Genomic DNA, 144179 nt, shown 5'->3' on the forward strand with positions numbered 1-144179 from the left:
CGATGGCTTCGGGGAATTAGGTGTCTAGGTGAGTATAGGTGTAGTTTTTTATTTTTTACTTTATTTTAGGTGGCGATCGGCGGGGACAGGTAATGATTTAATTTTCATAGGTAACCACTGGCCACCAATGAAAAAAAACAGGGACAGTAAATAATATTGGGGGCAATAATACAAATTAAAAAAAAAAAAAATAGTAAGAGGGACAATAATTTATGGGGGCTAGAATTTAAATTTGGGCCACATTTCACAGCAGGAGCAGGCTGATGGGAACTACTGCTCCCATCGAGCTGCTCCTGCTGGCACTAGTGTACGGGGAACAGATATAGGCCGATGGGAGTAGTAGTCTCACATCGGCCTATGTCTCCCTGCTGACACCAGGGCACACAGACCCGACACAGACCCGACACAGACCCGACACAGACCCGACACAGACCCCACACAGACCCCACACAGACCCGACACAGACCCCACACAGACCCGACACAGACCCCACACAGACCCCACACAGACCCCACACAGACCCAACACAGACCCGACACAGACCCCGCACAGACCCCGCACAGACACATTCAGACACTTACCACACTTATCATGAATCCCACGTTGAGATTCATGCGCTTGTACCACCCCACGTTAGCAGCCATGATCCTGGTAGACGGGAATATTATGGGATTCTCGTCTTCCTGGATTATGGGATGCTCATGGGATGGCTGGAACGCCCCGACATGAGGTCACTTCCTATTTGATGCGGTTTTGTGCTACAAGATCGCATCAAATGCGCTTCAATTCCGCAAGTCTTTTTACATATTTGCGGATTTGAAGCGTCCCAATGCAAGTCAATGGCAGCCATTCCGCTGCGTTTCCGCAAAATTAATGAACATGCTGCGGATTTTTTTGCGCTGCATAAACGCTGCGGAAAAATCCGCAGCATGCGCATTGACATTGCGGAATGCCATTGGGGACCATGGGGTGCGGAAATTCCGCGGCAAAAACGCATTAAAAACGCATCGTGGGCACGCAGCCTCACACTACAAACTCCACTATAGTGAAGACAAAAGAGCTGTCGAAGAACACCAGAAACAAAATTGTAGCCCTGCACCAGGCTGGGAAGACTGAATCTGCAATAGGCAAGCAGCTTGGTGTGAAGAAATCAACTGAGGGAGCAATAATTAGAAAATGGAAGACTTACAAGACAACTGACAATCTCCCTCAATCTGGGGCTCCACAGAAGACCTCACCCCGTGGGGTCAAAATGATCTTAAGAACGGTGAGCAAAATTCCCAGAACCACACGGGGGGATCTAGTGAATGACCTGCAGAGAGCTGGGACCAACTTTACACAGGCTACCGTCAGTAACACACAATGCCAGCAGGGACTCAGATCCTGCAGTTCAGACGTGTCACCCTGCTTTAGCCATTACATGTCCAGGCCCGTCTGAAGTTTGCTAGAGAGCATTTAGATGATCCAGAAGAGTACTGGGAGAATGTCATATGGTCAGATGAAACCAAAGAATTGTTTGGTAGAAACACAACTCGGCGTGTTTGGAGGAGAAAGAATGCGGAGTTGCATCCAAAGAACATCATACCTACTGTGAAGCATGGGGGTGGCAACATCATGCTTTGGGGCTGTTTCTCTGCCAAGGGACCAAGACGACTCATCTGTGTACATGAAAGAATGAATGGGGCCATGTATCGTGAGATTTTGAGTGCAAACCTCCTTCTATCAGCAAGGGCATTGAAGATGAAACGTGGCTGGGTCTTTCAGCATGACAATGATCCCAAGCACACCGCCAGGGCAACGAAGGAGTGGCTTCGTGAGAAGCATTTCAAGGTCCTGGAATGGCCTAGCTAGTCTCCAGATCTAAACCCTATAGAAAACCTTTGGAGGGAGTTGAAAGTCTGTGTTGCCAGCGACGGCCCCAAATCATTAGTGCTCTAGAGGAGATCTGCATGGAAGAATGGGCCAACATACCAGCAACAGTGTGTGCCAACCTTGTGAAGACTTACAAAAAACGTTTGACCTCTGTCATTGCCAACAAAGGATATATACAGTGGGTACAGAAAGTATTCAGACCCCTTTAAATTTTTCACTCTTTGTTTCATTGCAGCCATTTGGTAAATTCTAAAAAGTTAATTTTTTTTCTCATTAAAGTACACTCTGCACCCTATCCTGACTGAAAAAAAAACAGAAATGTAGAATTTTTTGCAAATTTATTAAAAAGGAAAAACTGAAATATCACATGGTCATAAGTATTCAGACCCTTTGCTCAGTATTGAGTAGAAGCACCCTTTTGAGCTAGTACAGCCATGAGTCTTCTTGGGAATCATGCAACACGTTTTTCACACCTGGATTTGGGGATCCCCTGACATTCTTCCTTGCAGATCCTCTCCAGTTCCATCAGATTGGATGGTGAAGGTTGGTGGACAGCCATTTTCAGGTCTCTCCAGATATGCTCAGTTGGGTTTAGGTCAGGGCTCTGGCTGGGGCAGTCAAGAATGGTCTGAGAGTTGTTCTGAAGCCACTCCTTTGTTATTTTAGCTGTGTGCTTAGGGTCATTGTCTTCTTGGAAGGTGAACCTTCGGCCAAGCCTGAGGTCCAGAGCACTCAGGAAGAGGTTTTCATCCAGGATATCTCTGTACTTGGCCGCATTCATGTTTCCTTCAATTGCAACTGGGGCGCTCCTTTGGATCCAGTTGCCACAGAGGTACTGCATCTCACCCAGAGGTGTGGTACCTCACTCTCAGGTAAGGACGGAGTACTACTCGGGACCCACACCCCTACATCCAATACACTCCACTTCAGTGGCGAAGGGTGAGATTGCTCCTAAGGGAGAGTACAGTTCCTGGTCCCTAGCTGGAGGGTGGAACTAGGTAGAGGAGGTGGGTGGAGGAAGAAGTTCAGTGGAGCACAGACAGAAAGAGTATAAAAGACAGAGAAAAACATCTAGAAAGAGTTCAAGCTCAGGCTCAGAGGAGAGACAGTTGGGAGTGGGAGCTCAGGAGGAGCTCCGCTCAGGAGAGCAAGGAAGGAGAGAGAGGAGTCGGGCCTAGTGGGAGAGGCCCAGGGGGAGAGTGAGAGAAGACGGGAGCAGAGGGAAAGGCTCCAGAGACAGAAGGGATCCCAGGGGCACAGTGAGTGCAGGAAGCCACCCGTGCACCCGAATTCATACTCAAGTGGAGGGATCACGCCGCAGAAGGGGACCGGCCCCAAACTAATGGAGAACAACCAGGCTCAGCTAGCTAACCGGAGGCTGCAGCATTTTCAAGGTGTTGCAGCCAAAATCCACAATTACATCACTGAAAAGGTGGCCCAGGGGACTGCAAGTCGCCCGACAAGGCTCAAAGCCACTGGCTTGGGACATTGATTGTGAGGCGCAGGGCAGGAGGGTGAGTGCCAGCGCAGTGAGACTACCAGGAAAGGTACATAGAACGTGGTCCCATCCAAGTGCTCCTGAAAATACCTGACGGTTTGCTGGATCACTACCCCGGAGTACACAGGACGACATGGGCAGTTGCACACCGGTGATTGTAACCTGAGGAACTTAACAACTGTGAGTAAAACCTGAAGACTGCACCCCACTGTGTCCTTGAATAATTGCTGCGCCATCACCTGCATTACACCGCAACAACATCTACCTCCACAATTCATCATCTACTGCCCTGGAGCTAAGCTCTGCCTGTTGAGAGCTGAACCAACACTGCTGCGTCACCATCAGCTCCAGAGGATCTGCATCGCAGCGGCGGCCCCTAATAGCTGCATACCACAGGTGGCGTCACAAACATTATCTCTATAAAAACTTTATTCCCCTTTTACTTTTCTTTAATCATTTGACCGCCCAGGGCCACAGACCGGGTCACTGCCACCGTGACATCCCCAGCACCGACAAGCCCGGCTACCGAGTACCCCACGGCCTCAGGGGGCGCGTCACAACCAGTCGTCCTGTCCCTGCAGCTGAAAAACACCCCCATAGCATGTTGCTGCCACCACCATGTTTCACTGTGGGGATTGTATTGGGCAGGTGATGAGCAGTGCCTGGTTTTCTCCACACATACCGCTTATAATTATCACCAAAAAGTTCTATTTTCGTCTCATCAGACCAGAGAATCTTATTTCTCATAGTCTGGGAGTCCTTCATATGTTTTTGAGCAAATTCTATGCGGGCTTGCATATGTCTTGCACTGAGGAGAGGCTTCCGTCAGGCCACTCTGCCATAAAGGCCCGACTGGTGGAGGGCTTCAGTGATAGTTGACTTTGTAGAACTTTCTCCCATCTCCCTATTGCATCTCTGGAGCTCAGCCACAGTGATCTTGGGGTTCTTCTTCACCTCTCTCACCAAGGCTCTTCTCCCACGATTGCTCTGTTTGGCTGGACGGCCTGGTCTAGGAAGACTTCTGGTGGTCCCAAACTTCTTCCATTTAAGGATTAAGGAGGCCACTGTGCTCTTAGGAATGTTGAGTAATGCAGAAATTCTTTTGTAACCTTGGCCAGATGTGTGCCTTGCCACAATTCTGTCTCTGAGCTCCTTGGGCAGTTCCTTTGTGCTCATGATTCTCATTTGGTCTGACATGCACTGTGAGATGTGAGGCCTCTCCAAATCAAGTCCTATCAGTTTAGATTAATTAAACACAATTAAACACAGCTGGACTCCAATGAAGGAGTAGAATCATCTCATGCAGAATCACAAGGAAATGGACAGCATGTGACTTAAATATGAGTGTCTGAGCAAAGGGTCTGAATACTTATGACCATGTGACATTTCAGTTTTTCTTGTTTAATAAATTTGCAAAAAGTTCTATATTTCTGTTTTTTTTTCAGTTAAGATGGGGTGCAGAGTGTACTTTAATGAGAAAAAAAAATGAATTTTTTTAATTTACCAAGTGGCTGCAGTGAAACAAAGAGTGAAAAATTTAAAGGGGTCTGAATACTTTCCGTACCCACTGTAACAAAGTATTGAGATGAACGTTTGTAATTGACCAAATACTTATTTTCCATCAAAATTTGAAAAAAATTTCTTTCCATATCAGACAATGTGATTTTCAGGATTTGTTTTCTCATTTTGTCTCTCATAGTTGAGGTTTACCTATGATGTCAATTACAGGCCTCTCTCGTCTTTTTAAGTAGAGAACTTGCTCAATTGGTGGCTGAATAAATACTTTTTTCCCCACTGTATGTATAGCGCAATCCTTAGTTACATAGTTTCCTCTTTTATTATGTATATGTATAACGCCCTCCCTTATTACGCACCATCCTCTCTAGTTATATATGGTGCTGTCTCTTATTATATAGCTTCCTCTGCTGTTATGTACAGTGCTGTCCCTTCCATAGCGTATTCTTGTTATTTTTGTCAGTCACAGCGCCCTCTTTTACTACATAGTCGTCTCTTGTTAGATATAAAATGACTGCTGATGGAGCAGCCGGTGACCAGAAGATCAGCCCAACAGCTCCTCCATCAGAAAAGAAGCTTTCCCATACTGCATCAGCCATCATTGCATTATATATCTAACAAGAGAGGACACTATGTAATAAAATACTGGGCACTATTGTGGCAATACAGTGTAAATTCTTAATTATGCCAGACATATTTCTGATGGCAAGAGCGGCATTCCTTTATTTTTATGCTGACTCTTTAATCTCTGTTCTTCTTTAGTTGAACACAGACTACTTTTTGTATAACTCTGAATGTTATCTGCTCTTTGATTCTGAAACAATGATGTATATTTACAAGAGCCCCTGTGATACCAACTATGTAAATAGATTATCTCAAACAATGATAGGTGAGCCCTGCACCTTTACCTCTGACTTGTGATATGCACACTTAGCTTTGGGGGAGGAGGGTGAGAGCAGTTCTGCCAATCAGGGGGCTGAGCCCAGGGAAGCAGAAGGAACATGTGGTTTTGCAAGAGTCAGACTTGAACCCAAAGAAGAAGAAAGGAGATGTGCTTCTGATACAGTGTGAGTCTTAGGACAGAAATTCAGAAAGACTTTACAAGGAGAATGAGGAACATCCTTGAGGAAAGTAGATTAATTCCATGGTATACAAAGAGACACGGATTTGTATTCTACATTCTAGCCTAAGGGTACCGGCCCTGACTGAAAAGATTTGGATCTGCTCCACTGACCATCAGAGAGACCATGGATACTTTTGGGGAGACCAGGAGAGGACGAAGAAGTCACCTGGCCCCGTGGATATGTTGTTTCGGGGTTGCTAAGAGGGACCCACCGGTCGCCTGGCTCCATGGAAACTCTCGGAGAGGCCAGATTTGGACCTTCAGGTCTCCTGGTCTTGTACCTCGATGGACTGCCATCTTCCTAGGCTTGCCGCTACCTCCTCTCTGTGGGGGCCCGCCAGAAGCGGGGGGGGGGGCCACTGGTTGAAGTAGTAGGCCCTGTAAGTCTCCAAAGTCACAGCAGTTCTATCCCAGGTGGGCCAGCGGAAGGGTGAGACTGTACAATGTTGTACCATCTTGGGCATTTGGTGGGACTGTTCTGTGTGTTTATTGTCCACTTTGTGGTTCAATAAAGTATTGCCACGCTGGTATAACCTCACCCTGCGTTGTCTGATTAGCGTTACGCCCACGGAAGACCCCGGGTCTTCACAACTATATTATTCGATATGTGAGGGACGGAGCTGTACATAAGAAGAGAGAACTCTGTGTAATAAGGAACAGTACTATACATAATAAAGGAGACGATATAAGATCTATAATATAACGGGGGATGCGTGTTTCTGTCTGAAGCATTTATAGACTGCGCATGCGTGACGCGCAGTCTGGCTCCAGACAGAAGCAGGCATCCAGCCGTTACAGGTAAGAGGAGTGTGTATGGCGCCGGAGATCGCAGTATGCGTAGACACTGAACGCATAACGCGATCTCCGGTGCCATACTTAGATACTTACCTGATCGGGAGGAGCGTTGCCGCGGCGCCTCTCTTCATCGGAGACCGGGGCAGCAGTGAGGCGTTGGATCGGCGCATGTGCATAGCGCTATCTGGCGCCATTTTACTGAAGACACATTTGCAGTGTGTCTTCAGCAAAATGGCGCCGGACAGCTCGGTGCTACGGCGCCGAACTCCTCCCCAGGCCTCCGGCAGAACAGGACACAGCAGTGCTGGAGCAGAGGAAAGAAAGGTGAATATATGTGTTCATTTTTTTGTATGTGTGTACAGCGTGAAAGGGATGACGGGCCACACATACCAGGATTGGGGGGTGAGGGGACCACACATACCAGGATTGGGGGGTGAGGGGACCACGCATACCAGGATTGGGGGGTGAGGGGACCATGCATACCAGGATTGAGGGCTGAGGGGACCAAGCATACCAGGATTGGGGGTGAGGGGTACCACACATACTGGGAATGGGGGATGAGGGAACTATGCATACCAGGATGAGGGGTGCCATGCATACTGGGATAAGGATGAGAGGTGCCATGCATACCGGGATTGGGGGTGAGGGGTGCCATGCATACCAGGATTGGTGGTGAGGGGTGCCACGCATACCGGGATTGGGTGTGAGGAGTACCACACATACCAGGATTGGGAGTGAGGGGTGCTATGCATACCAGGATTGGGGGTGAGGGGTGCCATGCATACCAGGATTGGGGGTGAGGGGTGCCATGCATACCAGGATAGGATGGTGGAGACAGGATGGGGGCAGCGCAAATACCAGGAAGTACCAGCACATACCAGCATGGAAGACCATATACCAATAAAAATGCTCGCCACATGGGCGTAGAACAGGTTCAATAGCTAGTATATATATATATATATATATATATATATATATATATACAGTACAGACCAAAAGTTTGGACACACCTTCTCATTTAAAGATTTTTCTGCATTTTCAAGACTATGAAAATTGTACATTCACACTGAAGGCATCAAAACTATGAATTAACACATGTGGAATTATATAGTTAACAAAAAAATGTGAAACAACTGAAAATATGTCTTATATTCTAGGTTCTTCAAAGTAGCCACCTTTCGCTTTGATGACTGCTTTGCACACTCTTGGCATTCTCTTGATGAGCTTCAAGAGTTAGTCACCAGAAATGGTTTTCACTTCACAGGTGTGCCCTGTCAGGTTTAATAAGTGGGATTTCTTGCTTTATAAATGGGGTTGAGACCATCAGTTGTGTTGTGCATAAGTCTGGTGGATACACAGCTGATAGTCCTACTGAATAGACTGTTAGCTGCTTTATTCTTGCCATAATACAAATTCTAAGTAAAGAAAAACGAGTGGCCATCATTACTTTAGGGAGTGAAGGTCAGTCAGTCCGAAAAATTGGGCAAACTTTGAAAGTGTCCCGAAAGTGTAGTTGCAAAAACCATCAAGCGCTACAAATAAACTGGCTCACATGAGGACCGCCCCAGGAAAGGAAGACCAAGAGTCACCTCTGCTTCTGAGGATAAGTTTATCCGAGTCACCAGCCTCAGAAATCTCAGGTTAACAGCAGCTCAGATTAGAGACCAGGTCAATGCCACACAGAGTTCTAGCAGCAGACACATCTCTACAACAACTGTTAAGAGGAGACTTTGTGTAGCAGGCCTTCATGGTAAAATAGCTGCTAGGAAACCACTGCTAAGGACAGGGAACAAGCAGAAGAGACTTGTTTGGGCTAAAGAACACAAGGAATGGATATTAGACCAGTGGAAATCTGTGCTTTGGTCTGATGAGTCCAAATTTGAGATCTTTGGTTCCAACCAGCTTGTCTTTGTGCGACGCAGAAAAGGTGAACGGATGAACTCTACATGCCTGGTTCCCACCGTGAAGCATGGAGGAGGATGTGTGATGGTGTGGGGGTGCTTTGCTGGTGACACTGTTGGGGATTTATTCAAAATTGAAGGCATACTGAACCAGCATGGCTACCACAGCATCTTGCAGCGGCATGCTATTCCATCCGGTTTGCGTTTAGTTGGACCATCATTTATTTTTCAACAGGACAATGACCCCAAACACACCTCCAGGCTGTGTAAGGGCTATTTGACCAAGAAGGGGAGTGATGGGGTGCTACGTCAGATGACCTGGCCTCCACAGTGACCAGACCTGAACCCAATCGAGATGGTTAGGGGTGAACTGGGCCGCAAAGTGAAGGCAAAAGGGCCAACAAGTGCTAAGCATCTCTGGGAACTCCTTCAAGATTGTTGGAAGACCATTTCCGGTGACTACCTCTTAAAGCTCATCAAGAGAATGCCAAGAGTGTGCAAAGCAGTCATCAAAGCAAAAGGTGGCTACTTTGAAGAACATAGAATATAAGACATATTTTCAGTTGTTTCACACTGTTTTGTTAAGTATATAATTCCACATGTGTTAATTCATAGTTTTGATGCCTTCAGTGTGAATGTACAATTTTCATAGTCATGAAAATACAGAAAAATCTTTAAATGAGAAGGTGTGTCCAAACTTTTGGTCTGTACTGTACAAAAGAAAACTTCTATAATAATAGAGAAACATAACAATTTGAGAACCATTGATGACAAACTGGCTCGATATTCAATAAAAGATGATCCTCTCACACCTTTGTTTTATATAGTACCAAAGGTATATAAAACCCTCATAGATCCAACGGGGAGACCGATAGTAGCATTGACTAATTCTGTATTAATGCCACTATCAATAACCCTAGAGAAAATTCTAGCACCTTTGATTAAAAAACAAGAGTTTTTTTTGTTAGATACCAACAATTTCTTGAATAAAAGGTATGAACCACTGAGGTCTCTCAAATCGAAATATTTTTGAATAAATTGAAATGTATTGATAACATCACTCCGAACACCATCTTGGTTACTATAGATGTAGCGAGTCTTTACACCTCAATAGAACATTCAAAAGGACTTGAGGCAATGAACTGGATACTAAACCAGAACGGCTTCTCACAATCACAAACTGGATCTGGTTATGGATCTTCTCACATTGGTTTTAGGCCTCTTTCACACGTCAGTGTCTCCGGAACAAGTGGTGACAGTTTCCACACATACGGGAGACATTGACACACACAGACCCATTCAAATGAATGGGTCTGTGAACATCTCAGTGTGTTTTCACAGATCATGTGTCCGTGTGCTCCACACGGAGACAAGTCAATTTTTTTTGCAGATACACGGTCCGCAAAACGTACCATACGGATGACATCCGTGTGTCATCCGAGTCGCATCCGGCGCCTGGGAATGGCGCTGTTCCCAAGTGCCAGTGCTGAACGCTGCCTTCATCATTGTTCCCTGTCGGCGCTGCGATCAGCACCAGCAGGGACCATGATGAGGGCAGTGGTAGTCTGCTCCCGATGTCCCTATCTGTTAAAATAAGAATAAAATAATAAAATCCATATACTCACCTCTCCTAGGTGTCCCCCGCTGCTGCTGAGGAGCCGGGGAGAATGAGTGGCTCCGGAGCTACAGCTCAGGAGCGGTGTCCTGTCACTCACTGAGCGCAGCTCCGGAGTGGCTCATTCTCCCTGGCTCCTCGGCAGCAGCGGTTGCATGGATTACAGTGGGGGACACCTAGGAGAGGTGAGTACATGGATTTTATTATTTTATTCTTACTTTAACAGGTGGGGACATCGGTAGTTGACTACCACTACCCTCATCATAGTCCCTGCTGGAGCTGATCGCAGCGCCGGCTGGGAACCATGATGAGTGCAGTGTTCAGCACCGGCGCTTAGGAGCAGCTCTACCTGTAGCGCTACTTCCCAGGCACTGTCCGCATGATCCTGATGCAGATGCAACACGTAAAACACACACATGCACACGGGACACAGATATCTCTGGTAACGGTTTTTCCAGTACCGGAGATATACGGAAGTGTGAAACTGGACTTAAATGAAAACTATTTTCTCTTCCAGGACAGATACTATAGCCAGAAGAGGGGTTCAGTAATGGAAGAGAATGTTGCCCCCCCATACGCAAATGCATACATGGCTTTCTTTGAAAATGAATTTTTCTTTGATCATATGTTATTTGACAACCATATTAGAACATGGTACAGATTTATTGAGGATATCATTTGCGTATGGGAGGGGCCACTCGAGTCGCTCCTAACCTTTTTTGATGTCATGAACAGTATTTGGCCTGAACTTAAATTTACAATGTCACACAGTTTCCAGGAAATTAATTTTCTGGATACTATGTTAATTAAAAACACAAGAGGAGGCTTTGACATTGGTCTTTTTAGGAAAGATGCAGACAAAAATAGTATCTTACATTTTGAAAGTGCACATGCCTATACGCTAAAAAGAGCGATTCCTAAATCATCGTTCAAGAGAATTAGGAGAATTGTATCAGAACCATCTGTGTGTGAGGATAGATTGATAGAAATGAAGACCAATTTATTGAAGAGGGGTTATCCCTTACATTTGTTAAATAAAGCTGGGAGAGACTCATTAGAGATAATTAAACATTTGGGAGAAAACCAAATGAGAATCCCCTTTGGCAGAGAATATCACCCACCAACCTGAAAGTTGATCAATTAATAAGCAAACACTGGCATACCTTACATCAAGCCTACACAGATATACTTGAGTTTAAAGACTTTCCTTTGATTTCTAATAAGAGGTTACCCAACAATAAAAACAAATTAGTCCGTGCAGATATGGGTAATGAAATCAAGATATCAAAACAGACTTTTATATCGGCTGAAAGGAATGGAACATATCCCTGTCTGAACTGCGCACAATGTGGCAATGTGACTAGAGGAGAAACCTTTACCCACCCACGGACGGGACAGTCCTATATAATTAATGGATATTTTACATGTATGTCCAGTAATGTAATCTATTTAATTATCTGTCCTTGCGGATACATTTAAGTTGGGGAGACAATGCAGCAAGTGGACACTCGTATCAATAGACAAAAATCGAAAATTTGATGTGGGGATATGTTACAAACTCTTCCAAAACACTTCAAGGATAATAATCACAAAATTGCACAGCTAAAATATCAGGTGATTGCAGAAGTAACTTACTCCAGGAGATGGGGTTATATTTAAAAAGCTCTCCTTAAGAGACAGGCATTTTGGATCCACAAATTAAAATATACTATAGCCCAACGGATTGAATAAAGAGTATGACATAAGTCAGATTACACAAGTTTACACTGTGTGCAGAATTATTAGGCACATGAGTATTTTGATCACATGATGCTTTTTATATATGTTGTCCTACTCCAAGCTGCATAGGCTTGAGAGCCAACTACCAATTAAGTAAATCTGGTGATGTGCATCTCTGTAATGAGGAGGGGTGTTGACTAATGACATCAACACCCTATATAAGGTTTGCTTAATTATTAGGCAACTTCCTTTCCTTTGGCAAAATGGGTCAGAAGAGAGATTTGACGGGATCTGAAAAGTTCAAAATTGTGAGATGTCTTGCAGAGGGACGCAGCAGTCATGAAATTTCCAAACTTTTGAAGCGTGCTCACCGAACAATCAAGCGTTTCATGGCAAATAGCCAACAGGGTCGCAAGAAGCGTGTTGGCCAAAAAAGGTGCAAAATAACTGCCCATGAATTGAGGAATATCAAGCGTGAAGCTGCCAAGATGCCATTCGCCACCAGTTTTGCCATATTTCAGAGCTGCAATGTTACTGGAGTATCAAAAAGCACAAGGTGTGCGATACTCAGGGACATGGCCAAGGTAAGGAAGGCTGAAAAACGACCACCTTTGAACAAGAAACATAAGATAAAAAGTCAAGAGTGGGCCAAGAAATATCTTAAGACTGATTTTTCAAAGGTTTTATGGACTGATGAAATGAGAGTGACTCTTGATGGGCCAGATGGATGGGCCAGAGGCTGGATCAGTAAAGGGCAGAGAGCTCCACTCCGACTCAGACGCCAGCAAGGTGGAGGTGGGGTACTGGTATGGGCTGGTATCATCAAAGATGAACTTGTGTGACCTTTTCAGGTTGAGTATGGAATGAAGCTCAACTCCCAGACCTACTGCCAGTTTCTGGAAGACAACTTCTTCAAGCAGTGGTACAGGAAAAAGTCGGTATCGTTCAAGAAAAACATGATTTTCATGCAGGACAATGCTCCATCACATGCATCCAACTACTCCACAGCGTGGCTGGCCAGTAAAGGTCTAAAAGAAGAAAAAATAATGACATGGCCCCCTTGTTCACCTGATCTGAACCCCATAGAAAACCTGTGGTCCATCATAAAAAGTGAGATCTACAGGGAGGGAAAACAGTACACCTCTCGGAACAGTGTCTGGGAGGCTGTTGTAGCTGCTGCATGCAATGTTGATCGAAAACAGATCAAGCAACTGACAGAATCTATGGATGGAAGGCTGTTGAGTGTCATCATAAAGAAAGGTGGCTATAATGATCACTAATTTTTTTTTGCTTTTGTTTTTGCATGTCAGAAATGTTTATTTCTAAATTTTGTGCACTGATATTGGTTTACCTGGTGAAAATAAACAAGTGAGATGGGATTATATTTGGTTTTTATTAAGTTGCCTAATAATTCTGCACAGTAATAGTTACCTGCACAAACAGATATCCTCCTAAGATAGACAAATCTAAAAAAAAAAAACACTCCAACTTCCAAAAATATTAAGCTTTCATATTTATGAGTCTTTTGGGTTGATTGAGAACATAGTTGTTGATAAATATTATTAAATAATAAAAATAATCCTCTAAATACAACTTGCCTAATAATTCTGCACACAGTGTAGATAACATGTTTTTCGTCATCCTTTTTTCAGTTAATTAAATGCATTTCTTTTCCTTTTTTTCCGACATCGGTTACACGTTGATCTGCAAACTTTTTGTACAAAAGTTTATGGGAATACTATTTCTGGATACAGAGTTGAAATATCTGTATGTCTATAGATAATTGAAACCACATATTCTATACCGTTAATAATATGGAATGTAAAGAATATGCAAATTATAAATTTGAAATGCAGAATAGCAATAAAAGATTAAGATTTTTTTTTCCAAAGTTTTTTTCAAAAAAATAACAAAAAACAGCTAAGATTTAAAAGGAAATACTACAAATCTCTTTACAATATAGCTGGGCATTTTAAAAACCTCCCAGTGCAGTCACTCCACAATAAAATAAAATTATATCTGCAGCAGAATAAATTACCCGCAGTCCCAGAGGAAGCACTATTACATTTAGAGAAAGACTTTTTGCTTGAAGAAGTCACTACAACCATGAAAGAATTAAAGCAAGGGAAAAGCCCTGGCCCAGATGGATATTCCTCTGCTTTCTATAAACAGTTTTCTGAACTGATAAGCCCTCTATTCCTATCGGCATGTAACTTCATATCACTGGGAGGCTCTTTTCCATCTCAGGCCTGATCTGCCCACATCACAGTGCTCCCCAAACCTGGAAAAGATTTATCATCATGCAGTAGTTATCGCCACATTTCCCTGATAAACCTAGACATCAAAAATGTATGCAAAAATGATCGCAAAAAGATTGTGTCCTCTTCTCCCAAGACTGATAAATCAGAACCTGTAAGTCTCCAAAGTCACAGCAGTTCTATCCCAGGCGGGCCAGCGGAAGGGTGAGACTGTACAATGTTGTACCATCTTGGGCATTTGCTGGGACTGTTCTGTGTGTTTATTGTCCACTTTGTGGTTCAATAAAGTATTGCCACGCTGGTATAACCTCACCCTGCGTTGTCTGATTAGCGTTACGCCCACGGAAGACCCCGGGTCTTCACAACTATATTATTCGATATGTGAGGGACGGAGCTGTACATAAGAAGAGAGAACTCTGTGTAATAAGGAACAGTACTATACATAATAAAGGAGACGATATAAGATCTATAATATAACGGGGGATGCGTGTTTCTGTCTGAAGCATTTATAGACTGCGCATGCGTGACGCGCAGTCTGGCTCCAGACAGAAGCAGGCATCCAGCCGTTACAGGTAAGAGGAGTGTGTATGGCGCCGGAGATCGCAGTATGCGTAGACACTGAACGCATAACGCGATCTACGGTGCCATACTTAGATACTTACCTGATCGGGAGGAGCGTTGCCGCGGCGCCTCTCTTCATCGGAGACCGGGGCAGCAGTGAGGCGTTGGATCGGCGCATGTGCATAGCGCTATCTGGCGCCATTTTACTGAAGACACATTTGCAGTGTGTCTTCAGCAAAATGGCGCCGGACAGCTCGGTGCTACGGCGCCGAACTCCTCCCCAGGCCTCCGGCAGAACAGGACACAGCAGTGCTGGAGCAGAGGAAAGAAAGGTGAATATATGTGTTCATTTTTTTGTATGTGTGTACAGCGTGAAAGGGATGACGGGCCACACATACCAGGATTGGGGGGTGAGGGGACCACACATACCAGGATTGGGGGGTGAGGGGACCACGCATACCAGGATTGGGGGGTGAGGGGACCATGCATACCAGGATTGAGGGCTGAGGGGACCAAGCATACCAGGATTGGGGGTGAGGGGTACCACACATACTGGGAATGGGGGATGAGGGAACTATGCATACCAGGATGAGGGGTGCCATGCATACTGGGATAAGGATGAGAGGTGCCATGCATACCGGGATTGGGGGTGAGGGGTGCCATGCATACTAGGATTGGTGGTGAGGGGTGCCACGCATACCGGGATTGGGTGTGAGGAGTACCACACATACCAGGATTGGGAGTGAGGGGTGCTATGCATACCAGGATTGGGGGTGAGGGGTGCCATGCATACCAGGATTGGGGGTGAGGGGTGCCATGCATACCAGGATAGGATGGTGGAGACAGGATGGGGGCAGCGCAAATACCAGGAAGTACCAGCACATACCAGCATGGAAGACCATATACCAATAAAAATGCTCGCCACATGGGCGTAGAACAGGTTCAATAGCTAGTATATATATATATATATATATATATATATATATATATATATACAGTACAGACCAAAAGTTTGGACACACCTTCTCATTTAAAGATTTTTCTGCATTTTCAAGACTATGAAAATTGTACATTCACACTGAAGGCATCAAAACTATGAATTAACACATGTGGAATTATATAGTTAACAAAAAAATGTGAAACAACTGAAAATATGTCTTATATTCTAGGTTCTTCAAAGTAGCCACCTTTCGCTTTGATGACTGCTTTGCACACTCTTGGCATTCTCTTGATGAGCTTCAAGAGTTAGTCACCAGAAATGGTTTTCACTTCACAGGTGTGCCCTGTCAGGTTTAATAAGTGGGATTTCTTGCTTTATAAATGGGGTTGAGACCATCAGTTGTGTTGTGCATAAGTCTGGTGGATACACAGCTGATAGTCCTACTGAATAGACTGTTAGCTGCTTTATTCTTGCCATAATACAAATTCTAAGTAAAGAAAAACGAGTGGCCATCATTACTTTAGGGAGTGAAGGTCAGTCAGTCCGAAAAATTGGGCAAACTTTGAAAGTGTCCCGAAAGTGTAGTTGCAAAAACCATCAAGCGCTACAAAGAAACTGGCTCACATGAGGACCGCCCCAGGAAAGGAAGACCAAGAGTCACCTCTGCTTCTGAGGATAAGTTTATCCGAGTCACCAGCCTCAGAAATCTCAGGTTAACAGCAGCTCAGATTAGAGACCAGGTCAATGCCACACAGAGTTCTAGCAGCAGACACATCTCTACAACAACTGTTAAGAGGAGACTTTGTGTAGCAGGCCTTCATGGTAAAATAGCTGCTAGGAAACCACTGCTAAGGACAGGGAACAAGCAGAAGAGACTTGTTTGGGCTAAAGAACACAAGGAATGGATATTAGACCAGTGGAAATCTGTGCTTTGGTCTGATGAGTCCAAATTTGAGATCTTTGGTTCCAACCAGCTTGTCTTTGTGCGACGCAGAAAAGGTGAACGGATGAACTCTACATGCCTGGTTCCCACCGTGAAGCATGGAGGAGGATGTGTGATGGTGTGGGGGTGCTTTGCTGGTGACACTGTTGGGGATTTATTCAAAATTGAAGGCATACTGAACCAGCATGGCTACCACAGCATCTTGCAGCGGCATGCTATTCCATCCGGTTTGCGTTTAGTTGGACCATCATTTATTTTTCAACAGGACAATGACCCCAAACACACCTCCAGGCTGTGTAAGGGCTATTTGACCAAGAAGGGGAGTGATGGGGTGCTACGTCAGATGACCTGGCCTCCACAGTGACCAGACCTGAACCCAATTGAGATGGTTAGGGGTGAACTGGGCCGCAAAGTGAAGGCAAAAGGGCCAACAAGTGCTAAGCATCTCTGGGAACTCCTTCAAGATTGTTGGAAGACCATTTCCGGTGACTACCTCTTGAAGCTCATCAAGAGAATGCCAAGAGTGTGCAAAGCAGTCATCAAAGCAAAAGGTGGCTACTTTGAAGAACATAGAATATAAGACATATTTTCAGTTGTTTCACACTGTTTTGTTAAGTATATAATTCCACATGTGTTAATTCATAGTTTTGATGCCTTCAGTGTGAATGTACAATTTTCATAGTCAAGAAAATACAGAAAAATCTTTAAATGAGAAGGTGTGTCCAAACTTTTGGTCTGTACTGTACAAAAGAAAACTTCTATAATAATAGAGAAACATAACAATTTGAGAACCATTGATGACAAACTGGCTCGATATTCAATAAAAGATGATCCTCTCACACCTTTGTTTTATATAGTACCAAAGGTATATAAAACCCTCATAGATCCAACGGGGAGACCGATAGTAGCATTGACTAATTCTGTATTAATGCCACTATCAATAACCCTAGAGAAAATTCTAGCACCTTTGATTAAAAAACAAGAGTTTTTTTTGTTAGATACCAACAATTTCTTGAATAAAAGGTATGAACCACTGAGGTCTCTCAAATCGAAATATTTTTGAATAAATTGAAATGTATTGATAACATCACTCCGAACACCATCTTGGTTACTATAGATGTAGCGAGTCTTTACACCTCAATAGAACATTCAAAAGGACTTGAGGCAATGAACTGGATACTAAACCAGAACGGCTTCTCACAATCACAAACTGGATCTGGTTATGGATCTTCTCACATTGGTTTTAGGCCTCTTTCACACGTCAGTGTCTCCGGAACAAGTGGTGACAGTTTCCACACATACGGGAGACATTGACACACACAGACCCATTCAAATGAATGGGTCTGTGAACATCTCAGTGTGTTTTCACAGATCATGTGTCCGTGTGCTCCACACGGAGACAAGTCAATTTTTTTTGCAGATACACGGTCCGCAAAACGTACCATAAGGATGACATCCGTGTGTCATCCGAGTCGCATCCGGCGCCTGGGAATGGCGCTGTTCCCAAGTGCCAGTGCTGAACGCTGCCTTCATCATTGTTCCCTGTCGGCGCTGCGATCAGCACCAGCAGGGACCATGATGAGGGCAGTGGTAGTCTGCTCCCGATGTCCCTATCTGTTAAAATAAGAATAAAATAATAAAATCCATATACTCACCTCTCCTAGGTGTCCCCCGCTGCTGCTGAGGAGCCAGGGAGAATGAGTGGCTCCGGAGCTACAGCTCAGGAGCGGTGTCCTGTCACTCACTGAGCGCAGCTCCGGAGTGGCTCATTCTCCCTGGCTCCTCGGCAGCAGTGGTTGCATGGATTACAGCGGGGGACACCTAGGAGAGGTGAGTACATGGATTTTATTATTTTATTCTTACTTTAACAGGTGGGGACATCGGTAGTTGACTACCACTACCCTCATCATAGTCCCTGCTGGAGCTGATCGCAGCGCCGGCTGGGAACCATGATGAGTGCAGTGTTCAGCACCGGCGCTTAGGAGCAGCTCTACCTGTAGCGCTACTTCCCAGGCACTGTCCGCATGATCCTGATGCAGATGCAACACGTAAAACACACACATGCACACGGGACACAGATATCTCTGGTAACGGTTTTTCCAGTACCGGAGATATACGGAAGTGTGAAACTGGACTTAAATGAAAACTATTTTCTCTTCCAGGACAGATACTATAGCCAGAAGAGGGGTTCAGTAATGGAAGAGAATGTTGCCCCCCCATACGCAAATGCATACATGGCTTTCTTTGAAAATGAATTTTTCTTTGATCATATGTTATTTGACAACCATATTAGAACATGGTACAGATTTATTGAGGATATCATTTGCGTATGGGAGGGGCCACTCGAGTCGCTCCTAACCTTTTTTGATGTCATGAACAGTATTTGGCCTGAACTTAAATTTACAATGTCACACAGTTTCCAGGAAATTAATTTTCTGGATACTATGTTAATTAAAAACACAAGAGGAGGCTTTGACATTGGTCTTTTTAGGAAAGATGCAGACAAAAATAGTATCTTACATTTTGAAAGTGCACATGCCTATACGCTAAAAAGAGCGATTCCTAAATCATCGTTCAAGAGAATTAGGAGAATTGTATCAGAACCATCTGTGTGTGAGGATAGATTGATAGAAATGAAGACCAATTTATTGAAGAGGGGTTATCCCTTACATTTGTTAAATAAAGCTGGGAGAGACTCATTAGAGATAATTAAACATTTGGGAGAAAACCAAATGAGAATCCCCTTTGGCAGAGAATATCACCCACCAACCTGAAAGTTGATCAATTAATAAGCAAACACTGGCATACCTTACATCAAGCCTACACAGATATACTTGAGTTTAAAGACTTTCCTTTGATTTCTAATAAGAGGTTACCCAACAATAAAAACAAATTAGTCCGTGCAGATATGGGTAATGAAATCAAGATATCAAAACAGACTTTTATATCGGCTGAAAGGAATGGAACATATCCCTGTCTGAACTGCGCACAATGTGGCAATGTGACTAGAGGAGAAACCTTTACCCACCCACGGACGGGACAGTCCTATATAATTAATGGATATTTTACATGTATGTCCAGTAATGTAATCTATTTAATTATCTGTCCTTGCGGATACATTTAAGTTGGGGAGACAATGCAGCAAGTGGACACTCGTATCAATAGACAAAAATCGAAAATTTGATGTGGGGATATGTTACAAACTCTTCCAAAACACTTCAAGGATAATAATCACAAAATTGCACAGCTAAAATATCAGGTGATTGAAGAAGTAACTTACTCCAGGAGATGGGGTTATATTTAAAAAGCTCTCCTTAAGAGACAGGCATTTTGGATCCACAAATTAAAATATACTATCCCCCAACGGATTGAATAAAGAGTATGACATAAGTCAGATTACACAAGTTTACACTGTGTGCAGAATTATTAGGCACATGAGTATTTTGATCACATGATGCTTTTTATATATGTTGTCCTACTCCAAGCTGCATAGGCTTGAGAGCCAACTACCAATTAAGTAAATCTGGTGATGTGCATCTCTGTAATGAGGAGGGGTGTTGACTAATGACATCAACACCCTATATAAGGTTTGCTTAATTATTAGGCAACTTCCTTTCCTTTGGCAAAATGGGTCAGAAGAGAGATTTGACGGGATCTGAAAAGTTCAAAATTGTGAGATGTCTTAAGAGGGACGCAGCAGTCATGAAATTTCCAAACTTTTGAAGCGTGCTCACCGAACAATCAAGCGTTTCATGGCAAATAGCCAACAGGGTCGCAAGAAGCGTGTTGGCCAAAAAAGGTGCAAAATAACTGCCCATGAATTGAGGAATATCAAGCGTGAAGCTGCCAAGATGCCATTCGCCACCAGTTTTGCCATATTTCAGAGCTGCAATGTTACTGGAGTATCAAAAAGCACAAGGTGTGCGATACTCAGGGACATGGCCAAGGTAAGGAAGGCTGAAAAACGACCACCTTTGAACAAGAAACATAAGATAAAAAGTCAAGAGTGGGCCAAGAAATATCTTAAGACTGATTTTTCAAAGGTTTTATGGACTGATGAAATGAGAGTGACTCTTGATGGGCCAGATGGATGGGCCAGAGGCTGGATCAGTAAAGGGCAGAGAGCTCCACTCCGACTCAGACGCCAGCAAGGTGGAGGTGGGGTACTGGTATGGGCTGGTATCATCAAAGATGAACTTGTGTGACCTTTTCAGGTTGAGTATGGAATGAAGCTCAACTCCCAGACCTACTGCCAGTTTCTGGAAGACAACTTCTTCAAGCAGTGGTACAGGAAAAAGTCGGTATCGTTCAAGAAAAACATGATTTTCATGCAGGACAATGCTCCATCACATGCATCCAACTACTCCACAGCGTGGCTGGCCAGTAAAGGTCTAAAAGAAGAAAAAATAATGACATGGCCCCCTTGTTCACCTGATCTGAATCCCATAGAAAACCTGTGGTCCATCATAAAAAGTGAGATCTACAGGGAGGGAAAACAGTACACCTCTCGGAACAGTGTCTGGGAGGCTGTTGTAGCTGCTGCATGCAATGTTGATCGAAAACAGATCAAGCAACTGACAGAATCTATGGATGGAAGGCTGTTGAGTGTCATCATAAAGAAAGGTGGCTATAATGATCACTAATTTTTTTTTGCTTTTGTTTTTGCATGTCAGAAATGTTTATTTCTAAATTTTGTGCACTGATATTGGTTTACCTGATGAAAATAAACAAGTGAGATGGGATTATATTTGGTTTTTATTAAGTTGCCTAATAATTCTGCACAGTAATAGTTACCTGCACAAACAGATATCCTCCTAAGATAGACAAATCTAAAAAAAAAAAACACTCCAACTTCCAAAAATATTAAGCTTTCATATTTATGAGTCTTTTGGGTTGATTGAGAACATAGTTGTTGATAAATATTATTAAATAATAAAAATAATCCTCTAAATACAACTTGCCTAATAATTCTGCACACAGTGTAGATAACATGTTTTTCGTCATCCTTTTTTCAGTTAATTAAATGCATTTCTTTTCCTTTTTTTCCGACATCGGTTACACGTTGATCTGCAAACTTTTTGTACAAAAGTTTATGGGAATACTATTTCTGGATACAGAGTTGAAATATCTGTATGTCTATAGATAATTGAAACCACATATTCTATACCGTTAATAATATGGAATGTAAAGAATATGCAAATTATAAATTTGAAATGCAGAATAGCAATAAAAGATTAAGATTTTTTTTTCCAAAGTTTTTTTCAAAAAAATAACAAAAAACAGCTAAGATTTAAAAGGAAATACTACAAATCTCTTTACAATATAGCTGGGCATTTTAAAAACCTCCCAGTGCAGTCACTCCACAATAAAATAAAATTATATCTGCAGCAGAATAAATTACCCGCAGTCCCAGAGGAAGCACTATTACATTTAGAGAAAGACTTTTTGCTTGAAGAAGTCACTACAACCATGAAAGAATTAAAGCAAGGGAAAAGCCCTGGCCCAGATGGATATTCCTCTGCTTTCTATAAACAGTTTTCTGAACTGATAAGCCCTCTATTCCTATCGGCATGTAACTTCATATCACTGGGAGGCTCTTTTCCATCTCAGGCCTGATCTGCCCACATCACAGTGCTCCCCAAACCTGGAAAAGATTTATCATCGTGCAGTAGTTATCGCCCCATTTCCCTGATAAACCTAGACATCAAAAATGTATGCAAAAATGATCGCAAAAAGATTGTGTCCTCTTCTCCCAAGACTGATAAATCAGAACCTGGTGAGATTCATCCCGGGACGTGAGGCGAGAGACAACACCATAAGGACTATTTTGTTGATAGATGGAGCGGGGGGGGTGTAGATCCCATGTGTATCCTGTCGATTGACGCAGAAAAAGTGTTCGACAGGGTACACTGGGAACTCATTTTTCAAGCTTTCGAGGGAATTGGACTGCGGGAGAATATACTCCGTAGAATAACTGCACTATACACCTCTCCTATTGCTCAAGTTAAAGTTAATGGTTCCATTTCAAGCCCGTTCCCAATATGGAATGGCACGAGGCAAGGTTGCCCCCTTTCACCCCTCCTATACATACTAACCATGGAAATACCTTGCAACTGCAATACGTGGTAACTCCTCGATCAAGTGAGTCAAGCTTCAATCGGAGGAACATAAATTAGCATTATTCACAGATGATATCCTTTTATATATTACATCCTCGTTCATAAGTATACCAAATATCATTTTGGAATTACACAAATTTGGCTCCCTAAGTAATTTTAAAATGAACTCCCACAAATCTGAGATAATGAACATATCATTGCAACCATCATTAGCAACCCAATTAGGTGCCGCCTTTCCCTTCAAATGGCGCTCTAATTCGATTACCTATATAGGAATTAAAATAACCGCCAAAACATCCCAATTGTATGACGTTAACTTCAAGAATGCTTTATATAAAGCTGAGCTTGATCTAGAGGAATGGCACAAACTACAGCTATCTTGGTGTAACATACCTGGCGGCGTCCTTGCATAGTGGTCCATCTCCCACTGTGCAAGAGCGCACACTTGATCTCCAATCCAGAATGTCTCTCTGGCTTCCCTCCATGCTGTCTGTTTGCTTCTGTGTGCTGCTGCTTAAGGGCGGTGCCCGATCACTTCCTGCTTTTTGTACCTGCTGCAGGCACACCCCTTGTGCGTCCTCAGCCTATTGCTGTCTGTCACCTGGTATTTAAACCAGCTGCTCCAATTAACCCATGCCTGAGCATTGTGTTTCATTTAGTGTGCTCTTGCACTCTGAATGTGCCAGGTCCCTTCTGTGTTCTCTTGTCTGCCTATCCTGGAGGCTGTATTTCCAGGCCTGTCTGAACACGCTCCTAGCCTGTTCCTCCCGCCCTCTAGGGGCTGCATTCCTAGACCCGCTCCTGTATCTAGTCTGTCCTGTCTGAACACGCTCCTAGCCTGTTCCTCCCGCCTTCTAGGGGCCGATTACCTAGACCCGCTCCTGTATCTTGTCTGTCCTGTCTGAACACGCTCCTAGCCTGTTCCTCCCGCCTTCTAGGGGCTGCTACCTAGACCCGCTCCTGTATCTTGCTACTGTGTCTGTTCTTGTCTGTATACTCTTCTAGCCTGTTTACCGTGTTTCTCTATGTCCGTACCTTTCCTTTTTCTGCAGAGTCTGAACTCGTACCTAACTCCTGCTAGTTGTCACTGTACTCCCGTTTGTGAGTTTGTGGTCCACTCGCTACTTCACTGCAAGTACCCTGTGGGTATCTGGTTCTGCCTTTCCCTTCCTGTCTGTTCCGTGTGAACAGAGCCCTGTCCCCCCTGCTCCGCCTTTGCTCACCGCTCCGGCGGTTCTAGACTGCTTTGCCTTTGCTCACCGCTCCGGCGGTTCTAGCTTGCTCTGCCTTTGCTCACCGCTCCGGCGGTTCTAGCCTGCTCTGCCTTTGCTCACCGCTCCAGCGGTTCTAGCCTGCTCTGCCTTTGCTCACCGCTCCGGCGGTTCTAGCCTGCTCTGCCTTTACTCACCGCTCCGGCGGTTCTAGCCTGCTCTGCCTTTGCTCACCGCTCCGGCGGTTCTAGCCTGCTCTGCCTTTGCTCACCGCTCCGGCGGTTCTAGCCTGCTCTGCCTTTGCTCACCGCTCCGGCGGTTCTAGCCTGCTCTGCCTTTGCTCACCGCTCTGGCGGTTCTAGCCTGCTCTGCCTTTGCTCACTGCTCCGGCAGTCTCGCTCTGCTCTTACTCCTTTGCTCACTGCCCCGGCAGTCTCGCTCTGCTCTGACTCCTTGCTCACTGCTCCGGCAGTCTCGCTCAGCTCTGACCCTTTGCTCACCGCTCCAGGCGGCCTTGTCCTGCTCTACTCTTGCTCACCGCTCCAGGCGGCCTTGTCCTGCTCTACTCTTGCTCACCGCTCCAGGCGGCATTGTCCTGCTCTACTCTTGCTCACTGCTCCAGGCGGCCTCGTCCTGCTCTACTCTTGCTCACCGCTCCAGGCGGTCTCGTCCTGCCCTGCTCTCGCTCACCTCTCTGGGCGGCCTCACTCTGCTGTGTTTGTCCGCCACATCTGTGGTTCTGTTCCTGAGTCCCAGTGTGTACTGGGTCCTATCCCGCCTGTGTTCCTACCTGCTAGTGCCTCCCTGTCTGCACTCTAGCCGTGCTTGCCTGTACCCCCCTGCCTGCATACCCGCCTGCCTGCATACCAGTCGTGCCTGCCTATTCCCACCAGTCTGTGTGCCAGCCTAACCAGTCTGTTCCTGTATTCCCCTGTGTGGGTCAACAGCCGTGTCCGGGGTCTGTCCTGGAGTAGCACCTGGTCCCTCTGCTCGGTTCCTCCTTGGTGCACTGGCGTCGTATGCCGTCGCACGACCCTGGTCGGATCGGGTGAATACCTAGTTACGCCCCTCCAGGCATTCACTCTCCGGCACGGTCCAGTGGAATCACACGCACACGCCGCTCAGCCCGGGCGTGTGCATTACACTTGGTTTGGCAGGGTCAATGCAATAAAAATGGACCTTCTACCGTGCCTTCCAATCAATCCCACTGTATTTACCTGCTTCCCTTTTCTCCCGACTTAAGAAAGCGATTACCAGATTCATATGGTCTCAAAACTGACCACGCCTCTCTTACTTCCTGTAAAGTAAATCCAAATTGGACTACCCAATTTCACTCTTTATAGCTCTGCCTCACTCGGAACATGTGTACTAGATCTATCCATAATAAAACAAAAAATAGGTTAACTTTGAAAAGGACCTCTCCTGTCATGACCCACATCAAAGTTGGATCAGCCTGTAGTGTGTTTTTCCACTTTTAGGGGGTGGCTCCAATGAGATTTGGATTGGCTTCTGGGGCCTCCTCCGTGTCATGGTTACCAGTCGCCCCGCACTGGCATCCTCCTGTCTTTTAACCCAAATGACCGTGACCATTGGTATTCCTTGGCATAATGTCCTTCCTCACCACATCTTAGACAGTGGACACAAACCGTACTCTGATTTGATGAACGGCACGCTTCACAAGCTGGGTATCTCCTGTTTTGGAACCCACTCCTGGGTCTGAGGGATACAGGTTCCGGCCTGGAACGAATAAACTTTTTCACCTCAATCAACTCGGCTCGCAGTTCTCCTATTACTTCCTCCCAGTCAGTGCTGGCGGACCTCTCTTTTGTTGGTGATTTAAGGTTCCCTCTCGGAGGTGGCACTGGAGGATCTCCATGATGATCTTCGGACTGGCCACTAGGGGTCTCCAACTTCAGCCGACTCATTTTGGTGATTTTAGGAGCAGAGCCTTTCTTTAACTTTTGGTCACTCTCTGACTCCAAACTAGACGCCTCATTCATTTTTTCAATTAGGACTTCGTCCAGAATGCCAGGATCTTCTAGGTACTGTTTCAGCTGCAACTTGATGTCTTTGCTGATAAACCCCCATTTCCAATGATCTCAAGGACTTCTTCTGGACTAGTCCAGCATCAAACTTCTCCTCCGCTTCTACATCTCTGGATGCAAACAACAGCCTATCCTTCAGTTCAATTGCTCTGAAAAAGAAACTTTGGGGTCATTCATTATTTTTCTGTGAGAGGTTAATGAGTTGGTAGAACAATTCTGAAGTACTGTTGTGGTGCCCCTGCGGGTTCAGTCGCCACAGAGGTACTGCATCTCACCCAGAGGTGTGGTACCCCACTCTCAGGTAAGGAGGGGGTGTTAGGGGGACCTCCACGGGGTCCTCAAGGTCATCAAGGTGGTTTCGAAATATTTTAGGCTCGAGCAGACAATAAGGAACCAGACAGAGACAGGTCTCAGTTTGGGAGGATTCCGTGAAAATCTCTAACCCCTGTATTGCATAGACAGGTTATATAGGTTTACAGACATTCTTTCCTAGTTCCCACCACCCAATCACAACCCACAGTTCAGTCCTTTGCCCATATTGGGAACAACAATGAAGCGGTTCATCTGGTTCTTGTAGCATCGGAGTCTCTGCCCCTTGCTAGGCAGAGGCGCCGTCCCTCTCACCTCCCCGCTCCTGGCGCGGCGTCCTCTTAGAGGGAACGCGCGCGCCGTCCTAAGGAGTCCCCGGCCAACTGCCGGAGGACCTCCCATATATAAGGCACCTCCTCCAAAATGGAGGTGCCCGAGCAAAGTTGTTTGCACTGTTTCTGATCTTTGCTTCAGCCCTCAGGTCCCGCTGCTAGCCTGACTCCTCGTCCTGCCTGCCAGCCTGTTATCTGCCCGTTACCTGCCGAGCCTGCCAGCCTGCTCACCTGGAGCGCTCACCTGTTACCTGCCTTGGCTGTCTGTCCGCTCACCTGGGAGCACCCGCCTGTTATCTGCCTTGTCTGTTTGCCCACTCACCTGGGAGTGCCCACCAGTTACCTGCCAGTTACCTGCTGTGTCCGTCAGCCCGCTCACCTGGGAGCGCCCACCAGTTACCTGCCAGTTACCTGCCTCGTCTGCCTACCCGCTCACCTGGGAGCGCCCACCAGTTACCTGCCAGTTACCTGCCTCGTCTGTCTGCCCGCTCACCTGGGAGCACCCGCCTGTTTCCTGCCAGCCTGCCTGGAGACCCTGCCGTCACTTGCTGTGACCACCTTCCTGGTAAACCTAAAGACTGCTACTTGCCTGGCTTTCTCGAACTGTGACCACCTGTTGGCTACCAGAGACTTCCGCCTGCTTGCCGTGTCCATCCGCCATACCGGTCAGTCCCAGCCGTCTGACTCGTGGGAGCCACCTGCTCTCTTACAAGGTCGTCCCCAGAGTAGTACCTGGTCCCTCAGCCCGGATCCTCCCTGGTCACGGTGTCGTTTGCTGACGTACGACCAGGGTCGGTTCGGGTGGATACTTAGTTACGCCCCTCTGGGTCCCTCCTTGCACCTCGGCACAGAGGTTCCACCACCTGGACCCGTAACAGTTTGCTCGGGCCATGGAACCCGGTGGCACCCAAGCTCCCTCGCTCTCTGACCTATACCATGAAGTCTCCCGTCAGAGATCCCAGCAGGAGTTCATCCTGAACCACCTGCGGAATGTCATCTCCCGCCTGGACACACTGACTGCTCCACCAGCAACCACCGCTAGTTGCACGACTCGCACCCCAGCAGCGCCGCAGCCCACCAATACCATGGCATCCTGTCCCGGACCCCGGCTTTCTGCACCTCCTCGTTTCGGAGGCGACCCCGCTCAAGCTCGGGGCTTCATAAACCAGTGCACCCTGCACTTTGAACTTTTGGCTCATCAGTTTATCTCCGACCGGGCCAAAGTGGCATTCATCATGTCCCATCTCACTGGGGAGGCTCTGGCATGGCTTACCCCCCTGTGGGAGAGAGGGGATCCCCTGGTGTCCGACCTGTCGTCTTTCCTCACTGCTTTCCGGAGAGTCTTCGATGAACCGGGACGTAAGTCCTCATCTGCCTCCTCTCTGCTACGTCTCTGCCAAGGGAGTTTCACCGTGGGCCAATATGCCATACGGTTCCGCACCCTCGCTTCTGAGCTTGCCTGGGATAACGAGGCCCTGGTGTCCATCTTCTGGGAGGGTCTTTCCGGTCGGATTAAAGATGAGCTTGCCGGCCGGGACATTCCTACCACCCTGGATGACCTGGTGTCGCTGGCTACCCGGATTGACATCCGGTTTCAAGAACGCACCAAAGAGACCACCCGTGAGAGAAAGTTTCCCCGCCTTGCTCCTACTTTCCAGAGACCTGTCTCCTCTTCTGTCATTCCCCGGGCGCGCTCACCCGAGCCCATGCAGATCGACCAGACCAAGATGGTCAAATCTCGCCAAGAGTCACGCCGAGCCGAGGGGAGCTGTTTCTATTGTGGCAGTAAGGAGCACCTGATCCGTTCCTGTCCGGAGAGGCCTGGAAACTCCAGTGTCTAGGACCGCTCGGAGAGGTCGCCCTAGACAAAAGTAAGTCCTCTCCAACCCTGACTTTGTCTGTCTCTACCTCCTGGGGAGAGAACCGTCACTTTGAACTCGCCCACCTGGATTCTGGATCCGCTGGAAACCTCATCTCCCAGTCCCTGGTTGAGAAATACCGTATTCCCAACAAGTCTCTGGCTGAACCATTGTCAGTCGCCTCCGTGGATGGAAGACTCCTTCCGGTGACCATCCTGCTCGTCACGGAACCCATAACCCTGCAGGTGGGAATGCTGCACTCTGAGGTAATCTCCTTCCATGTGCTACCCGGACTCTCCCACTCCCTATTGCTAGGCCTACCTTGGCTCCTGACACATGAACCCTTGTTGAACTGGCATTCCGGTGAAGTACTCCGGTGAGGGCCGGCCTGCCATAAGACCTGCCTGGTTCCGGTTCGTCCAGTTCGTCCACCACCTACCCCAGCTAATTTACCCGGTCTTCCGGCTCCTTACTGGCCCTATGCTGATGTCTTCGGTAAAAAGGAAGCAGAGACATTGCCACCTCATAGGCCATATGATTGCCCGATAGACCTGGTACCTGGCGCCACTCCCCCCCGTGGGCGTATTTATCCGTTGTACATAGAGGAGAATCTGGCTAGGAGATTCATTCGGAAGTCTACTTCCCCGGCTGGAGCCGGATTCTTCTTTGTCAAAGAAAAGGATGGCTCGCTACGCCCCTGTATTGACTATAGAGGACTCAATCAGATCACGGTTAAAAATAAATACCCCCTTCCGCTCATCTCTGAGTTATTTGATCGCCTTAAAGGCGCCAGGATCTTCTCCAAGCTGGATCGACGTGGAGCGTATAACCTGGTCCGTATCCGTCAAGGAGACGAGTGGAAGATGGCATTTAATACCCGGGACGGACACTATGAGTACCGTGTGATGCCCTTCGGCCTCTGCAATGCTCCCGCCGTCTTCCAAGAACTGGTCAACGACATCTTCCGTGACCTTTACATAGTTACATATTTACATAGTTTATAAGGCCGAAAAAAGACAAGCGTCCATCCAGTTCAGCCTATTTCTTGTGCACTGCAGCTATTCCGCAGCATTGATCCAGGGGAAGGCAACAAAAAACCATGCGGTATAGGCCAATTTACATCATTGAGGAAAAAATTCACTTCCCGACACCAATCTGGCAGTCAGATTAAATCCCTGGATTAATTAACTAAGCATAAGATGTAATTTTATTGTTCTCAAGAAAGGCGTCCTGGCCTCTCTTGAACTCATTAAGTGAGTTGGACATCACCACTTCCTCTCCCAGAGAGTTCCAGAGTCTCACGGCTCTGACCGTAAAGAATCCCCTTCTATGCTGGTGCAGGAACCTCCTTTCCTCCAGACGCATAGTGTGCCCCCTCGTCTTTGTCACCATCCTTGGTATAAACAGGTCATGGGAGAGATCTCTGTACTGCCCCCTGATGTATTTATACATGTTTATGAGGTCTCCCCTAAGCCTTCTCTTTTCCAACGTAAATAGGCCTAATTTTGACAACCTCTCTGGGTATTCTAGTCCATCCATTCCCTTTATTACCTTAGTCGCCCTCCTTTGTACCCTCTCTAGCTCCAATATGTCTTTCCTGAGCACCGGAGCCCAGAACTGTGCACAATATTCTAAGTGCGGCCTTACTAGCGCTTTATACAGAGGAAGAACAATGTTCTCATCATATGCCCCTATTCCTCTTCTGATGCATGCCATGACTCTATTTGCCTTCGCAGTTGCTGCCTGACACTGGGCACTCCAATTTAATTTGCTATTAACCAAGACGCCCAGGTCCTTCTCCATGTCAGATTTCTTCAACGGTTTCCCATTTAATATGTATGGGTGACTGCTGTTTTTCTTTCCTATGTGCATGACCTTACATTTATCGGCATTGAACCCCATTTGCCATTTTTTGGCCCAACTCCCCAATTTATCTAAATCCTCCTGTAGCTGTGCCCTATCCTCATCTGTATTAACTACTTTACAAAGTTTAGTATCATCTGCAAATATTGCTATTTTACTATGCAACCCTTCCACTAGATCATTAATAAATATATTAAATAATATAGGGCCCAAGACAGACCCTTGAGGCACCCCGCTAGTAACCCTGACACACCCTGAGCTTACTCCATTGATAACCACCCTCTGCTTTCTATCACTCAGCCAGCTATTTACCCACTTGCACACATTATCCCCCAGACCAAGCATTCTCATTTTATAAACCAACCTTTTGTGTGGCACGGTATCAAACGCTTTGGAGAAGTCAAGGTATACAACATCCACTGACTCTCCCCGGTCCAGCTGTGAGCTCACCTCCTCGTAGAAGGCGATCAGGTTTGTTTGGCAAGAGCGATCCCTCATGAATCCATGTTGATATGGAGTTAGACAGTTATTATCATTAAGATATTCTACAATAGCATCTCTAAGAAATCCTTCAAACAATTTACCCACAACAGACGTTAAGCTTACTGGTCTATAGTTCCCAGGGTCACTTTTAGACCCCTTTTTGAATATTGGTACCACATTTGCTTGGCGCCAGTCTAGTGGGACAGTCCCTGTCCATAAAGAGTGCTTGAATATAAGATACAGAGGTCTGTCTATCACATTACTTAATTCTTTTAGTACCCGGGGGTGTATGCCATCTGGGCCTGGTGACTTGTCTATTTTGATATTATTTAGGCGTTTCTGAACTTCCTCCTGGGTTAGGTGGGTGATATTTAGCGGAGGGTTTACTTTATCACTCTGCATTTCCTCCGATAAATTGTTTTCTTTTGTGAAAACAGTGGAGAAGAAGCTATTGAGTAGGTTTGCTTTACCCTCATCGCCCTCTATGATTTTACCCAGGTTATTTTTCAATGGGCCAACTCCATCAGTTTTAATCCTTTTACTGTTTATATAGTTAAAGAACAATTTGGGATTCATTTTACTTTCCTTGGCAATTAGTCTCTCTGTCTCCTCTTTTGCTATTCTTATTTGTTTCTTACAGATTTTTTTTTACCCTATAAGATATTAGCGCTTCCTCGCTGCCTTCTTGTTTAAGTTTACCGAAAGCCCTTTTTTTGTTTTTCATTGCCCTCTTGACTTCCTTATTTAGCCACATTGGCTTCCTCCTATTCCTAGCCCTTATATTCCCATAAGGTATGTACCTTCTACAGTGACTATGTAGGACTGTTTTGAAAATTTCCCATTTTCTATCCGTGCTCCTATTACTAAAGATACTATCCCAGTCTATAAGGTGAAGGGCATCTCTTAGCTGATCAAACTTTGCCCTCCTGAAGTTCAGTGTTTTTGTGACTCCCTTGCTGGGCACCCTACTGAAGCACATGTGGAATTGTATAATGTTGTGGTCACTATTTCCCAGGTGCCCCCCGACCTGCACCTCAGTTATTCTGTCTGGCCTGTTAGTTAATATTAAGTCTAAAAGGGCCGTCCCTCTAGTTGGTTCCTGCACAAGTTGTGACAAATAATTGTCTTTGATAATTGACAGAAACCTGTTTCTTTTCTGAGATCTACAGCTTTCGGTTTCCCAGTCTATATCGGGGTAATTGAAGTCCCCCATAATAATCACCTCGTTATTTTTTGCTACTTCGTCTATTTGTCTCATTAATAGACTTTCCGTGGCTTCTGCTATATTTGGTGGTTTATAACAGACTCCTATGATAATTTTATTATTATTTGCCCCATGTATCTCCACCCATAAGGACTCGACCTCCTCATTTCCCTCCCATACATCCTCCCGTATTGTAGGCTTTAGACACGTCTTTACATATAGACAGACTCCACCCCCTTTCCAACTTCTTCGATCCCTTCTAAACAGACTGTAACCCTGTAAGTTAACTGCCCAGTCATAGCTTTCATCTAACCATGTCTCGGTTATTCCCACTATGTCATAGTTACCTGTAGATATTTCTGCTTCCAGTTCATCCATCTTGTTTGTCAGGCTCCTGGCATTTGCTATCATGCAGTTTACACGATTTTGTTTTGTTCCAATCTTCTCCCTGTGGATTGTATTAGAAATTTTCTTACCTCCCTTCCAAGCATCTTGTCTTGGACCTTCTTTGTCGCACTTCATATCTTTCATTAGTATGTTCTCTGGTTGCATGTTCGTGTCCGGCATTTTTCTTCCCATCCCCTCTTCTTCTAGTTTAACGCCTTCTTTACTCCTGCGTGGTGGTATACCTGGACGACATCTTGGTCTTCTCTTCGGATCTTCCCACACACCGGAGGGATGTTCGTCAGGTCCTGCTTAGGCTCAGGCAGAACCACCTCTATGCCAAATACGAGAAGTGCCTATTTGAGCAGACCTCTCTTCCATTCCTGGGCTATGTTATCTCCCAGACAGGCTTGCGAATGGATCCCGAGAAGCTCTCTGCTGTCCTAAAGTGGCCCCGTCCAGAGGGGTTGAAGGCGATACAGCGATTCCTGGGCTTCGCTAATTACTATCGTCTCTTCATTCCACACTTCTCGTCTCGGACTGCTCCTATATCTGCGCTCACCCGTAAAGGAGCAAATCCCAAGGTATGGCCACCCGAAGCTGAGGAGGCCTTCCTTTCCCTGAAACAAGCCTTCTCCTCTGCCCCTGTGCTGCACCGTCCGGACTGCAACAAACAGTTCTACCTGGAGGTTGATGCTTCCTCCTCTGGAGCCGAAGCGGTGCTCACCCAAAAGTCTTCATCCGGGAGAATAGTAACCTGCGGCTTTTTCTCCAAAATCTTCTCCTCCTCTGAGCGCAATTATTCCATAGGAGACCGAGAACTGCTGGCCGTCAAATTGGCGCTGGAGGAGTGGCGCTATCTGCTTGAAGGGGCTCTATACCCGATGATCATCTACACGGATCACAAAAATCTGGCATATCTCCAAAATGCCCAGAGACTTAATCCACGTCAGGCCCGGTGGTCTTTGTTTTTTGCCCGCTTCAATTTCATCCTTCATTTCCGCCCGGCGGACAAGAATGTCAAAGCTGATGCCTTGTCTCGGTCCTTCCGGTCCTCCGACCAAGAGGAGGAGCTTATGCACATTATCGACCCCTCCAAGGTGATGAATGTGGCCCCCTTGGATTTGACTCATCTTCCACCCGGCAAGACGTTCGTGGCGGTTCCTGACCGTGAGAAGGTTCTTCGCTGGGGTCATTCTTCTAAACTAGCTGGCCATGCCAGCCAAAAGAAGACCTTCCTGCTCATTTCCCGGCATTGCTGGTGGTCAACCCTGCGTTAGGATGTGGTAGACTTCGCCTCTGCCTGTTCATCTTGTGGCCGCAACAAAGTTCCCAGACACTTACCAGCCGGTCATCTCCTGCCACTTCCCGTACCTGTTGCCCCGTGGCAACACATCGCTATGGACTTCATTACCGATCTCCCTGTTTCTGCCGGGTGTACTGTCATTTGGGTGGTCGCGGACCGCTTTTCTAAAATGGCTCACTTCATTCCCCTGCCTGGTCTCCCGTCTGCACCTGAGCTGGCTAAGGACTTTATCCGCCATATCTTCCGTCTCCATTCACTACCCCTCCACATCGTGTCGGATCGAGGGGTTCAGTTCACCTCACGCTTCTGGAGAGCCACATTTAAACTGCTGGACGTCACCCTGGATTTCTCCTCCGCTTACCACCCTCAGTCCAATGGTCAAGTGGAGTGGATCAATCAGATCCTTACCAGCTACCTCCGGCACTTTGTTAATGCCCACCATTCTGATTGGGTGGACCTCCTTCCTTGGGCGGAATTCTCTTATAATAACCACGAGAGCGAATCCTCTTCCAAGTCCCCGTTCTTTATTGTCTATGGCCAACACCCCCAGATTCCATTTCCCGTCTCCGCTTCTGTGGACAATCCTGCCGCGGAGTCTCTTGTCAGCGAGTTTTCTACCATTTGGGAGAGTACTAGGTCCGCACTTCTTCAGTCCTCCGAGCGGATGAAGAGATATTCTGATAAGAGACGTCTGGATCTGCCTCAATTCCATCCGGGAGACAAGGTTTGGCTCTCCTCCAAACATGTGCGGCTCAAGATACCCTCCTACAAGTTAGGTCCTCGCTTCATCGGCCCTTTCGAAATCCTCAAGCAAATTAATCCAGTGGCCTACAAATTAAAACTCCCGGCCACCCTACGGATTCCCAACTCCTTCCACGTATCTCTCCTCCAACCCGTTGTCTTTAACTCTTTTTCCAACAATCCAGGTGCTCCCCCTGCTCCGCTGAAGACGTCTTTGAGGTAGAGAGTATTCTGGCCACCAAAAGGGTAAGAGGAAAGACCTTTTTTCTGGTAGATTGGAAGGGGTTTGGTCCTGAGGAGAGAACTTGGGAACCCAGTGAGAACATGAACGCCCCGCTTCTCCTTGAAAAATTTCTTTCTGGCCAAAAAAAGAGGGGGCCTAAAGGGGGGGGTACTGTAGCATCGGCATCTCTGCCCCTTGCTAGGCAGAGACGCAGTCTCTCTCACCTCTCCGCTCCTGGCGCGGCGTCCTCCAGCGCTTCTCTCCCCACTGCTTCCGCGCGCGCCGTCCTAAGGAGTCCCCGGCCAATTGCCGGAGGACCTCCCATATATAAGGCACCTCCTCCAAAATGGAGGTGCCTGAGCAAAGCTGTTTGCACTGTGTCTGATCTTTGCTTCAGCCCTCAGGTCCCGCTGCTAGCCTGACTCCTCCGCATCAAACTTCTCCTTCGCTTCTACATCTCTGGATGCAAACAACAGTCTATCCTTCAGTTCAATTGCTCTAAACAAGAAACTTTGGGGTGATTCATTATTTTTCTGTGAGAGGTTAATGAGTTGGTAGAACAATTCTGAATTACTCTTGTGGCACCCCTGCGGGTTCAGTCGCCACAGAGGTACTGCATCTCACCCAGAGGTGTGGTACCCCACTCTCAGGTAAGGAGGGGTGTTAGGGGGACCTCCAGGGGGTCCTCAAGGTCATCAAGGTGGTTTCCAAATATTTTAGGCTCGAGCAGACAATAAGGAACCAGACAGAGACAGGTCTCAGTTTGGGAGGATTCCGTGAAAATCTCTAACCCTTGTATTGCATAGACAGGTTATATAGGTTTACAGACATTCTTTCCTAGTTCCCACCACCCAATCACAACCCACAGTTCAGTCCTTTGCCCATATTAGGAACACCAATGAAGCGGTTCATCTGGTTCTTGTAGCATCGGCGTCTCTGCCCCTTGCTAGGCAGAGACGCCGTCCCTCTCACCTCCCCGCTTCTGGCGCAGCATCCTCCAGCGCTTCTCTCCACGCTGCTTCCGGTGCACGCTCCTTCCCCGGCAGTGTGCTTAGGGCGCACGCGTGCGCGCTCCCCCTCTCTTAGAGGGAACGCGCGCCCCGTCCTAAGGAGTCCCCGGCCAATTGCCAGAGGACCTCCCATGTATAAGTCACCTCCTCCAAAATGGAGGTGCCCGAGCAAAGTTGTTTGCACTGTGTCTGATCTTTGCTTCAATCCTCAGGTCCCGCTGCTAGCCTGACTTCTCGTCCTGCCTGCCAGCCTGTTATCTGCCCGTTACCTGCCGAGCCTGCTCACCTGGAGCGCTCACCTGTTACCTGCCTTGGCTGTCTGTCCGCTCACCTGGGAGCACCCGCCTGTTATCTGCTGTGTCCGTCAGCCCGCTCACCTGGGAGCGCCCACCAGTTACCTACCAGCTACCTGCCTCGTCTGTCTGCCCGCTCACCTGGGAGCGCCCACCAGTTACCTGCCAGTTACCTGCTGTGTCCGTCAGCCCGCTCATCTGGGAGCGCCCACCAGTTACCTGCCAGTTACCTGCCTCGTCTGCCTACCCGCTCACCTGGGAGCGCCCACCAGTTACCTGCCAGTTAACTGCCTTGTCTGTCTGCCCGCTCACCTGGGAGCACCCGCCTGTTTCCTGCCAGCCTGCCTGGAGACCCTGCCGTCACTTGCTGTGACCACCTTCCTGGTAAACCTAAAGACTGCTACTTGCCCGGCTTTCTCGAGCTGTGACCACCTGTTGGCTACCAGAGACTTCTGCCTGCTTGCCGTGTCCATCCGCCATACCGGTCAGTCCCAGCTGTCTGACTCGTGGGAGCCACCTGCTCTCTTACAAAGTCGTCCCCAGAGTAGCACCTGGTCCCTCAGCCCGGATCGTCCCTGGTCACGGTGTCGTCTGCTGCCGTACGACCAGGGTCGGTTCGGGTGGATACTTAGTCACGCCCCTCTGGGTCCCTCCTTGCACCTCAGCACAGAGGTTCCACCACCCGGACCCGTAACAGTTCTGGTGTTGTCTTGTCGTTGTCAAGAGTGGACACATTCCTATATGAAGTGGCATTCCTATACGAGGTGGATTCTGTATCTGTTAAACTGGTTTAGGCAGAAATATATAAAGCTTAAGGGGGAAGGGGGTCCTTCATAGATAAAAATATCATTATCACCATGGAAAGCCAGTCCGTACTTCACAGGGGTACTACCTGGGACCCACACACTTGCATTCAATACACTCCACTTCAGTAGGGAAGGGCGAGATTACTCCTAAGGGACAGCACAGTCCCTGGTCCCTAGATGGAGGGTGGAACCATGTAGTGGGTGTGGGTGGAGGAAGTGATCAGGGGAGCACCATCAGTAGGAGTATAAGAAGGAATGGAACCATCTAGAAGCAGTCAGACAGTTGAGGAGAGTACAGAGGAGAGAGAGCTGGGAGCAGGAGCTCTGGAGGAGCTCTGCTCAGGAGGAGTGGAGAAAGGAGCGGGCCTAGACTGAGAGGCCCAGGAGGAAAGACTGAGAGAGGACGGGAGCAGAGGGAAGGCTCCAGGAAGAACAGAGGGAATCCCAGGGGCACAGTGAGTGCGGAAGCCACCCGTGCGCCTGAATCTACACGGACATGGAGGGATCAAGCCGCAGAGGGGACCAGCCCCTAAACTAGTGGAGAAGAATCAGGCTCAGCTAGATAACCTGAGGCTACTGTACTTTCAAGGTGCAGCTGCCAACCACCACAATTACATCGCCGAAAAGGTGGCCGCATAGGGTCCAGGGGACTGCAAGTCGCCCAACAAGACCCGAAGCTAGTGGCATGGGACACTGATTGTGAGGCGCAGGGCAGGAGGGTGAGAGCCAGTGCAGGGAAGACGACCGAGGAAGGAACATAGAACGGGGTCCCGTTTAAGTACTCCTGAAACACTTGATTGCTATTGAACCCCTTCCCTGGTGAACACAGGATGACTCCTGGTAACCTGGAGTCTTGAACAACTGTGAGTAAAACCTGAAGACTGCACTCCACTGTGTCCTTGAATTATTGCTGCACCATCACCAGCCCTGCACTACACAGCACCAGCAACATCTACCTCATAAAATCAACATCTACTGCCCTGGAGCTAAGCTCTGCCTGTGGAGAGCTGAACCAACTCTGCTGTGTTACCATCAGCTCCAGAGGATCTGCACCGCAGAGGCAGCCCCATATAGCCGCATACCACAGGTGGCGTCATGAACATAATCTCTAAAAACTTTATTCCCCTTTTACTTTTTCCCCTTTAATTGACCGCCCTGGGTCACGGACCGGGTCACTGCCACCGTGACATCCCCCAGCATCGACCGGCCCGGCTACCGAGTACCCCACGGCCCAGTGGGCGCGTCACTCTCTTCTTTATAGTGCCGTTTTAAAATCATCTTCAGCTGTTGAAAGGTCAATTTACTCTTCATTTCTGGCATACTACAGAGGTTCAGTCCTGGGCTGATTGCTTTCACCACCTCCTCAACAATCTCATCTGGTTGGTAGCTTTTCTGTAAGCCTGCATCGATCTTGTGCAACAAGTTCATATAAGACAGTTTCTCTTTCTGTTCACACTCTCCAATCTGTCCCAGGATCTTGAATTCTTTCCATATGGTGATTTGTGGTGTTAGAGAGGACTGTCTTCCTTATTTATCTAACCCAAGCAGGTTAAAGGTTCTGTCTGAGTCTGTCACCCATTCAGAGGTTTTGATCGATTCCTGCAGGGCTGTTGCTAGGGCTTTGAATTGTTCTTTCAATTCCTGTAGTTCTGTCTGCAGATGGAGATTTCCGCTTTTGGTAATTGGTGTCGCCCCTCCATCCTCCAACTTTAACCTGGTTAGAAACTGTGTTAGCTCCCGGAGGAACGTCCCCATGACGTCTTCAGCTTTGTTCTCCCCCAGCTCATCCATTTTTGCATTAATGGCAGCTAACAGTTGCCTGCGGTTGTGTGCTTTAGAAATCTGTTCTTCTGACATCTTTAAATGTTCTGCTACTGTTCTCAACTCTTCACAGGTTAACTGAAGAAGCAGGTCACTAATTCTGTCCATTAGTATTTCCACATCCATTGCTGCTAGTGAGTTTTCTTTAGGGCTGGTCCCCTTCAACTGGTGTAGCAGAGTTGAATTGAGGTGATGTGCTGCTGTGTTTTTCCAGACACTTTTCTTCTTCTCCCTCTACACGCTAATTCCCGCTCAGGATTCCCCGTATGGGCCATCGATGTTACACGCACGCTGCTAGGTTCAGATGGGGCAAGACAGGTTTCATGAATTCGTTGGAATCCTGGATGAACAGTTACTCAGGGCGACCATATGCTGCAGCTTCGTTCAGGCACATGATAGATCCAATTGCTGACCAGACACATCTGACAATAGTCTGTTTCAACAGTTTAACAGTGGAGTTTATTCAAGTAGGACCAGTACCATTTAACTCTTTGAAGAATCAAGCTTCACCACAGTACAGTCTATTAAAGCAGATACAGTAATCGCAATCTTTTCAGTTGCACAGTTCAGCACAAATTAGATCTCCTAGCAGCACACTTTTATACATACACAACCACAGGCTTTTCCTTCACAAGGACACAATAGTACACAGCATTCTTTATCCTCCATGGAGATGGAGGGGGGGAGGGTTTGATGAGGGAGATGATCCCTGTGACACAGTTCCTTCCAGTCCTTATCTTCCTGCCCGATAATACTCTGCACTGTTAATTCAGGGAGTTTATCTGACCTGTGTTTAGTTTCTCTCCTGATCTGAGTCCTGTTCAGTTTCCTTCTGTCAGATACAGATAGCACACCACCTTTCTCTTCGGCTTCAGCCAGACTACAATAACCAGTTCCCCACAATCCTCCTGGGGCACTGCTAAAACACTCCCTGTCTCCTGTGACTGTGTTAACCTCTCTAGTTGCTGGATGCTTCTGGAGCACAACACTTCCTGTCTCCTGTGGTTGTGTTACTTCTAATAGTTACTGGATGCTTTTGAAGCAACAGCACTACTTCTGCATGTCACACACAGTCCCCCTATAAGCAGTATGCTGTCACCAAAGCCCCCTAAACATACAATGATGGTCCCATAGCCTCCAAAATGCAGTAGTATGGCCCCACAGCCCCCTTTACACATTACAATGACCCCACAGACCCCTATACACAGTATAATGGTCACATAGCCTCCTATACACACTATAATGGCTCAATAGCCCCGTATACATTTTATATTGGCCTCACAGCTTCTATATACACATTATGAGGTCTTCAGTGCCTCCACAATTACTGACTGACAAAATATTAAAAAAAAACAACTACTCACCTAGCCATGTTCCCCAAATGAGCAGGTTTGCTCTGTGCAGTGTGTGGTCTGAGGCTCCACACAGCAGGCACAATTCAGTGACATCCTCACACCTGCTGCCTTGAGCATAGTAATATGAGGGCATATTTTTTGGGAGACAAGTTTAAGCTTTGAATGACTCCACTTATTTTATCATATAGCATACTGAAAAAAAATTAAAGTGGCATGAAATGGTGAAGAAGAAACGCAATTCCACCATTGTTTTTTCGTTTATATTTTTTTGGCGTTCATTGCATGTTAAAAATGACCTAGTAAGATGATTATTCAGGTCTGTTTGAGTACAACGATATAAAATGTGGATACTTTTTTATCACTTTAGTGGCTAAAAAGTATTCTAAAAAAGGAATGTGGCTTTTGTTGCCATTTTTCGAGACTTGTAACTTATTTTGTTGTTTATAAAGCTTGCCAAGCTGTAGCTTTTTCTTGACACTATTTTAAGGTACATACAACATTTAGATTTTTATTGCATTTTTGAAGGAAGGTGCAGCGAGTGAAAACCAGCAATTCTGACATTTAGATTTTTTTCTCTTTATGGTGTTTACTATCAGGTTCATTAATTTTATATTTTGAAAGATCATACTTTTAAGGTGATATTAAATATGATATTTTCATTTTTGTTACTTTATGTTTAAACTGTGTAAAAGTGGATAGTTCCAATTTTTATAGTTTTTATGTTTAAAAACATTTGATATTTTTTCCCTTTTTTTTTAGTCCACCTGTATAAAATGTAATACTACAGTATTGCAGTATATAGTGATAATTATGATCTGTGAAGCTCAGCATGTGGCTGGGCTTCACAGGACTGCAAAGATGGGAGTGACAGGTGCCTTAAGCAGGGCCCTGGCTGCCATGGTAAGCCATTGGTATCTTGCTAGACAGGTGCAAGAGCACGTACAGCCATTTAAATGCCACAACTAAATGGTTAAACAGAAGTGTGCAGAGTTAGCTCTAGTCGCTACTGTTAGGCAGATGCTGGCTGTATAAAGTCTTCTCCTTAGTGTGATCCACAAATACAAACCGCCGCATGACATTCAGGTACATCTACATGCACTAAGGGGATAGACTTTTTACTAAATCTTCTGCAGCTCTAGTCCTCTCTCACTTATTTTTGGTGGGTAGCCAACAGTTGGATCTCCCAGTCCACCATTGAATGCAGTTGAAAATGGACCAATATTCAGCTTCAAGAGAAACATCAAAGGGTGTTATTACTGGTGAAAATGTAGTAAAACAAGTGCTGAAAAGAAAACAGAAAATACTAGTCCAAGCCTCAATAGGGCAGTTCAATGCAAAAAATTTTTTCCTTTCAATAGACCTAATACAACGTTTGTGTTAACTGAAATGTCACATTAGGTGTATTAAAATAAGATTTTTTTCATTGAAGTGCTCTCTCTATTTTCTGGATTTTTACCGGTGAAAATGTAATGTACATACAAAATCGAACACTTTCTAATAGATGTATATTGCAAATACACTGTATTTAACATGACCTACTTGGATTTGAATACACCTGTGAGATATCTCTGTTAAAAGTGTTGCCCAACTCTACTTACTTCCGGATAAGGAGCAGCATTGTGGACGTTATGTTAGCAGATCACCTACCGGGTGCACATGTCCTGGCAAACATCTGCCAACACAACATTATTAGCGCCACTCACCTTCTGAAAAACTAGTAGGCGTTTCACTCAACTAAACATAGATGAGATTTTTGAATGAGAAAGGGAAATAGGACTCTTCTGGTAGAAGCTTGTCTCCCCTCCTTCTAGCATATCTCATCCTTCCCTTCTTTTCCCCAACATCTGCCTTGAAGGTTAGTTGGAGGAACCCCGTACACATTAGATAGTTAACCTGTCTCAAAAAAGTCAATAGTTTTGGCTTACGTATATTTGATTTATAATCTCTGACATTGGTATCAAACTAAGCCGAGGTCTATGTATGGGAATGTGCCCTAAGAGGTGACATCTCTTTAGTTTAAAAATCCACTGGAGAATTTTGGAGAAAACACTCTATTAAATACGCCTTTAATATGTGATAGATGGGATAAATATGTAGCTTTTACTATTATTTCATTAGCAAAGTTTGGCGTTTCAGTTTCCTTGTACAGAACAGAAGTCCCATCTGCCCCTTCTGCTAACTAGAAGATATCCTGAGAGTGTGCGTGCATACTGCCATACCAGAAGAAGGAAAGAAAATATGAGTACCTTCAATTGCATATTTTCAAGTTAAAAGAGGTTATACTGTTTCATGTTTTTATAGTCCATAGGCTTGAACAATGATAAAACAACAAACTTATATAGAATCCTGCGGCCAATCACTGGACTCATCAGCTGATGCCATCTACATTGGCTGAGCCACTGTAAAACGTGACGTCAACACTGCAGCTAATCAAAAAAAACGCTGGAGCAGCATAGGAGAGACAGCACTCGAACCAAGGATGGGAAGTAACAACTCAATTTGTTATGAAACACGACGAACCCTTTAAACAAAGAAACAAAAATATTAAAATCCAATATTACAGCCCTTGCCTCCTCTACAGACATTGTTGGGCATAAAGGCTGGCCTCACATAGATCATCATTGTTGTCAGATCCTGAAGATATTGATGGGATCTCTTGCCATTTATGTAAATGTAAATGGCAATGACATCATGACTTATATGACATTGGGGAGGATAGATTCTTCAAATTTTTGTCGAAAGACCTCTACCATCACTACACTGAGAATTCATGTATTTCGGGAGGTCAGAAAACACAGTTATCTGCTGTAAACGGGGGCAATCGATCTTATGACAAAAGAACAACAAATCTAAATCTTTACTGTAGATTTACATACTTTATGTGAAATACTTTTTACCTCCTAATTTTATAAAATATTACACTGTGAAATATACACTAAGATATGCTGAGACAGGGACTCCACGTACACTCGGCACTGTGGACAATTATCAATGTACACTATATTTATATGTAAATCTGACATACATAGAAAAGAACATTTAACTTCAAAAGCGTTCATTTCTATTAAAAAATTCACAGAAACGAAAAATATTGCACTAGCTCCGTAATTATTAAAGATAGACACAGTAATCTGCTGGACGGATCATTACAGTGGATCCTTGGCAATTTCCATTACACAGCCCTTGCCAATGAATAGCATTTTTGTTGTTAAGCTTGGAGGCAAAGCAGGCAGCATACCACCACGCACCACCATAGCTGGCTGCACAGTTAGCAGTGTAGATATCTTGGTCTTTGTCCTTTGCTGTGAACTTCATGTTATCATGTGTGGTTCCGGCCGTAATTGAAGACATGGCATCTCCAGCTGTACCGGTGTAGCTTCCCAGTCTCAATCTGTAGCCATTAGCCTCATCGTCTACACTGAAGAGGTTGTAATCTGCGTATTTTTCTTCATTGTTATTATCATGAATCACAAACCGCACCTGGTAGACTTTCTGCTTAGTAATGTGATGCAGATACTCTAAACCCAACCAGTAGTCCTTCTCCACATTCCCAAAGCCATATTTGTAAGTGGTCCAGGATTCATCCCAGGTTATCTCTGAGTTAAATCTATTCCGTTGAATGACAATCCAGCCGCCACTCTCGGTCATGTCACAGTACACGATCAGTGGGTGCAATCCTCTGGGACGTATAATGTAGACTCCACTGTCTTTGTATAGTGGTATTTCACTGCAGTCTTTTGGTAAATCTACAATCAAACAGATAAAGTTATTATATCTTTGTAGACAAAAATACTAACACACGGGCGTACAGGTTGCAAGTGCTTCCAAAAAAATACATTTTCTGCTTTTCAAAGTTAATGATATCCAATATAGGCTGGGGTCACACAAGCAAATAAACAATTGGTTCCATTCTCATCCAGAAAAGTGGGAAGATTATTTTCTCGTTTGTCATCCATGTGCTGTCCATATGGAATCTGTTTGTCTACTCAGCAGCTATTAGTCATTTACAGGACCATTTAAAGTTTCCCATCATACAGAATTGTAATATGTCTGTAAAAATCAGATGCCACGCTGATGGGCCATACTTCATCCATTTTTTCTCACACCCATCAGATTTCAGGGTGAAGCAGGCTGCTATTTTTTTCTCCACGCCAAATACAGCTGAGAAAAAATAATTAGATCTGCACTGCCTCATTGAATAACATTGGTCTGAGTGCGATCTCTTGTTTTATCAGATTACACTCATCCGAGTTATACGTTAGTGTGGGCTAGCCCATACAGACCGCCTGTATTAGCTTTAAAGGGTTGCTGCGCTACTTTATATTGATGATCTATCCTAATAATAGGTCATCAATATCAGATCAGTAAGAGGCCAACACCCGGCACCCCCACTAGTGCTGGCAGCGAATGGAAAATAGCAGTTGCATAACTAAACAGTACATACAGTGGCCATTACAAAGTTAACGGAGAAGTAATATCACCTCCGCAACCACTAATCTGGCTGCTGATAGCACTGAGAGCAGCTAATCGGTGGGGGTGCCGGGTGTTAGACCCCTACCAATGTGATATTAATGACCTATTCATTGGACAGGTCATCAGTATGAGGCTGGGGTCACATAAAAATATTAAAAAATCGGTCCAATTCTTATCCAGGAGAGTGGGACTTTTTTTCTCACTTGTCGTCTGTGTGCTGTCTGTATGTTTACTCAGTGGCTATTAATCTTTTACACGACCATTTATAGTTTCCCATCATACAGAATTGTAATGTATCCATAAATATTGTATGCCATAGTAATGGTCTGTATGGCTGGATTCCAGAGTGCAATCGCAACATGGTGCTATTTTTTTCTTACTCCGAATAGAGCTGAGAAATGTCAAGTGCTCTTCAAATGCTCTTCAAATCTTGTCCAAAAATGCTACACAAGAAACCATGTCACAAATCCAAAAACTATTTGCTCTTTCTCTTTTTACTGCTTCTACTTATTTCAGGGGATGTCTCCCCTAATCCCTGTCTACCCTCCGCCAACTTTAACCCCTCTACCCCCTCAAATCATAAAAAAACAAAAACCAAGATATTTTCTGTCTTTTGTAGGTTTTGCTTCTTTTTGCTAGTGTGAACATGCTCCTATTTCTTGCATGTCTACCATCTTAGACCTCAGTTCACATTGCTTGGTTTTTTGTCTTGTTTGCATTCTGTGCAATTTAAGGGTGTGGCATCCCCTTTGTTGAGCTGATTAGTATATATGTAGCTTACCACGGGCCTAGGTGGTCTGGAGTTGGGACCCGGTCCTATTTGTCTACCCTTTTATATGCATTGCTTCAACTTTGATATACAGTAAGGTTTTTAATATAGACAGTATAGGTACCGTCCCAATTTAGGGTCACCTTGCCGCTGGTGGGACGGCTTGTATACTTTTTTTGATCAAAAATAGTTCACTAAGTACCCTATATTTATTATGCAACTTTGCTTTACATTTATATATAATGATGGTAGGGTATGAGATATATTTTCTGTCTTTTGTAGGTTTTGCTTCTTTTTGCTAGTGTGAACATGCTCCTATTTCTTGCATGTCTACCATCTTAGACCTCAGTTCACATTGCTTGGTTTTTTGTCTTGTTTGCATTCTGTGCAATTTAAGGGTGTGGCATCCCCTTTGTTGAGCTGATTAGTATATATGTAGCTTACCACGGGCCTAGGTGGTCTGGAGTTGGGACCCGGTCCTATTTGTCTACCCTTTTATATGCATTGCTTCAACTTTGATATACAGTAAGGTTTTTAATATAGACAGTATAGGTACCGTCCCAATTTAGGGTCACCTTGCCGCTGGTGGGACGGCTTGTATACTTTTTTTGATCAAAAATAGTTCACTAAGTACCCTATATTTATTATGCAACTTTGCTTTACATTTATATATAATGATGGTAGGGTATGAGATATATTTTCTGTCTTTTGTAGGTTTTCCCCTCAAATCATAACCCTGATAACCTTATTAACATCAGTTGTACTCCTTCATCGTCCTCTTTTAATTGTGCACTCTGGAATCCATGGTCTGTATGCAACAAGCTTCCTTTCCTGCACAACTACTTTCTGACCAACTCTCTCAATCTGCTGGCCCTCACTGAAACCTGGAATGCGACACTGTCTCCCATGCTGCTATTTCTCATGGCGGCTTACATTTTTCCCATTCCCCGAGACCTGCGAATAGACTTGGTGGTGGAGTCAGCTTACTCCTGTCCCAACAATGCACTTTCCAGGTAATCCCCCCAGTTCCATCACTCTCTTTACCTTCTTTTGAGGTGCACACCATCATACTCTTCCATCCCCTCTCCCTCAGAGTATCAGTCGTATACCATCCCCCAGGCTCACAAACCCAGTTCCTTGACCATTTTTCTGCCTGGCTACCGCACTTCATATCCTCAGAATTACCAACCCTTATCTTGGGAGACTTCAACATCCCCATATATAGCCTGTAACTTACCTGGCGGCGTTCTTGCATAGGGCACCATCTCCCACTATGCAAGATCGCAAACTTGATCATCAGTCCAGTCTGCTAGCCTGGCTTCTTTCCATGCTGTCTGCTTGCCTCTGTTCTGGCTGCTTAGGGAGGCGGCCCGGTCACTTCCTGTTTCTTGTAGCTGCTGTGGGCACACCCCTAATGCATTCTCAGCCTATTGCTGTCAGTCACTGGATATTTAAACCAGCTTCACCTGGAAGCTGGTGCCTGAGCAACTCTATCATTCAGTGTGCTCCTTGACTCTGAATGTGCCAGGTCCTGTTCTGTTTCTCCTGCCTGTCTGCCTTCCTGGAGCCTGTATTTCCAGGCCTGTCTGAACACGCTCCTAGCCTGTTCATCCCGCCTTCTAGGGGCCGCATACCTAGATCTGTTATCTGTGTTTCTTGCCTGTCTGTCCGCCTTCCTGGAGGCTGTATTTCCAGGCCAGTCTGAACACACTCCTAGCCTGTTCGTCCTGCCCTCTGGGGGCCGCATACCCAGACTCGCTCCTGTATCTCGCAGCAGTGTCAGTTCCTGTCTGAACACTCAGTTCCTGTCTGAACACTCTCCTAGCCTGTTTCCTGTTTTTCTCTATGTCCGTACCTTCCCTTTTTCTGCAGAGTCTGAACCTGCACCTAACTCCTACTCGTTGTCGCTGTACTTCCGTTTGTGAGTTTAGAGTCCACTCGCTACTTCATTGCAAGTATTTTGTGTGTATCTGGTTCTGCCTTTCCCTTTCAGTCTGTTCCGTGTGAACAGAGCCCTGCCCCCTCTGCTCTGCCTTTGCTCACCGCTCCGGCAGTTCCTGCCTGCTCTGCCTTGCTCACCGCTCCGGCGGTTCTTGCCTGCTCTGCCTTGCTCACCGCTCCGGCGGTTCTTGCCTACTCTGCCTTGCTCACCGCTCCCGCGGTTCTTGCCTGCTCTGCCTTGCTCATCGCTCCGGCGGTTCTTGCCTACTCTGCCTTGCTCACTGCTCCGGCGGTTCTTGCCTGCTCTGCCTTGCTCACCGCTCCGGTAGTTCTTGCCTGCTCTGCCTTGCTCACTGCTCCGGCGGTTCTTGCCTGCTCTGCCTTGCTCACCGCTCCGGTGGTTCTTGCCTGCTCTGCCTTGCTCACTGCTCCGGCGGTTCTTGCCTGCTCTGCCTTGCTCACCGCTCCGGTGGTTCTTGCCTGCTCTGCCTTGCTCACCGCTCCAGCGGTTTCTGCCCGCTCTGCCTTGCTCACCGCTCTGGCGGTTTCTCTCTGCTCTGCCTTGCTCACCGCTCTGGCAGTTCCTGCCTGTTCTGCCTTGCTCACCACTCCGGCGGTTTCTCTCTGCTCTGCCTTGCTCACCGCTCCGGCGGTTCCTGCCTGCTCTGCCTTGCTCACCGCTCCGGCGGTTCTCGCTCTGCCTTTGCTCACCGCTCAAGGCGGCCTTGCTCTGCTCTGCCTTTGCTCGCCGCTCCAGGCGGCCTCGCTCTGCTCTGCCTTTGCTCGCCGCTACAGGCGGTCTCGCTCTGCTCTGCCTTTGCTCGCCGATCCAGGCGGTCTCGCTCTGCTCTGCCTTTGCTCGCCGCTCCAGGCGGTCTCGTTCTGCCCTGCCTTTGTTCACCGCTCCAGGCGGCCTCGCTCTGCTCTGCCTTTGTTTACCGCTCCAGGCGGTTTCGCTCTGCTCTGTCTTTGCTCACCGCTCCAAGCGGTCTCGCTCTGCCCTGCCTTTGCTCACCGCTCCAGGCGGTCTCACCCTGCTCTGCTCTTGCTCACCGCTCCGGCGGTCTCGCCCTGCTCTGCTCTTGCTCACTGCTCCGGCGGCCTCGCCCTGCTCTGCTCTTGTTCACCGCTCCGGCGGTCTTGCTCTGCTCTGCTTGTCTACCGCATCTGCGGCTCTGTTCCTGAGTCCCAGTCTGTACTGGACCTTATCCAGTCTGTGCTCCAACCTGCTACTGCCTCCCTGTCGGCACTCCAGCCGTGCTTGCCAGTACTCCCTGCCTGCATACCAGTCGTGCTTACCAGTGCCCGCCTGTCTGCATACCTGCCGTGCCTGCCTATACCCACCAGTCAGTGTGCCAGCCTAACCTGCCTGTTCCTGTATTTTCCGGTGTGGGTCAACAGCTGTGTCCGGGGGCTGACCTGGAGTAGCACCTCGTCCCTCTGCTCGGTTCCTCCCTGGTGCACTGGTGTCGTTAGCCATCGTGCGACCTTGGTCGGATCGGGTAGATACTTAGTTACGCCCCTCCAGGCACTCTCCGGTTCATGGTCCAGTGGAATCACTAAACACGTACACGCCAGTCAGTCCGGGCGTGTGCATAACACAGCCCCACCTCCCCATCTGCATCTCAGTTTCTATCTCTAACCACTTCTCTTGGCCTCTCGCAGCTTTCAACCTCTGGGTCCACACACAAAGACGGTTACACCCTTGATCTGGTCTTTGTCCGGCTCTGTTCAATCTCCTACTTAGATAACTCACCTCTTACCCTCTCTGACTACAACATTCTCTCCTTCGCGCTCACAAATCTTTGCCCACCCCAGCACACTCCTACCTATCCCACATTCATAAATCTACAAACCATTAACCCTCATACACTTACAGACTCCCTACACTCATCACTGTCCCCAATCTCCTCTATTTCCTGACCTGATCTGGCTGTAAATCACTACAACGACACTATCAGAAGCACCCTGGACCAAGTAGCGCCCTTCACCCTCAGAACCTCTAAACAAAGAGTAAAACAGCTCTGGCTCACACCGCAAATCCGTTTTCTCCAGCAATGCTCTAGGAGTGCTGAACGCCTATGGAGGAAAACTCTCCCACCAGAAAACTTTATCCACTATAAATTTATGTTAAGAACTTGTAACTCTGCCCTTCACCTCGCCAAACAGACCTACTTTACCACCCTTATCTCCTCACTATCCAACAACCCAAAAAAACTTTTCGACACCTTTCACTCCCTCCTAAGTCCTAAAACGCAGGACCCTATCACGGACATTTGTGCTGATGACCTGGCCTACTTTACAGAGAAAATAGAAAATATCCATCAGGAAATCAGCTCCAAACCACCAAGTGCCGTGACTCCCATCCCTCCCCAAATCTCCTCTGGCTCACTCTCTACATTTGACCCAGTCACAGAAGAAGAAGTCTCCAGGCTCCTCTCTTCTTCTCATCCTACGACATGCACTACTGACCCCATTCCCTCACACCTACCTCAGTCTCTCTCTCCAGTCGTCACTACTCACCTAACTAAAATCTTCAATCTTTCCCTCTCTTCTGGTATCTTTCGCTCCTCCTTAAAACACTCTATCATTGCTCCATTATTAAAAAAAAACTTCTCTTGACCCAACCTGCACAAATAACTACAGACCACTCTCCAATCTCCCCTTCATCTCTAAACTCCTGGAGCTCATGGTCTACTCCCGCCTTACCCGCCTTACTCCACTCACTCTCTCCTAGATCCATCACAGTCCAGCTTCTGCCCTCTACATTATACAGAAACTACACTCATCAAAGTGACCAATGACCTTTTGACAGCAAAACGTAATGGTGACTACTCTCTGTTCATTATTCTTGACCTCTCTGCAGCTTTCGACACTGTTGACCACCATCTCCTACTCTCTATGCACCACTCAATTGGCATAAAGGACACCGCTCTCTCCTGGTTCTCCTCCTATCTTTCTGACCACTCCTTCAGCATATCGTTCACTGGCTCCACTTCCTCTCACTATTGGGGTCCCTCAGGGTTCAGTCCTTGGCCCTCTTCTCTTCTCTCTCTACACGGCAGACTATCAGCAAATTTGTCCTTCAATACCATCCTTATGCTGATGACACACAACTATACACTTCATCCCCTGACCTTACCCCCATTGTACTACAGAACACCAGTGACTGTCTGTCCGCAGTTTCCAACATCATGTCCGCTCTCTATCTGAAACTCAACCTTTCCAAAACTGAACTTCTGCTCCCACCATCTACTCGCCTCCCTTAATCTGACTACTCCATCTCCATATGTTGCACCACAATAACACCTAGCCAGCAGACTTGCAGTCTGGGTGTTGTATTTGACACCAATTTTTCCTTCACCTCCCACATACAATCTCTTGCCCGCTCTTGTCCCTTTGCACCTAAAGAACATCTCTAGAATCCGCCCCTTTCTCACCCTGGAAACAGCAAATACCCTCACTGTTTCCCTGATCCACTCCCGCTTTGACTACTGTAACTCTCTATTAATTGGCCTCTCCTTCACTCGACTTTCTCCTCTCCATCCTTAATGCAGCAGCCAGAGTCATCTATCTGGCTAATAGCTACTCGGAGTATTCCGCTCTGTGCCAGTCATTGCACTGGCTGCCCTTACATTATAGGATCAAATTTAAGTTGCTTGTTCTCACCCACAAAGCTCTCCACAGTGCGGCACCCCCCTATATCTCCTCCCTCATTTCTGTTTATCGGCTTACCTGTTCTCTGCACTCCGCAAGTGACTTTCGACTAACATCCGCACTAATCCGTACCTCCGACTCCCGGCTGCAAAACTTCTCCCGAGCTGCACCTATTCTTTGGAATGCTCTACCTCAAGAAATTAGGACGAACCACAACTTACACAGTTTTAGTCGCTGCCTAAAAACGCATCTGTTTAGGACGGCCTATCACGTTCTCTAATCAAAGTCGTTTTAATACATAGCCCACTCACTATTTCCCTGGACATAATTCTCCATCAAACTCCAACACACCCAAAACCACTACAAACATTGGCCGGTGATGAGCTCATGCAGCCTTTATCGATCCCTCATTCCCTCAAGATGGCTGGACCATCATTGTAAATAAGCCCATGTACTTTGTGTCACCTCCATCTCATTGTAGATTGTAAGCTTTTACGAGCAGGGTCGTCATTATTTTAGCTTTAATTATTGTATTATCTTTAACTTTGTTACTTATGACTGTGTATATGAACCGCTGAACTGTAAAGCGCTGTGGAATATGTTGGAAGTATATAAATAAAGAATATTATTATAAGGAATGAATTACAAAGATGCGGCATACTGCCACTTCAATTGTTTTGGCCTCCTTTGCTAGAATTTACAGGAAAATACAGTAATGATTTTTATATTTTTATGTGTGATGTGTATATACCTGTAATGAGTATATGCTTTCATAATGTGTAAAGGCGTGTGTAGTGTATACATACCGTTTATACATATTTTATATATGTGTGCCCAATGTGAAAATGATTGTGTACATGCATAGTGCATGTGTATATATGTGTGCAAATCCACCATTGGGGCACACTGGTCTGATTATGTGCAAAATTACAGTTCTATTTATCGTGATCGCACAGTAAAATAATGGCGTGTATAATGACAGTGAATCCCAGGCATGCCGATGACATAGAGAAATAGCAGAGCTCTGGACATTGGATTAAATAGTTTTTACTGTATGTTAGTTTTAACAATATGTATATCTGCAGTGTCATATTTACATCAAGGGAGAACTTACTTTCTAACGGCTCTTCATCCTCATTTCTTGGTCTTCGATGACCATGACGTGTTGAGACTGCACAAACCAAGACTAGTATCCACACGTAATGCAAAATCCCTAACAGAGGAAAGTACAGAAATTCATGCACCTGTTAATATACTATAACATTATATACATTTCATCCATTCTTGTTTAAATAATTGTACCTTTTCAAAATAACAACACATTCTGCAGTGCTACTGTAAGATTGTAGGATTCTTACTGGGCTCACTTTGTTACATGTTACAGGACTATAGAATAAAGGTCGATTCTCTCATATGAAGGAAATGGACTTTTCTGTAGTCATGACAGTGATTGTACATATGTAATAATATACTGTTGTATAACACGAGCCTTCTCATCAATGCTATATTATTTGTACGGTATTATGGGCGACATGCTAGAGAAAAGCTTCTCATGTACACTCTACTGCAGCTAAAGCATCACTTCAGCGTTTTTTTATTGCAGCGCTGGAGTGGTGCTGCTAATCTAAGTTCCCTGCCCCTAGTATTATACTTTCCAGCCACTGTCTTCAGCTCTTCCTGGGGCCGCGCCGGTCCTGCACCACCATCTTGTGATTGCAACTGCGGACTGACGAAAGTCAGAGTTAGGGTAAGTCCCCACGATCAGGAACCAGTAGCCCTTTGTACACAGCGTATTTTTGCTGCGTCCAAAACGCTTTGTTCTAATGCCTCACTTGTTTTGTCAGTACATGCGGATCCACCGCATATTATCATATTCAATCGATCAAAATCTGCAGTGGAGACTTACTTCTCCGCTACAGAAATCGACGTGCAGTGGCTTGTAAACTCGTAAACCCGCACCGTGGGTGAGTTTACACAGCATCAAAAAGAAGCACAGTGGGCATGGGATTTCTATAAATCCCATCCACTGTGCTTGTACTGTAGAACGCAGCAGTTTGGACGCAGCGCAGGTGAGCTGCATCCAAAACGCTACTATTCCTGATCATGGGCTAGTACCCTTACGGTCACAAGCTCTCAGTGCAAGTCTATGAAAGCCTCATTCAGACTCTCAAAGACTTACATTGAGTTGTGACTTCCGGATTGCCAAGCAAACAATCCGGCAGGTCACAAACTGGTTTTAGCAGCAAAGTGGTATTAAAATATAACTTTTAATAGATAAAATTAAAAAAATACAACCCATTGTATATGACTTTTCCGCTATCACTTTGCATTTGGGGCTATATAAAAATTATATGATATTTTCCCTTGAATATATATCTACTTTCATTTGTGGATATGGACTTGATAGGTCATATTCATCCAAAGTGTGTCTAGTCGCCGTTACTGGGAATATTGATTTACACACTGGTGGTAGAGTGACCCAATTTTTGGATCTTTTGCATGTGTGTACGGTGGTTCTCTGTTGTGCTAAGGATTATTTAGGTCCTTAGATTTTCTATGTCTTTGATCCTTGTCTTAGAATTTTTATCTCTTTGTATTTTTTAATTTCATCTATTAAAAGTTATATTTTAATATCAATTTGCTGCTAAAACCTGATTACTATTAGTGGTTATCATACCCCCTATTGCTAGCTATATCACAAACTGCTGGAAACTGACCTGAGCGGCGCTGATAGAAGAAGACTGCGCTGGTAAGTATAATACTTGGCGCAGGGAACTTAGATTAGCAGCACCACTCCAGCACTGCAATAAATAAGTCGCTGGAGTGGTACTTTAATATAAGTAGAAGATGAGATCATTCCATCTGTAAATGTTTATATTGGTCATCTGTCAGTAGTAATAGTAATTTATAGTTGCTATAATTAGGGCCTGATTTATTATTGTATTTGCATTTTTTTTATCTCCACTTTGATTTTTTCCCCATTTTTATTTGCGTCTAATTCATCTCTTAATTTGTGCCTTTTTAAAGTCTATTTAATATGTGTAGCCTGTTTTCTTTATGTTCACCATTGTGGGTGGCGTTTGGTGTTTTCACATCATCAACTACAGCAATCTGAAAAGTTGTAACAATTTTGCCCAAATGTACTCAGTTCCCCCCTAGAGTGATTTTATGTGTGATGTCAATTTTTGCACAAATTATGGAACAGTTTAGCCAAGGGATGGCTGAATTTCACCTGGGGGGAAAGCACCAAGCAGCGGCCCATGATTAGTGGCCTATACTTATTGGCCCCGATTCATTAAGACTGGTGTGTATCATGCCAGTCTTAATGAAGGAGCATGCTGGAGTAAGATACACCTAATCATTAAGACATGCATGCCACCTAATGAATTAGGCGCATCTTACAGGTGCCGTGCACCTCCGCCAGGAATGTATTCCAGTACCTGACATGACTGGAGTACATTGCTTGTGAAATTTAAGCCACTTTTGTCATAAAAGTTCATATTTCACTAAATAGGCGGGCTTAGTCATGTCCTGTCCCTTTCAAGATCCGCCCATTTCCGTGGAGATCTCCAGGACTGGTGTGAAAACACCAAAAGTCACAGTTTTTTCCTTAACTTCAAAGCTTCAGAAAAATGTGGGGACATTTGAAGGTGTTTCATACCAGAAGACTGTCAAAAAACCTTTTATGAATTTGGGCTTTTTTGTTTATTTCTGGCTGCTTTATAAAGGGAGTAGAGGGAACTAGTCTTTAAAGTCTTTGCCATTATAACCTAAAATCGGTACCTTTAACTGGTTTATTGCCGCAGTGCATAAACCTGTATATAAGCCCCCAACTCCCCCAACATATCCCAAAAAATACTAAGGGCAGAGCAAAGTTCTATAATGTGCACCGTTGCTGACCTTAGTATTGCAGAAAAAGTGTACCTGCGCAAATCGGCGCTTCAACTGTGCAGGTGAGAGATTTGCAGTGATCTATGGAAAGCAGATATTACACCAGCCACGTATTATACTGTGTATACCATCTGATGTCTGTGTAAGAGTGTGACCAGAATGATCATATGTCTCCCTCTGGTGTATAAAACGGTTGTAACCTGTGTATACAAAAGAATGTTTCATATTGCACAGAACCTTATAGGCACCAAGGTGCATAGTTAATGTAATGCCATAATATGTGTTCTGATAAATACATAATGTCTGATGTGTTAGATATAGGGAAAGTATAGGACATAAGATATAGGATTAGCATTAGATATAAGATAGGATTGGGTATAGTGCAGTGGTGGGCACAATAGAATCAGGAACTCGTGTAGTGCCAGTAATGACACAGTTAATTGTTCAGAGAACCACTCCAGTGTGAGAGGAGCAGGGTTAGTTTATTAAGAAGAGGGACACTTCCTGATTACAGGCAGTTAGAGTTAGAGTGAAAGTAGAGGTAGAGAAAGCAGTAGTTGGAGGTCCGGAGGGCACTAGGAGCACGAGCTGTTCAGCAGCAAGAGAACGTCAGCATAAACTCGGAGCAGATATTCCTGGAATTTCCGGGGCCTACAGTCTGGCTGAGGCACTGAGAAGCGTGCCTCAATATCTTCCTAGGAGAGGAAGCAGGACGGGGAATTGCATAAGGGAGTTGGGACGAGGACTCTTGGAAGCTGCAGAGCTGCACGAAGCATCCCAGGGGCTAGAAATGCAAGACCAGGAAGGGATAGGTCAGGGCAAGCGAACAGCGGACATCAGAACATGCTGTACTATGGTCTTTGAAAATGGAAAAGTTTGTGCCCAATACTGCATGTCTCATTATGATGAAAATTGACAGTAAAGTAAAGTTCTTTATTATGAAACTAATTGAATGCCCCGTAATGTGTGTGCAGCGGTTCCTGAAGTTGAAGAACCAGTGACAGCAGAGGCCTGCAACCAAAATGTGAGCATTACACACCACACGCACAGCACAGGAGAATCACTGTTTATTTGTAGGGTGCCAGGGTTTGGGAACACAGCAACCCCTCACCCATGACTACCGTCCTGCGCACCTTGCACCTTACATTTAGGATACATGACTGTATATAGAGATGAGCAAATTAATTTCCTGGTCGTGTCTACAGGACATATAATATAATATTTACATGACATGTGATATCCTGTAACTAGGCTTAGGGTTGATCAGTCCAGTGCAGAATTGTGTCTTTGGTCACTCTGAGGTATGGGGTGATTTATTTCTGCTGACTGAACTTTCCTGCAGATATGGTGATGACTGCGCCAATGACCTCACACTGACTGCACGACCCAATCGGTATGAAAATTCAAGCTGCTGCAATGAATCTCACTGAGCCTCGGCAGACGGGCCGCTGACATACAGTGGGGAAAAAAGTATTTAGTCAGCCACCAATTTTACAAGTTCTCCCACTTAAAAAGATGAGAGACGCCTATAACTGACATCATAGGTAGACCTCAACTGTGAGAGACAAAATGAGAAAACAAATCCTGAAAATCACATTGTCTGATTTGGAAAGAAATTTTTTTAAAATTTTGGTAGAAAATAAGTATTTGGTCACCTACAAAACTTCATCTCAATACTTTGTTATATATCCTTTGTTGGCAATGACAGAGGTCAAACGTTTTCTGCAATTCTTCACAAGGTTGGCACACACTGTTGCTGGTATGTTGGCCCATTCCTCCATGCAGATCTCCTCTACAGCAGTGATGTTTTGGGGCTGTCGCTGGACAACACTTACTTTCAACTCCCTCCAAAGGTTTTCTATAGGGTTTAGATCTGGAGACTGGCTAGGCCACTCTAGAACCTTGAAATGCTTCTCACGAAGCCACTCCTTCGTTGCCCTGGCGGTGTGCTTGGGATCATTGTCATGCTGAAAGAGCCAGCCACGTTTCATCTTCGATGCCCTTGTTGATGGAAGGAGGTTTGCACTCAAAATCTCACGATACATGGCCCCATTTATTCTTTCATGTACACGGATCAGTCGTCCTGGTCCCTTGGCAGAGAAACAGCCCCAAAGCATGATGTTGCCACCCCCATGCTTCACAGTAGGTATGGTATTCTTTGGATGCAACTCAGCATTCTTTCTTCTCCAAACAAGATGAGTTGTGTTTCTACCAAACAGTTCTACTTTGGTTTCATATGACCATATGACATTCTCCCAATACTCTTCTGGATCATCCAAATGCTCTCTAGCAAACTTCAGACGGGCCTGGGCATGTAATGGCTTAAGCAGGGAGACACGTCTGGCACTGCAGGATCTGAGTCCCTGGCGGCGTAGTGTGTTACTGATCGTAGCCTGTGTAACATTGGTCCCAGCTCTCTGCAAGTCATTCACTAGGTCCCCCCGTCTCGTTCTGGGATTTTGCTCACCGTTCTTGAGATCATTTTGACCCCATGGGGTGAGATCTTGTGTGGAGCCCCAGATTGAGGGAGATTATGAGTGAACTTGTATGTCTTCCATTTTCTAATTATTGCTCCCACAGTTGATTTCTTCACACCAAGCTGCTTGCCTATTGCAGATTCAGTCTTCCCAGCCTGGTGCAGGGCTACAATTTTGTTTCTGGTGTCCTTCGACAGCTCTTTGGTCTTCACCATAGTGGAGTTTGGAGTGTGACAGTTTGAGGTTGTGAACAGGTGTCTTTTATACTGAATACAAGTTCAAACATGTGACAGTACTACAGGTAATGAGTGGAGGACAGAGGAGCCTCTTAAAGAAGAAGTTACAGGTCTGTGAGAGACAGAAATCTTGCTTGTTTGTTATTGACCAAATACTTATTTTCCACCAAAATTTGAAAAAAAATTCTTTCCAAATCAGACAATGTGATTTTCAGGATTTGTTTTCTCATTTTATCTCTCATAGTTGAGATCTACCTATGATGTCAGTTACAGGCCTCGCTCATCTTTTTAAGTGGGAGAACTAGCACAATTGGTGGCTGACTAAATACTTTTTTTCCCTACTGTAATACAGGATCCGGCCATGGACTTATTAGGGGGTGAGCAGCGTCCTTCCACCCCCTCACTGTACAGAGAGCAGAAGCCTCCTACCCCATCCCTATCCGGAGCCTGTACTTACTGATGGCAGGAAGAAGCAACCAGGTGTGCTCCTCGCTTCAGCAGTCAGCCGCACACAGCGTGGGTGTGTCTGCATTACTGTGATGTGGCCTGCCGACACATATACACAATTTAAGATATAGTTAAAGCCCCCTGGTGGCTCCAATTAGCTGCTTGAGGATATATACACCTATGCCCACTGACTAGCAGGACATGATACGTTTTGCTCTAAAAAAGTGCAAACAAAAGGTAAAAAACAAAAACGGAAACATTTTTCTTTTTAATTAGTGCAAAATTCATGAACTGCGTGAAGAATTTGGTGCAAAAATATCAACAAATTCCACGAGTCAAAAAAAGAAAGTGAGTTGGAAAAAAAGAGAAGCAAATGATGAATCGGTCCCATTGTGTTTTTTCTATTTATGTTTTTTATACAAAATATTAAATGTAGGATAACTTCCAATACAGGGCATAATTGTCAGATAAGAGTTTGCAGAAGTGCTTCTGTATATCTGTCTGTCTTTCTGTCTCATAAGATTGGATGTCTCATGCTTCTAGCAAACCTTTGTCATATAATGTGAATCTGTCTTGGATGCTTTAGTGAATCCTGCATTGAGCAGGGGGCTGGATATTATGACCCTGGAGGTCTCTTCCATCTCTACCTTTCTATGATTCTATGTATGTCTGGTGTGCAAATACAATTTTATGCGTCAGAAGCGTATAGCTATCTATTTTATATATTACGATACATTATTTATATCCACATTAGCACACACAATGTTCAAATTTCCTATTTGGAATGGAACACAAATTATTGTTTTAGTTTGATAAGCTTAGCTAACTGTTAGATTTTTGTGATTATTACAAAGTTCCTTGCAACTTTCTTTCCCATAGGGAAACAATGAAGATACGTACAAGTCGCTTTAATGCCAGAATGTTGCCACAGAACTCAGTGTTCACTCTAATGTTACAGGTATCATTACAGATGTTTTATTACACAGACCTGACATAATATAATACCTGCATGTGCCACTACACCTTCATACAACCCTTCTACAAGGTAAGTCAGGTCTGATGGCAGACAGTATTCTATAGTAGGAAATCTGCACCCCCTTATTGAATGAGGCTCACATACAGTATGTGCCATTCCTGGACACATAGAAATACTAAACAGATCTAATCCTGCTCACTTTTCCCACCAAACGCAATGGACATTATCTAATAGCACTGATCAGTCTACTCACCCATCGTCCTGTTCGTTAATCTACTTCGTTGAGCTCTACTGTCTAATGCTAACCTGCAGTACTTTCTTTTTACTTGTCCTCAATTGCAAGAACAACAGATTGTGCCACATCATGGAATAAGGATGGGTGCAAAGTCCCTGCATATTTTCAAGAAATAAAATGAATTGCTTTAACTCCTTAATGTCGTCTACTAGTTTTTTACTACAATGTACAATATAAAGTTATTTGTAATTCTGCCTGAAGAAGGAGCCTCAGTGCTCTGAAAGCTTGCATATATTTTTTTTTTCTGGTTAGCCAATAGATGTATCACTCCGACAATACTTTTGTAATTTTTGGGCATAAAAGTATTTACATAGTTTTTTATTATAGAAGTCTTGCATAAAAATGCATGGTGTGTTTTCATGTTTTCACCCAAAAGTTTTGTTCATCATGTTCCATAATAAACTGAGCTTCATCTAGCTTTTTTAAGTGGATAGATTGCTCTTTAAATACTTGAAGGGGTATCTCCCTTATATAGAATATGCCATATAATTCTGATAAATGTGAGTCCCACTCTAGCAAACATGTATGTCATATACACTATGCTCCAAATTATTATGCAAATAATATTTTCTCAGATTTTCCCAAATTACCTATATGAATTGCAGTCATTGTAATTTTCTAGTCAAATAACTATTAGAGTACAATTGAAAGGTTTTCGTACAAACTGCCTATAATAACAGTATATTTTTAAAAAAAATAAAAAACTCAAACTGCACTCAAAATGCATGTTCCAAATTATTATGCACAGAAGAGTTTTCAACCTTTTCATTTTAATAAAGAACAAAAAAATGGTCATTTTTGAAATTATAAGCATTAGCAGGTTATTACAAACTGAAATCAAACAGTTTTCAACTCAAAACTTTATTCTAGGTGATGTTACATTTGCACATAGGACCCCTTGTTCGAAAGGAGCTTCTGAACTCTCTCGTCCATTGAATTTGTCAGGTTTTGGATGGTTTCTGCTTTAATTGTTTTGCATGAGGACAGAATACCTTCTCAGAGCTGTTGCTTAGATGTGAACTGCTTCCCGCCATCATAGACACTCCTTTTGATGATGCTCCAGAGGTTGTCAATGGGGTTGAGGTCAGGGGAGCATGGGTGCCACACCATAAGTTTGTCCCCTTTTATGCCCATAGCAGCCAGAGATGCAGATGTGTTATGTGCAGCATGAGACGGGGCATTATCATGCATGAAAATGATCTTGCTGCGGAATGCACGGTTCTTCTTCTTGAACCATGGAAGGAAGTGCTGTTTGAGAAACTCAACATACATTATGGAGTTCATCTTTACCCCTTCAGGGATCCTAAAAGGGCCGACAATCTCTCTCCCCATGATTCCAGCCCAAAACATTACTCCACCTCCTCCTTGTTAGCGCCGTAGCCGTGTTTGCATGGGGTGTCCATCAACCAGCCATCCTCCACTCCATCCATATGGACCATCGAGATCATTTCATGCATGATAATGCCCCGTCTCATGCTGCACATAACACATCTGCATCTCTGGCGGCTATGGGCATAAAAGGGGACAAACTTATGGTGTGGCACCCATGCTCCCCTGACCTCAACCCCATTGACAACCTCTGGAGCATCATCAAAAGGAGTGACTATGATGGCGGGAGGCAGTTCACATCTAAGAAACAGCTCTGGGAGGGTATTCTGTCCTCATGCAAAACAATTAAAGCAGAAACCATCCAAAACCTGACAAATTCAATGAATGAGAGAGTTCAGAAGCTCCTTTCGAACAAGGGGTCCTATGTGCAAATGTAACATCACCTAGAATAGAGTTTTGAGTTGAAAACTGTTTGATTTCAGTTTGTAATAACCTGCTAATGCTTATAATTTCAAAAATGACCATTTTTTTGTTCTTTATTAAAATGAAAAGGTTGAAAACTCTGCTGTGCATAATAATTTGGAACATGCATTTTGAGTGCAGCTTGAGTTTTTTATTTTTTTTAAAATATACTGTTATCATAGGCAGTTTGTACAAAAACCTTTCAATTGTACTCTAATAGTTATTTGACTGGAAAATTACAATGACTGCAATTCATATAGGTAATTTGGGAAAATCTGAGAAAATATTATTTGTATAATAATTTGGAACACAGTGTACTATGGATGTGTTATATGTGCCTGATGTGGGAATACCACTTTAAGCTGTCAGGAGCATATAGCCAAAACTTCTCAATTTCTTAGCAGTATTTTAACTATAAAAACAACCATTTCAAAGTTTTATTTTATTCGACATCCTTTGTAAGCATCCAGGGATCCATTTAAGAGGCCAGCCACTTAAGCATATTACCATTTGATAAACCAAATTTTAGATACATACTAAATAAAAAAGTGCAAGCTTGTCCTAATGCTCACTACTTTATTTTTATAGGTGGGGATGAAGTCATAGTACATGAGCTTATAGGACTAACAGCCTTTATTAGCTAATTTCTTTTTATAGTCTATGTTCTTTTAATTCTGCTAAGGCTATGGTCACAGTCACACGCAGCATTATTGCTGCTTTCTTTTCTACAGCCAAAACCTGCTCTCTTGGCATTAAAAAGGGGTGTTCAGAATGCCTATTTTTCAGTGTTTTCCACCATTTTAACGCATTTTTTGCAGAATTTTTGGGTGCAGATTACATGTGTGCATTTTCAGGTGAAACGGCCTAATCTGTAATATAATTGTGCACCCAGTGGATTTGATTTTTTTTAACAGCATGTGTGCTTTGTCTACAGTAAGTTTTTAAAGCACCATTCCAGCTGTTTTTTTTTCTCAGAACTGGAGTGGTGCTTCTACTGTAAGGTCCCTGCCTCCCGTCTTATACTCACCCTCGGCGTCTTCACCTTCTTTTTTGCTGCTCCGGTCCCACAGAACCATCTTTTGAGCGCAATTTCTGAGTATCTGGAAGTCAAAAGTTACGTCACAAGCTCTCAATGCAAGTCTATCAGTTCCAGAACAAAGTTCTCATGGATTGTATTGAGTTGTGAGTTATAACCTGCGGCTCACTCCATGAAACACTGGAGCGATCCGACAGATCACAAACTGCCAGAGGCTGACTGGTGGTGATTAAAGGTGAATATCAGAGAAGAGTCAGGGACCTTAGATTAGAAGCACCACTCCAGTAGAAAAATACAAAAAAACGCTGGCGTGGTGCTTACTTTATTTACCAAAAATGCAGAGAAAAAGCCTAAAAAAACACTTGCATTTTTTGCAGCATTTTTCACTTTCTCATTGCTTTCTATGGGTGAAAAAACAATGCAAAAACGCTGAAAGAATTGATATGCTGCAGGTTTAAAAAATGCCACAGTTTTCCAATTCAGTCAGGAACAAAAAAACAAGAGGGTGCATGAGATTTGTGAAATCTCATAGCTTTCGCAGTTACTGTAAAAAACAGCTTTTAATTTGCATAAAAAATGCAGCAAAAAAATGCAGCAAAAATGCTACATGTGAACATAGCTCCTCCAATATTACTACTAATTCATGTTAAGTTAGCCTATTCCAATGTATTTAGCTATTTATAGGAAAATAAAGAAACTACAGTTTGAGTTTGTATTCGAAGACCTCAAAAGAGCTTCATGGAGTCTGGACCCTGTTATATTAGCTAGAGAGGGGCACACAATGGCTTTCATTTTAGAGGAGATAGCATAACTATATTGTACATGGTCAGATTCCCATTCCCTTGAATGGGTAACATGTATTATTACATTTCTGCAGTGGCCACTCAAAAGCTGGCCATACACACATGAATGTGCTATCGCTCCCAACTACTCCATATGCATGAGTGTTCTTGTGTTTTTCATGGAGAGAGAGAAGAAAGCTGATGCCATACACCTCTTGCATTGGCTCATCTTCCCTAAAAACAGGTGTTGAAATTACAACTGCCCAATCTTTTTGTTCCTGGCCATCATCTGCCTGGAGAGAGTTGGGAGGCCCTCTCACACTTGAGATGGTCAGCCATTTTGGTCAACTTTCATCTATTGTGTTTGGAAGCCTATAGAAAAGGGACAGTCCAGATGAGGAAACCTTTTTTAAATTTTATTTATCCTTTTCTCTCTCTCATCCCCCAAACTTCTCCCTTTATAAATTATTTTCTATTTTCTTTAGTTTACATCTACATGTATCACACAGGAATTAGGACTATTGAAAGAAATCAGAACATTCACCGTTTTTGATAAAAAAAAAAAATCATAAATTTATTGTCAAAACTACAAATTAAAAACAGAAGTTTATTTACAATTCATTAATGGTGGAGTGTGCTGAATAGTCTACAATTCCCTTTATTATTTAAGGGGTTGTGACATCACAGACAACCCCTTTTACATTGGAGCTGCCAAGGAGATCAGCTGATTAAGGGTCCCATTCCTGGCAATGCTGGAAAACAGCAGATTTTGCTGAGGGAAACCGTAGCCTATCAGATGTTGTGTTTGCAGCAGACATTGCAGTGAAAATGTAGTATTTCATGCTGGCCATCGAGAAAAATGGCCACATCTGCAATGTATGGATGACTCTGGAGCTCTCTGCTATGGCTCATACAGCTGAGCCCAGAGTTGGGGCACACATAGCTCCTACAGCTTAACAGTACATAGCCATAGATGTTGTACCACAGATACTGTCACACTGCTGTCAAAAAATGTTGGCGTTTCACTGCTCCAGAATCCTTGAATTAAAACCAGTTGTGAAATCCACATTATGGCTGATGGGTAGTTTGGCGTTCCAACCCTTCTTACACTATGCCACTAGATGGTAAGTATTATAAACTAATGTACAGACCTCATAATTACAAGGGTAATTGTAGATGATGGAGATGAGTTGATTTCCACGGCAATAAGTGATAACAAACTATACATTCTCCAGTAGTTCAAATATCAAAATATGTCTTTATTTCACAGATTTGTTTTTAATGATTTTTTTTATTTTTTTTTATTTTAATATACGCAGTAATCGGCTGGACGGATCATTACAGTGGATCCTTTACAATTGCCAGAACACAGTCCGTACCACTGAATGCCATTTTTGTTGTTAAGCTTCGAGGCAAAGCAGGCAGCATACCACCACGCACCACCATAGCTGGTTGCACAGTTAGCAGAGTAGATATCTTGGTCTTTGTCCTTTGCTGTGAACTTCATATTATCATGTGTGGTTCCGGCTTGAATTGATGACATGGCATCTCCAGCTGTACCGGTGTAGCTTCCCAGTCTCAATATGTAGCCATTAGCCTCATCGTCTACACTGAAGAGGTTGTAATCTGCATATTTTTCTAAATCATTATTGTCCAGAATCACAAACCGAACCTGGTAGACTTTCTGCTTAGTAATGTGATGCAGATACTCTATGCCCAACCAGTAGTCCTTCTCCACATTCCCAAATCCATATTTGTAAGTGGTCCAGGATTCATCCCAGGTTATCTCTGAGTTTAAACTATTACGCTGAATGACAATCCAGCCGCCACTCTCGGTAGTCATGTCACAGTACACGATCAGTGGGTGCACGCCATCAGGATGGATTGCATAGATTCCACTCTTGTAGATTCGTGGGATTTCACTGCAGTCTTTTGGTAATGCTAAGAAGAAGGAATGTAAATTAATGAAATTATATCAAGTATAAAAGAAAATATTTTCTTTCATGATATGTTCCAAAAATTTAAATAGAATACTAGTCTGATTGATCTGGTCATTAAAATGTATCTGAAAATCTTACATCTGGCAATATAAGATCTGCAGCGTGGTCATTAATAATTATTGAAGCAGGCATCAATTCATACACCTCTTCTGCACCCCTTCACTCTAATGATCCCATTGTTAGACTAAAATAGAGAGATGTATTCATACTCTCAAGGAAAGGCATAGTAAATCCGTTACATTGTCCAGATCCTCCATTCCAGAAAGTATAATTATATTTCAGAGCATCACGAATCAGAATTGTACACCTTAGAATTCCTAAACCTTTATTAATATCATGTTTACCATGGGCTGTCTCTTTTAGTATATAATAGTGACATCTATTTTCTCCTCCCAAGTGCAGACCTTATATAATAATAGTTTTTATTTATATAGCTCCAACATAATCCGCAGCACTTTACAATTAAGCGGGGACATGTACAGACAATAAATTCAATACAAGGTAAGACTGTTTAAACAGTTACATTAGGAGTGAGGTCCCTGCTCGCAAGCTTACATTCTACAACAGGGGTCCTCAAACTACGGGCTGTGGGCGGAGGAGAGCAGTGCCAGCGCCCGCTCCCCCCCGCTTGCTCAGGGCCCCGGCAGCCGGATTCTTACCTCTCCCCGTGCCTCCGCAGATCCGCTGTCTTCCTGCTCTGTGCTCCCTGTGATGTCTCATGTCAGAGGATGCGGTGACTTCTTTACACCGCGCCCTCCCCTGAGCCGTCACAGGGAGCGCAGAGCGGGAAGACGCCGGCGAACCTGGAGTCCAGACCAGAGCAGCGACAGCAGGTGAGGAGGAGTGAGATGAGTATTTATTTATTTATTTTTTTAATGTATGGAGGCATGGGACATAATATTAGGGGTGACATCCTGCATGGGGCATAATATGGGGGGGGGGGTGACATCCTGCATGGGGCATTATATGGGGGGAGTGACGTGCTGCATGGGGCATTATATGGGGGGGTAACAGCCTGCATGGGGCATAATATGGGGGGTGACATGCTGCATGGGGCATTATATAGGGGAGTGACATGCTGCATGGGGCATTATATGGGGGGGTGACATCCTGAATGGGGCATTATAATGACAGGGGAGTGATATCCTGCATGGGGCATTATATGGGGGGGGTGACATCCTGAATGGGGCATTATATGGGGGGGTCACATGCTGAATGGGGCATTATAAAGACAGGGGAGTGATATCCTGCATGGGGCATTATATGGGGGGGGGGTGACATCCTGAATGGGGCATTATATGGGGGGGGGGTGACATGCTGCATGGGGCATTATATGGGGGGTGACATCCTGCATGGGGCATTATATGGTGGGAGAAAGGGACATCCTGCATGGGGCATTATATGGGGGGTGACATCCTGCATGGGGCATTATAAGGGGGGAACAGCCTGCATGGGGCATTATAATGGGGGAACAGCCTGCATGGGGCATTATAAGGGGGGTAACAGCCTGCATAGGGCATTATAAGGGGGAAACAGCCTGCTTATTGAGCACCTATGCTGCCTATTGGGGACATTTACCTGCCCATTGAGGACCTATGCTGCTTATTGGGGACATTTACCTCCCCATTGAGGACCTATGCTGCCTATTGGGGACATTTACCTGCCTATTGGGGACATATGCTGCCTATTGGGGACATTTACCTGCCCACTGAGGAGCTATGCTGCCTATTGGGGACATTTACCTGCCTATTGGGGACCTATGCTGCCTATTGAGGACCTATGCTGCCTATTGGGGACATTTACCTGCCTATTGGTGACATTTACCTGCCTATTGGGGACCTATGCTACCTATTGGGGATATTTACCTGCCTATTGGGGACCTATGATGCCTATTGGGGACATTTACCTGCCTATTGAGGACCTATGCTGCCTATTGGGGACATTTACCTGCCTATTGGGGACCTATGCTGCCTATTGAGGACCTATGCTGCCTATTGGGGACATTTACCTGCCTATTGATGACCTATGATGCCTATTGGGGACATTTACCTGCCTATTGAGGACCTATGCTGCCTATTGGGGATATTTACCTGCCTATTGGGGACCTATGTTGCCTATTGGGGACATTTACCTGCCTATTGAAATACCGGTTGATTTAACTTCACTTGTTCTTCATTTTAAATATTGTATTTGTTCCTGTATTGTTTTTTTACTTCAAAATAAGATATGTGCAGTGTGCATAGGAATTTGTTCATAGTTTTTTTTAAAAACTATATTCCGGCCCTCCAATGGTCTGAGGGACAGTGAACTGGCCCCCTGTTTAAAAAGTTTGAGGACCCCTGTTCTACAAGGAAATGGGGGGACACAATAGGTGAAAAGTGCTTGTTATTTCAGGTCTAGCAATTATAATAAATAGGGATTATCATAAAAGGCTGCATGATCCGGTCATCAGCCCGTATGTTTAAGTGCAATAATCAAGTATTGAGTGCAGTTATCATGTGCATGGAGGATGTAGAGACAGATGAACAGTAGGGAGCAGATTCTGAATAATATTAAGGAGGGAACATGGGAAAGTTAGTTTACTGGGTATTTGAGGTGGTAGGCTTGTTTGAAGAGATGGGTTTTTAAAGCGCGCTTGAAGACGTGGGGGCTAGGCATCAATCGGATCGTCTGGGGCAGAGTATTCCAGAGAACTGGCGCAGCACGAGAGAAGTCTTGGAGACGGAGGTGCGAGGTTCGGATTATGGGGGATGTTAGCCTTAGGTCATTTGTGGAACGGAGGGCATGTGTAGGGCGATAGACTGAGATGAGAGAGGAGATATAAGGTGGTGCCGAACTGTGGAGAGCTTTGTGGGTGAGAGCGATGAGTTTATATTGGACCCTGTAGCGAATGGGTAACCAGTGTAATGACTGGCACAAGATGGAGGCATCGGTGAAGCGGCTGGACAGAAATACGACTCTGGCTGCCGCATTCAGGACGGATTGGAGAGGAGAAAATTTGGTAAGAGGGAGAAAGATCAGAAGAGAGTTGCAGTAGTCCAGATGAGAGTGAATAAGAGAGACAGTAAGAGTTTTAGCAGTTTCAAAGGTGAGAAAAGGTCGGATTCTGGAGATATTTTTAAGATGCAGGTGACAAGAGTGAGTGAGTGATCGGATATAGGGAGTAAAGGAAAGTTTAGTGTTGAATATGACCCCAAGGCAGAGGGCGTGCTGCTTGGGGGTTATGGTTGAACCCTCCAAGGTAATTTTGATGTTAGGTAGAGTTAGGTTAGTAGAGGGGAGAAACACAAGAAGTTCAGTTTTGGAGAGATTCAGTTTAAGATAGAGAGAGGACATGATGTGAGAGACAGCAGACAAGCAATCCTTGGTATTTTGTATTAGGGTAGGGGTGATGTCAGGGGAAGAAGTGTATAATTGGGTGTCGTCAGCATAGAGATGATACTGGAACCCGAATCTGCTGATTGTTTGTCCAATAGCGGCAGTGTATAGAGAGAAGAGAAGGGGGCCTAGGACTGAGCCCTGAGGGACCCCGATAGTAAGGGGACGAGGAGAGGAAGAGGAGCCGGCAAAAGATACAGTGAAGGAGCGATCAGAGAGGTAGGAGGAGAACTAGGAGATAACAGTTTCCTTGAGGCCTATAGAGAGGAGCATAGTGAGGAGGAGCTGGTGATCCACAGTGTCAAATGCGGCAGAGAGATCCAGGAGAATCAGCAGAGAGCAGTGACCTTTGGATTTAGCTGTTAGTAGATCATTAGAGACTTTAGTGAGGGCAGTTTCAGTGAAGTGTAAAGAGCAGAAACCAGATTGTAGAGGGTCGAGGAGAGAGTTGTCTGAGAGATAGTGGATTAGACGGGAGTGGACCAAGTGTTCCAGGAGTTTAGAGATGAAAGGAAGGTTAGAAACAGGTCTGTAGTTAGCAGTGCAGTTCTGGTCCAGGGATGGCTTTTTAAGTAAAGGGGTTATGATGGCATATTTAAATGAGGGAAAGATACCTGAAGAAAGAGAGAGGTTAAATATTTTAGTCAGGTGAGTGGTGACCACTAGTGTTGAGCCACCCCCGTAGTGTTCGAGTTCGGCTCGGTTCGTCGAACACCCGTGTGTTCGCCGAACTGTTCGTCGAACTGTTCGTCGAACACCTTCGAACACCGTTAAAATCAATGGCAGGCAAACAAAAACACATAGAAACACATAGAAAACACCTTCAAAGGTGTCCAAAAGCTGACAAACTGCTCAGAAGACACAACTAACACATGGAAAAGTGACAAGTACATATAGTCATGCGAAAAGAAAAGAGGTGGAGGAGTAAAAGGAGGGGGAGACACAGATATAGGCATGTCATGCCCTTCTAAAATCCAAAAAGTGAGAAGCCGAGACGGCCAGTCCGCTCCTGCCCGTGCCACCTCCGTGTCGCCGGGTTTGTGCCAGAGCCGCGGTGAACCCTGACGGCCAGCCCCCCTCTCCCAATACTGGTGCCTGTCCGCTGGTGGGTCGAGAGAGCCCCCCTGTGGTGGAGGCAGCTCTAAGCTTTTTAATTTAAATTGTCCCTCTAATTTGAATGAATACACTTTAAATCCATTTACAAGGATCTATTGGAGGGCAAGTCTCATGCCAGCAGCCGCGTAATTCCAGCTCCAGTAGCGTCCACTAAAGCTGCTGCAGTTAAAAAGCTTTTATAAGGATCGAGCTCGGCTGTCCACCGCAAGGCATCCTAGTGCCAGTCCCAGCCCCTATGCCTTGGGGTGCCTCCTGATGCTCTTCACTAAGTATCCCGTGGTCCCGAAGCATTTCCTTTGAAAAAATTAAGTGTCCAAACTACAGGTGGTGTAGCTTGCTTAACAGCCGGGATAATCCGCTGACTAGCAGACACTGCTACTAGGCACAAAGTATTTCCTGGGCTAGATGCAGTTAAAAATTTGTAAGTAGATACTCTCGTTGGATGCTGAGAAAGCATTCCATAGAGTCTCCTGGCACGCCATATATGATTCTCTTAAAAAGCTTGGGGTAGGGGTCTAGGGGACCCTTTTATAGCCAAAATCACGGCCCTGTATCACAATACGTCACCTAGGCTGAAGATAAATGGAACTGTAGCACCGAGGGCTCGGTTGCTACAGACGTATTGCACCTCACCCAGAGGTGTGATATCTCACTCTCAGATAAGGATGGAGTGTGGATCAGGACCCGACACCTGCATGCATTACACCACATTGCCGTGGGGCAGGGCGACCAATATGCCCCTGAGATGGGCACAACAGTCCCTGTCCCTGGCTGGAGTGGGGGGAGGGAACACTGAGGAAGGGGAACCCTGCAGTGCAGGAGCAGGGAGGAAGCAGTTCCTGGGTGCATTGAGAAGGGAGTATAAAAGGTGGGCACCATCTTAGTTCAGTGCAGAGAAGTCTGAGCAGAAGTGGCAGGGAGCAGGGGCTCTGCATGAGCTCTGCTCCGGAGGCGGGCCTAGTAACAGAGGCCCAGGCCTGCAAGAGGGAGAAGGAAGGAAGAGGAGCGGAGAAGGCTCCAGGAACGAGGAATGAAGGGATCCCAGGGGTGCGGACGGGCGAGTCGCCACCGCACGCCCGAATCCACCTGCGTGGAGGGGTCAGGCCAAAGGGGGAGACCGGTCCCCGAACTAGTGGAGGCAGGAAACGACCCTCAGCTAGAAACCGGAGGCTCTGACATTTTATGTGGCGCAGCCCCTTGCTCCACCCGCTAGGAAGGCACCACATAGGGTCAGGGAAACTGGCGCCAAGTTTACCAAGAGGAGGCCCGAGGCAGCCGGACAGAAGTGTTGGTAAGAAAGGCCAGACAAAGGACACACAAAGGGGGTCCTGTGAAGCGCTCCAAAGTTATCTGGGAGTTGTCTGAGCCCCTCACCTGGTGAGCACAGTACGACGTGGGCAGCCGTTACCTGCAGACGTGGTCTGGATAATAAGAACTGTGAGTAAAGGCCCTGAACTGCATCACTGACTCCGTGTCGTTACTGCTGCTGCCCTGCACCATCACCCCCATCCTCCGCATACACTGCCCTGAGGCTATACTCCTCCCGTGGGGAGTTATGCTACGCTCTGCTGCACCCACAACACCAGCCTTAGCGGTCTGCCCTGTAGCGGCGGTTCACTCTGACCGCAATCCACGGGTGGCGTAGTCGGACATTTAAACATCAAAACCACATAAATAGTTCCGCCACTGGTTTGACCGCCCTGAGCCACGGAACCGGATCGCCGCCACGAAGACTACAACCACCAGCATCCACCAAAAAGGGTCCGGCTCCGGGTGTCCCAAGGCCCAGGGGGTGCGTCAGAACATTTTCATCACCTTTCACAATCACCAATGGGACAAGGCAGGGATGTCCTCTGTCCCCTCTCTTATACATCCTAGTGACGGAGCACCTGCTCTCATCAATTCGCCATAACCCCAATATTAGGTGGATTGAGGTGGGAGGCACCGAGTACAAGTGCTCTCTATTTGCTGATGATGTCCTAGTATATATCACTCAATCACATATATCCATCCCTGCTGTTATGGCTGAAATAGATCACTTTGTTACATGGTAAAATTTTAAAATCAATGCAGCGAAGTCTGAGGCCCTCGATGTCTCCCTCCCTAAATCCATATAGGATTCCATCCAGTCCAACTTTCCCTTTGCCTGGCCCTCACAGGGTATCAAATACTTAGGAATTCCTATTCATAGAGACCTCTCCCATCTATGTTATCTTAATTTTGGGCCCTTTATTGAACAATTCCATACAGACCACGGTTGGCAAGTTAGAACTGTAAGATTCACTACGTGAACCACTGGTGTTTTGTGGAAAAGCACATGTACACCGCGTTCCAAATTATTATGCAAAAAGTGTTTAGGAGTGATAAGGGAAGAATTTGTTTGTTTGTCAGTTAAACTCATTGATGGTGATGTGTGTCAGGGCCCTTTATATCACTGTAAGCAATTGCAGACACCTGTGCTAATTAGTTTGGCAGGTGTGTCCAATGAAAGGCAAGACTACTTAAGAAGGCTCTCTCACATTATTAAGCAGCCTACATTTTCTGCCAAAATGGGAAAGAAAAAGGATGTGTCGGCTGCTGAGAAGCAACAAATTGTGGAGTGTTTAGGTCAAGGCATGACTACAATCAACATTGTGCGATGATCAGGATGAAGTGTCTTGGCAATCAAGAAGTATGTAGCTGATTCACAGTACACACGTGTGCGTGCTGATAAGGGCAAATTGAGGACTCTTTCCTACAGGCAATTACGTCAGGTTGAAAGAGCAGCGGCAAAAAAGCCTTGTCATAGCAGCAGACAAGTTTTTGAAGCTGCTTGTGCCTCCAACGTCCCCCGAACAACAAGATGCAGGGTCCTTCAGAGGTTTGCAGCTGTGCATACGCCATCCTGTCGACCTCCTCTATCCACTTCACACAAGCAGAAACGGCTCCAGTGGGCCAAACATTACATGAAGACTGATTTCAAAACTGTTTTGTTCACGGATGAGTGCCGTGCAGCGCTCGATGGTCCAGATGAATGGAGTGGAGGATGGCTGGTTGATGGACACCCCACGCAAACACGGCTACAGCGCCAACAAGGAGGAGGTGGAGTAATGTTTTGGGCTGGAATCATGGGGAGAGAGATTGTCGGCCCCTTTAGGATCCCTGAAGGCGCTAAAGATGAACTCCATAATGTATGTGGATTTTCTCAAACAGCACTTCCTGCCATGGTTCAAGAAGAAGAACCGTGTATTTCACAGCAAGATCATTTTTCTGCATGATAATGCACCATCTCATGCTGCACATAAAACATCTGCATCTCTGGCTGATATGGGCATAAAAGGGGACAAACTTATGGTGTGACCCCCATGCTCCCCTGACCTCTACCCCATTCAGAACCTTTGGAGCATCATTAAAAGGAGTGTCTATGATGGCGGGAGGCAGTTCACATCTAAGCAACAGCACTGGGAGGGTATTCTGTCCTCATGCAAAACAATTGAAGCAGAAACCATCCAAAACCTGACAAATTCAATGGACGAGAGAGTTCAGAAGCTCCTTTCGAACAAGGGGTCCTATGTGAAAATGTAACATCACCTAGAATAAAGTTTTGAGTTGAAAACTGTTTGATTTCAGTTTTTAACAACCTGCTAATGCTTATAATTTCAAAAATGACCATTTTTTTGGTCTTTATTAAAATGAAAAGGTTGATCGAAAAGTTTGGGGGATCTAAGAGTGTGGCAACCCAGTAGTCATGATTACTTCGAATTCTGACAATATGAGGGTCATGCTGCAGGTAGTGCAGCAAGAAGGCACTTATGTGTCTTGCGCATCTCGGAGCCCCAAAATTATTTTCCGGGCTAGATGCAGCTAAAAATTATTTTTAATTTTAAATCTGGTGAAGCTTATTATAGATGGCCTAATAGGATCAGTGCTGCACACTGCTACAAAGCCCAAATTATTTTCCAGTCAAGATACAGATAAACATGATTAGTAATTTGAAAGCTTAAAACGGTTGGTAGGGTGATTTTAACCAATCATCAAGCTTTTACTCTCCCCAGGATGACACAGGGGTAGAAAAGTCGTTTCGGATCCATGATTTGTTCATCTTTATGAACGTGAGTCTGTCTACATTATCAGTGGAGAGCCGCGTGCGCTTATCTGTCAGCACACCACCAGCAGCGCTGAACACACGTTCAGACAGAAAGCTGGCTGCGGGGCATGACAAGATCTCCAAGGCGTAAGTGGCTAGCTCCGGCCATTTATCCAGATTGGAAGCCCAAAAAGAGCAAGGGTCAAGTGACACAGTCGTGGCTTCAATGTTTACTTGGAGATACTCCTGTACCATCGTCTCTAGGCGTTGACTATGTGTCAGACTTCTTGTCTCCTGTGGCCTTGCAAAGGATGGGCTAAAAAAGTGGTGAAATGATTCCGCAAAATTGATGTTACCAGCAGATACTGTGGTTCTGTTACGGTTTGAGTGCTGAACACTTGACGGTCCCACGGTTGGCAAGTTGGAACTGTGAGATTCACTACGTGCACCACTGGTATTTTGTGGAAAAGCACATGTAAGATTCTGCAACAGTCTCTGCTGATACTCCTGCATGCGTGCATCCCTTTCTATGGCAGGAATAATTTCTGCAAATTTACTTTTGTACCGGGGATCTAACAGTGTGGCAACCCAGTAGTCAGGATTATTTCTAATTCTCACAATTCGAGGGTCATGTTGCAGGTAGTGCAGCAAGAAGGCACTCATGTGTGTTGCGCATCCAGGAGCACCAAGTCCCTGTTGTGTTGGTGGCGAGGTAACAATCATGCTTCCTTCCTCTGTCCTCTCCCCCCAACCTCGCACAACAGAAATGTGATCAAGGTCTCCCTCATCTGATGAGTCTTCCATCAGTTCGTCCTCCACTTCTTCCTGGGCTCCTGCACCTTCCTCACTAGTTTGGCTGCTACCATGCGCCCTGGTAAAATCATCTCCCCCACCCTCACATGCCTGCCGCCCTGGTGCTGCCGACCGTCTGGACCTTGCAGATGTTAGCCCTTCCGCATACAACTCCTCCTCCTCTACTTCCTCCACCTCCTCTTGTGCCACCACCTGACTCCGAATTCTGTTTAACATGTGCTCCAGCATGTAAATCACCGGAATAGTCATGCTGATAATGGCATCGTCAGCACTAAACATCTTCGTCGCCATTTCAAAACTGTGCAGAAGGGTGCATAGGTCCCTGATCTGAGACCACTCCTCCAGCGTGATTTGCCCCACCTCTGAATCTCGTTGGCCCAGGCTATACGTCAGAACGTATTGCACCAGGGCTTGTCGGTGCTGCCACAGTCGCTGCAACATGTGCAGAGTTGAATTCCACCGGGTAGGCACATCGCATTTTAGCCGGTGAAGTGGCAGGCCCAACGACTTCTGTAGAGATGTAAGTCGCTGAGCTGCGGGATGCGAACGGCGGAAGTGAGCACACAGCGACCGTGCCCTCTGCAGAAGGCCATCTAGTCTGGGATAGTGGGCTAAAAATTGCTGGACAACCAGGTTCAACACGTGAGCCATACAAGGCACGTGTGTGACATTGCCCCGGCGAAGGGCCGCACCCAGGTTTGCAGCATTGTCGCACACGGCCTTCCCTGGTTTCAGGTCCAGTGGAGACAACCATTCATGAAATTGGTTCTCCAGAGCTGACCACAACTCCTCAGCTGTGTGACTCACATTTCCCAGACATTTCAATGTAAAAACCGCCTGATGACGTTGAGCCCTACTGCCAGCATAGTAAGGAGGTGTGCAGGATCCCTTCTGAGCAGTTAGAAAGCTTGTGGCATGACCAGACAGGCTTTGGGTGCAGGTGGAAGACCGAGAGGAGGTTGAGGAGGCAGAAGCAGTGGAGGAAAAATGACATAAAGAGGATTGACGCACAACTCGTGGGGACGGCAAGACTTGGACAGCAGCCCCTTGTCCTGCTGTCACCATAGTTACCCAGTGCCCAGTCAGCGACATGTAACGCCCCTGTCCATGCCTACTCGTCCAAGTGTCTGTGGTGAAATGCACCCTGTCACACACAGAGTTTCTCAAAGAAGCGGTGATGTTGTGTGCGACATGCTGGTGGAGCGCAGGCACACCTTTCTTTGAGAAGTAGTGCCGTCTGGGCATCTGGTACTGGGGCACTGCGACGGACATAAGGTCTCGAAAATCCTCTGTGTCCACCAGGCGGAAAGGCAGCATTTCTGTAGCCAAGAGCTTGCAGATGGTGAAATTCAACCTCTTAGCTTTCTCATGGCTAGGAGGAAATGGTCTTTTACTTGTCCACATCTGAGGGACCGAGGGCTGGCTATTGTGCTTAGACGGGGTTGATAAGGGTGTCCCCGGCAAACTGCCGGTCTGTGAGGAAGATGCAGGCGGACATGTTAGGTTGCCTTGATCCAAAGGTGGTGCTATCGATGTCGGACAGCGCTCAAGACCAGCTGGTGTTACCACCTCCAAAGAAAATGATGACCTGCCAATCACGCTGGCTGTTGCGGGTAAAGAGGTGGCAGGTCTGCGCCCCAAAACAGGTGTGACTGCTGTCCCCCCAGTCACAGAGGATGAAGAGGCCGCGGATGCACAAGATATGGCAGACGGTGGTTGGCCCGGCCGGCTAGACCGCATTGTAGCACACTGAGCTTCCCACTGCAACTTATGCTTCATGTCCATGTGCCGGTTCATGCATGAAGTACTCAAACTATGTATTTTTTGGCCTCTACTTAGCTTTTGCTGACAAATGTTACAGATAACACGAGTTGGGTCATCTTTATCGATCTGAAAAAATGCCCAGGCTATGCAAGGCTTAGCACCCATGCGACCTGAAGAGCCACCACGACTTGTGGTGAGAGGCAGAGTTGTGTTTGAGGATGCAGTTGTTGACGTGCTTCCAGTACTACGTCTCTGTCCAGGAAGGCGCAACCTGACCTCGTCGTCACTAGCATCTTCCTCCACCTCCTCTGCTGACCTCATCTCTTGGCTGACTGTGGGTTGACAGTAAGTGGGATCTCCGACCTCATCATCATCACCCTGTGCGTTATCACACCCGTCGTCCTCAGAGCCAACCTGTTTCTGCCCTGACAAAAAACTAAAGTTGTCGCTCCAATCAGGTATTTGAGTCTTATCATCGTCTTCCTCATTGTCTCCACCAACAGGAGTTACAGTTTGGGAATGAGGGTCTACATTATGGTCAGAACCTTCTGCGTCTGGTCCTGGATCCGACTCATAAAGATTCTGGGCATCAGTGCAGATCATTTCCTCGTCTGGATTCACAGAAGCGCTGGAGTCGACCTCTGATTCCCAGGCTATAGTATGAGTAAACAGCTCTGCAGACTCAACCATCTGTTCTACCTCATACTCAGACGGGCAGCTGGAGATTTGGGAGCTGTGAGGAAGCAAGTGCGATTTGGGTGACACCTTTGAGGACTGGAGTATTTGTGATGTTGAAGTTGATGTGGAGGAGAGCCCACTTAAAGGAGCACTTGATATCCGTTGAAGCACCTGCTGTTTTTGTGCCTCATCTGGAATTTGTAGCGATTGGCGTGGCCGTAAGAAAGGGATCCGCTAAAAGAAGTAGACATTTTAGTTTGGCTGGAAGATGGTCTTTCTTCTGCACCTACCCCACGGACACAACCTTTTTTCCCCTTCCCAACACGCCTATTCCCCTTTCCACCAGCAGCAGGCCTTTTTCCACTCATTTTGGTGGTTAACTAATTCACAACTCTGGAGTTGTTTGCACAAAAAAACAATGGATGGTAACCGAGCAGAGCTGAGTGGCCAAACTGTGGTATTAGGCCAAAACTATTGGCTGGGTTAGATGCAGAAAAAAATTATTTTTAATTTGCAACCTGATGGAGGTCAGTATAGATGGACTAATAGACCAAGTCCCACACACCGCTAGAAGCCCAAATATTTTTTCAGAGCTAGATGCAGAAAAAAATTATTTTTAATTTGCAACCTGATGGAGGTCAGTATAGATGGACTAATAGACCACGTCCCACACACCGCTAGAAGCCCAAATATTTTTTCAGAGCTAGATGCAGAAAATTTTTTTATTCAATTTGCAACCTGATGGAGGTCAGTATAGATGGACTAATAGACCAAGTCCCACACACTGCTAGAAGCCCAAATATTTTTTCAGAGCTAGATGCAGAAAAAAATTATTTTTAATTTGCAACCTGATGGAGGTCAGTATAGATGGACTAATAGACCAAGTCCCACACACTGCTAGAAGCCCAAATATTTTTTCAGAGCTAGATGCAGAAAAAAATTATTTTTAATTTGCAACCTGATGGAGGTCAGTATAGATGGACTAATAGAACAAGTCCCACACGCTGCTAGAAGCCCAAATATTTTTTCAGAGATAAATGAAGAAAAAAATTATTTTTAATTTGCAACCTGATGGAGGTCAGTATAGATGGACTAATAGACCAAGTCCCACACACTGCTAGAAGCCCAAATATTTTTTCAGAGCTAGATGCAGAAAAAAATTATTTTTAATTTGCAACCTGATGGAGGTCAGTATAGATGGACTAATAGACCAAGTCCCACACACCGCTAGAAGCCCAAATATTTTTTCAGAGCTAGATGCAGAAAAAAATTATATTCAATTTGCAACCTGCTGGAGGTCAGTATAGAAGGACTAATAGAACAAGTCCCACACACTGCTAGAAGCCCAAATATTTTTTCAGAGCTAAATGAAGAAAAAAATTATTTTTAATTTGCAACCTGATGGAGGTCAGTATAGATGGACTAATAGACCAAGTCCCACACACTGCTAGAAGCCCAAATATTTTTTCAGAGCTAGATGCAGAAAAAAATTATATTCAGTTTGCAACCTGATGGAGGTCAGTATAGATGGACTAATAGAATGATGCTATGCCCAAAAGATTTTACTTCACTAGGTGCAGTAAAAAAATTGGTATTCTATACACAGGTGGTATATCTTGCAACACAGATAGGCTACTCCACTGACTAACACACTCTGCAATAGGCCAAAAAGGATTAGCTTTGCTAGATTCAGCCAAATGCTGTGAAAAAAACTTGCACAGCACTGGCACAGACCTGCCTGGCAAAAACTGATAGGAACTGATGTAACCTAGTCCTGAAAAGGACTCCAATTACAATTAGTCTTTTCTCCCACAATCTATCTATTTAAGAGCACAGACCTGCCTGATAAAAGTCGTAGGAAATGCTGTAACCTAGTCCTTAAAAGGACTGCAATCACAACTATTCCCTACTCCCAAGCTATCTGTATATTTGTGCGAAAATTGGCTTGAAATTAACAAGGTATAGCGCACACAGCAACAGCGGTGCCGTCTAACACGCAGCTGCAGCAGTGAGAAAATGGTGGTGACGGGGAAAATGGCTTGGTCTTATAGGGCAAGGACATGTGACATACACTGCCAATGACACATGCCCTTGCTTGTGTGAAAAAAAGCACTTCGCTCCGTGTGTGCGCTGCTGATAGGCTGACAGATTGCACCTCCCCACTGCAAATGCGGGAAAGAGAAAAAAAAATGGAGATCTTCATTGTTCCTGCAGAGATCCATCCCCTGCCCCTCCCCCCGCCCCGCTGTACACTCAAACTGCGTATTAACATTAATTTTCATCATTACTGAGAAAAAATCCAGTTATGATTTTGGTGCACGAACAGTTATCGAACATAACCTCGAACAGCCGAATTTTTCTCAAATTGTTCGTGTTCGCCGACCGGCTCGAACACCGCCCAAAACAGCTCGAATTTGAGATTGGCGAACAGTTCGAGTAGAACAACGCTCATCTCTAGTGACCACCGGTGAGAGAGACTGCAGGAGATGTGAGGGAATGGGGTCACTGTTGCAGGTTGTATGCCGAGAAAAAGTGAGGAGCTTCTTATATATAAGTATGAAAACTCATTTGCCGCCTCTCTACCAAAGTCTCCAACTTATATAGAATTTTTATTGTAATAAATCATATGGCTTGCACCAAAGGTATACAAAAAGCCAAATATTAAACTTACCCTCTTTATTCACATGGTTGTTTTCGCCATCTAGGATGAAAAAAAAAGTATATTAATTAGGTATATATCTATAGTATATCTACTGTATATAACTATAGTATAATTTATGATTTTTTTTAATCTATAGTATGGCTTCATGTTCTCAGGTAGGCATTAGGTAGCGTTCACAAAGGCTATGCTGTTTTGCACAAATTTCTTCTGGGCACAAAGGTATAACAGTAAATAAACAGTTCATTCAGCAGGCACATATATGTCAGTACAGGCTCAACAAATTACAGTCCTCTCCCTCTCACCTTCTAGCTGAGACTGCCAACACCAGAGGTCTTTTCTTCCTCCCAGACACAATAAGGTGATATATACAGTCCATTCTCCTGGAGAAAACTTTACACAAAGAAGTTACGGTCTTACCAGACTCTGTATCACCTTCAGCCTGAGCTCCAGCATTTTCAGTAGAAAACAAAAGTGTTCAACTTCATGCACAGATCTCACTGAACAGACTGCAGCTTCAACACATTACTTTGCAGATCAACACACAGACTGCTCAGCTATCCTAGCTGTCCTGCGTAGTCTACATTTAGAGAGACTCTGGCTTGTCTCTCCCAGCTACAGCTGACATTTTGGCTTTTCACTCACTAGCTTCAACTAATTCCACTCTGCTCAACATCTCCAGCGGACTGAGAGCTCCTAGGTGAACACATGCCCTGGTTCTTAGTCATAGCTAGCCACATGCATCTAATTAAGACTTGCAGTGCTAGGATTAATCCCTAGCCTACCTGGCTTTTATACACTATGTATCTATCCATCTATCTATCTACACTAATCAACACTGAAATTGCAAATTCAAGATAGAAAAGTAGTAGGATTATGGAAATCTCAGGATCAATAGATGTGTTACTGATATCCAAATGATGAAAAAGCTGTAAACAAAATTCTTAAAACAGCTCGATGTATTCAGTATCAGATAAGAGCACCTTGTGCAGAAACACCTGCACTTACATGCCTTGGCTGCTATCCATAAGGTTATTAAAGGCTGTCTGAGGACTTGCTGAATGCACTTGGGCAAATCATCAAGATCTGCTGCTGTCAGCTCCCTTTGCAATTATTGACCAATGATATCCCAGATGTGCTCAATGAGAGACGAGAAAAAAGAATATGTTCCCTAATGAAGACCTCTTCAAGGTGTTGCCCACATGGTCTCCTAATTAATCTCATTTCGTTCAAGACAAAAGCAGAAATCATCACTGAAGGGGACAGACCTCCACTCCAACCTCCTTTTCTCTGTTCCCATCTGCCTTTTTTCTGTGATGTCTTTTGGATTTTATGTCCTTTTCGGTGAGTTGCTTTGAATTTTAGTGTAGAGACTTGCAAGAAAATAAGGACCTTGACGTGGGTTACATGCTTATATATTTTACACATCTTTTTTGTTGCATATTTTTCATCTTTTGCAGGGTGCAGCCAGATCTTTTATCGTTGGCTGGGGAAATGGGGAGCCCATCCTTATGGGGTGCACTAATATAGCACTGGGACACCTGATCTAAAGGTATGGACGTCACTAATAGGCTGTAAGCCAGACACTGTAAACTACACTTATTTGTGTGACTCTCACCCTATACAAGACTTATCCATGTGCACTTATAAGACTAGGAAACTATTGAATTGTAGGCAAGTGGTTGTTTCATCAGTATTTTGCAGTTGTGCTGCTCCCACCTTTATGATGCATGCCTGTTACTATCCTTCCATCAGTTAATATTGTGTCTTGGTGTTAGTAAATATGGCTACCTTTTTTCTGTGCAGTTTTTTGAATTTCACGTCCTTTTCGGTGAGACGCCTTGAAGAGGTACCTTAATGAGGAAATGTCACACCTCTCCTACTCCCAAGGTTATGGTGTGGGATGGCATAATGTGCATTAGCCGAACTCCTCGAGTCTTCATTTCAGGTACCTTAACAGCTTAGCATTATATTGATTTTGTGACAGAGCCAGTGGCATGACCATTTCTTCATATATGTATAGACAGAATTCCAAATTATTATGCAAATTGGATTTAAATGTCATAAAGATTTTTTTACATTAATGGATGGCGTCTCAGGGCTCTTTAAATCACTGAAATCAGTCTCAAACACCTATGATAATTAGTTTGCCAGGTTTGCCAATTAAAGGAAAACTACTTAAGGACATTTCAGATTATAATGCAGACCACAGGTTTCAAGCAATATGGGAATGAAAAAGGATCTCTCTGCTGCGGAAAAGCGTCAAATAGTGCAATGCCTTGGACACGTTATGAAAACTTTAGATATTTTATGAACACTTAAGCATGATCATCGTACTGTGAAGAAATTTGTGGGTGATTCAGAGCACAGATGGGTTTGTGCAGATAAAGACATGATGAGGAAGGTTTGTGACAGAGAAATTCAATGGTTTAGGAGAGCAGCTGCTAAAATTCCATTACACAGCAGAAAATAGCTATTTGAAGCTGTTGGTGCCTCTGGAGTCTCACAAACTTCAAGGTGTATGATCCTCCAGAGGCTTGTAGTTGTGCATTAACCTACTATTAGGTCATCCCTAAACAGTGCTCACATGTAGAAATGGTTGCAGTGGGCCCAGACATACATGAAGACTAATTTTAAAACAGTCTTGTTTACTGATGGGTGCCGTGCAACCCTGGATGGTCCAGGTGGATGGAGTAGTGGATGGTTGGTTGATAGCCACCGTGTCCTAACAAGGCTGTGACATGAGCAAATAGGTGGCAGAGTCATGTTTTGGGCTGGATTCATGGGGAGAGAGCTGGTCCCTGAAAGTATGAAAATAACCTCGACAAAGTATATTTTAATGTAAGGTGGCTCTGTCAGTGGTTGCCTGGCATCTCTAAAATGGCTACCACGAATAGGTTTGGTGCAATCTTCTTAATTTCCCAGAGCCCTGGGGTTGCCGTGGTCTTCACCCTTTAACACCTATACAGGGATTTAGACTTATATAGGGGTGCCTGGGCAAGGGCCTCAGAGTCAGCTGATGTTTGGTGGCTCAAGCTGGCAAGAAGGATAGTTAGGTAACCAGATCAATACTAAGGAGGCCACAAAGGAGCAAAATCGTCAGGCTGGAGAAATGTCAATAAGCAAGCTAAGGTCAAAACAGGAAAACACAATACTAAACTGGAGCAGAAAACACAGACCTAAACTAGGGAAGCAGAAAAAAATATGCAAGCTTTCAAAGCACAGAGGCTCCTTCATCAGTCAATATTACAAATTAATTCATAAGATAAGGGGCACAACATTTAACAGATGTTACAGCAAAACATTTGTTCGTGAGGTGGAGGGGGTGATGCCTCCTAATAAAAAGTCAAAGAGATCAAATTTAGGGTTTTTAGTTGCAAAAGTCTGTGGGAATGTTTAATTATTTGGAGACGATCTGGTGAAGCTGTGAATTGAATCCTTGTAGTGAGTTATAAACCCAGGTGTTAGATTGAGTCCTGTTGAGTTAATTTGATCTCTTTGACTTATCATTAGGAGGCATCACCCCCTCCACCTCATGAACAAATGTCTTGCTGTAACATCTCTTAAATGTTGTGCCCCTTGTCTTATGAATTCATTTGTAAATAGCCTGAAGAAGGAGCCTCTGTGCTCTGATAGCTTGCATATATATATTTTTTCTGGTTAGCCAATAAAGGTATCACTCCGAGAATACTTTTGTCATTTTTGGGCATAAAAGTATTTACATCGACATTAGGCAAAGAAACTCAAGCAGAAACTATCCAAAAACACACAAGTTCAATGGATGCAAGAATTGGGAAGGTGTTATTGAAGAAGGGGTCTCATGTTAGCATGTAACTTGGCATGTTATGATGTTTTTGATTGAAAAAGCTTCTGATTTCAGTAAATGTGACCTCTTAATGCTGAGGACACAACAAATGACTACTTTCAGTTCTTTACAATCTATAAAATGTTTGGAAACTCTATTGTGCAAAATAATTTGGAACAGTGCATTTTGAGTTTTTAGACTTTTGAAAAAAAACTTGCTATTATTGGGATGTTTGTCCAATAAAATGTGATTAATTAATACTGATGATTTGAACATTATACTGACTTATTTGCATCAACAATTCATATAATGCACTCAAACATACAGTTGTGCTCAAAAGTTTACATACCCCGGAAGAATTTTTCCTTTCTTGGCCTTGTTTCAGAGAATATGAATGATAACAAAAAAACTTTTTCTCCACTCATGGTTATTGGTTGGGTAAAGCCATTTAGTGTCAAAGTACTGTGTTTACTCTTTTTAAATCTTAATGACAACCAAAAACATCCAAATGACCCTGATTAAAAGTTCACATACCCTGGTTATTTTGGCCTGATAACATGCACAGAATTTGACACAAATGGGTTTGAATGGTTACTTAAGGTAACATCCTCACCTGTGACCTGTTTGCTTGTAATCAGTGTGTGTGCATAAAAGCTGAGTGAGTTTCTGGGATCCAGACAGACTCTTGCATCTTTCATCCAGCCATTGACGTTTCTGGATTGTGAGTCATGGGGAAAGCAAAAGAATTGTCAACAGATCTATAGGAAAAGGTAGTTGAACTGTATAACTCAGGAAAGGGATATAAAAAGATATCCAAGGAATTGATAATGCCAGTCAGCAGGGTTCAATCTGTGATTAACAAATGGAAAATCAGGGGCTTGTAAAAACCAAACCACGGTCAGGTAGACCAACAAAAATTTTGGCCACAACTGCCAGAAAAATTGTTCAGAATGCAAAGAAAAACCCACAAATGACATCAGCTGAAATTCAGGACTCTCTGAAAACTAGCGGTGTGGCTGTTTCAAGATGCACAATAAGGAGGCACTTGAAGAAAAATGGGCTGTATGGTCGAGTCACCAGAAGAAAGCCATTACTGCACAAATTCCACAAAGTATCTTGCCTACAATATGCCAAACAGCACAGAGACAAGCCTTAAAACTTCTGGAACAAGGTAATTTGGAGTGATGAGACCAAAATTTAACTTTTTGGCCACAATCATAAACATTACATTTGGAGAGAGGTCAACAAGGCCTATGATGAAAGGAACACCATTCCTACAGTAAAGCACAGAGGTGGATCGCTGATGTTTTGGGGATGTGTGAGCTACAAAGGCACAGGAAACTTGGTAAAAGTTGAAGGAAAGATGAATGCAGCACATTATCAGCAAATACTGGAGACAAATTTGCACTCATCAACCCTGAAGCTGCGCATGGGACGTACTTGGATGTTCAAACATGACAATGATCCAAAACACAAAGCCAAGTCGACCTGTCATTGGCTACAGCAGAACAAAGTGATGGTTCTGGAGTGGCCATCTCAGTCTCCTGACCTCAATATCAGTGAGCCACTCTTGGGAGATCTCAAGCGCGCAGTTCATGCTAGACAGCCCAGGAATTTACAGGAACTGGAGGCTTTTTGCCAAGAAGAATGGGCAGCTTTACCATCTGAGAAAAAAAAGAACCTCATCCACAACTACCACAAAAGACTTCAAGCTGTCATTGATGAAAGAGGGGGCAATACACAGTATTAAGAACTGGGGTATGTGAACTTTTGATCAGGGTCATTTGGATGTTCTTGGCTATCATTAAGATTTAAAAAGAGAAAACACAGTAGTTTGACAATAAATGGCTTCACCCAACCAATAACCATGAGTGGAGAAAAAGTTTTTTTGTTATCATTCATATTCTCTGAAACAAGGCCAAGAAATGAAAAATTCTGCCGAGGTATGTAAACGTTGGAGCACAACTGTACGTATGCTCATACATGATATGGGAGAATCTGGTTTTGTATAGAAAGTAAAAAAACAAAACACATACTATTCTCAGCAAAATTGTCTCCACGTTTTGGATTTCTGCGATGACGAGTTGATGCTGTGCACACAAGGGCCAAAATGCAGAGGCAGTAGAAAACACCTAGAAACAGCACAGAGAAAATATATAACACACTGTCCATTAGAATATATGTGAATTAATATGTGTTTTTACTTGTATATAAGTCAAGTGCATAACTATAAGGCTATGTGCCCACGATGCAGAAATGCTCAGGATTTTTTCCTGAGCGTTTCTGCATCTCCCTGGCAGAAAAAAAACGCATGCGGATTGTACATGTGGATTGTACATGCGGATTGTACATGCGTTTTTCTTGCCAGGGACATGCGAATGTGAAGCGTTCTTCACTTGCATTTCCGCATGCGGGTTGACAAGCGTTTTCCAAGCGATTTTAGCATCACTTGGAAAGTGCTTGACAACTTGGTCACACTATATAAATCCATGCAAACGGCATGGATTTATATAGTATGACCGAGAGAATGGAAAAAAATAAAAAAAATAAATGTATACTTACCCTCTGATGGCCCGCGCTGTCTTGCTTCACCGCCCCGGCTGCCGGCAGCGGTGGATTGAAGGACCTGCCGACGTCAGCGTCGCGTGACTCGTCACATGACTCTGACGTCAGCGCAGGTCTTTCATTCCATCGCAAAGTGCCGGGAAGCAAGGAGGAGCACAGCGCGGGCCGCCAGAAGGTAAGTATATATTTATTTTTTATTTTATTCTTTTTTTACAGCTTTTTTAATGGTACCTGGGTGTGGATGAGACTCTCCTCTCCTCTACACCCGGGTACCATCCGCACATTAGAACGCGCCAATTACGCAAGTACAGATGCGGATTATCATTGGAGGACATGGCAGGCCTTCTACCATGCGTTTCTTAAGCATTTCTGCAGCGTTTTTGCCGCTGCGGAAACGCTTAAAAAATGCATCGTGGGCACACAGCCTAAGAAAAGAATGCATGGTCAACACAACTGAATAGCTCACCTACGTTTTTCAAGGCACCTCAGAGGAAAGAGGGAAGCAATTTAAATGACAAGAGCAGAGAAGAAATTAAAGGGGTTATCTGGTTGTTTAAAACTAATGAGGATTAGAGAGGCCATCAATATTGGATTACCCAGGGTTAAACTCACATCAACCCAGTTCTTATACAAAAGCATAGCTATGTACATTTAATAGTGCCTGAGTCCGGTCCTACGAAGTCTAAAAAGCTCAGTCCTATTCTAATAAATTAGGGGATGTGCCTGGTAAACAATGATAGAGACGAGGCATTGCCTCTATTATAAAAGGCAAATCGAATCCCCACATATCTAATAATCAGACAGACCACTATTTAAAAGAACTGGATAACCCCTTTAATTGTGAAAGAAAGAAAACAATGAAGACATTCATAATATCAAAGTTTCAAATTTATGAACATACTCCTGCTGTAAGATGAAAACAGCCACACGTAGCAGACTTGTAGCTAGTCTTTCCTTAGGGTGAATAGTTAGTTTTCCCACCCGAACCCTCTATCTATAGTAAATACTCTAGTCATGGCAGAGTAGCATGTCTGCGCCCCCACCTAACCCCTAGAACATGGGACACATGCCTTGCCAGTCCACCTAGTAATACGCATGAATAGAGCATGGCAGATATGATATGAATAGAAAAAAACACCTTTTTCAGTTTTAACATTAACAAATCAACATAACAGATTCTGTAATTTTTATTTTAGATGAGTATCTGGAGTGTGAAATAGTAAATTACATACACCATGGACATTAATTATTGTCTTGACCAACCTTTACGCTACAGATACTTCAAGGTGAATTCACACGGGCAGGTAATGGAAGTGTTAATATAAGCAGATCTTGCCACATTATTTCTACACTATGTGAACCCTCCTTTTGGTATGCTGGTGGTCTTTGTGTACTAATACCAAATGCAATGCAGCCTGTAATCAGTGTCTCCTTCACTTACCCATCTCGTCTTGCTTCTTCTGTACTACAAGCTCATGAAGATCTTTCCAATTTCCTTACTTCCCTATCAACTAAAGAAAATTCTTCTGCTGCCTAAAGAATTAAATGGTGCAAAGTCCTCACCTGTTTTGAAGGTGTTACGGAACAACGTACTGTATTTAACTCTTCCAGGAAGAATTGGTTGAACTGTCCTTAAATAAATGCACCTACAGAAAGAAGGTCATTTTTTATGCATGGCCCTTGACCACAACCAAATCTACCCACATGAGGATCTCATGATGGACTCTACATCTGATTTTACAGCAATTTGAGCCAGACAATTGCAAAGGTTACAGTCTCTCTGCGAGACCAACAAGGACTACGGGCAGGCATTTTAGCCCAGGGTCTACATTTAGGTCAGAACGTTCCTCCAACCAGATGAGGTCACCCACAAATATATGTAATTCTCCAACACTCTTGATCTATGTAGGTTGATTAATAGCAGATAAGAACAGGTCTCTCGCCTCTCATCACTTTAAGGAATCAATTGGAGCTATTGTGCACTTCATCCAGGAAGTATGTGACCCGGAGGACCAGAAAATGTGTTTTTCTACTCCACACCCAACATACAGCGAAATACTGCCGTGACATGGAGAGATTAGTGCTGAGCGAACATGCTCGACACTGCTCGGTACTCACCCGAACATCATGCTACTCGGGATGTTAGGCGAGCACCGAGCATTTCTGGGTTACTCGGGCGGGAGCTCGGGTCTCCGCCCTGCATATTTGACGCTCTTTACAGAGCCAATGAACATGCAGGGATTGCCAACCAGTCACTGTAATGCCGCAGCCATGTTGGTTGTGGGCATTACATTGATTGGCTGGCCGCACAGCGTCACCTCGAGTATTTAAAACCGGGCGCCGCCATCTTGGACACAGATGGCTGGGATCAGACAGTGTAGGGACAGCGCTGCTGATTTAGGGAGAGATATATACTGCAAAATAGTTAGTGTAGGGTCTGTAAAGGCTGCCAGATCAAGCAAACAGTACTTCTCAGGACTAATATCCATCCCAGATATCAGGCAGGCAGGCAGGCTGTATAGGAGATGCAGTGGTTATACCAGCAAACGCTGCATTACAGTCCTGTGTGCTCCTGTTGCTGTAATTGCTGGACTTAGCTCCAGGACTCGGGGACCAGGAAAATCCTTTTTTTTTCATCTAAATCCTCTTTTTTTTTTCCTCCTTCATACTGTACGAATACCCATCTTATTAACCTTTTGGTGTCCCCCCTCCCAAAAAAAAAAAGTGTGTCTGTGACAGTTGAGACACAAATATATCTGTTGAAAATAGTCTGGTGTAGGCCAGAGAAACAGAAGTGTGGTTTTGCAGTTCCACGGTTCAAACCTCTGTATTATCCACTTTTGGGCCATTTGTATCTAAAAAAAAACAGTTTGAGTGTGTCGCTCACTGTTCAGCCGCAAATATATATATTTTAAAAAGTCTGGTATACACCAGTAAATTATAACTGTGGTTTTGCTGTTCCACGGTAAAAAATCTCTATTATCCTGCTTTTGGCATTTTTTGCCGTAAAAAAAAACCTAATAGTGTCTCCCTGATTTTACAGACACAAATATATCTGTTGAAAATAGTCTGGTGTAGGCCAAAGAAACAGAAGTGTGGTTTTGCAGTTCCACGGTTCAAACCTCTGTATTATCCACTTTTGGGCCATTTGTATCTAAAAAAAACCCACTTTGAGTGTGTCACTCACTGTTCAGCCGCAAATATATATATTTAAAAAAGTCTGGTATACACCAGTAAATTATAACTGTGGTTTTGCTGTTCCACGGTAAAAAATCTCTGTTATCCTGTTTTTGGCATTTTCTGCCGTAAAAAAAAACCTAATAGTGTCTCCCTGATTTTTCCGACACAAATATATCTTTTGAAAATAGTCTGGTGTAGGCCAGAGAAACAGAAGTGTGGTTTTGCAGTTCCACGGTTCAAACCTCTGTATTATCCACTTTTGGGCCATTTGTATCTAAAAAAAAACAGTTTCAGTGTGTCGCTCACTGTTCAGCCACAAATATACAGTACAGACCAAAAGTTTGGACACCTTCTTATTTAAAGATTTTTCTGTATTTTCATGACTATGAAAATTGTACATTCACACTGAAGGCATCAAAACTATGAATTAACACATGTGGAATTATATACTTAACAAAAAAGTGTGAAACAACTGAAAATATGTCTTATGTTGTAGGTTCTTCAAAGTAGCCACCTTTTGCTTTGATGACTGCTTTGCACACTCTTGGCATTCTCTTGATGAGCTTCAAAAAAATCTCTATTATCCAGCTTTTGTTATTTTTTCCGTAAAGAAAAACAGTAATAGTTTCTCCCTGATTGTTCAGATTGTTTAAAAGAGTCGGGTGTAGGCCAGAGAAATAGAACTGTGGTTTTCCTCTTCCACGGTTCTAATCTACTTTTTATTACCCTTATTCCATTGATAGTGCGAGTGTAAGCTATTTTACTTCCTTTACAATGGGAAAGGTGCGTGGCAAGGGACGTGGAACTGAATGTTCTGGTGATGGTGCGTGCAGAGGACGGGGCCGTGGCCAAGGTGAAAATGTGCCACAACCAACAGCCACATCTTCTCGCTCCCACTTCTTGACCAAATTACTAGGGAAGCACAGAACAACACCAGTATTTCGAACTGATCAGTGTGAACAGGTTATTAATTGGATAGCAAATAATACTTCCAGTTACCTGGGCACCACCACCTCCGGTCTGTCTTCCACACGGTCAAATCTTAATAGCCGTGAGTCTCGACCGCATACTCCTCCTCACCCTGATGCTCCTTCCTCCCACCATGCCGAGTGTCGTCAGACAGCAACTGATCCCACACTTGGACACTCTGAAGAGCTGTTCACTTGTCCATTTCCAGATTTGTGCCCCTCGCCTGCTCCGCTTGAAGTGGTGGAAGAGGAGATCCCATGTAGCGATGCCCAAATATTTGAACAGCCACGGCCATAGGAAGTCGACGCTGGCAATTTGTCACAAGAGGTGGATGATGACGAGACACAATTGCCAGGAAGTGAGGAGGAGGATCGTGGTGTGCAAGTGGAAGAGGAGGAGGTGGTGGATGATCTAGTAACTGACCCAACGTGGCAGGAGGACCTGCAGAGTGAGGCCAGCAGCACACAGGGTGAGGGAGGCAGAGTACCCCAACAGGCAGGAAGAAGCAGTGTGGTGGCCGCACACAGAAGGTAGGCAACAGTTCCCCGTAACACCAACACGAGGGACGTTGCCAGTACAACCTGTAGGTCTTCCAGAGTCTGGAATTTTTTTAAAGACTCTGCTGATAACCCCAAAAAGGTCATTTGTACCACCTGCCATGCCAGCATCACAAAACTACCAGCCTGACCACCACCAGCATGATCAGGCACATGGCAGCAAAGCACCCGCCTTTGTGGGGCGAAACCCAGGGTCCACGACCAGTGTCAGCGGGTGTCACCACTGCTTCTTCCGCTGTTGTGCGTGCAATAGAACCACCTGTTGTGTGTGCAAGGCCATCCCCTGTCCATACTGCATGCAAAGATGCCCCCTCCTCTCAGTCTTCACTTGTTATGGCAGTTTCTTAAGAAACAGCATCAATGTCCACGTCCACGTCCCATCGCAGCGTTCAATTGTCCATATCCCAGACCTTTGAACGAAAGCGGAAATTCGCAGCTAACGCCCCACAGGCCACAGTCCTAAATTCGCACATTTCACGACTGCTTGCGTTGGAAATGCTGCCTTTTAGGCTGGTGGAGACGGAATCCTTCCACAACCTTATGGCGGTGGCCGTTCCTCGGTACTCGGTCCCCAGTCGACACTATTTTGCCCGGTGTGCCATCCCCACACTACACAAGCACGTGTCTCAAAACATCTGCCGTGCCCTCAACAATGCAGTTACTGGGAGAGTCCATCTGACAACGGACAAGTGGACAAGTGCTTGTGGCAAGGGACGGTACATCTCCCTGATGGCACACTGGGTAAACATAGTGGAAGCCGGGACCCAGTCGGACCTTGGGACCGAACACATCCTCCCCACACCGAGGATTGCGGGCCCTATGTCAGTCAGAGTTGCCCCCACAGTGTACAGCTCCTGCGCATCATCCTCCTCCTCCTCCTCATGTTCAGCCTCCATCTCAGATATCACCACATCAGTTACAAGCTGGAAGCACTGCAGTACTGCCTCCGCCAAGTGGCAACAGGCTGTGCTGAAACTCATAAGCTTAGGTGAGAAACTTCACACTGCTTGTGAGTTGTGGACAGCTGTGAAAGAGCAGGCAGATCTGTGGCTGAGACCGCTGAACCTACATCCAGGCATGGTCATGTGTGACAATGGCCGTAACCTGGTGGCGGCTCTGAGGCGAGGCGAGGTCACACACGTACCATGTCTGGCTCATGTGCTTAACCTCGTGGTTCAGCGGTTTCTTAAATCGTACCCCGAGTTGCCAGATCTGCTCGTCAAAGTACGCCGCCTGTCAGCTCATTTTCGCAAGTCGGCTACAGCTTCCGCCGCCCTTGCTGTGTTGCAGCAGCGTTTGCAGCTTCCGTCACACCGACTGGTGTGTGATGTCCCCACACGTTGGAACTCTACCCTCCACATGTTGCAAAGGATTTGTGAGCAGAAGAGAGCAGTTGTGGAGTACCAGCTGCAACAAGGCCGTCGATATTCAGGTCAGACTCCACACATAAAACCTCAGGAGTGGACCTGCATGTCTGACATATGTACCATCTTGACAAACTTTGAGGAGTCCACCAAGATGGTGAAGCCGTATCGGTCGATTACACACAGCACAGCCTCATCTCATCCCAACGTGCATTGGGGGACAATGAGGGAGAGGAGGAGGAGGAAGAACAGGAGCTTGTATCATGCGCTGTAGACGGTAGTACCTGTACAACTGTCATACCGTCGGTTCAGCGTGGGTGGCCTGAGGACAGGGGGGAGGAGGAGGAGAGCATGGTCAGTCGTCATCTTGGTGAGGACACGGAAGTCTTGCCCATTACCAGTCTGGCACGCATGGCTGACTTTATGTTACGCTGCCTTAAAAGTGACCCTCGTGTTGTCAAAATGTTGGGTGACAGTCATTAATGGTTGGTGACACTTTTAGACCCCCACTACAAGGAGAACTTTCACTCTCTTATTCCTGAGGTGGAGAGGTCTACAAAAATGGGGCAGTACCAGAAGGCCCTTGCTGCAGAACTGTTAAAAAATTCCCATCTGAACACGCTAGCGGCAGAGGTCACAGTTCGTTGCCCAACCAAGGCGTACATGTGAGAGAGACGCAACTCCAATCCAGCAGAGGCAGGGGAACACTGTCAACGTTCTGGGACAGTTTTCTCAGACCCTCCCTTCGGACAGACCCTGAGGCGCGGGGTACTCTCACAAGGAGTGGAAAGTTTCAAAAGATGGTGAGGGAGTACCTTGCCAACCGTACCAGCGTCCTCCGTGATTCCTCTGTGCCTTTTAATTATTGGGTATCCAAGCTGGACACTTGGAATGAACTCGCTCTGTACGCCTTGGAGGTCCTGGCCTGCCCTGCCGCTAGCGTGTTATAGGAGCGTGTTTTTAGTGCCGCTGGGGGAATTCTAACTGATAAGCGCACTCGCCTGTCAACTGACAATGCTGACAAGCTGACCCATATCAAAATGAACAAGGGCTGGATTGGGCCAGACTTCTCATCACCACCAAATGACAGCAGAGTAACATAAAGTCAAATCCACTGTGTTATTTCTGGAGGTGTATTCACATGCAATGCTTCACACCCACACATGGGTATACGCTTCCTCATTTCGGCTGTTTTATGTTCTTCTCCTTATCCTCAGCCTCCACCACCACTATACCACCAGGGTGACTGGTGTCCGTGTTGCCATTATTGAAAGTTCCTCCGTCCTTTTTTTTGTCAGCTTTTGCTTGGAAGGCATAAGCAAAGACTGTGGGAGACCCACTCCCCAATAATGGGAATAATATTTTTAAGATGCTGTACTGTATGGCTCTTGTAAGGGGCTTGTTAAGCTACTGTGACTTCCACCACTTTTCCAAGGGGCATTAAAACCGTCTTGTTAAGCTACTGTAACCTCCACCACTTTTCCAAGGGGCATTAAAACCGTCTTGTTAAGCTACTGCGACCTCTACCACTTTTCCAAGGGGCATTAAAAGCATCTTCTTAAACCACTCTGAACTCCACAGCTCTTCCAAGGGGCATTGAAATGTTGTTTTTAATTACCTCTAACCTCCACGACTCTTCCAACGGGCATTGCATTTCCTACTAATTTTAGTCAGCTTTCGCTTTTCAATGCAAAGGCGAAAACTAAGGGAGACCCACTCCCCAATAATGGGTAGAAGGTTTTTAGTACGCTGTAATCAAGGGGCATTGCAGTTCCTCATAATTTTTGGAAAGTTTTCCATTCACTGCTTAGGCCAACAGTGTAGAGGAGACCCAGTTGCTATAAATGGAAAAAAACGGTTTAGTTAAGTCCTCTGACCTCCATGTCATTTCCAAGGAGCATTGGAGTGCCTCGAAATTTTTGTTAGGCATTGCACTCACTGTATGCCCTATAACTGTGTAGCCGAACCGCTCCTTTTGTTACAGAAACATATCCTACAAGACATATGTGGTTGACTGGCCTGGCGGCTGAGGACCAAGCATGGACACCCGGCCGCCGGGCGGCTGGGGATTGAGTATGGATACCTCGATGCCGAAGCAGCCATGAGGTAGTGGCCAGCTTCGGCCTCCTCCAAATTAAAAGGCCCCATTTCAAGTGCAAGCTAGCAGTATAGTATTGCAGCCTGCGGGTGGGTGGGTGTTTGGTTGGCTGCATATTTGCGCTTGCATTGCAAGAAATGGGAGAGGTACAATTGAACCCTGCTCTGGGAGAAGGACTTGCACGGGGATAGTTGCAAGTCTGCATCTTCTGATGCGGCAAGGAACACTTCTGATGGGCACACTTTTAGGCAGTGACCTGGGTGTCAGAGATGCTTCCAGGAGTCTTCCCCATGCTGTTCCCATGTCTTTTCAGCACTGTATGCATGTGTCACACAGCACATGGCCAGATAAGGTTGTAAAATGTTAAAATGACATTTCCCGGTGAATGCATTTGTCATGGTTGAAAGCAATATAAAAGTGAAAAAACGAATAAAAAATGCTACTTGTGAACATAGCCCAAGGTGTGGAGGAGTATTTTTTTGGGGGGTTATTTATTTTACCTTATACACAAGTCTTTACCCTGGAAAGGAACTTCCTTAACATATTTCACAGGAAAGCAGTTTCAGATTCATTTTTGAACGTTTTATTGTGAGCCCTTAATAGTGGCTTAATACCTCTGGCCACGTTGGTGACAGCAGTGACCTGGGGGTCAGAAATGCTTCCTGGGGCAATCCCCATGCTGTCCCCATGTCATTTGAGCACTGTCACTATCGTTTTGGGCACTTGTTAGGCTGTTGAAAGACTGCCGGGGGTGCCGCCGCAAAAATGCTCGGGTCTCCCATAGACTAACATTGGGCTCGTTGCTCGGGTCGAGCACCCGAGTATCACGGCGAGCTTGGCCCGAGCTTCGAGCACCCGAGCATTTTAGTGCTCGCTCAACACTAGGCGAGATAGCTTTTACATTATTTTGATCAAAATTTATGTTAACTAAATACTCTTTATTATTTATCATTATTCTATGCACTGTGCGATTTATCCCTTTACTTTTAGGTATTTGTGTATTTTGCTTTTGTCTTTGTTTTTTTTCTGTCTAATGGCCTAATGTGAACATGCATTTACATTTTTCATGCACATCAATTTACATTTCAGTTCAGATGCCCAGGTTTTTTTCTTTGTAGTCTAATGTGCTTTAGTGCATATAAGGGTGTGGCCGCCCTTTGTCTGAGCTGAAAGGTTCATTCTGCCTCTCAGGTCCATGCTTCTACTAAGGGTTCAGTCTCTCTGCCCTCATCCATATGTATGTCACTTGACAAATGGTAAGCTTTTAATATTAGAGTTAGGACTGTCCCATAAGGGTTGCCGTGACGTTGCGGGATGGCTTTTACATTTTTTTGATCAAAATTTATGTTAATTAAATACCCTTTATTAGTTATCAGTATTCTATGCACTGTGCGATTTATCCATTTACTTTTAGTTTTTGTTTTTTTTTCTTTTGTCTTTGTTTTTTTTCTGTCTAATGGCCTTATGTGAACATGCATTTACATTTTGCATGAACATCAATTTACGTTTCAGTTCAGACTCCCAGGTTTTTAGCGAAATACTGCGTTGCGCTGCACATCCATTAAACCTGAATGCCTCTGACTCGCCCCCTGGGCCGTGGGGTACTCGGAACCGGGCCTTCTAGTGTACGGTGCTGATGGGGGTAGTAGTGGCAACCCAGTCCCGTGGCTCAGGGTGGTCAGACCAAATGCTGTGGCAGTCTATTAGTATAGTTATGAATGTCCGACTACGCCACCCGTGGATTGCGGTCAGAGTGAACCGCTGCTGCAGGGCAGACCGCTGAGGCTGGTGTTGTGGGTGCAGCAGAGAATAGTATAACTCCCCACGGGAGGAGTGTAGCCTCAGGGCAGTGAGCGTAGATGGTGGGGGTTGTGATGCAGGGCGTCCCAGTACCGTTAGTGCTGGCGCGGTAAGAAACACAGAGACAACGTGTTGCAGTCCAGGGTCTTTTACTCACAGTTGTTATCCGAGTCACTTCTGCAGGGAATGACTGCCCGAGCCGTGCTGCGTCCACCAGGTGAGGAGCTCGGTCAACCCCCAGGCAATTCAGGAGTATGGCACAGGACCCCCTTCTGTCCTTTCTCTGGCCTGTCGTGCCCCACCAGTGACCACACTTCTGTCCAGCTGCCTCGAGCCTTCTCTTGGTGAAACCTATCGCCGGTTTCCCTGACCCTATGTGGTGCCTTCCTAGTGGGTGTAGCAGGGGGTCGCACCAATAGGTGATCACGACCTCCGGTCTTTGGCTGAGGGATGATTTACCTCCACCAACTTGGGAATCCGGTACCCTTATTCTGCCCGACCCTTCACCCATTATCTCGTGGGTTCTTAGGCTCCCTTCTGCCTTCTTGCTTCTGGAGCCTTTCTACTCCTCTTTCTGTCCTCTTTCCTTCCTTCTCCTTCTTCTCTCTTCCCTCAGGCTCCGGCCTCTGTGCTAGGCCTGCCCAGGGAGCAGAGCCCATGCAGCAGCTCTGCTCCCTGCCTTCTCTTCTCACAGAACATTGAACTCCCTCCTAAGATGGCCCCCACCTTTTTATCTGCTTCACTGTCTGAGCTCAGGTGACCTGCAACCAATGAGCTCCTTCCTATGCTCCAGAAACCGTCCCCTTCTGCTCCTACATCACAGGGTTCTCTCCCCCCTCCCTACTTCAGCCAGGGACATGGTCTGTCGTGCCTGCATTACTGTCTAAATGGGAGCACCGTTGAGCTGTCCCCTGGAAATGGGGTGTGTGTGATGCATGCAGCTAACTGAGCCCTGGTCCATACTCCATCCTTACCCGGGAGTGGAATATCACACCTCTGGCAGAGGTGCAATACCCCTGTAGCAGCCGAATCCTCGGGGCGCTACACCTCCAGACAGTTGAAAGTAAACAAAAACTCCAGACTACCATCCCTTACCTTCCTGAATAATAATAAGCAGGAGACCACATGAGAATGATGGGAGAAGGTCGAACACAGCAATTTATTATTACTTCTCTTTTTCCATTTTTCCATTTCTTTTTAACGCATTATCATATTTTTTAAACCCCCTGTGACAAAGTAAGTGGCAAAATGCTGGAGGGGAGGTATGTTTCACTGAGGCTATTAGCACACTAAGTGTTGAGAGGGGTTAAGCAGCCATTTTAAGGGCTAGGTTTTTTAGAACAACCATAGAGCGGGTGGGAGGTTGTTCTCCATATCTCCACCTCAGGGTTTGGTCTAGGGTTTAAATAGACGGCCAACTGAGGCTCTCAGTGTTCAGTGTATATGGAGAGGCTAGCTCCAAAGAGAGGAGCTTGTGTTTGTGCTAACCTGAGCCCTGTGTTTTTGCTAACCCTGAGCGGCCGGATCCCGGCAAAGGACTAAGGCGTAAGGCCTGTGCTGTACATTTCCTTTTACTGCACTTACTTTTAAGTCAGAAGGGCCATGTTTATTTTGATGAAATCTATATTGGTTTATGCTGCATTTAAATAAACCAATAAGAAATTTAAAGATACAGCGGTCCTGTGTCTACCTCAGTGTACAGACGAGTGAGCCGATCTTCCACACCCCTCACAGATAACCATTTTTCATTCCATGAAAAAACAGACTTGAAGCCATATGCAACCTCTGGACTCCTAGGGACGCAAGTCCACTTTCAAGTCTTCTCAAATAGATGTATACCTGCTACCAACTGTGACTTAAATTAAAAAAGACATCAGTACATAAAATAATACACCAACCTCAAATAAAAGACAGAGTATGCTGGAAACTCCAGAGGAACCCAGATAAAGGAGGTAGGAGGGGGCTGCTTCATTTTATATATACCACAGTGGGGGAATATAGCCAACTCAGGACTCCTACTGGAATTAAATTACTTGCATGACTTAGCAGCCCCTCTTACTTAGGGAGGACCATATTGCGATACATAACAGAAGGTTCTCATAGAAGGGAAACCTAATATAGTAAAAAAAAATGAAACCTCAAGCAGTCTGGAGGCAAACCCCCTATGTGGGGAATTGTCCTGCATAAAATACAATATGTACACATCCCATGCAAAGAAGTTTCACATACATTTAACAATTACAAGGCAGTTGTAGTGTCCATTATCCTAAAAGGGACTTAGTTAGACATTTTGAAAAATGCCTGGTGATTTAATGGGATATTCACAAGTTATTAAACTGATCTAATTAGTTAGCATAAAATACAGTACGTAAGTTTGCAATTGACTTGCTTTTTCTATCTGCTGTCATTCTATAGGGACAGCACAATGGTTAGCACTACAGCCTTGCAGCGCTGGGGTCCTGGGTTCAAATCCCACCAAGGACAACATCTGCAAGGAGTTTGTATGTTCTTCCCATGTTTGCGTGGGTTTCCTTTGGGTTCTCTGGTTTTCTCCCACACTCCAAATGTGGCGCCCCTGAGGGTTCGACCGCCACAGGGATGCTGCACCTCTCTAATGGGGTGTGGTATCCCTCCTTCGAGGTAAGAACAGTGCAATGATCAGGACCTCACCTCCACATCCAACACCACACTTCTCCCACCAGAGGGGGCTAGGTGCTGCCCCTACTGGGAATTGGGAGACTGGGGAACCAAAAGATAGGGGGAACCATGTAGTTGGTAAGGGTGGAGGACTCACATTTAGTATTTCATATTTAATACACAGCCATCTTGGCTCTTGGTTCTTGGATTGTGATCTCCCTCCCTGAACGTGGATCCTGTGTGGACCTGCAGGTGATGGGGACACGGCCCTCGTACCCTGGCCTTGGGTCGAGGGGCAGGTTCGAGCTAACATATGTCTCAACCTGGTCAAGGACCATGACCAAGAAGGCCCGGAGCTTAGGAGTGTAGCTCCGCCGCAAAAGGATTCCAGGGGGATGCAGACGGAGCGGTATACGCCACCTGTCCTCGCTGTTCTGATCTATTCAGAGGGATTCCGGATGCAAGAGGGGTACCGGCCCCCGACACCTGACTTTGCTACTCTACGTCCTAGTCAGGGAAGCCCGGCAGGCCCTGAGAATCCCACCGGGTAATGGAAGCTGCCACCCGTACCCTGTTTCTGAGCTTAGTCCAGAGGGATACTCGGCCTATCTGCACACACAGACAGGAAAGGACTCGGTCTGAAGTCTAGGAACACTCTGGTGGGAGGTCCTGATTAAGCACTTGAATTACTCGGAGGTTGTCGGACCCCCGTCCCTGGTGACCGCAGAACTCCGTGAGGAGCAGGGAGAAGCCTTGCAGCTGTATTCTCCAACGTGAGTAAAAACCCTGGAAGTCGACCCCTATGGCCTCCGGACTCGTTATTTCTGCACCACACCGCGCAGCATCAGACACCTTATACTACGACTCCCTCCATCCTTCTCCTCTGCCCTGAGGCCCTGCTCCGCCTGTGGGGAGTAGTATCAACGTCGGCTGCCACAACATCCCGCCTCAGAGGACTGCAGCAGCGCTGGTGGCCTTCACCAGGTACCACAGGTGGCGTAGTTGATAGCAACCACTCAACCCTGATAGCCCTTACATCCTTTTTAATGTGATGGCCCTGGGCACGGGATGGGTCCAGGCCACGGCTGCACCCCACCTTCAGTAGGACCCGGCCCCGAGTAACCCCCCATCTTCCCAGGGCAGGGCTGCGAGCGTCACACAAAGACATACTGATAGGCAATGTAGATTGTAAGCCTCAATGGGGACAGTTGGAGGGCTGGTCTGTCAGGTGGTTGATGTTTGTCCGCAATACAGGACTTTTTACATGAATTTCAATAAAGGAAGATATTTTTATTTTTATCGCTGGATATTCTACCTTTTTGTCTGACTAAAGGGGACAGTGCCCATAATGTCTGTAAAGCGCTGTGGAACTAATGGCACTATATAAATGAGTGAAATAAATAAATAAATTCTGTAATGAGAGATTTTATTTTACATAATGTACAGCTAGTTTCCATGGAGCTTAGCCATTAATAACTGCCCAATCCCTGGCCAAGAGAGCACAGTAGTTACATTCCACGAGAGAAGTTAACTCCTAACATCTGTGCCACCTCTCTCCAGACCATTGATTTCTATATAGCAGTAAAACTATAAGGCTATGTGCCCATAACTCACCCCCTGGCCCGTGGGACCGGACTTCAGGGCAATGCTGGGAGTAGTAGTGGCGACCCGGTCCCGTGGCTAAGGGTGGTCAGACCAGTGGCAGTCTTTTATATGTTTTAGGTAATGTCCGACTATGCCACCCGTGGATTGCGGTCAGGGAGGACCGCCGCTGCAAGGCAGACCGCTGAGGCTGGTGTTGGGGATACAGCAGGGAATAGTACAACTCCCCACGGGAGGAGTGTAGCCTCAGGGCAGTGTAATAGGATGTTGGAGGTGATGGTGCAGGCGCAGCAGTAACCACACAGAGTCCAATAATGCAGTCCAGGGTCTTTTACTGCAGATCTTATCACAGACCCACCAGGAGTACAGGGTAGGAATGGACCTGGGTGTCTGAGGGCATTCGGGTGAGCTCCACTGGCCAGGGTGAGTGGGTAGGCCTACCGTTCTCTCTCTGCCCTTGCTGACTATCTCCCCCTTTAGTGGTATGATAGCCCACGTCCCTGAACTTGCCGTGTACTACGCCTGTATGGCTTGCGACTCGGGCCTTAGGTACCTGTAGCTTCTCCATGCTGTACCGGTCCCTCTGTGTGGCGGAACCTCCAGGCTTCTTAGGCCAAGGGACCTGAAATCCCTTGCGGGTTGGTTATCTGCTGCAGGACCTGCAACCCTGACAGCCTCGGACCCCAGTGTCCGGTTGTGTAGTCGCTCTCTGCCAGGACCGGCTCTCGTCACCTCTGTCCCTGGCTTTCTGTTCCTCCTTTTCCTCCTGGACTCCTCAGCTGCGGCTGACCTGTCCCTCTCTTCTGGGAACCCTTCTGGATGCTTCAGAAGTGGGTCCTGGTCTCTCCAACCCTGCTCTCAGTACCAGTTTTTATAGGGGCAGCCTGCTCCCCCTACTGGCCTGGGACAGGAGGTGCTGTATGCAAATCGTCCATGACCAGAGAACCTCCCTCCTGCTCTCAGACACAGCCTTACAAGTTTGTGGCATCCAGGCCTGGGGTGACACACCCACAATGCAGAAATGAAGCAGAAAATTTCTGCAGCATTTCTGCAACTCGCTGGCAGAAAAAATGCATGCAGATTGTGCATGTGTAGTCACTGCTTTCTTGCTCCTTCCATCCTTTGGTATGCGGTACCGGAGAGAATAAGACACAAGACAGGTAGTATGTGTCAACAGACTCTAATTTTATTACAAAGCATAGGGTTTATATACACCCTTGAGGCAGAAATGGATTTACCATATATGGTCCGATCATACAATTTAGCTGTGCAAACAAAGACTGGTTTCTGTTCCCGTGACGCCTGTTTTTGTAGTTGAAACATTTAATCAGACACATTCTGATGACTAGCAAGGACACGTTAGTTTCTATTGATACAAGGAAGGAACATTTAGTTGTTGTTGTTTTTGACCTAAGGTAACCGTCAGACTTATACAGCATAGATGGGGTCTTTGAACGTGAGGGACCTCGTCTTCTGCTATAACACATGCGTTTTTCCTGCCAGGGACATGCGGATTTGAAGCGTTATTCACATGCGTTTCTGCATGCGGGTTGACAAGCGCTTTCCAGGCGATTTTAGCATCACTTGGAAAGTGCTTGACAACTAGGTCACACTATATAAATCCATGCAAACAGCATGAATTTATATAGTGTGACCGTAAGAATGTTTAAAAATAAAAATAAACCTATACTTACCTTCTGATGGCCCGGCGTGTGGTTGCTGCGCTCCTTCCTGGCTGCTGGCTGATCGCGGGACACTGCACTGAAGGGCCTGCGGTCACATGACTGTGACGTCACCGAAGGTCCTTCAGTCCTGTCCGCAAGCACAGGGAAGGAGACCGGCTGCCGTCAGAAGGTGAATATAACCTTTATTTTTTATTTTATTCTTTTTTTTACAGGTACAATGGTACCCAGGTCTGGATGAGAGTCTTCTCTCCTCCAGAACTGGGTACCATCCGCACATTGAAACACATATTATCCGTGAGTACAAATGTACTGACACGGATTATGTGCGTCTCAATGCAAGTCAATGGCGGCGATTACGCCGCGCTTCCGCAAAATTAATGGACATGCTGCGGATTTTTGAGCGCAGCATAAACGCTGTGGAAAAATGCGCAGCATGGGCATAGAACTTGCGGAATCCCCTTGGGGACCATGGGGGGCGGATTACCTAGCGTTTAACAAGCGTTTACGCTGCGGAAATTCCACAGCATATACGCTTGAAAAACGCTACGTGGGCACTTAGCCTAAAGCTAAGCACAAGTTCTGCTGTAGCACATTCAACTATCAGTGGTTGGTTCTGAGTCTACACTGCTATCATTATTTACATATAGAGATAGCACAGCATTTGAACAAGCTCACAGCTTGGAACAGTGAAAACAGTGATTAGGAGAATTACTGTGGCAGAAGCCAATCCTGGGGCTGGTAATTTTTACAAGATGTATATTCACAGGAGCTAAGAGGGATTAGTTTTACTAATACTGCAGCTCTGCTACTCACTAGAATTTTCACTCAAGGAGGAAAGCCCGCCCTGCAAGAAACCAGGAAGTAAGGAGACTGTAGGTGGACTGCATAGCTCTGAGCTGCTCAAAAGACAAGTGTAGAATAGGATCCTTACATCCTTATAGTAATTATCATTTAAAGGGCCTAAACACCTAACAGCAGCGGAAGTAATAATATTACATTGCTTGGCAGTTACTTCACTGGTGCAGCATAACTATCAAACAGTTCAAGGACATATCTATGTAAGGGGTTGTAGTTGGGAAACCACCTCAAAAGCACAATATTGGCTATTTTGGCTAATGGATGAGTGGACCTGTTCCCATACTTTGCTGCCTATACATAGAGCAACATAGTCTGATGAGAGATTAGCTTTAAATTAGTTAAAGGAACCCAGACTTCCATAAACTGCCAAATAAAAGGAATCAAGAGAATTAAACTAAGTTCATGTTCAGTTTCCAATGAGGTTTAGATATGCACATTTCTGTGTCCATATTACGGATACATGTCCCAGCCTCACCACCAGTCTAATGACCCAAACAGCATTATGGGATCCATGGTGCTGTTTTTTTCCGATCAATGATCCTGCGATCAGGCCACGATATGTGTTTGTAATACATGCACAGCACTTGGCTGAAACCAATCCAATACGGACCCCCACTTACACCAAGTCCCACCTTTGTTTCCATCTCTTTTTTTGGTAAAAAGTAGTAGTGCTTCTGAAGACTGCAGCACATATTGGGGTTGACATTTTTTGATAATAAATGCCAGCCTTAGGGGTGTGTGCAACATATGCAGGAACAAAGTTGCTCTATATGATTGTGCGAAAGAGGGCGCTGCAGTTGGCCTTTATTTTCATTCTTTTGGCCATCATGAATTACATAAAACTTTAACTAGATTAATGTATACATGAAGCTGTTACTTGCTCTGTATATTGTATTAAGTGAGCATCTTGCGGTGATTGTGTGACACTGATCTTTTGCCTACTCTCAGTTATGACTACACATTTTGTATCCTGGGCTTGGTATTACACACCATTTGAAGATTAGCGAATATGCCACATTTCTAACTCTTATAGCCTTTGCTTAGTCAACTACTGAGGAGCACACTGGTGGGTGGAAAGAAAAACAGATAGAAAAAGACCAGATGGGGCGGCAGACTGAAAGATAACATGTGCTGTAATTGAAACACAAGATAACGTGTCTAATATTGGCCATACCTGTGCAATGCTGAATGATAACCAGTGTCTGTAGTAACTTATCTCCTGCTATATGACAACAGAGGCCAAAGTGGGGCAAAGTAATACAAGTCTGTCTTCCTGTAGCAGTTGACAGTGTGCTTAAAATTAATCCATTCACAATCCTTGAAATTTTCCCTTTTTGTTTTTGTTTTTTTCTCCCCTTCTTCCAAGAGCCATAATTTTTTTCTTTTTCTGTCATTATAGCTGTATGGGGCTTGTTTTTTGCGGGATGAGTTGAAATATTTGTAAGAAAAAAAAATTTCCTTGTTGCCATTTCCCGAGATGTTTTCATCTTTGGGGATCTGGGGCCAGGTGAGGGCTTATTTTTGCGCCCTGAACAGATGTTTTTACTGACACCATTTTGGACTGGATACGATGTTTTGATCGCCACTTATTGCATTTTCTTGCAATGTTGTGGTGGCCAAAAAAATATAATTCTGGCATTTGATTTTTTTTCTCGTTATGCAGTTTACCAATCGGATTATTTTTTTTAATATTTTGATAGATCAGACTTTTATGAACTCAGTGATACCAAATATGTGTATTTTTTATTATTGTTTTATTTTACAAGGGACAAAAGGAGGTGATTTTTACTTTTTTCCCTTTTTAATGTATTTAATAGTCCTCTTAGGGGACTTAAAGCTGTGATCTTTCAATCATTTGTGCTATACATCAGCAGTTGGCTTTCACAGGTGGCTTTCACAGGAGGATCGTAATGACAGGCATGGGGATCTTCAGCAGATCCCCGGCTGTCATGGCAACCCATTGGCGCCTTGCGATCACATTATGGGTGCAACGATGGGAGCGTGGAATGTCGCACCCCCCCCTGCCGGCGTGTGTTAACTGCCACTATCAGAGATTGACAGCGGGATTAAATCAGCCGTCATATGTGTGGAAAGATGTGGGCTCGCACCAAAGGCAGGGATATGACGTTTGATGTACAAGTATGTCAAAGTTCATGAAGTGGTTAAATTAAATTATACCCTTAAAGAAGTGGTAGCAAATCTGGGGACTGGACTGGAACCTTGTTATTGGGGACCACTTTCAAAGTTTTTAGGAAAGTACTAGTGCCAGGGACAAGCACGGAGCAGTGTAATCAGAGTATTGTGTAAAGTGAAGTGGCTTAGTGGTGACAGTAACCCCATGAAGACAATGTTTTGCAAGACTTTGTAGGGCAAGAGTCAACAGCCTTGCTGGGACCACCCAGAGATCCTTTGGGGTGGCGTAGAGTCCTTCAGGCCCAGTCAAGGCTATCTATTTTTCGGTAACTGTCGTGCTGTAAATTTGCTCAAAGGTATTACCCAACAAATGTAAGAACAACCATTAAGCTTGTGTACCAATTAAAGCGTTAGTAAAAGTCCCAAGTATTGAGTCTCATTGTGAGAAAGAAATGAAATTCTTTACTTTTGTACTATCATTGACATTTCACATGTTTATCTCTGCCAATGACATGTAGATGTACCAAGGGACCTCTACATTGCAAGATACTCGTTTCACAATTATCTTGCCGTGTAAATAGACTTCCAATTACCCAATGAACGAGCAAAATGATCGTTCAATGGGTGAAATTATCTTTTGTGCAGCTCAAAAAACGTTGTTCTCAGCGGTGCTGCCAAGAACTATGGCAGCCTGTGTGCACTGAGCAATCCAGTATCCATCACTCTGTGGGCATCGTTTGCTTTGGTCTGCCTATGGAAATAGGCAGTTAAACGACCACTGATCAGTAAAAGTTACCGATCATTGGTCGTATCGTGCCACTGGTTGGTCCATGTAAACGGACCTTTATGCTCACTGTTTTACATGAAAATAAAATTGCATTCCACAATGCATTGTATTCAATGTAATCACCTAATTGGCTTCTTTAAAAATGTAGTTGGGTACCAACGCATTCCTGGCCCCATAACAGCAATTGCTGTTACCCATGATTTTCCCCAAAATAAGCAGTGCTAAAGGAGCCTGGAAGCCATTTACTCCCTCCCAACCAAGAACTCTTGATTGAAATAGTTTAGAACACCCAAACATGGATATAACAAGAGAGTCAGGCATGACTAAAAGCCAATAAAAAAATTCATGGATCAGTTATACTGATTACTACTTTGAGTGGCTTTAGGACTTTAATACGATATTATACTTTATTAAAGAGGACCTGTCTCTTGCCATAGGTAAGTCTTTTTATCTGGTCTAAATTGTTCTCCTGAATCTGGCATCGTGTTTTTGTCCCTGATCTTTCCTGTTTCTGAGATACGGTCCCTCATCACTGGATGTAAATCTGGTCTTGTTAGCCAAGGAGGCCTTATACTCAAAAAGACGCCTACAGAGAAAAAAATTAAGGCTTACCAATACTTGGCTATCAATCCTAGATTTACATACAAGGAAGAAGGGGCAAAATCTCAGGAACAAAAAATAAACAGATTCAGGTGAACAGCGGCAATTAGGCTAGGTAAAATATTACTTATTTCTGGCAAATGACCGGCCCACTTGAAAGTGAACCTGACTGCTGATCCATGCTAACTGAACTATGGGCAGCATGAATCAGACACTGGCTCTGTAATTTTTTCCAGGTATATTTTATTCTAGAAAACCTTGGGACCATGCTCGGGTGACTAGTCCAAGAGGCAGGTCCCTGACTTCTTCTCCTTGCCCGACTCTTCTATAGTGACAAGTCATTCCCTATCCACATACACATCCGTACGGAGAGCCCTATCACCCAAGGGGAGTCACACAAGGAGAACTTGCATCTTGGACTAGTCACCTGAATGGCATGGTAGTTCAGACAGCACAAATCAGTTTTCAGGTTCCCTGTAAAAATCATAAACACATGAGGACTTTGATACTGTATTATACTTTATTTTCCTAAGAATCATAAATACCTAAGGACTTTGATATATTATACATGGATTTCTTAAGAATCATAAAAACATAAGGACTTTGAAATTATATTATAAATTATTTTCTAAAACGACATCAATTCATAAAGTAGCTATGATGGTGACAGACACTTCATGTAGATGCTTCTCTCTCATAGGAACAAAGGATCAGGCATGTAAAAAAATTAGCATTTTTTGCTTTTCCTATCGTTGTTTCTTCCATCCTCCACAAACATTAGATCATCGGTCAATGCTGCCTGAATTGGAGATTTTGCAAAAAATTTCAAAATGTGTATGGACAGAGTTAGTCTCACTGTAGCTCTTATAAATACCTTAACTAGCTCGCATAATGGCCCTGATTCATCAATACTAGTGTTTTGAATGTCTGTCTTGATAATCAGCGTGCTGGAATAAGATAAGCTGAATTCATTAACCCTTTAAGGACCAGGGAATTTTTATTTTTTGTGCTTTCATTTTTTCTTTCACGTCTTTAACCCCTTTACCCCCGAGGGTGGTTTGCATGTTAGTGACCAGGCCAATTTTTACCATTCTGACCGCTGTCACTTTATGAGGTAATTACTCTGGAACGCTTCAACGGATCCCACTGATTCTGAGAATCTTTTTTCGTGACATATTGTACTTCATGGTAGTGGTAAAATTTCTTCAATATCACGTGCGTTTATTTGTGAAAAAAATGGAAATTTAGTGAAAATTTCGCAATTTTCAAAATTTGAATTTCCATGCCCTTAAATCAGAGAGATATGTCACACAAAATAGTTAATAAATAACATTTCCTACATGTCTACTTTACATCAGCACAATTTTGGAACCAACATTTTTTTTTTGTTAGGGAGCTATAAGGGTTAAAAATTGACCAGCGATTTCCCACTCTTCCAACAAAATTTACAAAAATATTTTTTTAGGGACCACATCACATTTGAAGTGACTTTGAGGGGCCTTAATGACAGAAAATACCCAAAAGTGACACCATTCTGAAAACTGCACCCCGCAAGGTGCTCAAAACCACATTCAAGAAGTTTATTAACCATTCAGGTGCTTCACAGGAATTTTTGGAATGTGGAAGAAAAAAATTAACATTTATTTTTTTTCACAAAAATGTTACTTTAGACCCCAATTTTTAAATTTTTGCAAGGGTATCATTAAAAATGAACCCCAAAATTTGTTGTGCAATTTCTCCTGAGTAAGCAGATACCCCATATGTGGGAGAAAACCACTGTTTGGGCGCACGGCAGGGTTCGGAAGGAAAGGAGCGCCATTTGACTTTTTGAATGTAAAATTTGCCTGAATAATTAGCGGGCGCCATGTTGCGTTTGGAGAGCCCCTGATGTGCCTAAACAGTGGAAACCCCCCACAAGTGACCCCATTTTGGAAACTAGACCCCTCAGGGTACTTATCTAGATGTGTGGTGAGCACCCTGATCCCCCAGGTGCTTCACAGAAGTTTATAACATGAAGCCATGAAAATAAAAAGATCAAACTTTTTCCACAAAATTGATGTTTTATTTTCACAAAGGTAAGAGGAGAAAATGGACCCAAAAACTTTTGTGCAGTCTCTCCTGAGTATGCCGATACCCCACATGTGGGGAAAATACACTGTTTGGGCGCACGGCAGGGTTCAGAAGGGAAGGAGCATGGTGTGACTTTTTGAACGCAAAATTGGCTGGAATTGAGAGCGGACGCCGTGTCGCTTTGGAGAGCCCCTGATGCGCCTAAATAGTGGAAATCCCCACAAATGACCCCATTTTGGAAACTAGACCCCTCAAGGATTTTATCAAGGGGTATAGTGAACATTTTTAACCCAGAGGTATGACACAGAATTTGATAACATTAGGTCATCATATTGAATAAGTTGTCGTTAGTGTTGAGTGCAAGTGCTCACTAATTTAGTTTGCCTTGGGTACTCGGATATGCACCATGTAACATGTGACATGCTCGAGTCCCCGCCCCGCATGTTTCACGGTTGTTAGACACCCCCCCAAAAAAATGCGGGGATCGCTCGTGCATGGCAGGCAATCCCAGCGAGTTTTTTTGGCCGCGAACCATGTGGGGCGGAGACTCGAGCATGTCACTCGAGTACCCAGGATACTTGGTGCATACCTGAGAACCCGATGCAAACTCAAGAAGCGAGCACTTGCGCTCAACACTAGTCGCCATATCATCATCTTTTTTTTTCTTTACTTTCGAAAAAATCCCAACCCTAGCAAAACCCCAACCCTAGCACAACTCCAACCCTAGCACAACCCCAACCCTAGCACAACCCCAACCCTAGCACAACCCTAGCACAACCCTAACCCTAGCACAACCCTAACCCTAACCTTAGCACAACCCTGACCCTAACCCTAGAATTTATTTTTTACGCCGTTCCTCATGCGGTATAAGTGATTAGACGACTTTATTCTTCAGGTCGGAGTGATTACAGCGATGCCAGTTTTATAGCGCGGTTTTATTATTGACCGCTGTCTCACACTAAAAGACGTTTCGCTATTTTTGCAAATACTAGTTTTTGCATCGCTATATTTTGAGAGCTATAATTTTTCCATATTTCGGCCAACAGAGTCATTTGATGGCTTTTGTTGATGTTTTTATTGGTACCATTTTCAGGCACGTAACATTTTTTGATCGCTTTCTATTCTGATTTTTGGGAGGCAGAGTAAACAAAAACCAACAATTCAGGAATTGTTTTTTTTTGTTTTTTTTTTATGCCGTTCCGTGTGTGGTAAAATTGATAAGGCAGCTTTATTCTTCGGGTTAGTACATTTACACCGGTACCACATTTATATTGTTTTTCTATTTTTTGGTGCTTTTACACAATAAAAGCTATTTTATAGAAAAAAGAATATTTTTTGCATCGCTTTATTCTGAGAGCTGTAACTTTTTTATTTTTTGGCTGATGGAGCTGTATGGTGGCTTGTTTTTTGCAGGACAAGATGACGTTTTCAGCAGTACTATTTTTATTTATATTCGTCTTTTTGATCGCGTTTTATTCCATTTTTTTGTTTGGCGGTATGATGATAAAGCATCGTTTTTAATTTTTTTTACCGTGTTCAATAAAGGGTTAACTAGTGGGACAGTTTTATAGGTCAGGTTGTTCCAGACGCGATGATACCAAATATGTGTACTTTTATTGTTTTTTTTTCCATCATAATATTTATTGATGGGTACATTATATTTTTATTTTTGGGGGATTCTTTTTTTGATTTTTTTTTATATTTTTTTTTTAAAAAAAAAATTCTAATTTTCTAACACTTTTTTTACTTTTATACTTTGTCCCACTATGGAACTTTCACTTTTTTAACACTGATCGCCTGTATAGCATAGGGATGGAGCACCTTCCCTGTGCTATACAGGCTGTCAGCGCTGCAGAGGCAGAAGATACTTTGATTGTGCACTGCGCATGATCAAAGTATCTTCCGGCTGTCTGGTGACCCGGATGTTGTCATGACGACATCCGGGTCACCATGACAACCACGGGACCTGGCCTCAGACAGCGCGGGACGCCGGGGAAGAGGTGAGTACCGGCGCTTATCTCTGGAATGCTGAGATCGACTTTGATTGCAGCATTTCGGGGGTTAATGTGCTGGAAGCGGTGCAGGACCGCTCCCAGCACATAGCATCGGGTGTCAGCTGTGACAATCAGCTGACACCTGGCAGTGATCGTGCCCGCACAGCCTGTGTGCGGGCGCAATCGTCAGGACGTATTAATACCTACCTGGCTCTTAAAGCCCAGGGCGCAGGTACGTATTAGTATGCCCTGGGCTGCAAAGGGGTTAAAGAGCCATAGCCTTTTTTTCATTTTTCTGTCAATATAAATGTGTGAAGGCTTGTTTTTTATGAGACGAATTGTAGTTGAATGGCACCATTCATTTTACCATATAATGAACTGAAACAAGGGAAAAAAATTCCAAGTTTGATAAAATGATTAAAAAAAATGTGTTTTTTTATTTGGGGTTTTGGGGTTTTACTGAGATAACGACTTTTGCGTTTTCATTGGCTGTAAGCCATAATCATAAACATTATCAGAAATAAACACTTGAAATAGATCACTCTGTTTGTAATGACTCTATATAATATGTGAGTTTCACTTTTTGTATTGAAGAACTGAAGTAATTTAACTTTTTGATGATATTCTAATTTAATGAGATGCACCTGTGTGTGTGTGTGTGTGTGTGTGTGCATATATATATATATATATATATATATATATATATATATATATATATATACATATACTTACATACAGTACAGACCAAAAGTTTGGACACACCTTCTCATTTAAAGATTTTTCTGTATTTTCATGACTATAAAAATTGTACATTCACACTGAAGGCATCAAAACTATGAATTAACACATGTGGAATTATATACAGTGCCTACAAGTAGTATTCAACCCCCGGCAGATTTAGCTGGTTGACACATGCGGAATTAACTTGGCATTGTGACATTTGTACTGTAGATCAGCCTGGAAGTGGGAAATGCACTGCAGCAAATTTTATTATTTTTTTTTTTTAAAACGTTAAAAGTTAATTCAGAGTGTCATTTATTATTCAACCCCTCAAACCACAAGAATTCTGTTTGGTCCCCCTAAAGTATTAAGAAGTAGTTCAGGCACCAAGAATAATGAGCTTCACATGTGTGGATTAAAGATCTCTTTTGCCAGCCTTTTCTGACTATTTAAGACCCTCACCAAACTTGTGAACAGCACTCAGACATGGTCAACATGGGAAAGACAAAGGAGCATTCCAAGGCCATCAGAGACAAGATCGTGGAGGGTCACAAGGTTGGCAAGGGGTACAAAACCCTTTCCAAGGAGTTGGGCCTACCTGTCTCCACTGTTGGGAGCATCATCCGTAAGTGGAAGGCTTATGGAACTACTGTTAGCCTTCCACGGCCTGGACAGCCTTTGAAAGTGTCCTCCCGTGCCGAGGCCAGGCTTGTCCGAAGAGTCAAGGCTAACCCAAGGACAACAAGGAAGGAGCTCTGGGAAGATCTCATCGCAGTGGGGACATTGGTTTCAGTCAATACCATAAGTAACGTACTCCACCGCAATGGTCTCCGTTCCAGACGAGCCTGTATGGTACCTTTACTTTCAAAGCGTCATGTCAAGGCTCGTCTACAGTTTGCTCATGATCACTTGGAGGACTCTGAGACAGACTGGTTCAAGGTTCTATGGTCTGATGAGACCAAGATCGAGATCTTTGGTGCCAACCACACACGTGACGTTTGGAGATTGGATGGCACTGCATACGACCCCAAGAATACCATCCCTACAGTCAAGCATGGTGGTGGCAGCATCATGCTGTGGGGCTGTTTCTCAGCCAAGGGGCCTGGCCATCTGGTCCGCATCCATGGGAAGATGGATAGCACGGCCTACCTGGAGATTTTGGCCAAGAACCTCCGCTCCTCCATCAAGGATCTTAAGATGGGTCGTAATTTCATCTTCCAACAAGACAACGACCCAAAGCACACAGCCAAGAAAACCAAGGCCTGGTTCAAGAGGGAAAAAGTCAAGGTGTTGGAGTGGCCTAGTCAGTCTCCTGACCTTAACCCAATTGAAAACTTGTGGAAGGAGCTCAAGAATAAAGTCCACATGAGACACCCAAAGAACCTAGATAACTTGGAGAAGATCTGCATGGAGGAGTGGGCCAAGATAACTCCACAGACCTGTGCCGGCCTGATCAGGTCTTATAAAAGACGATTATTAGCTGTAATTGCAAACAAGGGTTATTCCACAAAATATTAAACATAGGGGTTGTATAATAATTGACCCACACTTTTATGTTTAAAATTTAATAAAATTCAACTGAGCAACATAACTTTTTGGTTTGTAAGATTTATGCTTCTGTTCATAAAACCTACTCTCGTTTGCAGTTTGAAGGCTCTAACTTATTTGCATCTTATCAAACCAGCTAAATCTGCAGGGGGTTGAATACTACTTGTAGGCACTGTAGTTAACAAAAACGTGTGAAACAACTGAAAATATGTCTTATATTCTAGGTTCTTCAAAGTAGCCACCTTTTGTTTTGATGACTGCTTTGCGCACACTTGGCATTCTCTTGATGAGCTTCAAGAGATAGTCATCGGAAATGGTCTTCCAACAATCTTGAAGGAGTTCCCAGAGATGCTTAGCACTTGTTGGCCCTTTTGCCTTCACTCTGCGGTCCAGCTCACCCCAAACCATCTCGATTGGGTTCAGGTCTGGTGACTGTGGAGGCCAGGTCATCTGGCGTAGCACCCCATCACTCTCCTTCTTGGTCAAATAGCCCTTACACAGCCTGGAGGTGTGTTTGGGGTCATTGTCCTGTTGAAAAATAAATGATAGTCCAACTAAACGCAAACCAGATGGAATACCATGCCGCTGCAAGATGCTGTGGTACCCATGCTGGTTCAGTATGCCTTCAATTTTGAATAAATCCCCAACAGTGTCACCAGTATAGCACCCCCACGCCATCACACTTCCTCTTCCATGCTTCACGGTGGGAACCAGGCATGTAGAGTCCATCCGTTCACCTTTTCTGCGTCGCCCAAAGACACTGTAGTTGGAACCAAAGATCTCAAATTTGGACTCATCAGACCAAAGCAGATTTCCACTGGTCTAATGTCCATTCCTTGTGTTCTTTAGCCCAAACAAGTCTCTTCTGCTTGTTGCCTGTCCTTAGCAGTGGTTTCCTAGAAGCTATTTTACCATGAAGGCCTGCTGCACAAAGTCTCCTCTTAACAGTTGTTGAAGAGATGTGTCTGCTGCTAGAACTCTGTGGCATGGACCTTGTCTCTAATCTGAGCTGCTGTTAACCTGCGATTTCTGAGGCTGGTGACTCGGATAAACTTAGCCTCAGAAGCAGAGGTGACTCTTGGTCTTCCTTTCCTGGGGCGGTCCTCATGTGAGCCAGTTTCTTTGTAGCGCTTGATGGTTTTTTCAACTTCACTTGGGGACACTTTCAAAGTTTTCCCAATTTTTCGCACTGGCTGACCTTCATTTCTTAAAGTAATGATGACCACTCGTTTTTCTTTACTTAGAATTTGTATTATGGCAAGAAAAAAGCAGCTAACAGTCTATTCAGTAGGACTATCAGCTGTGTTTCCACCAGACTTATGCACAACACAACTGATGGTCCCAACCCTATTTATAAGGCAAGAAATGCCACTTATTAAACCTGACAGGGCACACCTGTGAAGTGAAAACCATTTCCGGTGACTACCTCTTGAAGCTCATCAAGAGAATGCCAAGAGTGTGCAAAGCAGTCATCAAAGCAAAAGGTGACTACTTTGAAGAACCTAGAATATAAGACATATTTTCAGTTGTTTCACACTTTTTTGTTAAGTATATAATTCCACATGTGTTAATTCATAGTTTTGATGCCTTCAGTGTGAATGTACAATTTTCCTAGTCATGAAAATGCAGAAAAATCTTTAAATGAGAAGGTGTGTCCAAACTTTTGGTCTGTACTGTACATACATACATACATACTAAGCATAGACGACTCAGAAGGTTATGATAGAAGAACAGAGTTCCTCTGTATCCTGGAGCAATTTTATTACCTGTGAATTTGAAACTGGGTATCTATATTATTTTCAAAAATACTGTTACACGCACTCTGCTAGGTTCAGATAGGGCGAGACGGCTTTCATGAATTCGTTGGAATCCTGGGGGAACCGTTACTCGGGGCGACCATAGGCTGCAGCTTCTCTCAGGCACATGATAGATTTAGTTGCTGACCAGACACATCTGACAAGAGACTTTTTCAACAGTTTTAACAGTGGAATTTAATCTGAAGCACGGCCAGTGCAATTCAGGGATATTACAGCAACAATCTTCATTACAGTACAGTCTCATAAAGCAGACACAGTAACGTCAGTCTCTTCAGTAGCATAATTCAGCACAGATTAGATCTCTTAGCTGCACGTTTCTATGCATAAACAGCAGGCTTTTCCTTCACAAGGACTCACTACTACACAGCATTCTTTATCCTGCATGGAGATGGAGGGGGGGAGGGTTTGATGAGGGAGATGATCCCTATGACACAATTCCTTCCAGTCCTTATCTTTCTGCCCGATAATACTCCACATTATTAGCTCAGGGAGTCTATCTGACCTGTGTTTAGCTTCCCTCCTGACCTGAATTCTGTTCCCTTGTCTTCTGTGAGATACATATCACACACCACCTTTCTCTACGGCTCCAGCCAGAACAGTAAACAACTCCTCCACAATCTCCCTGGGATATTGCCATTTCCCTACACTGCAAATGCACTTCTTCACCAATGTCAAGCTGTCTATATTCCAGCCAACATTCACTCCACACCTTACTTTTGGCAATTCCCCTTGGTCAGAAGTGCAGAAGTGTGCGTGAATGATGTCAGGGGTTACCTACCAGTTTCCGTAGTTGGTGGGGCAGTAAACCCTCTGGAGTCCTTTCTGATAATAATTTTCAAACCTTCTGCCAACTGAAACTAGAAAATAGTCGAAAATTACATACACACATGACAAGATTCAAATATACTACATACTACATAATGACAGGAAACAAGAAAAATATTCTATTTCAGTTCCTGCAACACAAAGTGGCCCAACAATGATCAAACTGATATGGAGGTACAAAGGTTATTTAAACATTAAACCAAAATTATATTTGCAATTAATGTTCTGCCCATGAGCACAACCGAACCTAGAGAAATTGTCACGAGGGTGTTGGGACTATGGGTGCCAACCAGGTCCCTATAACTAGGGGCGCCCTAGTCTATCCTTGTCCCCCGGATTACTCCTGAAGGTGGAGGCGCCGGGTTCACGTACCTTGCTATGCTCCTATATCAACCCTTATCTGTTCTCTCCTCCACCCAGGGTAGTGGGATGCTAAAGTGTATAGGAACACACTAACCAGACAAACAAGGGAAGATGAACAGGGATAAATGAAAATACCAACCATACAAAATACACACACCAAACAACAGAGTGGGACACAGGGGAGTTAAAGGAAGGAGAAACCAAATAGGAGAGGATAAGGATGTGCACACAGTAGTGATGAGCAGGTACTTGTTGTTCGAGTTGAGCAAATTGGAATGCTTGATCCAAGCAATGAGCCCAATGCAAGTCTATGGGAAACTCAAGCATTTTTCTAGCGGCTCCCCCGGCGGTCTTCAGAACCCTAAAAGTTGCCCAAAAGATGGGAACAGTGCTGAAATGACATGGGAGCAGCATGCAGACCCCTGGAGGCATCTCTGACTCCCAGGTTACTGTTGTGAGCAAGGTTGTCAGAGTATTACGCCACTTTTATGGACTCACAATAAAACATACAAAAACTAAACCAAAATGGATTTTCCTGGGAAAAATGTTAAGGAATATCCTTTCCAGGGTAATGACTTGTATATAAGGTAAAATAAATAACCAAAAACAAAAATGCTCCTCCACACTTTGGGCTTAATAGCATTTTTGATGCATTTTTGCACTTTTGCATTGCTTTCAACGGTGAAAAAAACATTCACCGGTAAATGTCATTTTAACATTTTACTACCTTATCTGGCCATGTGGTGTGTGAGACATGATTAGACACATCCATACATTGCTGAAAAGATATGGGAACAGCATGGGGAAGACCTCTAGAAGCATCTGAGGTCACTGCCTAAAACCATATTCATCAGATGTGATCCTATATTACTACGGTAATAATACAGACATTTTTGGCAATGTGACAAATATTAAACTCCATTTAAAATGGGCAAGGGATGGGGAAGTGGATGGTGATGGTGCACGCAGAGGCCGAGGTCGTGGGCAAGATGAAACTGTGCATGCTGAGGGAGCACAACAAACACCCACATCATGTCGAACTACCTTCCTGTCCCAATTTCTAGGGGGCCGCGGAACACCACTCTTGAAGGCAGAGCAGTGTGAAAAGGATGATGGTTGGATAGCAGTTAATTTACCACCAACACCTCCCTGTCTTCCACACGGTTCAGTCTCAGTAGCCATGAGTCTGGACCACATTATTATTATTACTTTAGCGCCATTTATTCCATGGCGCTTTACATGTGAAATACATCGCAAAAACAATTACAATAATCTTGAACAAAAATGTGACAGCGACTGCTACAGGAGAGGAGAGCACCCTGCCTGCGAGAGCTCACAGTCTACAAGGGATGGATGAGGATAGAGTAGATGAGTATAGAGCTGGTCGTGCAGCGGTAAGGTGGAGCGAGGGTTACTGCAGGTTGTACGCTTGTTGGAAGAGGTGGGTCTTCAAGTACCTTTTGAAGATTTCAACAGTAGGTGGAGTCAGAAATGTTGCGGTAGAGAGTTCCAGAGAAGGGGGGATGCACGGGAGAAATCATGTATGCGATTGTGGGAAGAGGCGATAAAAGGAGAGTAGAGAAGGAGATCTTGTGAGGATCGGAGGTTGCATGCAGGTAAGTACCGGGAGACTAGGTCACAGATGTATGGAGGAGACAGATTGTGGATGGCTTTGCATGCCAAGGTTAGTGAAGGGACTGACAGAGAGGAGAGGCCAGGGAATAGTGAAGGGACAGGTGGATTAGTCAGGCAACAGAGTTTATGATAGATTGGAGGAATGCGAGAATGTTAGAAGGGAGACCACAGAGCAGGAGGTTGCAGTCGTCGAGACGAGAGTTGATGAGGGCGTGCACTAGTGTTTTTGTAGATTCGTGGTTGAGGAATGTGCAGATCCGTGAGATTTTTTTACTTTGAGTTGGCATCTTCCTCACTCGGACGGTACATCTCGCTAACACATTTAACTGGGTTAATATTTTGGAAGCAGGGACCCAGTGGGACCCTGAGACGAAATACCTCCTCCAGATGCAGAGGATTGCAGGTCCTGAGTCAATAAGGGTTGCCCCTACATTCTAAAGCTACTGCACCACCTCCTCCTCTTCAGCCTCCATCTCCATCACTTGATTAATTTTTTCAGAAGTTATTCTAGATTATGTACTTAAACTTTGTGTGTGTCAATAACAATAAGCAGGACTGTATGCTTAGGTGACAAACCGCACACCTTTGCAGAGTTGTTGAAAGATGTATCAGAGAACCTGGTGGTGGCTCTGAAGCTAGGCAAGCTCGCACACTTACCATGCCTGGCCCATGTGCTCAACTTAGTGGTTCAGCAGTTTCTCAAAACCTGTAGCTAAGAGCCTAAAGCTACCAACCATAAAGTAGTATAGAGCAGGGTAGTGAGTAATAAGAAAAAAATTAACCTTTATTAATGTAATATAAAAGAGTAAAAGGCTCAAAAAGGACAATAACAAAAAAGACAAATGACAACACATATAAAACCAGTGATAAGCTCCGGGATACACGGACCGTACTCCAACGAATGGTGAGATAGTTCCTTTCTCATATTTAATTGCTGTGTTACCTCACTTGGTGACCACTGGTTTTATATGTTGTCATTTGTCTTTTTTGTTATTGTCCTTTTTGAGCCTTTTGCTTTTTTATATTACATTAATAAAGGTTAATTTTTATCTTGTGTCTGAAAACCTACCCGAATCTGCCAGAGCAGCTTGTGAAAGTACACCGCGTGTGTGCCCATTTCAGAAAGTCAGCTCCAGCTTCCGCCGCCCTGGCACGGCTTCAGCAGCGTTTGCAGCTTCCAGCTCACCGACTGGTGTGCGATGTGACCACGTGTTGGATATCAACAATGCAGATGTTTGAAATGATTTTGAGCAGCAGAGAGCAGTTGCTGAGTACCAGCTTCAGCACATCCGTCGGCATTCAGATCAGCCTCCGCACATAAGAGCTGATGAGTGGGCATGGATGTCTGACATCTATGCCATCCTTCAAACTTTGAGGACTCCACCATGATGGTGAGCGGCGATGACGCCATAATTAGGGTCACCATCCCGCTTCTCTGTCTACTGAACCGCTCGCTGCTCACAATTAAAGAGGAGGCATTGCAGGCAGAGCAAGGAACTATACAGGGTGATGCTACTCAGCCCAGCCTCATCTCATCTCAACGCGGATTGGGTGATAATGAGGAGGAGGAGGAGAAAGAGAACACGGACAGTCATCCTCTTGGTGAGAACAGGGAAGTCTTGGCTGTTGGCAGTCTGGCACACATGGCCGACTTTATGTTCCGCTGCTTTTAACGTTACCATCGTGTTGTACGCATTTTGAGCATTACAGAAAACTGGCATGGCACGAGAGAATTCTTGGAGACGGAGATGTGAGGTTCTGATTAAGGAGAATGTCAATCTTAGATCAGTTGCAGAACGGAGGGCACGGGAGGGGTGATACACAGAAATGAGGGATGAGATATAGGGCGGTGCAGAACTGTGGAGAGCTTGGGGGGTGAGAGAGATGAGTTTATATTGTATTCTGTAGTGATTGTTTAACCTAACCAGTGCAAGGACTGGCAAAGGGTAGAGGTGTCGGTGAAGCGGCTTGATAGAAGTATGACCCTGGCTGCTGCATTCAGAAGGGATTGAAGAGGAGACAGTTTGTTTAGAGGGAGACCAATTAGAAGAAAGTTGCAGTAGTGAATAAGAGCGACAGTAAGGCTAAGTTCCCACGATGCAGAAATGCTGCTGATTTTTTCTGCATCTCCCTGGCAGGAAAAAAGCATGCGGATTTTACATGCGTTTTTCCTGCCAGGTAGAAGCGTTTGTCAACCGTTTTTGCATGCATTTCTGCATGCAGGTTATCAAGCGTTTTTCCAAGCGATTTTAGCATCACTTGGAAAAGTGCTTGACAGCTTGGTCACACTATATAAATCTATGCAACCGACATGGATTTATATAGTGTGACCAAGTTAATAGTTAAAAAAAGAATAAAAATGGTAAAAAATAAAAAAAAAAACATTATACTCACCTTCTGATGGCCCGCGGTCTTCTCTCCGGTGCGTCTGATCTCTTGTACGGATCGCGGTGGTGTAAAAGGACCTTCCATGATGTCATTTAGTCATGTGACAGGTCACGCGACTGCTGACGTCGTTTTTTTCTAAAAAATTTTCGGCTCTGTGCCAAAGATCCGGACGTAGCAGCGCTTTGGACACATATTTTTTGCTGCATCCAAAACGTTGCATTCTATTGAATGCAGGTAAATCCACATGTGTTCACTGAACCATGCGGATTTACCGCATTCAATACTTTTTAGTGGTCAAATTTCTGTTGCGGACACTAGCGACTCTGCAAGAGAATTTGATATGCTGCGGTCCTGAAAGACATGCTGCATGTCAGTGTCCACGGGTGATCCAAAGACTCAAATGCATGCATAGTGGACATAGGATTTCTAGAGATCCCATCCACTATGCTGTAACATCTGGATGCTGCGGGTTTAACGCTGTATAAACACGCAGTGTCAAACCTGCAGCGGCTCCTGACCGTGGCCACGTACCCAAACTCACCCGCAGCATATCAATTTCTGTAGCGGACATGATAATCTCCACTGCAGATTTTGACCAATTGAAGTGTCATTATATGCGGTGGATTCACATGTACCGACAAAAGTGCGACATTACAACACCGCGTTTTAGATGCAACAAAAATATGCTGCGTCCAAAGCACTGCTGAGTGCTGATCGGGGAGACGTAGCGGCTAACGAAACAGCTGTGAGCTGTTAATTATGGAAAAAAGAGAGGGGTCGCTCACTGGTCTATTCGGGTGCTCTGAAGAAAAAAGTAATCTAAATTGCAAAGAGAACTTCGGCACTCCATACATGAATATATATGAAATATTATATCTAGACTGATGTCACTTTAAAAAATGAAAGTTTTTTGCGCATAATTTGGCCAATTTATGTGTGCCCATCAACCACGACAAGGTCACCTTCGTATGATGGGTAACTATGCTACGCTACACTGGATATGCCACTCTTGGGCTGTAAGCCTGTATGGACAATATGTCTCTGCTTGGGCTTTAAACCTACAATGTATGGGCTGGTAGAGCTAGTTAAAACCACCTGTGAATGAATAGAAGGAATTGGTGGGAGGGACGCATGGTCAGAAAAAAGGCTGTCAAACTTCCAATAGTGTGAACACGTACCTGCTGCAATGTCCCAGGAGCGGGATCCCAAAAATGATTAATAGAAAAAAGAGAGGGGTCGCTCACTGGTCTATTCGGGTGCTCTGAAGAAAAAAGTAATCTAAATTGCAAAGAGAACTTTGGCACTCCATACATGAATATATAAGAAATATTATATCTAGACTGATGTCACTTTAAAAAATGAAGGTTTTTTGCGCATAATTTGGCCAATTTATGTGTGCCCATCAACCACGACAAGGTCACCTTCGTATGATGGGTAACTACTAGTGTTGAGCGAGCACTAAAATGCTCGGGTGCTCGAAGCTCGGGCCGAGCTCGCCGTAATACTCGGGTGCTCGACCCGAGCAACGAGCCCAATGTTAGTCTATGGGAGACTCGAGCATTTTTGCGGTGGCACCCCCGGCAGTCTTTTAAAAACCTAACAAGTGCCCAAAACGATAGTGACAGTGCTCAAATGACATGGGGACAGCATGGGGATCACCCCAGGAAGCATTTCTGACCCCCAGGTCACTGCTGTCAACAACGTGGTCAGAGGTATTAAGCCACTTTTACGGGCTCACAATAAAACGTTCGAAAACTAAAGTGAAACTTTTTTCCTGTGAAATATGTTAAGGAACATCCTTTCCAGGGAAAAGACTGGTGTATGAGTTAAAATAAATGACCAAAAAACAAAAATACTCCTCCACACCTTCGGCTATTTTCACAAGTAGCATTTTTTATGCGTTTTTGCACTTTTGTATTGCTTTCAACTATGACAAATGCATTCACCGGGAAATGTCATTTTAACATTTTACAACCTTATCTGGCCATGTGCTGTGTGACACATGCATAAAGTGCTGAAAAGACATGAGAACAGCATGGGGAAGACCCCTGGAAGCATCTCTGACTCCCAGGTCACTGTCTAAAAGTGTGCCCATCATAAGTGATCCTTGCCGCATCAGAAGATGCAGACTTGCAACTATCCCCATGCAAGTTCTAGTCCCAGGGCAGTGTTCAATTGTACCTCCCCCATTCCTTGCAATACAAGCGCAAGTATGCAGCCTGCCACCCACCCACCCCCAGGCTGCAATACCATACTGCTTGCTTGCTTGAACTTGAAATTGGGCCTTTTAGGCATGTGGAGGCGGAATCTGGCCACCACGTCATGGCTGTGTTGGCGGCCTGGAATCCATACTCAGTCCCCAGCCGCCCGGCGGCCGGGTGTCCATACTCGGTCCCCAGCCGCCCCACGGCCGGGTGTCCACACACGGTCCCCAGCCGCCTGGGGGCAGCCGGGTGTCCATAAACGGTCCCCAGCCGCCCCTATTTCTCCTTGGAACATCCCCCCACACACTTTTCTTAGCCCGGCCTGCTTTAGGCAGCATTGGACGAGCCCACCAGAGAACCAGACTCCTCCGGTGGGCCCTGACTTCTCCATCGGTGGAGTTGAGAGTGCCAAGGTGAGGAGCATGATGATGATGACAGAAGTTACCATCTGCTATGTTTTCTTTTAATGCAAGTGTAAGTGTGCAGCCTGCCACCCACCCACCCCCAGACTGCAATTCCATACTGCTAGCTTGCACTTGAAATGGGGCCTTTTAGTTTGGAGGAGGCCGAAGCTGGCCACTACCTCATGGCTGCTTCGGCAGCGAGGTATCCATACTCAGTCCCCAGCCGCCCCTATTTGTCCTGGTGTGCCTTATACATAAGATTAAGCGCGTATTCCAAAACATTACCTGTGCCCTCCCCAGTGCATTTAGTGGGAAGGAGAGCCTATTCCACTGTAGTGTGTGCATGCCAGACCCCTGTTCATGCTACATGCCAAGATGCCTCCCACCTTGCACCTGTCGTTGCAGACTTGCAACTATCCCCATTCAAGTCCTTGTCCCAGGGCAGTGTTCAATTGTACCTCTCCCATTCCTTGCAATGCAAGCGCAAGCATGCAGCCTGCCACCCACCCACCCCCAGGCTGCAATAGCATACTGCTTGCTTGCTTGCACTTTAAATTGGGCCTTTTAGGCATGTGGAGGCGGAATCTGGCCACCACGCCATGGCTGTGTAGGCGGCCTGGTATCCATACTCAGTCCCCAGCCGCCTGGTGGCCGGGTGTCCCTGCTTGCTCCCCAGCCTCCAGGGGGTGGCCGGGTGTCCATACTCGGTCCCCAGCCACCCCTATTTGTCCCGGTAACCTTTCCCACACTTTTCTTAGCCTGGCCTGCTTTAGGGCAGCATTGGCCGAGCCCACCAGACTATCAGACTCCTCCGGTGGGCCCTGGCTTCTCCATCAGGGGAGTTAAGAGTGCCAAGGTGAGGAGCATGATGAGGATGATAGAAGTTAGCATCTGCTTTGTTTTGTTGTAATGCAAGCGCATGTATGTAGTAGCGGCTAGGCCTGAGGTGGTCAGCGTTTTGGCGCATATCCTACCTCCTCCGAGGATTGCTGGATGTTTTCCTGCTACTATCCAAGTTCTATGACTCCCGTTAAAACAAAGCTTCAGGTGATAAATGATGGATGAGGTAGTGGCAAAGGAGAAAGAGCAGGAGGAACAGGGACCATTCACATCAATATCAGGCCAGTCAACCACATATGTCTTGTAGGATATGTTTCTGTAACAAAAGGAGCGGTTCGGCTACACAGTTATAGGGCATACAGTGAGTGCAATGCCTACCAAAAATTTCGAGGCACTCCAATGCCCCTTGGAAATGACTTGGAGGTCAGAGGGCGTTGACTAAACCTTTTTTTCCATTTATAGCAACTGGGTCTCCTGTGCACTGTTGGCCTAACCAGTGAATGGAAGGCTTTCCAAAAATTATGAGGAACTGCAATGCCCCTTACAAGAGCCATGTGTGGCACCCCAGGGGTCTGCTCACCACAGTAATAGAGATATTACGTCGGAGAGCAAGTGGGAGGTTTCCTGGTCAGGATCCCTTAAGCATGCAACATCCTCCTGCCCCAGTCCTGGGAGGGGAGAATTCTGCCCTTATAAACTGGATCTGGGGCGGGGTTGAGTGAGTCAGAGAACAGAGAACAGTCAGAGTCAGAGTGAGAGCAAGGGAAAGTAACAGCAAGGAGCTCTGTAGGAGCTAGGAGCTAAAGACCAGGGGCTGGAAGCTGAGCAGAGCTCGCCCTGGCAGAAGACAATAGGAACCGGACACAGGAGTCCGAAGCTGTGAGGACTTATATATCCAGCAGCAGAAACCAGCCGGCAGGGGATTTCAGGTCCTCTGGCCATAGAAGTCCGGAGGCTCAGTCACAAGCAAGGGACCAGCACCGCCGTCGTGGAGCGGAGGCTAACAGAAGGCCCCAAGTCACCAGCCATACGGGTGAGCACTACACGGTACACTCAGGGACGTGGGCTACTTCTACCCGCTTACAGCAAGGTAGCCAGGAAGAGTGCAGACAGACGGGGAGGCCTACAACTCCACCTGGCCAGGGGAACTCCTGCTTGCTCACAGACTGACCAGGCATCTTATGCTAGCCAGTACTCCCGGGAGGGTCTACCTTATAATCATCAGTAAAGACCCTGAACTGCACTGCAAAGACTCTGAGTCGTTCCTGCTGCGCTCGTGCACCATCACCCCCATCATCCACACTCACTGCCCTGAGGCTATACTCCTTATCCCATTCTCTGCTGTGCACACAACACCAGCCTCAGTGTTCTGCCTCGCAGCGGTGGTACTCCCTGACCGCAATCCACGGGTGGCGCAGTCGGACAATTAACCTCAAAACCTAAGAAAGACTGCCACTGGTTTGACCAGCCTGAGCCACGGGACCGGGTCACCGCCACGGAGACTACAGACCCCAGAGACCCAGCACTGGGTATCCCACACACGTGTACACACGGCCCAGGGGGCGCGTCACATGCAGTACAGCATATTACAAACATAAGTCCCATTATTGGGGAGTGGGTCTCCCACAGTATTTGCTTATGCCTTGCAAGCAAAAGCTGCTAAAAATTAGGACGGAGCAACTTGCAATGCCCCTTACAAGAGCCATGCAGTACAGCATATTACAAACATAAGTCCCATTATTGGGGAGTGGGTCTCCCATAGTATTTGCTTATGCCTTGCAAGCAAAAGCTGCCAAAAATTAGGACGGAGCAACTTGCAATGCCCCTTACAAGAGCCATGCAGTACAGCATATTACAAACATAAGTCCCATTATTGGGTAGTGGGTGTCCCATAGTATTTGCTTATGCCTTGCAAGCAAAAGCTGCCAAAAATAAGGACGGAGGAACTTGCAATGCTGGCACCCTGGTGGTATAGTGGTGGTGGAGGCTGAGGATAAGGAGAAGAAGATAAAACAGCCGAAACGAGGAAGTGTATACCCATGTATGGGTGTGAAGCGGTGCATGTGAATACACCTCCCAAAATAACACAGTGGATTTGACTTTATGTTACTCTGCTGTCATTGGTGGTGATGAGAAGTCTGGCCCAATCCAGCCCTTGTTCATTTTGATAAGGGTCAGCTTGTCAGCATTGTGAGTTGACAGGCGAGTGCGCTTATCAGTTATAATTCCCCCAGCGGCACTAAAAACACGCTCCGATAACACGCTAGCGGCAGGGCAGGCCAGGACCTCCAAGGCGTACAGAGCGAGTTCATTCCAAGTGTCCAGCTTGGATACCCAATAATTAAAAGGCACAGAGGAATCACGGAGGACGCTGGTACGGTCGGCAAGGTACTCCCTCACCATCTTTTGAAACTTTCCACTCCTTGTGAGAGTACCCCGCGCTTCAGGGCCTGTAAGCTGGGCGGGAGTCAGAAAACTGTCCCAGAACGTTGACAGTGTTCCCCTGCCTCTGCTGGATTGGAGTTGCATCTCTCTCACCTGTACGCCTTGGTTCGGCAACGAACTGTGACCTCTGCCGCTAGCGTGTTCAGATGGGAATTTTTTTAAGAGTTCTGCAGCAAGGGCCTTCTGGTACTGCCCCATTTTTGTAGACCTCTCCACCTCAGGAATAAGAGAGTGAAAGTTCTCCTTGTAGCGGGGGTCTACAAGTGTCACCAACCAGTAATGACTGTCACCCAACATTTTGACAACGCGAGGGTCACGGTTAAGGCAGCGTAACATAAAGTCAGCCATGCGTGCCAGACTGGTAACGGGCAAGATTTCCATGTCCTCACCAAGATGACGACTGACCATGCTCTCCTCCTCCTCCTCCTCCCCCCTGTCCTCAGGCCACCCACGCTGAACAGACGGTATGACACTTGTACAGGTACTACCGTCTACAACGCATGATAGCAGCTGCTGTTCTTCCTCCTCCTCCTCCTCCTCCTCTCCCTCATTGTCCCCCAATGCATGTTGGGATGAGATGAGGCTGGGCTGTGTGTAATCGCCCGCTACGGCTTCTTGATCCATCTCATCATACTCTGGCTGCAATGCCTCCTCTTTAATTCTCTGCAGAGAGCGTTGCAGAAGACAGACAAGTGGGATGCTGACACTAATGATGGCGTCATCGCCACTCACCTTCTTGGTGGCCTCCTCAAAGTTTGTCAGGATGGTACATATGTCAGACATCCAGGTCCACTCCTGACGTCTTATGTGTGGAGTCTGACCTGAATATCGACGGCCTTGTTGCAGCTGGTACTCCACAACTGCTCTCTTCTGCTCGCAAATCCTTTGCAACATGTGGAGGGTAGAGTTCCAATGTGTGGGGACATCACACACCAGTCGGTGTGCACGAAGCTGCAAACGCTGCTGCAACACAGCAAGGGCGGCGGAAGCTGTAGCCGACTTGCGAAAATAAGCTGACAGGCGGCGTACTTTCACGAGCAGATCTGGCAACTCGGGGTACGATTTAAGAAACCGCTGAACCACGAGGTTAAGCACATGAGCCAGGCATGGTACGTGTGTGATCTCACCTCGCCTCAGAGCCGCCACCAGGTTACGGCCATTGTCACACACGACCATGCCGGGATGTAGGTTCAGCGGTCTCAGCCACAGATCTGCCTGCTCTTTCACAGCTGTCCACAACTCTCAAGCAGTGTGAGGTTTATCACCTAAGCTTATCAGTTTCAGCACAGCCTGTTGCCGCTTGGCGGAGGCAGTACTGCAATGCTTCCAGCTTGTAACTGATGTGGTGATATCTGAGATGGAGGCTGAACAGGAGGAGGAGGAGGATGCGCAGGAGCTGTACACTGTGGGGGCATCTCTGACTGACATAGGGCCCGCAATCCTCGGTGTGGGGAGGATGTGTTCCGTCCCAAGGTCCGACTGGGTCCCGGCTTCCACTATGTTTACCCAGTGTGCCGTCAGAGAGATGTACCGTCCCTGGCCACAAGCACTTGTCCACGTGTCCGTTGTCAGGTGCACTCTCCCAGTAACTGCGTTGTTGAGGGCACGGCAGATGCTTCGGGACACGTGCTTGTGTAGTGCGGGGATGTCACACCGGGCAAAATAGTGTCGGTTGGGGACCGAGTACCGAGGGACGGCCACTGCCATAAGATTGCGGAAGGATTCCGTCTCCACCAGGCTAAAAGGCAGCATTTCCAATGCAAGCAGTCGTGAAATGTGCGAATTTAGGACTGTGGCCTGTGGGGCGTTAGCTGCGAATTTCCGCTTTCGTTCAAAGGTCTGGGATATGGACAATTGAACGCTGCGGTGGGACGTGGACGTGGACGTTGATGCTGTTTCTTGAGAAACTGCCATAACAAGTGAAGACTGAGAGGAGGGGGCATCTTTACATGCAGTATGGACAGGGGATTGCCTTGCACACACAACAGGGGGTTCTATTGCACGCACAACAGTGGAAGAAGCAGTGGTGACACCCGCTGACACTGGTCGTGGATCCTGGGTTTCGCCCCACAAAGTCGGGTGCTTTGCTGCCATGTGCCTGATCATGCTGGTGGTGGTCAGGCTGGTAGTTTTGTTACCCCTGCTGATGCTGGCATGGCAGGTGGAACATATGGCCTTTTTGGGGTTATCAGCAGAGTCTTTAAAAAAATTCCAGACTCTGGAAGACCTACCGCTTGTACTGGCAACGTCCCTCGTGTTGGTGTTACGGGGAACGGTTGCCTGCCTTCTGTCTGCGGCCACCACACTGCTTCTTCCTGCCTGTTGGGGTACTCTGCCTCCCTCCCCCTGTGTGCTGCTGGCCTCACTCTGCATGTCCTCCTTCCACGTTGGTTCAGTTACTAGATCATCCACCACCTCCTCCTCTTCCACTTGCGCACCACGATCCTCCTCCTCACTTCCTGGCAATTGTGTCTCGTCATCGTCCACCTCTTGTGACAGATTGCCAACGTCGACTTCCTGTGGCCGTGGCTGTTCAAATATTTAGGCATCACAACATGGGATCTCCTCTTCCACCACTTCAAGCGTATCAGGCGAGGGGCCCAAATATGGAAATGGACCAGTGAACAGCTCTTCAGAGTGTCCAAGTGTGGGATCACTTGCTGTCTGACGACACTCGGCATGGTGGGAGGAAGGAGCATCAGGGTGAGGAGGAGTATGCGGTCGAGACTCACGGCTACTAAGAGTTGACCGTGTGGAAGACAGACCGGAGGTGGTGGTGCCCAGGTAACTGGAAGTATTATCTGCTATCCAATTAATAACCTGTTCACACTGATCAGTTCTCAATACTGGTGTTGTTCTGTGCTTCCCTAGTAATTCGGTCAAGAAGTGGGAGCGAGAAGATGTGGCTGTTGGTTGTGGCACATTTTCACCTTGGCCAAGGCCCTGTCCTCTGCACGAACCATCACCAGAACGTCCACTTCCACGTCCCTTGCCACGCGCCTTGCCCATTGTAAATGAAGTAAAATAGCTTACACTTGCACTATCAATGGAAAAAGGGTAATAAAGAGTAGATTAGAACCGTGGAAGAGGAAAACCACAGTTATTGTTTACTGGGGTATACCACACTTTTTTAAATAGAGATATTTGCGGCTGAACAGTGAGCGACACACTCAAACTGCTTTTTTTTTAGATACCAAAGGCCCAAAACTGGATAGTACAGCGATTTGACCCGTGGAACTGCGAAACCACACTGGGATGTCGGGCCTACACAAGACTATTTTCAACAGATATATTTTTGTGTCACAACAGTCAGGAGACACTACTGTTTTTCTTTACGGAAAATATACCAAAACCTGAATAATAGAGATTTTTTACCGTGGGATGGCAAAACCACAGTTATTGTTTACTGGGGTATACCACACTTTTTTAAATAGAGATATTTACGGCTGAACAGTGAGCGACACACTCAAACTGCTTTTTTTTTAGATACGAAAGGCCCAAAACTGGATAGTACAGCGATTTGACCCGTGGAACTGCGAAACCACACTGGGATGTCGGGCCTATACAAGACTATTTTCAACAGATATATTTTTGTGTCACAACAGTCAGGAGACACTACTGTTTTTCTTTACGGAAAATAAACCAAAACCTGAATAATAGAGATTTTTTACCGTGGGATGGCAAAACCACAGTTATTGTTTACTGGGGTATACCAGACTTTTTTAAATATATAGATTTGCGGCTGAACAGTGAGCCACACACTCAAACTGGTTTTTTTTTAGATACAAATGGCCCAAAATGGATAATACAGAGGTTTGAACCGTGGAAGTGCAAAACAACACTTCTGTTTCTCTAGCCTACACCAGACTATTTTCAACAGATATATTTGTGTCTGAAAAATCAGAGACACGCTTTTTTTGGGGGGGGGCACACCAAAAGGTTAATAAGATGGGTATTTGTACAGTGTGAAGGAGGAAAAAAAAAGGAGGATTTAGATGAAAAAAAAAGGATTTTTCCTGGCCCCCGACACCTGGTGCTAAGTCCAGCAATTTCAGCAACAGGAGCACACAGGACTGTAATGCAGCGTTTGCTGGTATAACCACTGTGTCTCCTATACAGCCTGCCTGCCTGGTATCTGGGATGGATATTAGTCCTGAAAAGGACTGTTTGTTTGTTCTGGCAGCCTTTACAGACCCTACACTATTTCGCAGTTTATATCTCTCCCTAAATCAGCAGCGCTGTCCCTACACTGTCTAATCCGGAGCGACTGTGTCCAAGATGGCGGCGCCCGGTTTTAAATACTCGAGGTGACGCTGTGCGGCCAGCCAATCACTGTAATGCCCACAACCAACATGGCTGCAGCATTACAGTGACTGGCTGGCAATCCCTGCATGTTCATTGGCTCTGTAAAGAGCGCCAAACATGCAGGGCGGAGACCCGAGCTCCCGCCCGAGTAACCCGGAAATGCTCGGTGCTCGCCGAACATTCCGAGTAGCGTGATGCTCGGGCGAGTACCGAGCAGTGTCGAGCATGTTCGCTCAACACTAGTAACTACGCTACGCTACCACTGGATATGCCACTCTTGGGCTGTAAGCCTGTATGGACAATATGTCTTTGCTTGGGCTTTAAACCTACAATGTATGGGCTGGTAGAGCTAGTTAAAACCACCTGTGAATGAATAGAAGGAATTGGTGGGAGGGAAGCATGGTCAGAAAAAAGGCTGTCAAACTTCTAATAGTGTGAACATGTACCTGCTGCAATTGTGGCGCCCAGAGGATGGGGACTACTTGGCGCCCGGGCCTTGATGCCTGGTCTTGGGGGATGTCGCGGTGGTCGGCTACCAGGCCCGTACCCTGGGGTCTCTCTTAAAAAAAAAGGGGAAATGAAATGTCAAAGTTCGTGACGCCACCTGTGGTGTCTGGTGTGGGTCACCAGCGCTGCGGCAGTCTGCTGAGGCCGGTGTTGTGGCAGCTTAGATGGTATCGCTCCCCACAGGTGGAGCAGGGCCTCAGGGCAGCATAGGAGGGGGGATGCAGGACAGAGGGGACCCAGCCGGGTCAGAGCAAGAATGGGAGCACACAAGAAAGTCACTTCTGTACCTTTGCTGGAATTAGTTCAGGGACACCCCGGAGCACTGTAGGGTGAGGGGTGCACGTCCGGATTCTCCCCAGTGAGCGGGTGTACGGTCTCCTGTTTCTTGCCTCTCTGTAGTAAGTTTCTGACCTGCCTGGAGCTAGGCCTAACTTGGTTTCTGTCCTGCACCGGCTGACCTTGTGGTAGGGCCTTCTTTTGGAGAGCACTCTCCCAGCTTGCGGGGCCTGCGTGACTCCTGGCTCTGTTACGTATCAGCTCTTGGGTGATCCTGGGACCTGAAGTCTTCCAGGGGTCTCCGGTTGTCTCTACAGGGGGGTGTATACAGCCCTGTAGACGCGGACCCGGTGTCCGGTATATGTGACGCGCCCCCTGTGCCGTGTGTGGGGGAATACCCGGAGCCGGGTCTATGTGTAATGCTAGGGGTTGTAGTCTCCGTGGCGGCGACCCGGTCCCGTGGCTCAGGGTGGTCAAACCAGTGGCGGATCTGTTTATTTGGTTTTGTAATGTTTAGATGTCCGACTACGCCACCCGTGGATTGCGGTCACTGAGAACCGCCGCTGCGGGGCAGACCGCTGAGGCTGATGTTGTGTGCGCAGCAGAGGGTAGTATAACTCCCCACGGGAGGAGTATAGCCTCAGGGCAGTGAGTGCAGATGGTGGGGGTGATGGTGCGCGGGAGCAACAGTAATGACTCAGAGTCCAGTGATGCAGTCCAGGGTCTTTACTCACAGTTTTACACTCCAAGCCACTTCTGCAGGTAATGGCTGCCCGCATCGTACTGTTCTCACCAGGCGAGGGGCTCGGCCAACTCCCAGGTACCTTTGGAATGCTTTTCAGGACCCCCTTCGTGTGTCCTTTCTTTGGCCCGTCATACCCCACAATTGATCACGTTTCTGTCTAGCTGCCTCGGGCCTTGGCGGGCAAACGTATGTTTCGTTTCCCTGGGCCCTATATGGTGCCTTTCTAACGGGTGTAGTGAGGGGCCGTAACACGTGCAATGCCACGGCCTCTGGTGACTAGCTGAGGGTAGTTGCTCTCCTCCACTAGATGAGAGATCCGGTTCCCTTTCTTGGCCTGACCCCCCTACTCTGGTAGCTGTGGGCGTACGGTGGCGGCTGGCCGGTCCGCACCCCTGGGGTCCCTTCACTCCACTCCTGGAGCCTCCTCCGTTCCTCTCCTCCCTTTCTTCTCCTCCAGCCCCAGGCCTTGAGACTTGGTCTGCCTGCGGACCAGAGCCCGTACAGAGCCCCTGCTCCCAGTCTCCTTCTCCCTCTCACTTCTCTCTCTCATTTCTTTGACTTCAAGATGGTGCCCACCTTATATACTCCTCCTTCCAGTGCACCCTGGATCTACTCTCCCCACCCACACACTACCGGGTTCCCCCTTTCTAGGTGTTCCCTCCCCCCACTCCAGCCAGGGACAGGGGCAGTTGTGAGCACTGTCGCCCTGCCCCCCGGAAATGTGGTGTAGTGGGTGTTAGGGTCCTGAGCCACACTCCATCCTTACCTGGAAGTGAGATATCACACCTCTGTAGCGACCGAACCCTCGGGGCGCTACATTCCCCCCTGGTAAATCACAGCACGTCCGCGGGCTGGAACAGAGCAAAAGACAAACTGTCCCAAGACATGCAAGTTTTTGAATGCATTCACTTATAAGACTATAAACACGATAACTTCTTCCCTTTATGGGAGACAAATGGTCTCAAAACGTTTCAGAGTATTAAAACATTTCTAGCATAACACAATTTTATCAACATTCTTGTGACGACGTCCTTTCACCAGGTCACAGTTCATTCTGCGGCCGGTTGTTCACACCACCATAACAAGGTGCAATTATTTTACATGGGAGAGTTTTTAGGGAAATCATCGTCCTCTGCCCTAATGTCTTTATACCCTCGTGGGTAACTAAATAAATGGGAGATAACTTTTCAGAAAATCAGCACACAACTCTTCAACAGCCTTTCACCCCGACGGGTAACTATTTACAGTTCAGTCCCCAACTACTATACTTCAGTAGTGGTGCTCCCTTCGGGGAGGCTCTTGTCCACTATAGCCTGGCCCAGCCGGGTCTTCAGCGCTGTAGGGTGAAGAACTGCTCTTTGTCTCCACCCTGTGGACATTCAGGGCATACCAGCCCCTCTCACCTCTGTGCCTGGTGTAGATGACGTGATCACCCGGGTACAGGTCTGGGGCACGCTCGCCCGGGATAAGCAGTTCTGGCATGAGGACCAGGGACGGTGCAGCGCAAGCTGCATCCAGGACAGGGACATCACTCCTACCTGCTCCCGCGACCGCTTCAGCTCGGCCCATCACCTCCCGATCCATGAGCAGCTCCGCCGGGTCTTTACTCACAGTTTTACACTCCAAGCCACTTCTGCAGGTAATCCTTTAATGCACCCCTCTAGGATCTGTGGCACTATTGCACAGCAGGGTGTCACATTCCCCCCTAGTTAAACTCAGCACTCCGAGGCTGAAGCATATTTTGTAAACAATAATAAGCAGTAACAATCTTCCCTTTATGGGAGGTTAGGACACTTTGAAAGTTGCATAACCAAAACATGAATAAATATATATTTGCATTCAAAAGCTGTAGGCAGTGAGCAACCAGAAAGTCCAAGTCTCTTCCGGAGTGGTTGCTCAAAGGGGCACTCCAGGGAGTGCAAATATGTACAAAGAAAGGCTTTGGGCTGCACATAGTCCTCAGCCACAGAGTTCTTAGATACCCATAGGGTAATGGAAAACAAATAAGCAAAGTGTCCATATCACTTGAATTGTCCATTCAGGAAAAAAATACATAAACTAGATGCATATTTAAAGGCAATACACAGTATAATATACAATACACCACAATACCTCAGGGCTAACTATCTACATTTGTCAGAGTTTTAACTATTCACTATACCTGACAGGGGGTTGACCTCTCGTGCTACGTGTCGATCTGCGTAGTACGGTGGTCTGTGAGGTATCAGTGTCTGTATTATCAGTTACCCTGTCTGCTCTTCGTGTGGGTAAGTTGTAAAATTGCCTTAACCTCTCTATGGGACTGGCAAGTGTACCATTGGCTGGGCCTTCTTGCTCTACTCCTGCTGGGGATCCTTCATCCGGGGATTCTTCTTGAGCTGGCTCTTCTGCGGCACTAGGCTCTTCTGCAGCACTTACGGGTTCAACTTGCTGTGGAGGATCTTCTGGCTGTTGAAAGAAGTGGAGTACTGGGATTATGACTGCTCCTCCAATTTGAGGTCAATCTGCCGGGAAATCTCCTAAATCAGTATGGATTACTGCTTCTTCAGGTTCCTCCTGGACAATGAGAGGCACTTCTTCTTGGGGTTTTAGCAGATCTGGACACAACTTCAGATGGTCCCTAGATACTGTTGCAGTTGTTCTTCCTCCATCTTTGCTGATCAAACACGTCTTCCTGTTATCAAACCTTGAATTCAACACAGTGTAGGGTTCTCTCTCCCACTGGCCATCAAGTTTGTGGTTTCTCCTCTTTCTTTTTAGCACTACTTCACCAGGTGTGAAGGGTTCTGCAGGTGCACTCCTGTTGTATTGTGCTTCCTGTTTATCCCTCACCCGAGTGAGACTGTCTTCAACACAGGCTTGTACTCTTCTGTACTGCTCCTGTCTGGTCGTGTCCCAGGCTTCAGTGGTCACGTCTGCTTCTGGTTCTACAACACCAAGCTCCAGGTCCATGGGCAACTTTCCTGGTCTTGCTCGCATGAGATAGGCTGGAGTGCAATTGGTGGAACTCACAGGTATGTGATTGTACAGATATACCAGGTCAGGTAGTAGGTCTGGCCACTGATTTCTCTCCTCAAGTGGTAAGGTCTTCAGCAGGTCGATGACAATGTTGTTCATCTTTTCACAGAGACCATTGGTTTGGGGGTGGTACGGTGTAGTTCTTATCTTCTTACACCCATACAAATGGCAGAACTCCTTAAACAACTCTGCCTCAAAGGCTGGGCCTTGGTCTGTCAGCACCTGCTCAGGGTATCCATGGGGTCTGCAGAAGTACGCTTGGAACGTCTTTGATGCTGTCTCTGCCGTCAGGTCTTTGACGGGGGCGACCACCAGGAAACGTGAGTAGTGATCCACCATGGTCAGGGCATAGGAGTGTCCTGACCTGCTGGGTGACAGCTTGACATGGTCCAGGGCCACGATCTCCAGGGGTCGAGTCATCTTGATGGGTTGCAGGGTAGCCTTCTGGCTGCTGTAGTCTTTTCTTCTGAGGCTACAGGGTCCACAGTCTCTGCACCACCTCTCAATGGAGCTGCGCATTCCCACCCAGTAGAATCGACACTTCAGCAGGGTTTCTAGCTTTTTCCAGCCAAAGTGACCCGCCTGATCGTGGTAGGCCTCCAACACCATCTGGATGTCTGTCTTGGGAACCACTATCTGCCATACCATCTCGTGGGTTTTTGGATTGACGTACCTCCGGCACAGCTTCTCACGGTAGATAAACAGCCGGCTTCTCTCATTCCACAGCTGCTTTGCTTGGAGAGATGCATCCTTCTCCAGGGAGGAACCTTCTTGGGTTATCAGCTCCTTGATACGGCTGACAACCGGGTCGCTGTCCTGGGTCTCCTTCCAGCTGTGGTGAGGCAAAGGGTTTAACGTCTTACCACGCTGCCTCCTGGAGGCTAGTTGCTCGTGGATCATCCCATTCCGGTGAAAGGCAGGTAGCTCAATCTCCTCCAGGTCATCCACTTCTTCTGTGTTTGACTGGTGAGGCATCCTGGACAGGGCATCGCCGTTGGAATTCTTGCGGCCCGCCCGGTACTTAATAGTGAATTGGTAGTTTGACAGCCGAGCCATCCATCATTGTTCCATGGCTCCTAGCTTGGCTGTTTCAAGATGAGTCAAGGAGTTATTGTCAGTGTAGGCAGTGAACTTGCTGGAGGCCAGGTAGTGCTTGAACCTTTCAGTGATGACCCAGACCAGAGCCAGGAACTCCAACTTGAAGCTGCTATAGTTCTCTGGGTTCCTCTCAGTCGGGCGGAGTTTCCTGCTTGCGTATGCGATCACTTTCTCTAGGCCATTCTGCTTCTGACTTAGGACAGCTCCCAGTCCTTCATTGCTGGCATCAGTATACAGCAGGAACGGTTGGCTGTAGTCAGGGTAGGCTAGGATCTCGTCGCCTGTCAGGATCTCCTTCATCTCCTTGAATGATTCAGCCTGCTCTTTACCCCAGTGGAACGGGGGGTTTCTGCCTTTGGGGGACTGTCCTACCAGGAGGTCTTGCAGAGGCGCTGCTTTCTTGGTGTAATCTTTTACAAACCTCCGGTAGTATCCTATCAGTCCCAGGAACTGACGCACCTCCTTGAGGTTCTTCGGCTCCGGCCATTTCTGGGTGGCAGTGACCTTCTCCGGGTCTGGTGCTACCCCTTCAGGACTGAGAATGTGCTCCAGGTACTGTACCTTTTTCTTGAGCAGGTGGCACTTTGAGGGCTTCAACTTCATCCCATACCGGGACAGTGACTCAAATACCTCTGCCAGGTGCTTCCAGTGGTCCTCATACGTCTTGGAGTACACTATCACGTCATCCAGGTATAGTAACACAGTCTCGAAGTTGCGGTGTCCCAGGCAGCACTCCATCAATCTCTGGAATGTTCCAGGGGTGTTGCAGAGTCCAAACGGCATACTGTTGAACTCGCAGAGTCCCATCGGGGTGGGGAAGGCCGTCTTCTCCCGATCCTCCTCAGCCACAGCTACTTGCCAGTACCCACTAGTGTTGGTCAAGGGTGGAAAAGTAATTTGCAGACTTTAAGGCAGCCAGGGATTCCTCAATACGTGGTAAAGGGTATCTTTATGTGTAATGCGATTTACTTGTCTGTAATCTACACACATTCTCATGCTTCCATCCTTTTTCCTGACTAAAATTAGGGGAGCTGCCCAGGGACTACAACTATCCCTTACTACCCCTGCCTTCTTCATGTCATGCAACATCTCCTTGGCTTTCTGGTAGTGTGCTGGAGGTATAGGCCTGTACCGTTCCTTGATGGGGGGATGGTTGCCTGATGTTGTACCCCCTTAATCCTCCCAAAGTCAAGTGGGTGTTTGCTGAGTACCTGCGCGTATTCCTGAACCACCCGGTGTACCCCCTGTTTCGGGTGGGCAGGAGTAGTGTCTGTCCCAACATGGATCTGTTGACACCAATCCTCCACCTGGGTTGCCGGGTCATTATCCTACACTTCGTCTGGTGAGGTTAAGGACTCCGCCGTGTGAATGGAGTTGTTATTTACAGCATGTAACTTGGCAACAGTGGCATAGCGTGGTAATCTGACCTCATCTTCCCCATAGTTGAGAAGACGGACGGGCACCCTCCCATTGCGTACATCCACTACCCCTCTGGCAGTTAAGAGTGTAGGTCTGTGCTCTGAGCTAAGGGGTTCTACTACCGCCTGGTAGCTCTGTCCTTTAAGACCTATTGCTGCTCTACACCAAATAAGCATTTCACTCATTGGGGGAATCACAATGGGTATGGGGTCTGTTACCCGCACATTACCAATCTCACCATCGGATAGCTTTACTTGCTGCTGGTACATCAGGACTCGGATCTCCTTCTGGATCGCTCTCTTCTGCCCTGGTCTGGCAACGTCAGCGAGCTGTTGGAGTAAAAACACAACCTCCTCCAAACAGTTACCAACAATGTTATTGCCTAGTACCATATTCAGTCCTGAATCATCAGAGACAGTCTCCGCTACGATAAGTCCCTGGTCCTTCAGCCCCACTCTCCCCACCTTTACCGTCACATCCTTAACCCCGACTAGGTTAAGAGGGAGGCCGTTAGAGGCATATACTGAAAAGTCTGGGTTTGGGGGTTGGAGACTGTCCATGGACCAGTATCTTTTGTAAAGGACATCAGGCATAATTGTTACCTGAGATCCAGTGTCCAGCAGGGCAGGTATCGCAATGCCGTCCAGGATTATGGACAGGAAAGGTCTTCCTCCCACGAACCTGCTGTGCCAGTCTGAGGGGCCTGCTGAGTCTATTCCTGGGTGTTGGCCCTCGGACCCAGGGTTTGCTCGTTTAAAGGACACTTGTGCACTGTGTGGCCTGCCTTCTGGCAGCGGTGGCAGACAAACTCTCGTTGAGGATGGCGCTGGTTGTTGGTCCTTCCACGGGGTGGCGTTGTCCTCATCCGGGGCGACGTTCTCCTCCGGGGCGGCGATGTCCTCCTCCTTCCTCTCATCCAGGGGACATCCTCAGGGCAGTCGGCTGGCAGGATCTTTCCCTCCGTCTCTGGCTCTGTCCGTAGCTGCAGGGCACTCATTACAGTGGCCAGGTTTTTGGTCAGCTGGTGCACTTCTGAGCGCAGATAGTCCAGCTCAGTAGGGGGCGCTGCTTGCACTTTGGCTTCAGCAGCCAGCGGGGAAAAGGTGGGTGCTGCTGGCGTTGGAGTGGCCTCACCCTGGTAATGTTGGATTGCAGTATCTGCTGTCTCCAGGGGTTGCAGTCCCCTTATAGCCAAGTCCTTAAGGGTGTCAAAGGTAGCATCTGGATGATCCAAGGACCACCAACGCACAGTCCTGCTCTCCGCTTGGGACCTCAGCCCCCGGACAAATTGTTCTTTTAGCATTTTACTCTCATTAGTTATGCTAATTGGACTAACCTGTTTTAGAGCTCGCAGGGCCCCTTGTAAACGGCAGGCATAGTCCTGAACGCTGTCCTCCGGTTTCTGCGAGCATTGGTAGAACCTCTTCCGGAGGTCTGCCTCAGTGCGGTCCTCAAAGGCAGTCTGTAACTTTTTGAAAATTGCGGACACTGACTCCTGGCCTGCGGCCGACCAAGTCTCTACTTCTCTCTCCGCAGCACCAGTCAATTGTCCCACTACTACTGCAGCTCTTTGTTTGCCCATCATAGAATACATGTCCAGTATGCTGCATATTTTGCGCTTGAATCCAGACAGGGTGTCTGGCTTGCCGCTATACTGGGGGAGCCACTTTGCTCCAGGCATGTACGGTAAAATCAATTGTACAATGGGAGCTACAGAACCTGGCGATGGAGCGGTTATTCCGTCCTGCGCGGCGGCCGCGGATGCATCATCGGGGCTGTCAGCTTGGGCCGCGGCGTCGGGCTGTTGCTGCAACATTTTGGCGCCCCCCTAGCGAACCGGGGCCTACCTTCCTTCTGTAGGCCGCAGCTCCGCAGGTGACAGACTCCTTGTAGGACCTTGCATCGCTTGCGTTCCACGTCAGAGCGTGCGTTGGGGCCTCTGCCAGGACCTGACGCCGCGTCAGTGCGTGGGGCGTGCCCTGGGTTTCGCGCGGTTACACCCTTCTTCTTTCCACGAAGCAACAGGAAAAAAGGCGGACAATGGCGGGAAACCTCCAAAATGGCGGGAAATCTTCACCACAGTAAGTTTTACGGTCTTTTAAGGCGCACAGTACCCGGTGGCAACGGGCAAAACTCCTTCCGTTGCCGCTGGCACGCAATCCTGTTCATGACGCCAGTCAGAGAGATGTGGTGCCCAGGGGATGGGGACTACTCGGCGCCAGGGCCTTGATGCCTGGTCTTAGGGGATGTTGCGGTGGTCGGCTCCCGGGCCCGTACCCTGGGGTCTCTCTTAAAAAAAAGGGGAAATGAAATGTCAAAGTTCGTGACGCCACCTGTGGTGTCTGGTGAGGGTCACTAGCGCTGCGGCAGTCCGCTGAGGCCGGTGTTGTGGCAGCTTAGATGGTATCGCTCCCCACAGGTGGAGCAGGGCCTCAGGGCAGCGTAGGAGGGGGGATGCAGGACAGAGGGGACCCAGCCGGGTCAGAGCAAGAATGGGAGCACACAAGAAAGTCACTTCTGTACCTTTGCTGGAATTAGTTCAGGGACACCCCGGAGCACTGTAGGGTGAGGGGTGCATGTCTGGATTCTCCCCAGTGAGCGGGTGTACGGCCTCCTGTTTCTTGCCTCTCTGTAGTAAGTTTCTGACCTGCCTGGAGCTAGGCCTAACTTGGTTTCTGTCCTGCACCAGCTGACCTTGTGGTAGGGCCTTCTTTTGGAGAGCACTCTCCCAGCTTGCGGGGCCTGCGTGACTCCTAGCTCTGTTACGTATCAGCTCTTGGGTGATCCTGGGACCTGAAGTCTTCCAGGGGTCTCCGGTTGTCTCTACAGGGGGGGTATACAGCCTTGTAGACGCGGACCCAGTGTCCGGTATATGTTTCTGGGGTGAGCTGGTAAAGCTCCTTTGCCCCCAATGCTATTTACTCCTCTAGCCTTTGGCCTACTCGGGCCCTCACAAGGCTATACACACTGGCAGCTAGCTGGCTGCGTCTTCTGCCGCTCTCTGAGCGACGGCCACGCTCCTAGCTCACTAACCTGAGCCCTGTAGACTCACTGAGAGCTGCTCTGCTCTTTAGCAGGCTAACAGACTGTTCTGCTCTGTTCTTAACTCTGTGGCAGACTGAGCTCCACTGCAGACTGACCTGTTTCTGTGTCTCACTCTGTAGGAACTGCTAAATCACTGAGCTGCCTAGCTCCACCCTCTGTATTTATATCCCTATCCGGGCTCCCTCTGGTGGTCTGAGGTAGGGTGGAAGTGTGTGTATGCTGTGAGTGGCCTCTTGTGGAGAAATCCTTTAATGCACCCCTCTAGGATCTGTGGCACTATTGCACAGCAGCGTGTCACACAATGTCCCAGGAGCTGAATCCCAAAAATGATTAATAGAAAAAAGAGAGGGGTCGCTCACTGGTCTATTCGGGTGCTCTGAAGAAAAAAGTAATCTAAATTGCAAAGAGAACTTCGGCACTCCATACATGAATATATAAGAAATATTATATCTAGACTGATGTCACTTTAAAAAATGATGTTTTTTTGCGCATAATTTGGCCAATTTATGTGTGCCCATCAACCACGACAAGGTCACCTTCGTAGGATGGGTAACTACGCTACACTACCACTGGATATGCCACTCTTGGGCTGTAAGCCTGTATGGACAATATGGCTCTGCTTGGGCTTTAAACCTACAATGTATGGGCTGGTAGAGCTAGTTAAAACCACCTGTGAATGAATAGAAGTAATTGGTGGGAGGGACGCATGGTCAGAAAAAAGGCTGTCAAACTTCTAATAGTGTGAACACGTACCTGCTGCAATGTCCCAGGAGCGGGATCCCAAAAATGATTAATAGAAAAAAAAGAGGGGTCGCTCACTGGTCTATTCAGGTGCTCTGAAGAAAAAAGTAATGTAAATTGCAAAGAGAACTTCAGCACTCCATACATGAATATATAAGAAATATTATATTTAGACTGATGTCACTTTAAAAAATGAAGGTTTTTTGCGCATAATTTGGCCAATTTATGTGTGCCCATCAACCACGACAAGGTCACCTTCGTATGATGGGTAAGTACGCTACGCTACCACTGGATATGCCACTCTTGGGCTGTAAGCCTGTATGGACAATATGTCTCTGCTTGGGCTTTAAACCTACAATGTATGGGCTGGTGGAGCTAGTTAAAACCACCTGTGAATGAATAGAAGGAATTGGTGGGAGGGACGCATGGTCAGAAAAAAGGCTGTCAAACTTCTAATAGTGTGAACACGTACCTGCTGCAATGTCCCAGGAGCGGGATCCCAAAAATGATTAATAGAAAAAAGAGAGGGGTCGCTCACTGGTCTATTCGGGTGCTCTGAAGAAAAAAGTAATCTCAATTGCAAAGAGAACTTCGGCACTCCATACATGAATATATAAGAAATATTATATCTAGACTGATGTCACTTTAAAAAATGAAGGTTTTCTGCGCATAATTTGGCCAATTTATGTGTGCCCATCAACCACGATTACTTTTTTCTTCAGAGCACCCGAATAGACCAGTGAGCGACCCCTCTCTTTTTTCTATTAATCATTTTTGGGATCCCGCTCCTGGGACATTGCAGCAGGTACGTGTTCACACTATTAGAAGTTTGACAGCCTTTTTTCTGACCATGCGTCCCTCCCACCAATTCCTTCTATTCATTCACAGGTGGTTTCAACTAGCTCTACCAGCCCATACATTGTAGGTTTAAAGCCCAAGCAGAGACATATTGTCCATACAGGCTTACAGCCCAAGAGTGGCATATCCAGTGGTAGCGTAGCGTAGTTACCCATCATACGAAGGTGACCTTGTCGTGGTTGATGGGCACAGATAAATTGGCCAAATTATGCGCAAAAAAACGTCATTTTTTAAAGTGACATCAGTCTAGATATAATATTTCTTATATATTCATGTATGGAGTGCCGAAGTTCTCTTTGCAATTTAGATTACTTTTTTCTTCAGAGCACCCGAATAGACCAGTGAGCGACCCCTCTCTTTTTTCTATTAATCATTTTTGGGATCCCGCTCCTGGGACATTGCAGCAGGTACGTGTTCACACTATTAGAAGTTTGACAACCTTTTTTCTGACCATGCGTCCCTCCCACCACTTCCTTCTATTCATTCACAGGTGGTTTTAACTAGCTCTACCAGCCCATACATTGTAGGTTTAAAGCCCAAGCAGAGCCATATTGTCCATACAGGCTTACAGCCCAAGAGTGGCATATCCAGTGGTAGCGTAGCATAGTTACCCATCATACGAAGGTGACCTTGTCGTGGTTGATGGGCACACATAAATTGGCCAAATTATGTGCAAAAAACCTTCATTTTTTAAAGTGACATCAGTCTAGATATAATATTTCTTATATATTCATGTATGGAGTGCCAAAGTTCTCTTTGCAATTTAGCTGTTAATTATGGCCAGGGACCATGTTTGCAAATGGCACCTTCCCAGGCTAAAAATACCAGCTCACAGCTGCCGCATAAATTACATGAATAGAAATGCTAATGAAGATTGGGTGAATGGGATTAGCTGACACCTAGCTCTTTTGTTTGGGGATGTCAAGGTGTCAATCAGACCTTTTCATGAACAAACCTAATTAAAGTAAAGTAAAGAGTTAAATAAACACAGACACAGAGTAAACACTTTATTTGAAATCCAAGAGACACATTCTTTAATCATTCAAATTAACCAATATACTCACCCCAGTTCTGATGTTAATCCAAGGTTTAAGCAACGTCCCACTAAATAACTTTATTTAGCTCCAAAAAGCATTCATTGATGTACAAAATCGCTTCAAAAACCGCTACAAAAACCGCATGCAAAAACCGCATCAAAAACGCGTTAAAAACACGTGGAAAATCCGCATGCGTTTTTCCTGCCAAGGAGATGCGGAAACGCACATGAAATTTCTGCTTCAAATACGGACCGTGCGCACATAGCCATAGAGTGTCCAGGAACCTTCAGACAGACTTTTCTTAGCCAGGGCAGCGTCTCGGCAGGGTTGGACGGGCCCACCAGAGAATCCTCCAGTGGGCCCTGGCTTCTCCATCAGGAGAGTTCATGATAGCGCAAAGTTTGCAGCTGCTACGGGGCTCTTGAGCTGGGGAGAAAGGTGGGCCCTCAGAATCAAATCCTCTGATGGGCCCAATGTTCTTCAGTCTGACACTGCTTCCCAGTGAGAGTTGTATTTCACCAGAGCCATATTCTTTAGCTCGGTGAAAGGACTGGCATAGAGGGAAACCGTATCTACTCCGGCTGTCATTTCTCCCCCACCAGGTTCCGGCCATTGTCACACACGACCATGCCTGGCTGTGTGTTCAGCGGTGAGAGCCACAGATGTGCCTGCTGTGTTACAGCTTTCAACAACTCTGCGGTGGTGTGTGATTTTTCACCTAAGCATTAATCATATTATCATCAGCACAGCCTGTTGCCGCTTGGCCAAGGCAGTGCTGCAGTGCTTCCAGCTTGTGACTGATGTGGTCATTTCAGAGATGGAGGCCAAACAGAAAGAGGAGGAGGTGTAGGAGCTGAACAATGTGATTACATTGAGGTTACATTGGTTTTTATACTAAAGAAAGAGCCTACTGTGTTTTTATTTATTTATTTATTTTGACGTCTCTTCAAATGTTTATTGGAGTGCGTCCTAATTCTTGGCAGCCCTTAAAATTGCTGCATATGCAATAACAGTATAGGAGACACACTCCTTAATAATAGGAAGGACAATTCAAATAGATTCTATATTCTAGAATATTAACAGTCTTATCTGAAATTTGTTTACGGGTGAGGTATCACAGCATGGATAGCTTATTACACCGATCCAAGCCAGGTATTATTGCCTTATACTACGTGCTGCTGGTGCTGCCCAAAAAAAATTAAAATCTCTTCTATTCCCTATCGATAACACTGTTAGATGCATTTACAATAGGGATAGGTGCTGCTAGGTGGTATCATCAGCTCCAGATGAGTGTTCATTCTGGTCGCATAAATGACTTCCACAGTCCATAACTTTTTTGGGGGTGATTTCTTTGGTCTTAGATACAAATTATTACCCTGGAAAGAATGTTTCTTAACATTTTTTCCATTTTAGCTTGATTTTTGTATGGTTTTTTTTTGTCAGTCTGTAAAAGTGGCATAATACTCTGACAACATTGTTCACAGATATGCAATTTGTCAGCGACTAACTGTGAATAGGTTTGAACCCACAACTGTAATACTTTAAATGGAGTGTAATATTTGACATGCTCACATTAATTGCTGGATTATTAGGGTAGTCATATGTGATAACAACTGATGGCCACGGTTTCAGGCAGTCGCCTAATAGTATGGTATTTGTCAGCGACCAAGTGTCAGTTGGTTCAACAAAACACAGGTAGCGTACTTTAAATGGAGTGGAATATTTGGCACGCTCCACAAAATTTCTGTATTATTAAGGCAGTTATATGGAACACGTGCATTTTAATCATTGAAAAAAGTTCCTCTGCTTCCACAATACAGTAATATGAATAAAATTAAGAAAATATGGCTGTATACTGCGAACAAGTAAATGGAGCAGTAAAATGGTG

General features: G+C 45.7%; 1 protein-coding gene across 3 annotated transcripts; it reads right to left on the reverse strand.

The window, feature by feature from the left end:
- Positions 1–42158: 42158 nt before the first annotated feature.
- Positions 42159–87310, reverse strand: LOC141230556 (fibrinogen-like protein 1-like protein). Of its 3 annotated transcripts, XM_073667607.1 has the most exons (5): positions 87161–87310; positions 85191–85286; positions 79362–79391; positions 52059–52157; positions 42159–43850 (listed from the first exon to the last, which is right to left on the reverse strand). In XM_073667607.1, exons 1-5 carry the CDS (start codon positions 87162–87164, stop codon positions 43216–43218), a joined length of 864 nt encoding a protein of 287 aa, XP_073523708.1. In that variant the 5' UTR covers positions 87165–87310; the 3' UTR covers positions 42159–43215. The 3 variants fall into 3 exon arrangements, with proteins under 3 accessions (XP_073523708.1, XP_073523710.1, XP_073523709.1); XM_073667608.1 differs by lacking the exons at positions 42159–43850; positions 52059–52157 and adding an exon at positions 64114–64816; XM_073667609.1 differs by lacking the exons at positions 79362–79391; positions 85191–85286; positions 87161–87310 and adding an exon at positions 59225–59351.
- Positions 87311–144179: the final 56869 nt, after the last annotated feature.

This window comes from Phyllobates terribilis, unplaced genomic scaffold, assembly GCF_046119375.1.
Source record: "Phyllobates terribilis strain yellow unplaced genomic scaffold, ASM4611937v1 Scaffold_2__4_contigs__length_985480577, whole genome shotgun sequence".
NCBI lineage: Eukaryota > Metazoa > Chordata > Amphibia > Anura > Dendrobatidae > Phyllobates > Phyllobates terribilis.

Excerpts from the sequence above, each read along its gene's own strand:
- LOC141230556 (XM_073667607.1), bottom strand. Across the intron at positions 52,158-79,361 it reads CAACCATGTGAATAAAGAGG|GGATTTTGCATTACGTGTGG; the intron begins GTAAGTTTAATA and ends TTCCTCTGTTAG. Across the intron at positions 43,851-52,058 it reads GGATGAAGAGCCGTTAGAAA|ATTTACCAAAAGACTGCAGT; the intron begins GTAAGTTCTCCC and ends GTTTGATTGTAG.